Here is a 144,179-nt window from a genome sequence, read left to right as displayed (position 1 = left end):
CTTCTTGTTAGAAGACGAAGAGGATCATTTGCTTGCCTGGACATGTGTTTTCAAGAAAGATCTACATGACATTCGATTAACCAGGCATATCCAGTTGGTGGTCAGACACATACAGTTGTTGCCTAGACACCTCCAGTAGGTGGTCAATTATATCCAGTCCGTAGCCAATATGTATGTTTAGATACTCGGTGAAACTTTTAAACAGTTCATGTAAAAAATCATGTTCATAGGGCAAGAGTCTCCTAATCAAGAGGTCTTAATCGTCGATACCAACATTTCAAACAGGTCATGTTCGATGTCAGGCGTATAGCCCAGTCGTCTCCGAACCACGAGGCCATTCATGACCTGAGTAAAGACATCGATGCATGTTAAAAAAAAGGAAGAACATTTTATAAAGTAAGCACATTCGTCAAAAAGGAAACAAATTTGTAAGTACATTAGAAAAAAAGGGAAACATTTAACGAAAAGGAAGCAGCTTTTGACGAAAATTGAACTCAGTAAGTTACGACCTCATAGGGGGGATACGATCTCATAACATAGAAACAATCTCTTCGGAAGTTTACGGCACAGTGACACGATCTCGTTGCAGGGATACGGTGCAGAAACACGATCTCCTCGCAAGGATACGGCACAGGCATACGATATAATCGCTGGGATACGCTCACATCGGAGAGATAGGGTGCAGGGATACTATATCATTGTAGAGGTCCGTAACGTGAATACGATATGTTCACAAGGACACGATATTATCACAGGAATATGGCAAGGGGATACTATCTCGCCGCAGAGATATGATCTGGTCACAGGGATACGATATCGTCGGAGGGATACGATCGGTCGTAAGATGCTGTAGGATACAATGTCTCTAAATGTCTTTGGCGCCAAAAGTAATTGGTTTCAAAAGTATTTGGCTCCAACAGTCTTTGGCTACACAGGTTTTTGGGTCCAACAATCTTTGCCTTCAAAGGTCATTGGTTCCAAAAGTTATTGTCTCCAAAAGACTTTTTCACCAACAGTTTTTGGCTCTAAAAGTCATTGGCTACAAAATTCATTAGTTCCAACAGTTTTTGCTCCAACAGATTTTGTCTCAAAAATGCATTGCCCCTCAAAAGTCATTTGCTCCAAAAGACGTCGCACCCACCTTTGGCTCCAAAAGTCTTTGGCTCCAAAGTCGTTTCACTCCAAAAGTCATTGACTCCAAATTTCTTAGTTACAAACTAGTGGCTCCAGAGACATTTGGCTACACGGTGACTTGGCTACGAATCCTCAAGTCTACAAGGCTATTTGGCTACGAAGCTACCAGACTACAAGGCTACAGGACTACAAGACTACAAGGCTTCTTGGCTACAGGGATATAGGATTCTTGGCTACAAAGCTACATGTATATGAGGATACAAGGCTCTAAGACTACGAGACTACGTGAAAACAAAGGCTACTTGGCTACGAATGTACAAGTCTACGAGGCTACATGGCTCCAGGGCTACGAGACTACATGGTAACAAAGGCTACTTGGCTAAGAAGTTATAAGACTACGAGGCTACAATTCTCCAAAATTAAGATATCGCTAGGATATATGATTACAAGTCCACTAAGCTTCAAGTATACGATGTTACAGGACTAGGAAGCCACAAGTCTACGAGACTACATGGCAACAAAAGCTACTTGGCTACGAATATCTAAGCCTAGGAGGCTAAATGGCTCCAAGGCTACGAGACTGCGATTCTACTGGACTACAAGATTACGAGACCACGAGACTACATGGTTACAAGTATGAAAATTTTCAACTAGTTAAGCGACTACGGGGCTACTAGGCTACAAGTCTACGAAGCAACAAGAGAGTACATGGCTCTGTCTTTTTACTCCATTCAACCGCGAGAGTTCATTTATCTCATTCAAAAGAATGTTTACAAGTTTTGCAGTCGTTTTGAGCTTGATCGATGGACAAATAATTAATCAAACATACTTGGGCATTTATATTATTGTTAGGATAAGATTAGAATTAGGATAATATTGGGGAAAGTCGCCAAAATTGAACCGTTGCCTAAATTGGACCATCCTTGCTTCTCACCATGTAGGAACATTTGAAACTGTTGAGTTGACTCTACTGATATTCTATAGCGCCCAGGTCACGCCATACAACGAGCAGTGATGTTCAGCCTTTGGGAGCAGTAGGATCGTCGCATTAGTGTTTCCATAGTTCGTGTTGTTATTTATTATTGCACTACGGAACATAAGCTACTGTAGCGAATAAGAGAACGTAAGTAAAGTTGCTGTAATATATTTAAAAGTGTATTTCATTAGCTAAAAATAGCATAGTGTAAAATATTCATGATATTCTTTTATTCTTTTAACGCCTTTTTTTTTTGTTACGGTGACTAGTTACCAAAGTTGGACCGATCAAAAACTCCCAAATTGGACTGGTTCAATTTAGGCAACATGAATAGTAACATTATATATAAGCTAACATTTTCAGTCAATTTAATTCAGCTGTAATATTTTTTCGTTTTGTACAGGTTTATTTTTCACAGAGGATCCGTTTTAGGCAAGTTTGACTAAATTCGTGTATGTGTTAAAACATTTATTGGCAAAAAAGGGCCCTTATGGTCAATGGAGTGAAGACAATTTGCTGATGGCCGTTGCAGTAAACAAGAACGGTGATTATGGACTCAACGAGTGCGCCAGTGTATATAATGTCCCAAAGGCAACAATAAAGATACATGCTGATAGTAAAAATATATTCTCCAATACAATTAAATCCTTCGGTAGGCAGGCAACCTTTTCTGCAGACATGGAAAAAGTTATCACGGAACACCAGAAATCGCGAGACATATAAGAAGACTCGAAAAGAAATATCACCGCTACAAAAAGTATCAAAAGTTGGTCTACTGTATATTCGTGGAAAGGGAAAAAGAGGGGGAAAGGCTCAAGGTGGTGTCGTAATCACAAGCAGCCCCTACAAACGAGAATTGGAACACGCGAAAGGTAGGCCTCAGTTAAAAAATTTGAAGACAGGTTCACTTTTCAAGGAACACGATGAGAATAACGCAAAAGATTGTGCAAACTGGTTCTGTGTTTTATGTGAGGAGGTAAAGGAAGAATACATGATACAGTGCATGAGCTGTAAGTCTTGGGTACACACACGATGTGCCAAAGTGCGGCCTAGCAACAAAAGGTATTACTGTGCACACTGCAAATCGACTTTAGAAACATTTTGTTTACTTTACTGTGACATTATTGTACTATTATTAATGCTATTTATATATGTAATTTTGAGGTCCAATTAAGGCAACCATCGGTCCAACTTAGGCACCAGGTTTCCAAAGTTGGACCGTTTACATACTTATAGTTTTCTCAATTTAATACATATAAGGGGTCATATATTTGAGCAGTTCGACATTTCTGATGAAAAAGCATTACTTGATGAATATTTTGCGTACTGTTTTGTTCAAATTGCATACTTAATAAAAAAAATAGTTAAAGAAAACAAAAAAGTGGTCCAAGATCTTTTCACTTTCGTAACTCAGATAAAAGATTGATTGTTTCATTATTTAAAGGATTTATTTTTCATCTTAAGTATTATATTTTAGGATATTTTGTAACATTGTTTTGTATAATAGAATAGTTATCTTTGGTTTTTATGTAGTCATACCAAAAGTGTACGGTAACTGCGTTAATAGGAATTAATTAAATGGACTGCTTTAAGATGCAGTCATCTGGGACTTAACGGCAGTTTTTCTGTGGAACACACAGTTTGGTATATTGTTAAGCATGGTCGACTCTAGCACTGTACAACAAATTCAGCTTTGGACAAAACTTTCAAAGTTTTGTGCCGTTTATGGTCTTGTCGCCCGGACTAATAATGGCACGTTAAGGGCTGTCGACTGCACCTTCCCCTCTGAGTCCACTGTCACCACCCTTCACTGCTGCTGCCAGATGGGGCCTAGCAGTAGGAGCTGGGGGGGAAAGAGGGTGGTACCAGAAGGACAACCGGATCAGCGGGTTGGGCTGGTTCGTCCGTCTACGTCACGGCTACGAGTGTGTGCTGCGAGGGGAGCGAGGGGCGGAAAAAGAAATGATTGATGGTGTCATACATCATCGCCTCAACAGGCCGACGGGAGCGGCATTGTCCCCTTGCTGGGGTTGTCCTGCCGCCGGCTCGCTCGCGCACCTCCGTCAATAACCTCGCCAGTTTGTTCGAAACAATTTCGACGCGCCTCGTGAAAGGCCGTGCGCGCTGCTGAGGGTGCGTGATAGCGGAGGGGAGGGATGCATTCGAGAGGAAAAGGGAGCAGGCTTCAAAACTCTGCCCTCCCCATTATTCGCTGCGCCCCGTTGATCCGCCTTGACCACGCCTCTTCTGTCGCGCCGGAGGGGGTGATAGATGACGTCGTTAGCATATTTGCGATCGCAAAGCTGCGGCGGGAAGAATGATGAGGGCCTGGGTGGAGCCGCTCAGGGCGTCAGGGAGGGGAAGAAGGGCGGAAAGAAAGGGTTGCCGCTGATCTCATTTGCGGGACGAATTGATACGTCGCGCGGCTCGTCTCGTCCTGGGCGAGCGAGGCCTCTCACCGCGCGAAGTGGCCGGCCTGGAAGCCACTCGAACATCTGCCACTCTGCCGCGAGTCCCGTCCACTCACGCCGAGTGCACAGCTTCGGCGAATGAAGGCGCTTTGTGGAAATGTCTGACTCCTGGTTTCTGCTGTCTAACAGAATCCGTGCCTCGAACACCGTCCGCCGTGGAAGATCATTTCACATCAAGGTTTTAACTCAATCATTATGGTCATTTCGTCGTCGTATGTATGCTATACGCTATACGTTATTTGTAATTAAATATCATTCAAGTAACCTACTTTTTGTGAGTCATCCGGTATAATTTCTTTCCTTCATTGAATCGTTTTTATACAGTTTGTAACTCACTTATTTTCTGATGAACCAATTTATTGATAACGCAATATCTATACTTCAACTTCTAACTTTTTCAACACAAATTTTCGAAACTATTCACAAATTTCTAATATTTAATAAATGTCATATATATGAATATATATATATATATATATATATATATATATATATATATATATATATATATAGCTAATGTATTTCTTCTTTACATACTCTTTGCAAAACACTTTACTAGTAGCATATTGGCCTATTTATATTTTCTGACCAAATTCTTTCCACAGCACTATATATCTGTGCTGTCTCGGCTTTCAAAATCTGACTTTTGCTGATTTCGGCTTGCTCTTTGTATGTTTATGTATTTATTTATCTCTGTCACCTTAATATTTACAATTGCAATAATATTTAAAAGAAATTATCAATTTTGTTAAACATAAAATTTGGCTAGGCCAGTTAAATTTTGTTACAGCAATTAGCCAACAAATCCAGAGTGTCTATAAAAGAATGCCCCAGTTCCAAAGGTATATTATAACAGTTAAATTGAGACTATTTACAACAAATCATACATCAAATTTAAGGTAAACTAAATTAATTATTCTTACAAATACTCAATATGTGCATCCTTAGTTATACGGCACACATCCCACCTAAAGTCAAATTGTCACCACACTTCGGTTAACAAGTCCGGTGTAATGGAAGAAATAGGAGCTTCCATTCTGTGACTCAATTCCGGCAAATCATTAGGTAGTGGCGGAACGTAGACACGATCTTTTATAAAGCCCCAAAGGAAAAAATCTAATGGCGATATGTTAGGTAAACGTGGAGGCCACATAAAAAGAGAAATTTCGCCTCGAATTGCCTATAACTAGGGGCAGGAAATTTTCGTGAAAAAATCTGAACGCCTACTAGACTGCAACAAGGTATACCCACACCAGCGGTTTCTTCCTTGTGATTGGCGGCCGTCTGCGAGAAAAGTCGTTGCCTTGTTTGCACGAGCCACTAAGGACGAGTTTGCTTCCACACTAAATAAGTGTGATTGGATGTTGTAACAATCGACATGCACCTACAAGTAACTCACCCAATCACGAAACACAGACGATGCTACAGTGTTTTAACTTCCAGCTACTCTCGGGATATTTTCGCGAAATTTTCATATTCCTACCTATAACATCGGCGGATGTATTTTACACATGGGTGATAACAATAAAACTTTACTTATACAAAACGCACGTCGAACTGAAATCACAGATTCACTCTTAGCAAATTGCAGAACACAAAACGATTTACGCTCAGGAGTCGCCATTTTGCGTAGGTGGCGCTGCAAGCGAGAAAACATTAAAGCAGTACTAGCGCATGGCCTGATATAGAACTTTTGACGTGATAACGTCTTATAAATCGATGAACGCCGGCTGCACGCACGGAAAAGCATGATTCATTGTCACATTCCGCCTGAGCCGAGGGTGCAAGAACCAGCCAACCACCGTGCGAGAAAATCTTCTATAATATCAAACAGGTTGAAGCGGGATTTTTTTAATAAGTAATTGTTCGTGATTATATTTAAACAAATTATTTAAATTAAATTTGCAAAAACCGTAAATAATATTTGAAAATTAAAAAGTATGTAATTTTTCATCAATGTTTTCTTATGACGTTATAACGTAAAAATATCGTCCGTAACCCGACTTTACAGACAACCCCCTTTTTAAGTTATTCTTTAATTGTGACCATTAACAAACACTTTACAACGTTTAAAGTAGATACTATTGAAATTTATATCTGTGACATTCTTTTATTGATATACTGTATTTTATTTTATATATCTTACATTTTTTTTTCTCTGTTTGTGCTTGCTGATGTACATATTATTGTCACTTTTTCACATCGAGAACAATTCAAAAACGATCAGGTACGCCTGATTATCAAGAAGCGACCAAGTCAAAGATATTCTCCGGACTGGACACTGGGTGTTTATTGCATTATTTTTATATCGGATAAAACGGAAAATGTGCACTCAACGATCATTTATATCTTGTAAACGAAGATTTTCATAGCTCTAAATAAGTTTTGTTTTTTGCTTATTCAGGAGTTCTATAAGCAAACACTTATTGATAGAGACCGGAAAAATTCGCGGATTCATTCGGCGATAGGCTAGAAGTCAAATACATATACCTTGTAGATGATTTTGCTATTGGCTTACTGTTCATCTGTACGAATCTCAACCAATTATAAACCCTCAACCAAAGAAGGATCGAATCACAGACAAACCAGCTGAGACGACTCACAAGTGGGCAGCCAATGAACTGGCGTTATTTGCCCAATTGTACAGGGGAATGTGCAGTCTATCCTGAAGGCTATTGAAACCGCGAATTTTTCCGGTCCCTACTTATTGATAACATATTATGGCCAGAAAATTTGTCCCCATTTCTCATACGTAAAAACTAGACAGGGAACTCTTGCGTGACCGTGACGCAGTTGATCGAAACAACACACAACTGCGTGGCCACCAAGCTCATGAGAAGTGAAACTTCATTAGACAGAGGTATACAAATGTGGGTAAGTATGCAAGATAACAAGTATGCGAGTGCGCAAATGGGAAAATGTGCTATAATGAAATACGACATTTAGCACCCTGCTCTTTGGCTCCCTATACACTTTCTTTATACTCTGGTGATATCATCGCCTCAACTTACCCTAATGGCGTACAAAAAATAATACACTTAAAAATCTCACTTAAGTCTAATTTTGAGCATGAATGCTAGATGGTTTTGTAATTTTATATATTAAGTACTCTTCTAGGAAAAAAATCAAATAATTGTTACATAGTTGTCCCGAACAAAGCCGTTACTTTATCTATATAACCTAACTGAACATAACATAATTATTGGTTCATGCTATTTTACAAAAAAATTATAGAAGCTTACCTTACCTAACCAACCATCCACATGATTTAAGGAGCCTCCCTAGACAGTGGTGTATTTGTGTTAGTGAGACGGGATGATAAGTGCGACGCTCACTGGTGTTTCTAGCGCGGTATCGCCTCTGAGCGCAAGGCTCTGAACTAACGCGCAGTCTTCTCGTGGTACACACGACAACTTTGAAATTTGAGCGGTGGCAGTAACATTATGTGTTGGAGAAATGAATATAAATGTGTGCTGCAAGTCCCTTAAGTGCTTTGAGGAATCTGTACCGGTGGTTTTATGCCTACAAATTACTCTAAAAAAATTACACTTTAAACCATTTTAACTCTTCTAAAAATTATGTTCAAAACTTAATTCGGAAACAAAACTATTTATAGGCCCTCTGTGAGTTCATGAATATGTGATATAAGGTAAAGATGAAAGGTTTGCTAGAATTATGGTGTTATTGGTTTTCACACAAATACAGTAACTGTATGCATAATATTGTCATTGACGAAGAGTAGAAGAAGAAAGTGTTGTTCGTTCTCTTTTGGAGCGACTTGTGATGGTACAATATTCTAGTTCTCATTGTTGTTGTAGATGTTGAATGGCACTGCCAATATAACGGAAGTACTTGAGGTACTTGATGGCTATGCCAACTTCACAAAATTTGCAAAGTTCGGGTGTGTGGCACTCGGTTCTAAGATGGCAGCTGAACTTTATTTAATACAATATGTCTGCCGGATACTACAAATCCAAGATGGCCGCTGGAAATGATGTTATAATCTAAGTTGGCCAACGGAAATGGCGTAATCAATAATGGCCGCCGAGTTCAAAGCTCAAGGTCAAAGGTCAAGATCAAAGATAAAAGTTAAAAAGATTTCTAGATACCAACTCTTCATCCAGGTTACTCGTATATACTGAACCTACAGACAATTCACCATATAAAAAAAATCCTGCCTCACTTTATTATCGTTTTGTCTTTGATCGTTGCTAACATCAACCTCCAATGATTAGGGAACTGCATTTCACAAAATAAATTTAACCCAAGTGTTATCTGTGTTATCAGCATAAAATAAGTTTTATTTCAAAATATTATCACGTGAATATAACTCACGTGAACGATAAAACTAAATAATCAACAACAAAATGATGGTTTATAATTGTAACAAGCATTGCAACGAAAAACATCTGTGTAACCGGCTGTGGAGAACATAAATATTTATCTTGGATGAATAAATTGATGTATAAAGTACACAATAAATGTTCATAGTTTTAAGAAACATGGCGACGAAAAACCTGCAGAGTTTTTCACTTGTCTTACATTACACTTTATTGGTTTTTCTTTTTCTGTCTCTTTGCCCCCCCCCCCTCCACCACGTTACATATCCGATATATATATTTACACATACATACTCATTTTCATATCCATTGACCTGCAATTACGTCATCGCTAAGCTTACCCTACCGGCTGTAAATGAGTTTCATTCCAAAAACTGGGTTTTCGTTGCCAATCTATGTACAAGTATTTCAGCCGAAAGTCAAATCAAAGCACGGCAGCGTAGTGATCCTGAAATGCGGAGGTCAAAGACTGAAATTCTGGTCTACCAATGAATATTTTGATTTCAATATTCCATGGCGATCCGATATCACTCCTTGTTAAAATCTGGGACGTTTCCTCACTCTATATGGGAAATGGCAAAACAATACCCCAGTGTAGGCCTTCCGTAATTTGTGTAGTGTTTTACGTCTGTAATGAATTCATTGACAATTAGACGCAAATATAAATGTCAAAACTTAAATAAAAACCACTTTTTTGCGTGGACGCCACATGCGTTAGAGGTGAAACTTCAAAAGATAGTGGAATGTAAATGTATAATAATATGTGCAAGTACAGAAGTGAATAAGTATGCGAGTGAGCAAGTATGCAAGCAAGATAGTGTGTAAGTATACAAATGCATGTACGCCAGTATGTAATTGTGCTATAATGGAAACATGTCATCGAGCGCCCCACTCCCGGACCTTGTCCCTACTTTCTTTGGCTCTATTGATGTCATCACGTTGACTTATCCTAATGGCTGTAAAAAAAATTTACTTGAAGAAAACTCAGGTCTAAGTTGGCCCATGATACTATAATATTTCATAATTTTATAAAGTAGGTGCTGTTCCATAAAAAAATTTAAAAAATAATATTTTAGAGTATACTTTCACTTTTCCCGAAAAAAAAATTCTTGTTTTTTTAATGTAACCTTATCTAACCTAACATATCCACTCGTTCCACAATTTAACTGGAATCAACCTGATTACATTAGCTTGGCGTGAAAGAGTTAACTTAAAATAAGTTAGTACCATACAAAACATTCACACAGGCATATTTTATTCTTCTCTCTGTCGTTCCTCGATGCTAACAGGGAACTCTATTATCTATGTGCAATATGAATATAAATAATAGTTAGAGCATATTTATTTTCAATCATACTACTACATATCACTCAATAAATTTAACACTACTACCATCCGAATTACAGGCTGTAAAGAAATATTTCTTCCAAATATTTAACAATTTAAGTAAACAATCAAACTAGACAATAAAGTGCAAAGAATAATTGTATGGTGACGAAAACATGCAAGATGTTACATTTGTCTAACTCTCTACTGTATTACCCTCCTTCCACGACAATTTTACAACCCAGTCATATTTTCTAACCCTGCTCTGTCGAGCAAAATCCGTTACACAATTACCTATTCTCACTTTAATTTCCCTGTCTTGACGATAGTGCTCAACATATCTAACCGGCTGTAAAGACGTTTCACTTAAAAAAAAAAAAAAACTATTAGAATCCGAAGGAGAATATTAAATAAAGTTTTCTGATTTTGTCAAACCAGGAATTATAATTAATTTAAACAACAGCAGCAACAAAAAGTAAAGGGTAATTGTTTTGCAAAAATTGTGGAGAATAAAACTCGGAGAATAGAACTTACCACAAAATTAAGATTATATATCTTTTTACAGTACCGTAATGCAGTAAGTATAGGCTATATATATTAGAATAACAATTTAATGCTTTGGATATAAGCATTGTTTCGTTATGGTGAATTGAATGAATTTTGCCCTTTGACTTGTTCCCTTCTTGATCCAAATTCGTTGCCAGTATCTATTTAGAAACGCGTGTGCAGTGTTGACGATAACCGCGTGAACTGGCTAGCCATTGGCTGGAGAGACATTAGTGCGAAAAGGGAGAGGGAAGCTAGGTGGTTATTTTGCGAGGTGTAACGTTCCTACTTTGTTTTGGCTTAGGTCCAGTCTTTAATGTCCGACGTTACTGTTTTAGAGCCAGGGCATTATGTAGGGCTGTTTAAACAACGGGCATTTATTTGCGCAGCAAAAATTAACTTTAAGAAAGTAAATAATGTTTATTTCTGCGTATTTGCATATCTTATAAAATAAATTAAGTCTACCAATTACTAAAAGTGTTTATATAATTATTTCTATTAACAAATATTTCGTGTACATATCTTGTAGTACTGCATGATCTGTAAAATATAAATTTTTATCTCTTCGAAGAAGCTCTAACAGTATAGTTTAATATAGTTGATATTGGAGAAACGTCTTAAAATGTTCATTATATGGTTTAATATGCAGGTTTTAGTCCCGTATATTTCTGAACCGCTCAATATCTGCGGACTTAGTGAGAATGCGTTAATTCTGATTGCAACACATATGATTTCTTCATGACTGTGCAAATTGTGCTAATAATTCACCAACACATGATATCAGTTAGGTCACAGTTTCTCCTAAAAAAAATAACAGACGCATGTATTTTGAATACCACTTGCAACCATTTGTCTTTAATTAGCACCCGGAAATCTCGAGTTTTCTTTTTACTAAAGTTTGACTCTCAACTTTAAAACCGAGACCTAGAGGCATACATTTTTCAGACGATATATATACAGATATTTTTATTGGCTATATAAGTCTTATTATCTAAAGTTTGTTTGATTCTCAGCAGTTCTTCCCCACAAGGGCCAATGAGAAGAGATTTTCTCTGGTTGACTAACACAAGAAAGAACCGCTATAGCTGGCTGTTTAAGATCCACATTAAAGATATAGAATGTAAGTGAAGAGAATCGTTAAATAATATTGAACATCATGACACAGTTTTAAACAAAGTCAAGGCAGACAAGAAAAAGACAATAAGACATGCAAGAAATTTTACTAGATGAAAATTGTGGCTGTAAGAAGAGTATTAGTCAATTATATAGACAGTAAAAACGGTAAATGTTTTATAGGAGGGAGACCTGCTATGTAAGCTCTTTTGAACAGTTCCAGTTCTGAGCCGGGTAATGAAGAAAGATATTATGTACTTTCAACGTGTAATGAGATTACATAGTTGAAGCTACGACGGATTGGGTTGAAGCAGCTCGAGAAAAACCGAAAACCGCCAATAAAGTCCGAAACGTTTCCAAATGCAATATTTTGTGGTTTCCGTAGTGGGAACTGAACCCTTATACCCCTAAATATTCACATTCATTACAAAGCTTACAACTTAACATATGTTTCTGATGTAAAATAAAATAAAAATGTTTACAACTAACCTAATATATTTAGTAATTAACACGTTCTTGTACACGTTTATGATAATTTCCCGTGACATGAATACTTCAAAACTAAAAAATACGAATGCAGCTAAATATAATGAAGTTAGCACATAATAGATGACTTAAAATATTTAATTTTTCGAGAATTGGCAGAGCATGAACGCACAGGTCCAACGGATATTTTTTTAAAGATAAATGACCATCCAACAAAAACACCCCCTCCCCTCACCCACAAAAACACGTGAAAAATATACTTTTTCAGTAATATTTTTATGTTTTTTTATATACTTATTAAATCTTACAACTAAGCAGCACTCGTGTGTTTTTTTCTCTACAATGTACGTGATCTCGGTGCGAAAACCTACATCATTTAGAGATATAATTAATGTACGCATACACGTAAAATTGTGTTCCATTGTAAAATTTAGAGAAAGAAGGTTTTCAAACGCATTAAGTATGGAGACTTTAAATAACGTTATGAGCTTATAAATGTTTGCAACGAAATAAAGTGACCATGTATCTGCAATTTCAAAAATATTTTATTTGTAACACTCTATGAATCAGTGTGACTGTTTTAAAGTAAACCACCTCCCATTGACCTTCCGGGTTGAAACACCCACTAAAACGAACCCACCATACCCAAGATTGTCACTTCATTATGAGTATATTCTTTGTAGAAATAAGATAATTTACATTCCGTTGGAATTCATGACAACATTAAAAAAAGAGACATGCTTAAAGTTCCAACCTAACTAATTGATTATCCCTTCATTGCACCTATAAAAAAAAACAGTATCTTAGCTTCTTTAAATAAAATCTTGATTTTCATTTATGTTTTTGCCTGTTAAATTAAAGTATCCCCAGCATTAATTTTACTAACGTTCAAACAGACTGGTCATTCAGTATTATTCTAGCAGTACAATTGGCGCAACTATACAACGAACAAACTAGAAGTCAATGACCGGCCGCCAAGATACAGCATGATGCTGCAGAATAGGTAATAGGTTTTGTCACACGTTTAATAAAAACAATCTCACATGTATTCTTTCTCAACGTCATTGTGTTCTAAATAAAAATTTATTCGTTTTACGTTTGCTTTTAATGGCAACTTTGCACGGTTCACTTTCAGCCCTTACAGCAGATTTGTGACAATTTCTTATTCCTTATAGCCCGAAATGATTGTTTAAATTAAACGGAGGTAAAAAATTGGGCTCAAGGAGGCAGGGTACTTCACAAACGCTTCAAAGCAACAAAAAAGAACATCCTGGATATCAAAAGGGCCTCATACCACATGAGAATTGACTCATACTCTTCAATGTGATCCATGCACATTGTGCTGGGATCATACTGGGCCCTTGTCACGTGACGATGTAGCTACTTTCGCGACAGATATTTTGTGATATTTTTTTTCCTTAACATATTAACTCTTTAGTGTAAATAATTACCAAAAGAAAAGAACAGATATAGGCTAACTTTATTGAGGAGTCTAAACATATTTAATACTTACTTAACGTCATTTATTTAAGTGTGATAATTTTCTCGGACGATAGTTAAGTAAACCAGCGAGGACCTGCTCCAGACAGGTGGCAGCTAGTTGAGCGCAGCGCCGCAGAGCGCCGCAGTCACGGCTGTCTGGGCGACCAATCAGAGCAGGGGGCGGCACTGGACAGCGACTACGAAGCGCTTATTGTACACTAACGACTAGTTCGTACCAACATCACAATGTAATTCACATTCCGAACTAAAATATCAGAAAATTTTAATAATGCCACTTGTGAACAAACTGTAACTATACTTTCTTAAAATGATTATTTTGATTCGTACAAGTTCTTCTGGTCATTCATGGTGACGCTTCTGTTGGTTTTCTCCGTGTTCTCATGGTTATTCCTGGTGAAACTTCTGCTGATGTTATAAGAAACCAATCTCTGCATGACTTTTTTTTAGTTAATAAGACATGAATTTTATTCAGAGTTTCATATAAATTGCTGAATTACTGTTTCCATATCAGCACTGACAAAATTTTAATCATATGTATTTAAATAAATAAAATATTAATTACTCAGTGGAATACTATCCCTTTAAAAAGATGAGAAACACTATAATGCAAGATGAACTTCCTTCTCCTTGATGTCTAGCGAAGTCCTCCTCATGCGATTGTGAAAGAGACCGGGGCAGGTTGGCATCAGGGGCACGTTGGCACAGTCGCTGTAGTTCTCGGAACAGAGGCAGTAAAGCGCCACCATTACTACGCGAGGTGCGTCAGTCGAGTTTCTTGTCCCTCCGTTGACGGTACTGAAAATTGTGAGTTTTTCAGCGGAAGAGAGAACTTGTGTTTATTGAACATGTAAGTAAAATTGAATTTTAAATAAAATCCTAAATATCATTATATATATAAAGTAATTTTTTGTATATAATATATCCATCTTAAAGACAACTGTTTAAGGTTTGCTTTTAGCTATCAAGAAGAGTTCATTGTGTTCTGTTGTTAAGTTTGGCCCTAAACCCTGGCCAAACCAAACAACTTCCGCAACCCGCGACACAGTAAACTCCTATATTGCCCCGTACCGCGAGCGCAGGTAAACCCAAAAAAATTGAAACCCAAACTAGTGGCAGGCTCAAAAAATAATCATAAGATTGCGAACAGTGAGAGGAGGCAGCAAGTTAAAAAGACGCAAAAAGTATATGGCAACATTTAATAAATATATATATAAATATACCATAAAAGCATTTCATCACAAATCAGCGCATACATCTTAAAATACATACCCTATTACTACTTATAAAAAAATATTGCTATATAATAATACTAAAAAAAAAAATACTTTAACAAATCCCCCAAAAAGGTATAATTTGGATCATATACTTCGGAGCTTCGAAAAATTAAATGTAACTACCAAAAAGGCATTAAAAATGTATAAGAACATATTAATACAAATACAAATATAGAATCGCACCGGGCGTAGCACTACTGTAAATACCAATTAAGAGAAATTACCATAAAATAGGCGAAATCTAGCAAAAATTTGACACACATTAGCATCCAAATCAAAATATCCAGAATTTAGCAAATTACAAATTATGGGTTAACAAGCCCTACTCAGTTAAGTCATTTTCTAACCGTCGACGCCTTTTTTCTTCCACGTCTGGCAGGCATTGGGTGAACACGCTGAACGCAAAATCCCAGTTTCTGTGTTATTAGTCAGTTAATTTAAATCTCAAAAATCCACAGATTATAGTTTCGCACCAGGGATCAAAGGGGTCAACGGGGCAGTGGCACTGCTGGCACTTACTTGCTTTTTTGACGTCCAGATGTCCGGTCACCAAATACACTCGTTTGCTCATGAGTGTTTTTAATGGCAAACCCTGGCCATAACACCTTACCGTAGCTGCGGGTAATTGTACATATATGACGAATCCTTCGCCATACCATCTTGGAGTTTTGTTTGGCGCACATAATTCATCCTTGGAAAATCCTCGCTACATTCACACACACCTCACCAACCACTCGCGTTTCATCATATCAACGCGTTCTAAATTATATATTTATATGTGAACCCCGTTAATATTCAAAAGGAAGACTCATATTCAAATGTTCGTCCGGCAAGTCACTTCGATGAGGAACCATCCCCATGGTCAACCCGCGTTTTACTCACGTCCGCGCCCGCCCGGGCCCACCAGGCGACTGCTGCTCGCCAGTCTCCCCTGACGTCACACACACTCCACTGTTCTGCTCGCGCGCCGCCTAGCGCAGCGATTACCAAAATATTCGGTAGTGTCCTTGAACGTTCCAGACCAATTTAATAACTTAAAATCTTAAAAATAATAAGACTAAACAATAATAACAATTTCCTTTTTAAAAACAAAATATTACAAACTTAAATCCAAAATAAATCTTATTACCAGGGCATCCGAAAAGGTTAATAAAATAAGTTAACCATTTCTACCAACATAATCAATTATCAAAGGTAGCGTCTGTAGCACAAATGCTACACTGTTGATTTATTGAGGGTAATGTAAAGAAGTAACCAAGGAATGGGGCACATTGGCACAATGGATAAGGAGTAGGTTGACACACTGTGCCAACGTGCCCCATAACTGAAAAATTTATTAACAACCCATTTTTATATCCCGATAATGTTTATGCAATATTAATAATAATAAAATTAATATACTTTTTATTATTTATAATATATTTGCTATATTTTACAACTAGTCTATTCAATATTGCTTGCAAAAACTGAGTATGAATATTAAAATAACTGTTTTTTCGTTCCTAAAATTGCACAATGGTGCGCACATACAAGAAGAAGACTACCAGGGGCCAAGTGTCAGCTGAAACAATGGAAGCAGCTTTACTTGCTGTAAAAAGAACGAACTGTTCAATAAGGGGAGCAGCTCAAGATTTCGGTATACCATATAGGACACTGGCTATATATTGCGCTAATTATAAAAAAAATATTCACTATCTAGGCCAGCATCACCACATCCTCTTACATCCCCACAACCTATGGCAGCACCAAAACAGGCTATGGCAGCACCAAAACAGTCTATGGCAGCACCACCACAGCCTATGGCAGCAGCACCACAGCCTATTGCAGCAGCACCACCACAGCCTATGGCAGCAGCACCACCACAGCCTATGGCAGCACCACCACAGCCTATTGCAGCAGCACCACCACAGCCTATGGCAGCAGCACCACCACAGCCTCTGGCAGCACAACCATTACAGCATCTGGCGAATGTTCCTGCATCTTTGCCCTGGGTGCAATTTGGTTATGCTAAACCATAGAAAGTAAACCTAAAAAAGTTTGTTTTCATTTATTTAATATATCTTGACATCCCTTTGTATGCCTTTTGAGAACATACCATCGACATCTACTCATATTGATTCGTCCCCATTACCTACTGTCCAGACTTCGTATCCTTTCCCAGAGTTTGTAAGGCCATTCACCACAGTAAGACCAAAAAAAGAAACTGGCAAAGGCCGAAAGAAAAGGAAATCAGCAATTTTGACAGACACTCCAATAAAGAGGGCTTTGGCAGAGGAACAGGAATCTTCAAAGAAAAAGAAAGAAGTCCGTATAAGTAACTGTAAACCGCCAAAGAATATTTTTCCTTTGGATCGCACTTCCAAGAAAATTTGCTTTCCAAAAAGATCTTCCCCTTTGGAAAATGATGATCAAGATGTGGACTGCCTTTGTATTTGCGGCTTAGATGCATTTAGCAATTCAGAATGAAGTCAAGAATGGGTGCAGTGTACCTAGTGTCATAAATGGGCACAAGAAGACTGCATTTCTGGCGACACTCTATTTTATGTGTGTTTCAGATGCGAGAAAAACTTATGAAAGTGATCCTTTTTTACGGACGTTTATTGTTCAAAGAAACAAGTTAGTTAACTTTTATGTTTGTGTTTATTTTATATTGATATATTGTTATGGGTTATTTAATATTTCCAGATTATTTATAAGAAGATTTTGATATTTGTGTTTTGTGCCAACTTGCCCCAATAGCGGGGCACGTTGGCACGCTCGTCTTTACTTTAATAAAAATTGTTTTGAAAACTTTATATTTAAATTTACTTAAATCTAGTAATTTCAATATGTGCTTTAAGGCCTATTCTTTTTGCTAACCCCACAAAACTTTAATGTATGTTAATATCATATCTTTAAAAAATAAATTTAATAAAAGTGTGCCAACCTGCCCCGGTCTCCCCTATCCCGACAACCCACATTAAAAAAATTGATTTATCTGAACACAACTTGTGGAGCCAACCTGCAACAAGTTTCTTGTGTGAGATAAATTAACTCACGCAGATGAATGGAGTCAAAAACCGTTAGAGCCATGTAGTCTCGTAACCTCGTATCCTTGAAGCCTTGTAAACTCGTAGCCATATAGCCTCGTAGCCTTTTAGTCTCGTAGCCCCGTAACTAAAAATACGCTGGAGCTTTTGGAGCCAAAGACGGTTCGAGCATTTGGAGCTTACTATATATATATATATATATATATATATATATATATATATATATATATAGGCTAGATCGTATTCCCGTGGCGATTTCGTATCACAGTACATTGAATTTTCGTACAAACGTGTTTCCTTTTTGTTAAATATGTGTCTTGTGTACATTGCATGTTTGTTTCGTGACCTGCGTATATTGTATGTCCATTGTGTGTCCAGTGTGTTTGTACTGTTTGTTCCGTGTGTGAACTGTGTGTCCATTGTGTATACTGTGGGTATACTATGTTCAGTGAGTGTGTACTGTTTGTTTATTACGCGTCCATTGTGTGTACTGTGTGTCCGTTGAGTGTCCAGTGTGTTCTTTTCTTTTGTTGAATGTGTGTTCGCTTCGTTATATGTGCTTTCTATTTAATGTAGTTTTTCTTCGTGTATTACAGTAAATAGTTATTTTTATGACTTGCATAATATTCCGACGGCCGCGGGTATATAAGCCAGTTTCAAACGATGCGTACTCTCAGTTTGTTACTAGATACAACGGTGTGAGGATCACCTAGATTTTTTATTAACCTATGACCTCGGCGGCTTTCGGCGGCTTGCGCACAGGGAATTTAAGCCGCTTTCGGGAATTTTCAAGCCGTTAATATTGTAAGGACTAAAACGGAATTTTTTTCTCTCAAAACGGGATTTTTTCCTTCGAAAAAGGAGAAAAAAAGTTGTGTTTTTGGCAGATCTTTTTACCCAATAACTGGAAATTTTTTTCGGATTTTGTCGAAGTTTGGGCAAATATTGAGGAATTGTAAGTAATTTTTGGCAAAGTTTTGAGAATTCTGAAGGTCAATGTCAAAGATGAAGGTCAAAATCATTAAAAATGGTCGCCATGACATCATAATCCAATATGGTGGACCTCAGTCTCGGCTCCACACGCAGAACCCAGGCCAATAAAAAGTTTAATATATATATATATATCAATCCGATCAATTACTGTGTGGAGATGGCTTGCTATGGCGTATTTAAAAGTTTCTTTCTACACTGTATTTTTTTTATTGAATGAAACAAAAGTATTTATTTAAACTTACAGATGTTCACAAAATTTTACATTTACATGGAAACAACTGTATCACTACAAAATAGTGTTCGCAGTAATACTGGGTTCGGATCCTTACGCGAGGAATAATGCTTTGTGTTGTCCTAGTACGTTCAGTAGTTAAGGGCAAGCTTCAAGGTCGCGGTTGTGATTCACGGTCACCAGATAGTGCTGGGGTGGAGCTGAGAGCGAGAGATCGCAGACAGAGATAAGACCGTGGCAGCGAGTGGGCCGAAGGGTGGAAGGGGGGCGCCGGCGGGATCACGTGTTCATCCGGTGTTGCCAACTCTGTGTCCCATTGAGGAGAACAGCCGCGTGCCTGGCTAGGGGTGGACCGTTAGGCGAGCGACACTCACTCAGCAGAGCTTCAGCACTAGAAGCCCGGGACAGCCGGAATCTTTATTGGGCATCGTATAGAGCAGGGTTTTTTTGGAGATTAATTCAGATAATACGACATTGATAACATTTTTTTAAAATTATAATCCTACAACCAATGGTCAGTTAAACCGAAATCTATCGCATGTCACATTCAAGGATGACGTGCACTTACACGTCCCATAACATAAGCCCCGTCACTCTGGCGGGTTTTCCTACACACACACATATAATTTTATGAACAAACCTTTTTTTTATTATTTAAAATATTTTAACTTATCCACATAATGTATGCGAATATTACACTTATGACCAAATGTTTGAATTATGTTTTATATATATATATATATATATATATATATATATTCGAGTTATAGGGCAGGACTATTTTCATAATATTAAACAATTTGTATTTTATTTAAAAATTTACAGTAGTCGAGATGCGTTTCTTGAAATAAATAAATATATTATTTTTTTATTTTTATATATTTTTTTATTTCAAGACACAAATATTTCGTAAGAAATAAAACACAATGTACATATACTTGCTACACATTGGCAATATAACGAAATGTAAAAAATGAGGACCTAATACAAGGATGTATTAAAACTTAAGTTTATAAAAGAATTGCCAAGTGCATGTACAATAGGCAAATCAAGTACTCCGTATCGTTCATGGATATGTGTTCTTAGCTTGCAAACTTGTAAACTGAAGTAATCTGTTAATTAGTAGTATAAAAATAATTTATTGTAATTAAATATCGTATTCCTTACACAGAAAAAAAAATGTTTTTGGACATTTACACAAAATTCCTTTAGAGATCGGTTGCCAAGAAATGAAATATTTCGTAATATTACAAGAGAAAATATAGTAAATTTCTACAAAACATTGTTATGGTTATTTTTGAATTTATGATTTGCGTTTTTCGAAACAAAGCTGGATATTTATTGTCGCGCTTACGAATATTGCAATATAATATTAAAAATCGACTTTTTTGTACAAGAGTACATTTATGAACCCTTGGAAAATATAATAATATTTAGTAATTTGACTTCATAATTGTTTATTGTGCTTTTGTATGTGCGCATTTAGTCTGGAAAGCTATACAGGGAAAAGTTTACAAATAACTTTAACTAATTCAGGTACTGGGACAACCCAAAGCATAAATGCCCGGGCAATAATACAATCCCACATTTGCAGCGATTTGCTTTCGTGCAAATGTACAGATTTACAAATATCTGTAATTTTGTGGGCATGAATATTTCAGTTTGATTGAAAAAAAATTACAGAGTACTGTCTAAGCTTTCTAGTATAAGAATCAACAGTGTTTCAGTAATATATTGGCTGTAACCACGGTAAAGTTAATATGCTTGACGAGCTGTCAACTTTGCAGATGCAGCGTTCCTAACGAGCTATATAATATGTGAACATGGAAATTTTTATTGTTTGTCTTTTATGATCTACAAGCCAGTGCGGACAAGACCTACAAGCAAATGCGGACTGACAAATGACCATATTAGACAAAACAAGGTTGGTTACCAAATCTGTTAGACCTTTTACCTGAAACAGGGACGGAAAAGTAAAAAGAGGCAAAAGAAGTATAGGAATGTATGTCCGGGCACAGGCGCCAGGCGCCGGTGCCGGTGCCTGGTCACTGACCGACCGACCTCTGACGTCATGGCGGCCATCTTGGTCTCAAGAATTCCTCAAAATAACTCAACATTCCTCAAAAACGACTCAAAATTTCTAAGAATTTCCCGTTTTTCATGGAAAAATTCCCGTCTTGAAGGAAAATTTACCGTTTTTAGACCTTAAAAATACCAGCGGCTAGAAATATCCATATTGAGGCTTAAGCATCCATGTCTACAGCTTCCGATAAGAGCCCGTCTACAATAGTCCGAACCTGTGCGTGGTCCGTGTCCTTATCCGAATGTGAGTGACGTCACATTGTCTCACCGAAAACTGCCCTGTCCACAATTGCGATGTCCGATGTCCGAATGTATTGATTTCTAAAGTTGTCACCAGATCGCAGTAAATGTGCCAAACCAAATGTTTTTCTTTATTGTTTTGATGCGTTGTAGTTTGAGATTGAACTTATGAAAGTTGTGGGAGTTCAATATTATATATTTATTCAGTAAGGCAAAGTGGCAAATGTAAATGCTAAAAAAATGAACTCATATCACATTTCAAACGGGAACCGGAAATTCAAAAAATATCGTGAGTGTTCTGTTCTTTTTCTGTGTCCGCAGTACATAGGTTGGGGCAAAAAGTTCAAATTGACGAATGTCTTCGGACCAGGTAGGTACGGACCTTCGCCCACTTGACGCATGACGTCAGAGGGTCACATGGACCAATCAGCGACGAGTGTCCTTCGGACACAGTTTAGGACATTGCTATTGTAGACGGGCCTTATGCCTCTGACGTCATCATTGAATATGTTATGTAAAATGACGTCACCGTTGCAATTTCCGTTACGGCAGCCATCTTAAAAATCATTATTTATTATCCGATTATAATGAAAAAATTAATTTTTTTTTATTATAACTTTTTATATATTTTTTTAATTTTTTCATTAAAATCGGATGTTAAATAATGATTTTCAAGATGGCTGCCGTAACGGGAATTGCAACTGTTATGTCATATTACATGATGACATATTCAATTATGACGTCAGAGGCTTATCGGAAGCTGTAGACATGGATGCTTAACCCTCAATATGGATATTTCTAGCCGCTGGTATTTTTAAGATCTAAAAACGGTAAGTTTTCCCTCGAGACGGGAATTTTTCCCTGGAAAACGGGAAATTTTGAGTCATTTTTGAGAGATGTTAAGGAATTTTTGAGTCCAAGATGGCCGCCGTGACGTCAGAGGTCGGTTGATCATTGACCCGGCACCGGCACCAGCGCCTGGCGCCTGTGCCCGGACATACATTCCTATACTACTGGCGAATCGAATCACAGTCAGTATTATCAGCCTGGATAGGCCTATAAATAGAGATAGGTAAATTTCGCGCATTCATTTTGTCGCAAGCTAGTATGAAAACATTTATACTTTTCCACTGAGTTCATTTTTGGGCGATAGTTATTTGGCTACCCCTCTGCGATGCCCAACTAGGAGAAAAAAAAAAAGCAAAACAGGTAGTGCTGATCAACTAGGATAAGAAATCAGCCAAAGGAAAAGCAAACATGGGTTGAGCACATGTAATAAATTTAATTCTATCGTGATTCCAGGTTAATTCACGAAATTTCCGAGTCCCTACATAGACGTAACGAGAAATCAGTAGGTAAGTTTGTACGAAGGTTCGTATTCACTTAGTCATTTTATCAATTTTCTAGAATTGGCCATCCAAACCTCATTAAAAATATATTTTTCCTTTCAGTTTCCCATTACCAAGGAAATAATGATAAATCAGCATTTATTAATACACACAGAGATTTTCAGTAGAGTAAAATTGTGCTTAATGCATGAAAAATAATTATATATACATATATATATATATACATATCTACATATATATGTATGTATGTGTGTGTGTGTGTTTGTGTGTGTCATTGAAATGTAACTTTACTTTGAAAACGATTTTTTTGCGAAACTGAGATCTCTCCAAGATAAAGAAGTTCCTTATAAGTTAGTAAGAACTACACATTAACGTAGTTATATGTTTTTATTATTAATTTCAGTTAAGTGTAGGGCATTCTTAGCTGAAACCGATTTACTTTTTAAATATTCAATTGCTGCAAGAAAAAAATCTCATAATAATAAAACTTTAATAAAACCTGCCAGAATTTGAATAATTTTCATCCACATATAAATTCACAGCTAAAGAATTACATAATAATTAAAGTTGTTTGCATTGATTTTTGAAAATTATTTTCAGGCAATTAATATCAGCTGAGAGTGTGTCAAAATAATTACAAGAAATGTTTTATGTATTTGTGAAACATAAATACGGTTCCATAAGTTTCAAAGCAGTACTATATTTTACAAATATTTTTTTCTTTATTGATCAGTAAATGCAGCGATATGAGTTAATCTTTATGAAGGATCTTATCAGAGGATGTGGCAATGACAATGCTCAAAAAATTGGTATTGTGAAAAATGTGTCTAAATCAGAATTAACACAATATTAGATTAACTTTTCTTTAAAAAATGTATTTACCCTCTGCCATATTGTTTAATGCTAATGATTGTACAACTATTGGTAACCGTGTATTAATTATTACATTTACCGGTACTACAAATAGTTATTACGTAGAATGACCACTTATTAAGTTGCTGCGAAAATACATTAGGTTTGAAAATCATGTTTTATATTTCATATTTTACAAAGAATTCAAAATAATAGTGACATTAACTCATTCAGTATAATATATCATAAAAAATAGAAAAATGAGAAGAAAAACCATATAACTGATAGTAGAAACGCAGTTTATATCAGCATAGAGACCAAAAGACACGTATATTACTGGAACATACAAAACAAATAAATAACTATAATCAAAATAAACAACTATAATCAGTTTTTCGGAATTCATTGTAAACAATATTTTAAAAGGTATGTCTCCACAGAATTAAAATATAAACTTCAGATAAAATTATAACCTTATATAAAACTCATGGACAGTTACTTCCAAAAAGAAATTTTTTTTCTCTCGTTTAACTTAATGTTTTCGATGTTTGAACAAATTTGAACACAACAGAACATTTTATGGCAATCGTCCAGAGTTTCAAAGAACAAAAATATCTAACTTCAATTATATTTACATTCATTTATCCCTTGCTTTTTCCGGGTCAGTTTTGACGTATTGATTGCTGTTTCTCTGCCAAGCTTCTTTCAGCTTCCAAAATGTAGCCTGGTTCTCTAATGGCTCTGTCTATGCTTTGATTTTGCACCACTATCTCAGGCAGAAAACACCTACGATAAAATCTAGTCAGTTTCGGCAACATTTCTGTTTCCCGCATGAGCTTATCTCTTTCTACTCTTTCTACTTGTAAATTCTGACGAACAACGGACATTACCTTGAAGTAACCGTATTCGCGCTCTGTATGATTAAAGTCCCTTGCAGCTGATAAAAATAAAGGTGTGAACTTTTAAGAATTAAACTTCCGTTTCATTCACACGTAGAAAAAACTTTCTTTTTCTTATTGCAGTTTCTTGGAGCCCTTGGTCAACTGCAGAAGGCACACACTTGATTTCAACAATCGCATTTTCTTCGACCACAAGTCCGTCAGGGGTAGCACTGAAATATCCGTATTAGAGATCCAAAAATAAAACACACTTCTGTACAACTAATTCGGTTTGTGCTTGAAACCTCTGAATGGCAATATGCTCATTGCGACCACCGTACTCCATTGCCAGTGTCGAAAACGGGGGCGTGTAAAGTAGGTAACTGTTTAACATGATTTGAACAGGACATAGATTCTTTCCGGCGACAAACAACGTCGAAATTACTGACTTTTAACCACATACGTCTCATTTTGTGCCTTAGCTCACAATCAGCTAGCATTTTTGTTCGTTCCACGATATTAGTTCTTTCTCCAAAAGTGACTTGCAGTGATGCGATGTAATCAACATTAATTACATAAGTTGTTTTGTCACAGAAATAATACTTCTAAATATACTAACTTGAGCACCTGTTAGATGTCAGACATGCAATTATAACATGACAATAATATACATTTTTAATACTATTCATTACTATTAAATAAAAATAAACGTTAATTATATGACGTTTTTCAGTCACATTATAGTAAATACAAGACGTGTGTATAATCACAATGGCAGTCCATCGGTGAGTGGGCAAAAGCGTCACCGAAACTCAGAAATTCTAATTTAGTACTACTTTTAATGTAAATTGATTTTTACATTAAATTACAATTTTTAATAAAAATTTTGTTTTACATAGACGTCTAAAATAATTTATACATGGTAAAATTTAAAAATGGAATAACATAAATCATATTTTACAGAAATATTTCTGGATTAATTTCTCAGTTTCTGTTTTATAATCTATTTTCGCTGACAATTAGTGCCAGCACTGCAATTGACAGTAAATATTACAAAAAAATATACACAAACTTGCATCCTAATAAAAATGGTATTTATAGTTGCATATAAAATCAAAATTGTCCCGCATGCATCCGCAATTTTACGGCTAACATTGTCACTAGCACACCAGTGTAATGTATCATTAATAAATTTTCAAACTATAGGCTTATTTTTACGCATAAAAGGAAACGTTAAATTCGATTGAAATGATTTTAGAGCAAATATATTTATCAACTCTTACAAATGTTAAAAATTAATTTCCAGGAGTCAGTTTTCAATATTATTTTAAAAGTTTTACAGTAGGTCACATATAAATATTTCATATCCATGTATGTATAATAATATATATAACACATGTACATACTTTTTATTTTTAGCAGTACGTGCCAGAAGCATTTTCTTTTTTAGCGGATTTCTTTCGCTTTGACAATTGTGGCCGTTTCTTGAAACATTTTGTGCTGCCGATAATCGCACACTGCGTACCAAGACTTGATAAAACTTCGTTGAATAAGTCACACGTAGTCGAGCGTTCCGAACACTAATACTACACAAGAGAGAATGAGTGACCTCGGTGAGACGCTGGCGCCAAACACCTTTCCCCATCCCTTCCCAACATGATCGGTAGCCGAGGACCTCAACGCCATAAAAAAAATTTCTTACAAAAAGTTATAATTGACAGAATTTGAGTGTCGCTAGATTTTTTTTATCTACTCAGCTCTACCAATAATATCAAAGTTTGAAGCAAACAATCATAATGTAATAGTTTGTGCGTCTTCAGAAACATTTGCATTTTCAGGAGAAGCCTAAACCTAAAGATAGCAAAAGCTATTCTATGTTATTTTTTAAACTCGTTATTAAAATATAATGTTATCAAGTATATGTAGATATTCAGACAGGAATTTGAGATCTGTGTCACAATAAATGTGAAGTTAAAATTTTTAATAAACATTTGGTTTAGACAGGATTGTTTCTATGAAGCGTCGGTGTGCATAACAGTGTGACATAAAATCCTCCTAAATTATTAACGAAAAAACGACCACAGAAAAAGCTATTTAAAATAATGAACAAATTTAATTTGTGAAGTCGAACTGCGAGAGCACAATTTATACTGTTTTTAATAAATGCCATCATGCTATCAGTTTTTGTTTTTATTTGCTGTCCTGTAAAGAGTTGAACACTAACCACTGAAGTTGTAAATGCAGAACTGTCACTACCTCGCGCGCAAGGCGTGTTCGTCTCCCTGGCTCACAGTCGCGAGGGGTGGGTGACCTTCCAGGAAGGAGCTGGCAACACGGCAGCCTGTCTCCGCCACCTAGCGCGTCATCCTCTCCCCCCTGCCACCCCTCGCCCAGAACCACGTGCTAGAGCCTCGCGGCCTCAATGTTTCCATTACAAATAACCATCCTGTAACTTTGTTTTTAGAGATAGAGTATCAGCCCCGCTGACTTTTTTAAAGAATTCAACTCAGTCAAGGTTTCAGTACAGCTGTTTAAGCGATTAAATGAATTGCCTGAAAGCTATGATCCTTTGAATATTATATCACATCATATCACCATCTTGAAATAAAAAATTAAAACTTTTGAAGCTATAGCGCTGATAAGGTCTTCAAAATCTACAACATGGTTTTTGTTTGGCGCCGTTATTACAAAAATTGTGGAAATCGCGCGGGAATTTGTTTTGCATGTAAATGCCTATCCCGCGGCCAGAGTGAATTTGGTTGAAGCCCGGCCTTAAAGTTATTTGTAAACCGTTTCCTGAATAGTTTTCCAGTATTACCTGCGCATATTACTAAGCCCGATAAAACTAATTAAAGTGAAAATGTTTAATATTTGACTATCGTTTTTATGGTTAAAAAAATTATGCTTGAATAAAACATAAACTTACAAATAAAATTATTCTCCAATTTTCGTAAGAAATAGCTACTCTGTATTATTTCGAATAACGTATTCCAAATTTGCCTAAATAACCATCGCCATGTGTCGTAAAAAGTTACAATATCTTTCTTTGTAGTATTAAAACTATTTCTTGGCAAATTGTTTCCAAATGAATCTTTTTTTTTTAAAAGGACAAAAAACATTTTGTGTGTCTCACATCACCGAATCACCACAAAAAAATACAAAGCGAAAAGTGGCTTGACAACGCATAGTGGTGGATTATGAGAAATAATCAGAATTTTCTTCGTTAAATATAGTCAATTCCATAAAATACAGTTCTTAAAACCATTTTCCTGCAGTTCAAACATGACGCAGTCCGGCAGGTGGGCAGAAAGCGGCTCCGCGCTGCGTCCATGCAGTCATGTTCCAAACTACCCCGGGTACAGTCCTTGTAACTTGTAAAATGGAACCCACGAAAACGATTCCCTCTCCCAATCCCTGTTTCCTTTTTAACGTCCCGCGCTGTTTGTGTGCTGAAGCCGGCGGATGTGGGCTGTTTATACTTCCTGCACCGCCGACCCTGCAGCCAGCAGCGGGCACAGGTTTACAGCCGAGGTGGAGTTACTCCTTGGCTTTGAGGCGGGCGCCGCCTGCCGCCGGCCAGGCGCGAACACGACACCAACCAACCAGCCGGAAGAAGCGACGCAACACACGGCAGATATCCCCGCAGGAAATATCCTTGTTAAGGGGGGGCCTCCCATTTCAGGTCATGATTTTATAATTATATCAATCACTGAATAACTTTTAGACTTTTTCAATTGTTTAACTTTCACGAAATGAAAAATATATACAGCGCATACTTTTGCATATTTAGCTGCCAAAGTTACATTTTTTTAACGTTTTTGTGTTGTACAAATAAGGAGAATTAAATTTATTGCAGAACTGAAACTTTTTTTGCTTTAACTGCAATGCCAATGGCTACTTCAAAAAATGGTTTGAATTTCTTTCAGAAAATATTAATTAATTTTACCTGGCATTTCAAACTTTCAAATTTGAAACGATTTTGACAGCCAAAAACATGAAATTAGTTTTTTTTTGATAGGAATCTAAACCATATCATGAAGTAGCCAGTGGCATTGCAGTTAAACATAAAAAGTTTCAGTTGTGCAATAAATTTAATTCTTATTTGTACAACCCAAAAACGTTAAAAATGTAACTTTGGCAGCTAATTATGCAAAAAGTATGCGCTGAATATTTTTTTCTTAATTTCGTGAAAGTTACACAATTGAAAAAATCTGAATGTTGGTCAGTGATTAATATAATTATAAAATCAACGCCTGAAATGGGAGGCACCCCCTTAAACTCCAAACATTGATGTTCTGACGGTAAAAACCTTAACCTTTGAGTGTGAAAACACATTTCGGACGGTATTTATCGCACCGGTGCTACGTTATATACCACGTGTGTATCAGTTGGTGGTGTGAAACGAATATGAGGTGACAAATATAATTAAAATATAATAAGTACTAAATAATGTAAAATGTTCGTAGCACGATTTTCTTTTTATGATAGCTGGGAGTGGAGGAGCCAAACCTATTTACAATGTAGTTTAAGGTAAATAATTCTTGAGGTTAGGAACTGTTTCTGTAGTATTTTTATCAGCGGTTTTAGGTTTGCTATGGCAATACACAGTAATTGCTATACTGACGACACAAATTTATTTTACTCCATCTTTAAATGATATAATTATCAAACAAATGACCGATGGTTGAAATTTCCGGAATAAAGACACTATCTACAAAAAAAAAATGCAAACAGTCATAAGGACTGCCGACAGAAGTGAAAACGTTTTCGCAATTTTTACGAAAAAAATACTATCACAACAAATATGTTTAATCACGTTAGTAAAATAACTCCTAAATTACTATAAAATACGCATTGCTTAGTAATTGTAGGTATTAAAAAAAATTGATTGTCTTAATTTTTAGGTTATATTGCTACAAAGACTCCGTTTTCTTCGTTATTCAAACTATATATATCTATATGAGAATATTAATATATTTTATACTCTCATTTTACTGCACAGTAATCGTATACTTAAGATTTAAAAGCGCAATAAGTTATACTAATGGGAACAGATATAGTGTTGTCGTTAACACGTCACGTGACCATGTCGATGACGACTTACATGAATTTACTCTCTATCATAACCTAAACATATTTCGTAAATGCATTGGCCGGTTATAACACATTCTCTTCTGACATCTTTGCTTAACACCGCAATCAATGTAAACCAAATAATTGTTAAAATAATTATTATTACGTACCAATAATAACTATTAATTTAATAATGACAATTATTACGTATTAATTGAATATACTAAACACAGGGACACAACAGCGAAGAGCAGCTGACTATCTTTCTCGCTCGGGTACACTCGGCGGTCCCGAGTTCACCCGAACGAGCCTTTCACCGCAGAGCGTGACGGATCAGCCTAACTTACTACCTACGAAAAAAATGTGTGTGCGGTGCGCCAAAATAAATTTTCACTTCAAAAAGTATATTTAATCTATCATTGAAACAAATTTTTCATATTTCACTGACACAATAGTTTATTTAACGCCCACGGTACCACGTGACCCTTTGACGTCACTGATGTATGCCGTGGCTAACAGTGTCGCGGGTAATAACGGAACACACGCCGCGTGTTTGTTTGTAATCTCTAAATGGGGTTCGTGTTTCTGCAGCGCAGCTGGAGAACACCGCAAGTCCGGCGAGTGTTCGTGATCGGCCCGCAGGCGCGCATGCGTCGAACAAGTGTGACCTTGGTGTCTCGAGTCCGCTCCAACATCTGATACCGCAATAATCCAGACGCCCTAAAGGGCTCCGCCTACCCGGGCACACATACGGTGAAAAGAACTTCAGGAAAAACAACGCGATTTCAAAACTACTCAAGATATCAGAGTGGGGTCTGCTTACGAAAAGCATTTAATTCGCTGAGGGCCGAAGAGTACTTTTGATTTTGGATGTAGTTTTTAAACTGTATTTTTAGAGGAGTTAAAATGGCTAAAATGCATGTTATCGGAGTAATTTTTAGGCGTAAAACAACCATTACAGATTCTTGAAAGCACTTAAGGGACTTGCATTACACCTTTATCTTCATTTCCTCGCAAAATAATGTTACTGTCACCGCTCAAATTTCACAGTTATCATGTGACGACGAGAAGACTGCGCGCCAGTTCAGAGCCTTGCGCTTACAGGCTATACCGCGCTAGAAGCACAAGCAAGCGTCGCGCTTATCTTCCCGCCTCACTAGCACAGATACACCCCTGACGAGACTGCAACAAAGGTTTGCCTGCACGAACGTCTGCGACAGAAGCCGTCGCCTTGCTTGACCGGGCCGTTCTGGACGCGTTTGCGACCGCGCTGAACGGCTGCCATTGGTGTGCTCACAGAAACCTGAACGAAACTCACGCAATCACGAAACACAGACGATGCTACATCAAATTTCGAACTCTTGCCAATGACGCATGTCTCCAGTGATGTGTGAGGGTTGCACTGCTAACCTCACCATCACACGCCTGAATTTATGTATTGCTTGCACTAGATCCAATTTTGAAATATTTATCCCAATGTTTGGTATGTTCTCATGCGCTACCAAAAAAAAATCATTGCACTGCTCGGTTATCTTGAAAAAATTATACATACGATGTTGAGATTTCTGGCTTTGTTTTGGTAGGGTTTGTGCAGTAAAGAGCGTTCTGGTATCGTATAATATGACCTTGTCGTTCACTGTTTGCACAATACCTATCTGTAAAGCAAACTGTTGTTAACTGTAACTAATACTCCAGTGTGGCATGGAATTATATTCTCGCGATTTTAAAACTGCTCAACACATCAGAGTGGGGTCTGTTTACGAAAAGCATCTTATTATACGCTGAGCATGGATAAGTAGTCCGGTTTGCATATTTCGTTTTCAAATTGTATGTTATGAAGAGTGGAAGTGCTTGAAACGAGTGTTTTCAGAGTAATATTTAGGCATGAAACATCCGGTAGAGATTCTTAAAAGCAATGAAGGACCTTGCATTTTACCTTTTTCTAATTCTCCCTACCATATAGTGATACGATTGCTTATCTATTCTCATAGTTTCCCTATGCACGACGTTAAAATTGCGCGTCAGTCCGCAGCCTTGCGCCTAGAGGCGACAACGCGCTAGAACCACCAGAGAGCGTCGCGCCTCACTAACAATTTATACAAGACGCGGGGGAATACGATTTATTCTGCCAATTTTTGGATCCAAAACCTAGGTAGTTGCAAGCTCCCCCACTAGATGGCTCTTCTTTCAAAAAATAATGCACTCGTGATTCAAAACGAGAGCGCTGTACCATCGCTTGTCAAGGTCACGCGCTGTATTCTGTCTCTCTCTCATTCCGTGGATTTTGTTTCTGTTGCAAAGTGACAAGGTAGACGGTTAGTTTACAAGTTTTGCTCGTCAAAATGATGCGATAATAAATAAAACAAAAATAAATTTTCTTTAACTAACCTTAAGTTAACAATTAATTCCTTGATATATTACACAATTATTTTAAAACAGCCAATATTAGAAGGGCCATTTATTAGTGCGTGATTGCAGCTGTTGTGATAATATTATGTATTTTAATAAAAATTGGTGCAGTTAACGCGCCGCAAGAGTTAAGATACGTGAACAAATCCCTGCCAGTGTACCTACAGCAGGGCAAGGATATACAAGGCTGCTCACCATATACCGGGTGCGACAGAGTGCCCGACACACCGCACATGAGGTCGTGTTGCTGGGAGCGACGAGAAACGTGCAGCAGGTTGGTTCCAGAGCGCTGTACCACCACAAGCATCTACAGGCCGGCTCCCCCTGCGGATCCCCGACCTCAAGTCCAGCACCGCAGCCTCACATAGCCAGCACTCCAGCCAGCCTCCAAACTCAACCTCGCAGTCAGCACTCCAGCCAGCCTCCACCCTCAACCTCGCAGTCAGCACTCCAGCCAGCCTCCACCCTCAACCTCGCAGTCAGCGCTCCAGCCAGCCTCCACCCTCAACCTCGCAGTCAGCACTCCAGCCAGCCTCCACCCTCAACCTCGCAGTCAGCACTCCAGCCAGCCTCCACCCTCAACCTCGCAGTCAGCACTCCAGCCAGCCTCCAACCTCAACCTCGCAGTCAGCGCTCCAGCCAGCCTCCACCCTCAACCTCGCAGCCAGCACTCCAGCCAGCCTCCACCCTCAACCTCGCAGCCAGCACTCCAGCCAGCCTCCACCCTCAACCTCGCAGTCAGCACTCCAGCCAGCCTCCAACCTCAACCTCGCAGTCAGCGCTCCAGCTAGCCTCCACCCTCAACCTCGCAGCCAGCACTCCAGCCAGCCTCCACCCTCAACCTCGCAGCCAGCACTCCAGCCAGCCTCCACCCTCAACCTCGCAGTCAGCACTCCAGCCAGCCTCCACCCTCAACCTCGCAGTCAGCGCTCCAGCCAGCCTCCACCCTCAACCTCGCAGTCAGCACTCCAGCCAGCCTCCACCCTCAACCTCGCAGTCAGCACTCCAGCCAGCCTCCAACCTCAACCTCGCAGTCAGCGCTCCAGCTAGCCTCCACCCTCAACCTCGCAGCCAGCACTCCAGCCAGCCTCCACCCTCAACCTCGCAGCCAGCACTCCAGCCAGCCTCCACCCTCAACCTCGCAGCCAGCACTCCAGCCAGCCTCCACCCTCAACCTCGCAGTCAGCACTCCAGCCAGCCTCCACCCTCAACCTCGCAGTCAGCACTCCAGCCAGCCTCCAAACTCAACCTCGCAGTCAGCACTCCAGCCAGCCTCCACCCTCAACCTCGCAGTCAGCATTCCAGCCAGCCTCCACCCTCAACCTCGCAGTCAGCGCTCCAGCCAGCCTCCACCCTCAACCTCGCAGTCAGCACTCCAGCCAGCCTCCACCCTCAACCTCGCAGTCAGCACTCCAGCCAGCCTCCAACCTCAACCTCGCAGTCAGCACTCCAGCCAGCCTCCAACCTCAACCTCGCAGTCAGCACTCCAGCCAGCCTCCAACCTGAACCTCGCAGTCAGCGCTCCAGCCAGCCTCCAACCTGAACCTCGCAGTCAGCGCTCCAGCCAGCCTCCACCCTCAACCTCGCAGTCAGCACTCCAGCCAGCCTCCAACCTCAACCTCGCAGTCAGCACTCCAGCCAGCCTCCTACCTCAACCTCGCAGTCAGCACTCCAGCCAGCCTCCAACCTCAACCTCGCAGTCAGCGCTCCAGCCAGCCTCCACCCTCAACCTCGCAGTCAGCACTCCAGCCAGCCTCCAACCTCAACCTCGCAGTCAGCACTCCAGCTAGCCTCCAACCTCAACCTCGCAGTCAGCACTCCAGCCAGCCTCCAACCTCAACCTCGCAGTCATCACTCCAGCCAGCCTCCACCCTCAACCTCGCAGTCAGCGCTCCAGCCAGCCTCCAACCTCAACCTCGCAGTCAGCACTCCAGCCAGCCTCCACCCTCAACCTCGCAGTCAGCGCTCCAGCCAGCCTCCAACCTCGACCTCGCAGTCAGCACTCCAGCCAGCCTCCAACCTCAACCTCGCAGTCAGCACTCCAGCTAGCCTCCAACCTCAACCTCGCAGTCAGCACTCCAGCCAGCCTCCAACCTCGACCTCGCAGTCAGCACTCCAGCCAGCCTCCAACCTCAACCTCGCAGTCAGCACTCCAGCCAGCCTCCAACCTCAACCTCGCAGTCAGCACTCCAGCTCATATGTGAGTGCGACAGTGGCACTTTTTCTATGCAACGTCCAGTGCCAGTGTCTCACGTCCCAAAAGAGCCACGTAATTAAGCAACTTGCAGTAACATATGTCGTCGGTGGTGACGAAGTCAGGACTCAAGTACACATCTTTAAACCACCATGTGACCGGTCGGAACTGGATAGGATATCCCAAAGTGATAATTGGAAACTGACTTACGAAGTGCATGGACTCTCGTGTAATGAAGGTGATGTGGACTATGAACAAGTGAAATCTGTGCTTTCGGACCGTGTCAAACCCGAAGATGATGATGTGTACGTTCACGGACATGAAAAAACATGTACCGCAAGTGAACTGTGCAGTGCCAAATTAATTGATTTACGTAAACAAGGCAACTGTCTTTCCTTCAACAGACTGATCAATATGTATGGAATATTATACAGTTTTCCACTGTGCACATTGTAATAGTCAGTTACTGAAGCTGTGGCTGTATGACAATACTTTCTATTACGAGAACTAAACATGTGTAAAAAATATTGCTTTCTCTGCAAATAATGTGAAATAATGATGTAAATAAAAATATACCAATGACCAGTGTTTTATTCCTTTAATTTCACATTCTATAATGTAAAGTTAAATTTAGTTGTTATAAGATTCATGGTAGTTTTGATTAATGCAAAGTTTATAATTTTACTCTTGCATTAAAATTTATTAATATTTACTCATTTCAAGTATACAAAAAATCTTAGTTTTATACTCATCCAAAAAAAGTAACTAAAATAATTTAAATTACAAGGGTTTCATCCTACGAATTAATCACACAGTTAAAAGTTGTATACATACATTGTGTTATTTTTAAATAAAAATTTCAGATATTTGTTTTTAAAAATTTAGTCTTCACGTGTAGTATCTCTTCATCTCAACAACGTACTCGCACCTTTCTCTTTATCACACCGGCTCTCCATCTCACCAGCTCTTTATTTCACCGGCTCTCTCCTGTCAGACTCGTAAGAAATCTCATGAGTAGTATATAATAGGGGCTCCTGCGCCAGGATGCAGGATGTGGATGGTGCGGATTGTGATTGTCGGTCCGCCATCTTGGATTGTGACGTCACGTCGGCCATCTTGGACGAGCGTAACGGGACACAGCGTAACGGGACACGGTGTAACAGGACATTACGTAACGGGACAAGTAGATCACGGCGGCCATTTTGGATCCGCCATCTTGGATCCGCCATCTTGGATGACGTCATTTTGTTTTCTCGAACTTTCCACCATTTTGTTTTCCGCCATCTTGGATTATGACGTCACCGTTGCAACTTCCGTTACGGCCGCCATCTTCAACTTTTTTATTTATTATCCGATTTTAATGAAATTTTTTTTAAATTTATAAAAAAAATTAAATTAATAAAATTTTAATAAAATATTTATAAATATTGAACTTTTTAGACACGGAGTTTGGAGTCCTCGGTTCGAACCCGACGAGGTCAAAAAATTAAAAATGGCGACCGATCCTTCCCCCTGTGGTGGCTGCTGACAGACTGCCCCCCACCACTTTTTTCAAAGCATATATATCGACAGTGAGCATGACGTCATGTCCGCCATCTTGTCTTCGATGTTGGAAACCATCATCATTGTATCGGCGGCGAGAGTGCGCTGACGCCTAGTTAGTTTGATTCTTACCCGCTAGAGTGCAGTAATCATTTATTACTGTGACACCCACCATCTTGAAATTTGGCCGCCATCTTGAAAATCCGTAATTTTAATGCTAGAGATTCGGGAAAAAGTTCAAAATCCATTAAATAAATTTGTAATCTATATACTGATTGATTAGATCGACTAAGGTCCTTGGTTTGATCCCTGGCCGATACAAAACAACTTTAATTTAAAAAAATACTAAAAAAGTGACAGGATTGAGAAAATAAAAAACACTGCAAGTACTTTTAAAAACTTTTATTACATAAATTCAATACACTACTACAAGTACAAAAAATAATACACAGACATAGAACTAAAGTCTTGTGGATTTCTCGATGTCTGCATCTGCCACCCACGAATTAAAGCGAGGTGGAAAGCCCCACCACTTGACGTAGGACAGTCCGTTTCTTCGTTTTATAATCTTCTCCACCAAGTACATATCAGGATACAACGTAGGCTGAATCTCTTCGGCATAGAAGCCGTCACGGATAGGTTTGTGGTCCAAATCTTCGAGGTAGTAGGTCCTAGGCTCTGATTCACGAACATGTGTCACACGGAAAAGTTCGGGACTCCAGTTCGCAGTGAAACCTTTCTCGAAGATACCTTTCTGCTTGGAGATACGCACAATGTCACCGACGTTAGCTTTACGCTTTCGTGGATCTTTCTTCTTCATGTTGGAAAACACTGTTCGAAGCAGGCGATTGTCCCTTACATCCTTTGGCTTCATTTTCGTGGTAGAATGCACCGCGGAATTATACTCGTTTATTAGTTTCGGCAAGATGTCAAGCCACTTGTAATTTCCGTTAGCCGTGAACTGCCGCCACATCTTGGAACGCAAAGTTCTGTTAAACCTTTCGACAACGGAGGCTTTGACGTTACTAAATGTAGAGTAGTGTTTGATGCAATACTTCTTCATCAAAGCCTTGAAGGTTGCATTGTAGAATTCTTTCCCGAGGTCCGTTTGCAGGTGCGACGGTACACGTCCATCACGCAAAATATTGTTCATGGCCTTGGCTACTTCAGTTGCAGTCTTTGATTTGACAGGTCTAGCCCAAGCGAACTTGCTATAAACATCGATGACTGTCAACATGTACTTGAAACCTTTATTCATTCGGGAATACGGTATCATCTCAACAAGGTCCGCCTGGAATAAATCATCAATTCCACGAACTATGACTTTGCGACGAAGGTATTTTCGTCTAGCAGGAGCATGAAGTTCGTGAGCGATTCCGGTTCGACTCATTGTATGTAGCCGGCTTCCCTCAGTTCTTCAAGTATGGAGACTATTTCGTTGATGTGCGAATAGTTTCCTACGCTAAGCGAAGCATGTAGAATTCTAAGGCGATCAACTAATTCATTAGGATCGTCCCAATATACATAGTCAAATATCTGACCACTTTCTAGCTTTTTTAAACCTTCGCCATGTATTGTTAGTTCACTGAAGAGATTAGCGAGAATGTCGATTTTTTCATGATCTACGTCTTTATATACACCACTATCTGGATCGTTATCGCGAAAATGTGCATTGGTTAGCTCTAGCAGTTTTTTGTACTCTTGTAAGTCTTTGTGAGAATATCCTTTAGGCTCCCTGCGAAACAGCAATTCGTACAGACCAGGAGTCCCGCGCGTTTTGAACTCTTCTACGCGAACGATATTTCCTGGTAGAAAGTCTATTTCTTTAGCACCGAGGAACCACTTATTATGTTTTCTGTACACTCCGTAGGTCGTGTCATTATTCCGACTCGTAAACGATATCAGGTATGGTCGGACCATTGCATTCACTTGATGACCCTTTTTCGGTATTTTTTTCTTGTGCATGGTCTCTGTACTTGTTAAGTCTTCTTCTTCTCGATCTGGTTCATACTTTCTCTTCTTTACAGTTGGCATTTCATCTTCAACTTCTGTCTTCACAATGATAGCTGGTTCTTCCATGTTTTTAAGTTCGTCGAGGCGACTAGTGATTGGTTTAAATATCTCCTCATTTTCCATCTCACGTGCAAGTCTGGTTCGTCTAGCAAGTAAATATTTTTCACGAACAGACTGTATAGCTCGATGAAGGTCACTGGCCAGGTCTGACATTGTACTGGCTGAAAACGTATTGCAAGTCCTCTTTATATACTTTTTTATTCATTCGCAGAAACTTCTTTCTTGTGTGTGGCAAAATCTTAATTAGTTGACAAGTGAGATAGTGATGCTTTCAGACTACTTTGAAAAGTCCTCAAATCGTCACGTCTTTGTGCATTCGATACTTCGATCATGTCGCGAATGCGAGAATCCGAGGCTTCCACACGCAGGTCGATGGCAACGAGATACTCTATTATTTCGTTTTTCACACTTTCTACTTTTTGAGACAGTAGTATAATGTATTTGCGGATATCAGAGTCGGGGCATACAGTATGTCTGCTGCTACGACCGAATTTCGAAATGCTATGACTCATGTTTGACGATAAACTGATCGAAACCTCGTCTGTACCTGCCCTTATATAGAGGCCAGTCCTTTACGATGACTATGAATCCGTGCTCGTCTTTCCAACACAAGGAACACATGTCTTTGAATTCCTGAAACGACATGTCGGTGTTTACGTGGTCGTCGTAGGCGTGACGTAAATTAAGTTCGTCCATGCGAAAAAGCACTATAACATTCGCATTATCTCGTAGGAGATGTTTGGGTATTCTACTGTACGTCTGACACAGGTATACGCAGTCTACCTTGACGTGCCTGCCCATGGAAAAGTACTCTTGTATAATACCCTGCTTCTCGCAAATTACATCGTCGAACACAAACACGGAATTAGGCTTTGCTTCGTCGGTAGACACCACATCGATATTATCGCTAAACGGAAAATACTCCAGTCCTTCCACCGAGCGTAGAACAGTTGCTAGGCGCTGGTACTTTGTCTGTTGCAACGACTTGGAATACAAGTAAACGTTCTCGAACCGAAGACCGTTTGGCTCCTCCAGTAAACTCAGTAGAACGCACGTCTTGCCACAGTTTGACGGTCCTGCTATGATGCATCGTACGGTGGACGGTAATAATACACCATGTCGCGATTCGCGACCGCTAGTTTCATCGTTTTGCGTAATGCGCACGGGCAAACACACTTCGTGCTTGACGACCTGCATTGTACTAAATAAATTGTATAAAATCAAACACATTTATACTTTCTGGTCAGTTGCGCGTAATGACTCGAAGAGGTAAGAACAATAAACACATCGGTGCAGGACTCGTAAACTCGCTGATAAACAATCTACCATTCGAGCTACACATTCCCGGCTACAGATTTTGCGGCCCCGGCACTAAACTATCGAAAAGGTTAGCTCGCGGTGACGTGGGCATTAATTCTCTCGACGAAAAGTGCAAGCAGCACGATATTGCGTATTCCCTCAGCAAGGATCTGGAATCCAGGCACCGGGCCGACGAGATATTGGCACAGGAAGCTGAAAATATTAGTAAATCGTCGCACGCGGGTCTAGGAGAAAAAATCGCGGCCTGGGGCGTATCTAAAATCATGAAGGCAAAGACCAAATTAGGACTGGGTGCTCGTCGAGCCAGCTCCATCAAGTCAAAGACTAACTCACGCAAGACCAAACGCAAGACTGGAGCAGGCATACAAAAAGCCAAGCAAAAATTACAGACTCTCGACAAGACGATTATAGGAGGATTTCTTCCTTTGCTTTTGCCTGCATTGGGTGCTCTCGGCGGCCTCATCGGTGCAACGAGCGGTATAGTGCGGGCAGTCAACACTTCGAAGAATGAGCGAAAGCAGTTAAAAGAAGCACGTAGACATAATGCAAGCATGGAAGCCATTGCCATCGGTAAAAAAAACGGCGCAGGACTGTACTTACGTCCTCACAAATCAGGCCGAGGCATGAAAAAGAAACGAAAATCCTAAGTTCTCTGCCGAAACGACCGCTCACCAACGTAGATTTAATAAAGTACGCACGCAAATTGAAAATACCAAATTTCTGCGGCGTGTTTATGCGAGACACTTTACCCAGCAAACCAAAAACCAACGAACGCGCCATAATTAATTTAGACACGACTGCAGGTCGCGGCACGCACTGGGTAGCGTATATAAAGTCTGGAAAAAAAGCTACTTACTACGACAGTTTCGGTAATTTGAGACCTCCGCCTGAACTTAGGCGGTACCTGGGCCGGACCACTACACTGTTCTACAATTACGAAACGGAACAGAGGCCTAATCAAACAAACTGCGGACACTTGTGTCTTCGCTTTTTAACTAAAAAAATAATTTAGCTGACAAATAAAAATTGCTACTTAAAGGTTGTGCAGTGATGATAATTTATCAGTCATGTCGATAACACTTACCTTGACAGGTCACGCATCTGAGCTGCGGGCGGTTCATTTCCCGCCTCTGGATTTAGACGGAGAATGGTGTATCGGACTCGTAGATTTTCAAACGTATAATGCCATACCGAATATCGACGAAGAAAACTGTAAGATCTGCTTCCTGAAAAGCGATGGGACCGCTCATGAAATACAGTTACCTGTTGGATCTTACGAAATTGACGACATTGCAAATTACATCAGGGATATGTTACCACAGGATGTAGACTTTCAACTGCGTGGAAATCCAAACACTCAAAAAAGCATTCTAACATGCAGTGAAATTGTCGACTTTACGAAACCTGGGTCCATAGGTTCGATGTTAGGATTCGAATCAAAGGTGTATGATGCAGGAAGAACGTACGAATCTACGCGCGCAGTAAACATTTTGCCTGTGAATGTCATAAGAACAAACTGTAATTTGGCAAGTGGAACGTATCTCAACGGAAGACTAAGCAACATGCTGCACGAATTTTCGCCGATGGTCCCGCCAGGATATAAACTGGTCGAAGTACCGCAAAGTATCATTTACGTTCCAGTCGTCGTGAAGTGTGCACACGAAGTCGTCGTCCGAATCGTTGACCAGCGAGGACGATTGGTGAATTTTCAAGACGAAGAAATTACATTACGGCTGCACTTGAAGCGATGGGCATAAAGTTCGTAACACCGAACAGTTATAAAAGAAGTCGTATTGACGTGAATAAGAACAGTTCTCTACCAGACATCGGTGCATTAACACCTGACAACATAAAGTATCTTCTTAGTATTGGACAAGTGCCGAATAAATATGGAAGACGAAATCCTCAACGTGGAAGATCCGGTAATTTTTGATGACAGCATTACGAAAATGGAATTGCACGAGTACCAGCCTTTCCTGCTCGGACCGTACGCACTTCCATCGGAAGTACGCATTGCTGTACAGCACCAAGATATTTGTACTTTACCTTCACAGTCATTTCTACGTATAAGAGGCATGCTTACAAAGGCGGATGGTACGCATCCGACAACGACGTCAATATCCTGCAATGGTATTCTTCACCTCATCGAGCGCATTACTTATGTACTCAATGGCGTCGAGGTAGACCAGACAAGAGATGTAGGCATAACATCTGCTATGAAAAATTACCTTTCGCTCACGCCAAATGAACTGACTGCTGCAAAGATGGCCGGTTGGGCTCTCGAGGATGAATATAAGCTTCCGGTTTATGCCGAAGGGAAGTTCGAAGTTTGTGTTCCTCTGTCCATGCTTCTTGGATTCGCTGAGGACTACAGGCATATAATCATTAATTCGAAACAAGAGCTCGTACTGCTTCTAGCCAACACGCACATTAATGCAATTGTCATCGCTGCAGAAAACCCTCAAGATGTCTCGCTAACACTACAGTCTATCGAGTGGATGCTGCCCCACATCCAAGTGAGCACCGTTGAACGAGTCAAGATGTTGATGAACATAGAAAATGGCAAGAACTTCGATGTGCCATTCCGATCCTGGAGCCTGGAAACTTATCCTGGCTTGCCTCATAGTCAGCGTATCAATTGGATAGTAAAGTCCAGCTTCGCTACGGAAAAACCAAGATACATCATCGTCGGGCTTCAGACCAGAAGACAGCTCAATGCAGGAGTAAGTCGTTCCTTATTCGATAACTGTCAATTACGTAATGTAAAAATATTTTTAAACAGCGAAAGTTATCCGTACGTTGATATGAACATGGACTTTGAAAGTGGAAGATTTCTTCTCGCATATCAAATGTATGCCAAGTTTCAGCAAGCTTACTATGGACGGAGACAGTCACCGATACTGAGTCCCGACAGTTTCAAGAACAAGGCTCCGTTAATGGTGTTTGACGTTTCCAAACAGGATGATCGATTAAATTCAAACATCATCGACTGTAGGATCGAGATAACGACTAGCGGAAATATTCCACCAAACACCTATGCTTTTTGTCTGATACTTCACGATCGGCTTGCATCGTACAATTGTCGAGACAAACTTGTGAAAATTCTGACTTAAATACTGTTTCGATTGCGATAATAATTCAGTTACGATCGAGCATTGCTAGCGACAAGATGTACTGCAACCTGCAAGGTTTTCAGAGCCAAAACGGCTTTGTTCTCAAAGAAATTGCAGTCACCTCTGGAGACAAGACTCGAACCCGCAGCTTCCGACCTCCGTATCCTTGGAAACTACTAGACGAAAAAAGTAAACGCTCGAACGAATGGCTATGCAAATATTATCACGGACTAGAGTGGGACGAAGGAAAAATCCCATACCACCAAGTGAAAAACACACTTCAAGATTTACTAGTTCAAAACGAAACAATATACGTTGCCGGACCTGAACAGAAAAAATGGCTACGAGATCTATGTGACGACGGAACAGTTGAAATTGTAGACTTACAGACCGACTATGGCTGTCCTTCCCTGCGCAAGCTTAGTGCAATATACGACGTGCAGCTACGTGACAAGTTTGAATGTGTCTGTGCCTGTACAAACTCGCAGTTAATGCAGAAATGGCACACACAGTGTTAGTAGGAGCCTGCATATATAAATGACGTACCTACGTACATGCCTTCAGTTGACGTTCAACCTGCAAGAAGATGTTTACGTTTCATCCTGCTAACGTGTACGTGAGCGCAAGACCTAGCTTCAGCAGTGTCGAGTACAGCTACTGGGATTCCGGGTATCTACGTACATATACAGAAACCTGTGATGGAGATGCTCAGCATTGGCGGTTTTCTCACTTTCCTGTGTCCTACGAACCGACTCAGCAGCTATTAGATTGTTGCGAACCTGGAAACTGTGCCGTCTATCACATGAGACCGCACACAATCCTTCCTGCTAGCATCGCTGAGGTAGTTGCCTCGTCTGCACGTGTAACACCAAACATGAGCGTGTTGCAACCTTTTGCTACCTGTGATGCTTCTACGCAGACTTCCAAACGGCGTGCGTCACGTCGTCGAAGTTCAGGCAGTGAATCTGTCCCAACAAGCACTGCAGTAGAGCCAAGGCGCAGACGTGGTCACAGACGCCATAGACCATGTCTTGCTCGAGATGACGACATCGCAGAAGATGACCAGCTGGAAACCTGTGTTCCTGATCCCGTGACCTGCGAACCAGTTGGAACCGGAGTCGAAGAGGCAGTTCGTGTGGCATTAAAGACTTTGCTTGCGAAAATGCTTAATTCCTTAACCTAACATGCATTTGTGTAATTTTTTTATAAATAAATGTGTAAAACCTGAACTTGAGTTTCTTTTTTATTTCTACAATTTTTAGCTACCTAATAAAAATTAATTTTAATTACAGACAATATTTTGACTAATGTAGTATTCCAGTAGACCGCGGGTATATAAGCGAAGTTCAGACGAGTGGACCCTCAATATACCTCTGGCCGCGGTGCAGTACGGGCCTGCTCTCTTCAGTCAATTTCGTGAGATTTAGTTACTGCTCCAATGTCGACCGGGATAGACTGTTTACCGTCAGCAGCGGGGACCTCGATGACAGCAATGATGATGGAGTCAGAGATTCCGATACCAGATGCAGAGGAGACCACGACAGCGGAGAGCTCAGTGGCTGCGGTGTCGACAGTCGCGGAGATCCCGATACCGACTGCAGAGGAGACTTCAATTAATGAAGAGCGTACTTCGCATCAGTGCAAATACTGTGGCGCATCATTTACTAGCACTTCAAGCGCTCGCAGACATGAAAGAAGCAGTTGTCCGAATAATTTACTGAAACCAATACAATTTCAGTGCAATAAGTGTAATAAACTAATTTCACGCCTCGACAGCTTACATCGTCATTATATAAAATGCTCCGAGACAGTTAAGTGCAAGTATAATGAACATGGTTATTGTTTTGACTCATGTGTTGTACCAGCTGATGAGAACATATAAGTGAGACCCCAGGTGATATGAACTTTAGTCCGTCTCTGGCTGCGGTGATGAACGCATCGGGTAGTTAGACTTGAATAATAGACCAAAAACTAGCTGTTCTTGAGACCTCGATGGTGTCTTTACCAGTATCAACACCGACCTGGATCGAAGGTCTACCATCATCAGTGCAGACCACGATGACTACGTCGTCTACAGCTACACCTGCTCTCTCAGCACAGCAGGAGATTTCGTCGCGTGCAACATCTTCTGCAGAGCAGACCTCAAAGGCTTCCGAAGTTAACATGACAGCAGTGTTACAATGGTTGTCAACAGTTCCAGTGTCATTGATAAAGGAAGGAGCATCCAACGGTGTTCCATCGCCCAACTGTACGTACTGTGAGAAGATCAAAAACTTGAAATTACGTGATTATGTAATACACAATTGTAATAATAACTCTGAACGTATTAAATATCAGTGCAACAGGTGTTTAAGCAAGTTTATACACTATGGAAGATTAAAACGACACCTCAGGAATTGTAATAGACTGGCTGTACATTCATCAGAATCAAGCTGTATATTTTGTAACAAAACATTTACAACTATTCGAAGTGCTAAACAACATGAAATATATCACTGTCCTTTTAATGAAGTCGATAATTCGGTTTTGTGTGAAAATTGTAGTGTACCAATATGTCGACCTGATAGACTGAATAGACATTTACGAACATGTAAAGGACTTAGTCCATACAATAGGAAGACTGTTTGAATCGAGAAATCCACAAGACTTTAGTTCTATGTCTGTGTATTATTTTTTGTGCTTGTAGTAGTGTATTGAATTTATGTAATAAAAGTTTTTAAAAGTACTTGCGGTGTTTTTTATTTTCTCAATCCTGTCACTTTTTTAGTATTTTTTTAAATTAAAGTTGTTTTGTATCGGCCAGGGATCAAACCAAGGACCTTAGTCGATCTAATCAATCAGTATATAGATTACAAATTTATTTAATGGATTTTGAACTTTTTCCCGAATCTCTAGCATTAAAATTACGGATTTTCAAGATGGCGGCCAAATTTCAAGATGGTGGGTGTCACAGTAATAAATGATTACTGCACTCTAGCGGGTAAGAATCAAACTAACTAGGCGTCAGCGCACTCTCGCCGCCGATACAATGATGATGGTTTCCAACATCGAAGACAAGATGGCGGACATGACGTCATGCTCACTGTCGATATATATGCTTTGAAAAAAGTGGTTGGGGGGCAGTCTGTCAGCAGCCACCACAGGGGGAAGGATCGGTCGCCATTTTTAATTTTTTGACCTCGTCGGGTTCGAACCGAGGACTCCGAACTCCGTGTCTAAAAAGTTCAATATTTATAAATATTTTATTAAAATTTTATTAATTTAATTTTTTTTATAAATTTAAAAAAAATGTCATTAAAATTGGATAATAAATAAAAAAGTTAAAGATGGCGGCCGTAACGGAAATTGCAACGGTGACGTCATAATCCAAGATGGCGGAAAACAAAATGGTGGAAAGTTCGAGAAAACAAAATGACGTCATCCAAGATGTCGGATCCAAGATGGCGGATCCAAAATGGCCGCCGTGATCTACTTGTCCCGTTACGTTATGTCCCGTTACACCGTGTCCCGTTACGCTGTGTCCCGTTACGCTCGTCCAAGATGGCCGACGTGACGTCACAATCCAAGATGGCGGAAAGGACACACAGCTCCACAGCCAGAAGCCAGTGCCAGCTCCGTCATTTACATACTACTCTCATGAATCGCTTCCCCCTGCGTTGCACGGGCTTGGGACCGTCATTAATACTAGAGCAAGCCAATGTACGTAAGAAAAACTCAGTATAATCTCAATTAACGTATTTTATATACACAAAAAGAGTTACTATAGTATTAAAACCGCATTACAAAGATGCAAGCTTACCAAAAAAAATTGTATATAGATTAACATATTGTTACGATTTATTTATGTGGGGTAAAACTATTAGGGTCGCTTAGGGATAGGTCAATTACGTTTTAATTTCAAAGTTTTATTGATTACTAATATTTACAATAATAATAAAAAATCTTACTCATAAATGCCTTATCACCAATTTCTCGCAATTATAAATGTTTATTCCCAAGTTACTAAGTGTCTCAAATTTATACACACCGCACACCTCGCTGGGCCGCACTCCTCGCGCAACTCTCGCCGCAGCATCCCTCGAGCAACTCCGTCGTGGGACCCTGTCGCCCGTCGCCGCTGTTGCACTTCCCTTCGCTTGGGATCCGTTCGGAACTGCCACGGAGGCCGGCGTCGAAGGTTAAATAGTGTGAGGCGCCCTTTCTAGAACCAACAAGCGCAGTTGGGGGTCAGCCACGTCATCCTGTGCCGACCCGACGCCCGAAGCGTCGAGAAAAGCAGTGTCTATTCGCTGCGGCGTACCCGCGGAATTCCCCAGACTGCCCAGCGACAGATAATGGCGCCTAGGCAGAACGATGTGTGGGGTGCAGAGGGAGAAAGGGGTAACGATGTCTCTTATACTCCGGCTAGGCACGCCTGGTATGCCTTACCTCAATGGATGGCACTTGACGTCAGTGGTCGTGCGGGGCCGCCAGCCAGCTCCGATCCTGGCATCGCGGTCTGGTCTCACGCGTTCATAACATTGCCCCCTCCTTCAACCTGTTCGTCCCGAACATGTAACGCATCCCTTCCAGCATAGTTCATCAACCGGTCCAAATGTACCACTTTCCTCCGTCCCCTCTTTCCTCTCTGCATCCGGTAGACCACAAGACTTCGTTCGGGCCTTCCCACACTGCTTGAAGTTTAGGGTTTCTTCCCTTTCTTAGTGGAGGGTTGTACAGCCACAACTTATCGTCCACCTGGAATCCGGTTGAATTAGCCTTAAGGTCTTACCTAGTTTTCATTCGATTCATCGTTTATGGAAGATTTTTGCGTGCTTTTTCATGTATAAGCACTATTTGCTCCTCTAGAAGATTCACATAATCAGTGGTGGTTGTCGGCTCCCTGCGAGGACGACCGAACTTGACATCACAGGGCAGCCTTAACTCCTGTCCAAACTCAATACTCACAGGGCTCTGCCCAGTGGAGTCATGGATGGCAGACCTATATGCCATTAGGAACAACTGGATGTGTTGATCCCAATCCTGTTGATGCTCGGCCACAACCTTGGCAAGGTGTTCCTAAAGGGTTATGTTGAACGTTTCCAGCATGCCATCGGACTGAGGATGTAGGTCTGTAATCCTGGTTTTAATTATGCACAGCAACCGAAACATCTTCTGAAATATTGTCGACACGAAATTGTGGCCTTGGTCTGAGTGGAGCTCCATAGAACCGCCTTTCTTATTTTCTCGAGTACTTTTAAGTCTCAAATATTTATTCTATGACCATTAAAGTGAATAAAATTAATTCCACAATATTTTTGCGACTATAAAGTACTGGCACACCAATACGCTTGGCACGACTCACGATGTTCACGAAAGTGAATATAGACGAGTTAATGGCCCCGAAAAAGTGAGCTCTGCGCATGCGCGGAAGTTGAGCAATAGATAGGTCACGGATAGGACCCCACAGTTCGTTCCCTGGAAAATAAGAGACTGGCCGTGTTAAGGTACAGGTGTAGGACACCCCTATGTGTGCGCGGCGTCGCACGGCCGACTAGTGATCCGCATGTTGTCACCGCAGATGGTCGCCCCCGCGCCTGAGTCACGCGACCCGACGCGCGCGCCGCCTGGCGGTCGGACACAAAAACATCATCGCCTAATGGAATCCGGCACATTAATCACAGCGCGCCAACTGCGGCTAGGGTTATAAAACGGGAATAATGCGGCCCGGGGGGACGCGACAATAAGGCGAGAGAGGGGCCTTCTGCACGGACAGGAAACGCCCCTGTGTTCATTAAGCCGCGGGTCCCGGCGGAGACATGAATAACCTCAATCGGGACCGCGGGCCCGCCGAGTCCCCGCAGGAGGGACCAGGGCGCGGTGTGATGTCACACCATTCTTCTCCCGCCGTTACGGAGGGAGGACGTTAAATTGTTAGAAATGGTACGCAGAAAACGTACGCCGGTTTTTTTTATTTCACCGCAGCATCCCACGGTCTCGCCTTATGCACGGGTAGTCGTCGTTACGACTTAATACACTTCAGTCAATATGTGACCCTATGAAATCTCTCTCATTAACTATTCCTCGCTTTTGTTTCACGCGCTCTGCGGGATATTCAATGACGAAGTACATTCCTAACGTCTCATATTTTCCTCCTTTTGCTCGTCACGTTTTCAGGAAAAAAATTTTGGCATTTTTCGCCACGAATTTTTGCAAATAAACTGGTTAAGGTTTTACATTTAGTATATTCATGTTACCATCTAAATATAAGTAATTATGAAATAACTAAGTAATGCTACAAATTTGCGCAACTTAAAATTTCACCCACAACAAAAGTTATTACATGAGAAATGTGTTTTATTATAGTAAAATTCTTCAAAAATGCTATAATGTATGAAATATTACTACTACATAAACGTATTTTTTATTCTAGTAGCAAGTATGCTTATTATTAATATTATCGGCATTTTAATGAAATCTTTCATTTGGATTTGGGAGTAAAGCTATGGTGGGACAGGGGACGAGGAATAGTATCTTATCCAACTACTCCGTAAGTACAACCGGTAAGATTGCAGAATGATACGTATATGCGTTTTCATAAGACCCTTCATGTCATCAGTTGTCAGTTATTTGTGTGGGCACAAATAAAACCAAACTTCTTAAAACTAGTCATAAATTCCCTACTCCGTTTACTCCCTCTTACATGAAACCGTCCTAATTCCTCCCTTACTACTCTGGAGCAAGGCCATTATAGCCTGCGTCATTTAAACTGGCTCAGACATTGCACTTCTCAAAGTTCCAAATGAAACTTGCAAAGCAGCACATGAAGTTGCTTTACAATCACTGATGATCACATAAATTGTATCAACTATGTTGACTCAACATCATCAGCAGAAGGATACGACCACCAGTGTTACTACTTTGGAGAGTTATCAAAGTTAAGACAATTTAGGTTACTCACACTATACTTTCTCCAGATACTGCATTGTGTTTGTATAGTGTATCTGTCTTTGTATGTAAAGAGCGCGCTATTGGTGAGACATAAGGTCTAAGAAAAATATAAATAAAAATTGTTATGTTCTGCTCAATAGCTTGGAGACAATTAAGGAGTAGCTTGTGTCCACAATAATAATGGGATCAGATGTTGGTTTGGGCCTGACGTCTATCTTGACCCATTATCTATTCTCAGGCAAGCAGATAAGATGTCATACACAAATTGGCCCTATTCAGCTCTCTGAGTATAACTGTACGACGTATACACCGTAGGTAAAATTAAAGCTATTTTTGTGTAAAATCGTAGTTAAAATATACAAACCTTAAGTAACAACTTATATAATACAATATATAACAATTCTTGATATTTAATGTGTTATATTTTTGTGGAAAGCCAGTTGGAATATCAAAGTATTTGCAAATAAAGTTTATTTGAAGTTGTAAAAAAATTAATAACCTTTCCAGCCTAATTATTCTCGCTAATGAGACGATCATGTCAAAATTAAAAATTATTAGAAATAAAAAATATATTTTTGCTATGTCTATTATTTCTTTAATTTCGAGAAATAAAAATGCAATAATTTACAGTAAATAACACAGTTAGCTTCTTATAATGTTTGTGTATTTAAGGAGTTTATATACATAATTATGAAAAACTAATTTTAAAAACCTGAAAATTCTTTATTATTTATCACCACACCATACATATGGCACTGATTGGCATTACAACATCCAAAGAGAAGAGGCAAGAAGACAACTATCTCATACCAGTTCATTACCTACCGTGTAGAGGTGAGGAAGTGTTTAATGAGTGAAGTATTGTCGTCCTTATTGCTCCTGTGCTACATAATCAGAGCTCGCGAAATACCGTCAGCCAGGCGTGGAATTACATCGCTAATTTGCTGCTTCTATTTTAGTCGTGGAACCAGGTTTTGTTCATGTTTCGTCTTGGCGGCAAGACAGTGAAAGTAATAACATTTAAAAGTTGGCATGCCCCGATCAGAGCGAATTCTCTGGGACAATGTTAAGTGCTAATCACACTTAGTAGCTGTTGTCCGGGAGTAGCTGTCAGTACGAGGCTCTGATAGTACGGTCCATGTGTGCGGCGGAACGGTGCTGATACTATTGGCCAGTGACAGCCCACAGCATCGTTTAAACAATCTTTCAACACACAAATAGTAATGGAATAGCAGTCTTTTTTTTGGACGTGACAACGTCTAATAAATCGATGAACGCCGGCTGCAAGCACGAAAAAGTGTCCCGTAACGCACATTGTCTCGTAACGCTGTGTCCCGTTAAACTCATTGTACGCTTGCGCCGCATCTATCTCTCTTCCACTCGATTGGAACAATAATCTATTTGTCTTTTTCGAGGCACATTAAACTTGAAACACTCCTATTCGTTTCCTACTTTTCCTATCATCGTCCTAACCTTAACAGAATAACACAGATTGGAAGAAGTTAAATAGAAAACATGTATAAATGTTATAGTTAAAATAATCTCTTCGTTAAAGGAATAAACATATTTGAATTAATGAGTGAAAATAAAAGTAAATTTTTCAATTAAATTGTTGATTTCATTTCACTCTTCTTTGTATCCATACAATATAGTGCTAATTCAATAAAACTTATTCAATTTTATTCGTAAAAGTATGCAATCATTACATAAATGTTTTGTTATGACGTCACTTTAAACTATCGTCCGTAAACCGACTTTACAGACAACCAATTTTTATTTCCCTGTTCCTTATTTCATGCCACAAATTATTTCTATGGGTTTTTATACGTAAAAATAATACATTTTTTTATAATACACCTATTAATAATTTAATTGGTGCCTGGCCCTGGTAACACTTTCAAAAATGAAATCTGACCCCTGAAAGTAGTGAGGCTGGTCATCACCGCTGTTTGGCACGGCTCCAGAAAGAATCCCCTGGAGCATGAACAGCTGCAGTAACCTCGCCGGACAGGGGATCAGTCACAACAGGCAGCCAGGCGCGGCGGACAATCAGCGGCGCCATGTATAATGCAGGGGGTTGTCGCGCCCAATTGGCCGGGCCGTCGCTGCTGTGACGAGCCGGGCGCAGAGGGCCTGACGCGCCGAGTGTGGCCAGTCCCGACCTCTGAGGCACCCAGTCGCCTCCCGCGTGGCTCGGAGCAGACCGCCATCTTGGACATCCCGCTGTAAACAAGTCTCCAGGCATAGCCGGGCGTGGCGCCGAGTGTGGCCAGTCCCGACATCTGAGGACACCCAGTCGCCTCCCGTGTGGCTCGGAGCAGACCGCCATCTTGGACATCCCGCTGCAACCAAGTCTCCAGGCATAGCCGGGCGTGGCGCCGAGTGTGGCCAGTCCCGACATCTGAGGACACCCAGTCGCCTCCCGTGTGGCTCGGAGCAGACCGCCATCTTGGACATCCCGCTGTAATCAAGTCTCCAGGCATAGCCGGACGTGGCGCCGAGTGTGGCCAGTCCCGACATCTGAGGACACCCAGTCGCCTCCCGTGTGGCTCGGAGCAGACCGCCATCTTGGACATCCCGCTGTATTCAAGTCTCCAGGCATAGCCGGGCGTGGCGCCGAGTGTGGCCAGTCCCGACATCTTAGGACACCCAGTCGCCTCCCGTGTGGCTCGGAGCAGACCGCCATCTTGGACATCCCGCTGTAATCAAGTCTCCAGGCATAGCCGGACGTGGCGCCGAGTGTGGCCAGTCCAGACATCTGAGGACACCCAGTCGCCTCCCGTGTGGCTCGGAGCAGACCGCCATCTTGGACATCCCGCTGTAACCAAGTCTCCAGGCATAGCCGGGCGTGGCGCCGAGTGTGGCCAGTCCCGACATCTGAGGACACCCAGTCGCCTCCCGTGTGGCTCGGAGAAGACCGCCATCTTGGACATCCCGCTGTAATCAAGTCTCCAGGCATAGCCGGGCGTGGCGCCGAGTGTGGCCAGTCCCGACATCTGAGGACACCCAGTCGCCTCCCGTGTGGCTCGGAGCAGACCGCCATCTTGGACATCCCGCTGTAATCAAGTCTCCAGGCATAGCCGGGCGTGGCGCCGAGTGTGGCCAGTCCCGACATCTGAGGACACCCAGTCGCCTCCCGTGTGGCTCGGAGCAGACCGCCATCTTGGACATCCCGCTGTAATCAAGTCTCCAGGCATAGCCGGGCGTGGCGCCGAGTGTGGCCAGTCCCGACATTGAGGACACCCAGTCGCCTCCCGTGTGGCTCGGAGCAGACCGCCATCTTGGACATCCCGCTGTAATCAAGTCTCCAGGCATAGCCGGGCGTGGCGCCGAGTGTGGCCAGTCCCATCCTCTGAGGACACCCAGTCGCCTCCCGTGTGGCTCGGAGCAGACCGCCATCTTGGACATCCCGCTGTAATCAAGTCTCCAGGCATAGCCGGGCGTGGCGCCGAGTGTGGCCAGTCCCGACATCTGAGGACACCCAGTCGCCTCCCGTGTGGCTCGGAGCAGACCGCCATCTTGGACATCCCGCTGTAATCAAGTCTCCAGGCATAGCCGGGCGTGGCGCCGAGTGTGGCCAGTCCCGACATCTGAGGACACCCAGTCGCCTCCCGTGTGGCTCGGAGCAGACCGCCATCTTGGACATCCCGCTGTAATCAAGTCTCCAGGCATAGCCGGGCGTGGCGCCGAGTGTGGCCAGTCCCGACATTTGAGGACACCCAGTCGCCTCCCGTGTGGCTCGGAGCAGACCGCCATCTTGGACATCCCGCTGTAATCAAGTCTCCAGGCATAGCCGGGCGTGGCGCCGAGTGTGGCCAGTCCCGACATCTGAGGACACCCAGTCGCCTCCCGTGTGGCTCGGAGCAGACCGCCATCTTGGACATCCCGCTGTAATCAAGTCTCCAGGCATAGCCGGGCGTGGCGCCGAGTGTGGCCAGTCCCATCCTCTGAGGACACCCAGTCGCCTCCCGCGTGGCTCGGAGCAGACCGCCATCTTGGACATCCCGCTGTAATCAAGTCTCCAGGCATAGCCGGGCGTGGCGCCGAGTGTGGCCAGTCCCGACATCTGAGGACACCCAGTCGCCTCCCGCGTGGCTCGGAGCAGACCGCCATCTTGGACATCCCGCTGTAATCAAGTCTCCAGGCATAGCCCGGCGTGGCGCCGAGTGTGGCCAGTCCCGACATCTGAGGACACCCAGTCGCCTCCCGTGTGGCTCGGAGCAGACCGCCATCTTGGACATCCCGCTGTAATCAAGTCTCCAGGCATAGCCGGGCGTGGCGCCGAGTGTGGCCAGTCCCGACATCTGAGGACACCCAGTCGCCTCCCGTGTGGCTCGGAGCAGACCGCCATCTTGGACATCCCGCTGTAATCAAGTCTCCAGGCATAGCCGGGCGTGGCGCCGAGTGTGGCCAGTCCCGACATCTGAGGACACCCAGTCGCCTCCCGTGTGGCTCGGAGCAGACCGCCATCTTGGACATCCCGCTGTAATCAAGTCTCCAGGCATAGCCGGGCGTGGCGCCGAGTGTGGCCAGTCCCGACATCTGAGGACACCCAGTCGCCTCCCGTGTGGCTCGGAGCAGACCGCCATCTTGGACATCCCGCTGTAATCAAGTCTCCAGGCATAGCCGGGCGTGGCGCCGAGTGTGGCCAGTCCCATCCTCTGAGGACACCCAGTCGCCTCCCGTGTGGCTCGGAGCAGACCGCCATCTTGGACATCCCGCTGTAATCAAGTCTCCAGGCATAGCCGGGCGTGGCGCCGAGTGTGGCCAGTCCCGACATCTGAGGACACCCAGTCGCCTCCCGCGTGGCTCGGAGCAGACCGCCATCTTGGACATCCCGCTGTAATCAAGTCTCCAGGCATAGCCGGGCGTGGCGCCGAGTGTGGCCAGTCCCGACATCTGAGGACACCCAGTCGCCTCCCGTGTGGCTCGGAGCAGACCGCCATCTTGGACATCCCGCTGTAATCAAGTCTCCAGGCATAGCCGGGCGTGGCGCCGAGTGTGGCCAGTCCCGACCTCTGAGGACACCCAGTCGCCTCCCGTGTGGCTCGGAGCAGACCGCCATCTTGGACATCCCGCTGTAATCAAGTCTCCAGGCATAGCCGGGCGTGGCGCCGAGTGTGGCCAGTCCCGACCTCTGAGGACACCCAGTCGCCTCCCGTGTGGCTCGGAGCAGACCGCCATCTTGGACATCCCGCTGTAATCAAGTCTCCAGGCATAGCCGGGCGTGGCGCCGAGTGTGGCCAGTCCCGACATCTGAGGACACCCAGTCGCCTCCCGTGTGGCTCGGAGCAGACCGCCATCTTGGACATCCCGCTGTAATCAAGTCTCCAGGCATAGCCGGGCGTGGCGCCGAGTGTGGCCAGTCCCGACATCTGAGGACACCCAGTCGCCTCCCGTGTGGCTCGGAGCAGACCGCCATCTTGGACATCCCGCTGTAATCAAGTCTCCAGGCATAGCCGGGCGTGGCGCCGAGTGTGGCCAGTCCCGACATCTGAGGACACCCAGTCGCCTCCCGTGTGGCTCGGAGCAGACCGCCATCTTGGACATCCCGCTGTAATCAAGTCTCCAGGCATAGCCGGGCGTGGCGCCGAGTGTGGCCAGTCCCGACCTCTGAGGACACCCAGTCGCCTCCCGCGTGACTCGGAGCAGACCGCCATCTTGGAGGTCCCGCTGCAACCAAGTCTCCAGGCATAGCCGGGCGACGTAAAACATTCAAATGTTCAGTAAGGACTTTTGATATCCAAGCAGGTAAAGAATTGTTAAATATGTCCAAATGTAAACAATATTGTTGGGAAGGTACATTGTTTATTAATATCATTTCCGACTTCTATTCATCTGCCAATTAAAGGAAATTTTACAAGTGAAACGAGTTCACACGCTTGTGGTTTATGTCCTGACATTAATCCTTAATGTGGTTGCGCGGACGTTCGCCAAAATATGTTTTTTTTTAATTGTAGATAACAGTTGCATTCGTTATTTTTTAAGTCTATAGCTTCCTGTAGATCGTTTTATGTCGTTTCATATATGCATAGAGAAATTGGACAAGTCATGTTTCACAAAAAAAAATATAATTAAATTGACCAAAAATTTATATATATTACTTTCTTCGAATTTGTTTTGAGAAATTATGACAGGAGTATGGTTGTGGGTTGATAAAACAGCAGCACCCGGAGAAAACTCTGCTGAACACGGAAGTGGCACCAGCGCCTTGGAGGTGGAAGGCGCGGCAGACGGTGCGACCAGCAGACTGACCCACGTGCTCGCTGCTGTGGCTCGTGTGTGGCTCCTGTGGCGGGAGGAAGTGGCGCTTCCTGCGGCTGTGGCTGCCTTATCGCGCCGCCGCGCAGTTTATCACTCCTGACAGCTGAATGCCAGCGCCGCGCCGACGGCTGATGCTCGCGGCAGATAGCTCGTCAGGCGAGGCTACTTCTTCAGCGCCTCCACGTGGCCGTCTGTGCCTCGACACTCCGACAGCAGTCCCTCATCGCCTCGACTTACATTGCAGGCTGGAAGGGAGCTTCATTTCCAAAACTAAAATCATTTACAAATTAAGAGTTATAACTAGGGACTGGAAGAATTCGCGTTTTCAACGACCTCCAGGATAGACTCCACGATCCTGTGCACACTCGGGCAAACGTCACATGTTCATTGGCTACTGACTTCTGAGGCGTCTCAACTGTGAGACTCGTGATTCGATACTGCTTTGACTGAGGGTCTATAGTTGGCCCACAGTCCTCCAGGTTAACAGTGAAACAATACCAGAAGTTGCATAAAGGTACAATTATTTGCATTCCAGCATATCGCGAAAAGAATCCGCGAATTTTTCTGGTCTCTAGTTATAACAATATAATATATATGAGCATTTATTTTAGTACTCGCCAGTGATGGATAAACATCTAACCTCGGTGACAAGTTGTTCATGCTGCATATTTACTTATTATACGAAAATTGGACTCAAAATGTAACGTAGAATTCTTCAAAATAATGCCGAGCGTGATAAATAAACGGATAAATAAAATAGTCGCTTTTCAAATACAAAACATTTTAGGATGTGATTCACACGCATACATTCTGCGTTCGCCGCTATAATTCGCTGCCTGAATCGTAAACGCTGCTTGACACCATCAGACGCAGGTAAAAATTAGCAGCACGAAACACCCGGAAATTTTGAACTATTAGAAATGACTGCGATAAAACCCCGCTTTAGACGTGATTTTCGACAAGGAATTTTATTAAACTTTGTTAAAATTCCCAAAACCGTCAATAGTATAAAGTTCGCGCACACGTTAGAAGTTATAGTTCTATGGCATAATTAAAATATTAACCTGAAACATTTTTAAACCAATTTTATGACACTAAGTATTTTACTGTATATATTTGTTTTTGCTCAAACGACAGAAATATGTCTGTAAATGCTTTCTACGAGCATACCTTAACCTCAGGGGGCAGGCATTAGCGGTTTGGAATTTTCGCGCTACTGCGCACTGCGTCATGTGGAATGCAGAGCGCTCGGATTCGGATAAAAACGGACTAACTCACACGCCGCTTGACACGATAAATTTCGCCGGTCAGCACAGACAATAATTTCGTGACTTGATGTACCCTCAATTTTCCAGCCCCTACTCAGTCACACCTGTGTTTTCGTACCATGTGCGTCTCAGCCTGAGGACGGCAGCAGATAGCAGTTCCCGAAACGTCGCTTGTTACTGTTTTGGAAAACTACTGTGTTTGTTTCGTCTTCTCGTTTTGGTGTGTTTTTGTCTCATCTCCACTGTTGTGCTAAATTTTTTCTGGGGTTCAATATTGTTGTGCTCGTTCTCTTTGTCCATTTTTCTTTGTTTTTCTTAGTTTGTTGACCATATTCCTGTTATGGAATATAATGTGGTGTATATATCCTGTTGACAACAAAAATGTTTTGCTTTTTTTTGTGTATTTTGTCTTTTGGTTTTTTGTAGTTTTCTTCTACAGACATACATGTGCTTAGCAATGGCGTATGTCCAAAAACTTACATCAAGTTATGCACTCACATTGCACAAATCTTTCAAAGATAATAATTTTGTGTAGTCTTAAACATATTGTGATAAGTAGAAGAGGAGAAGGCATGTAGTCCATAAAGTGAAGTCACTTTCGCTTATCTACCGAGGCTATTCTGGCTATCATAACAATGCCATTTCCAATACTTTTCTTATGACAACGCCACTGTTTTGGTAGCCACGGTTTTTGGCTTCAGCTAATAACACGGGGCAATGATTCTACATGCCTACTCCTCTACTTCATACCTCCATGCTTAAACTCTAGTTAACGTACACAAGAGTCAAAAATAGTGTGATGTGTTTTATAATGCAAATAATAATATAATGATCACATTAATAGCTAAATTGTTTAAGAGATTTATTAAGGGAATACAATCAAAATGATTCAGTTGCGTACAAAATTTATTTTTGTTTGTGCAAGTTGTTTATTGAAAATGATATATTTAAACGAATTTGATCCAAGATTTCATAAAAAAAGTTAACTAGTTCATTAATGTTAAACAGAGACAAAATAATAATGGCACAATTTTTTATATACAAATCACTACAAAAACTAAGATAGGCGACAGTAAAAATACAACTTTGCACAATACATTTCAAAATTGATACATATAAATTAAAAATATAAATAAAGTAAAATAATTTTATATAAATGACAAAATTATTTAAGACCCACCTCAATTGCACGATGAAGCTAACAAACTATCTGTCTTATTATGTTACTATATGTTATGCTTGAACGTCATAACTGTAAAACTGAAACAATAACACTAGGCATTGTGCACTGTACAACATATTTCCACCATGCTGTCACTGGGGTTCGAGAAACTAGTATTTTTAGTATTAATTCCTAGCTGTTTCCATAGATAACGCTCTGTTTCCTCCACCCATGTCGCTTACTATTGCTACAACCGGGATACCACATTCTTGTACTTTACGTATAATTTCTTTTAATATAGCTCGGACATGAACTGATTCATTTTCCCGCCGCAAAGACTTGAGCGAGCCACAGAGCAGCGAGGAAGTATCCGCAGTCGCTCTGCGCTCCCTTCCCGGCTCGGCGGGAGACGATGTTTCCACGTGACGTCATGAGCCTGGCTTAGGGAGGGGGAAAGATGCGCGCGCCTTTACCTTCTCTCTTTCCTAATACCATGCCTTAACCTTATTGAGCTGATTGAACATTACTATTATTTGATGTTATTCAAAATGTAAAAAAAAAATATTTTGACGAGATTTTAACCTTGTCTCCTGAGGTTACCAAGTGCGCGCTCTACCACTGTGCTAGCAAGCCTCTTGAACACGTCAAGAGGAGAACATTTACTATAGCCATTGTAATGGCAGCTTTCTTAGGTATTTTTTTAAAAAAAAGTGATTACTTTTTACCATGACTATTTTAGTTTACCAAATATATTCCAGGGTAGTTTCACCTATCATATAAAGTTTCATTTGACACATCGATACGCTTGGTATGTGCCCTAATGTTTATGAAAGTGACTATATACAGTTTTAAATTACCAAAAGTGGGTCCGCCATTTGGTGACATATTTTCGTTTATAGAAATTACTCCTATGAAATGCCGTACACCGAGAAATAAGATGTTTACTCATCAATAATATTTGTAGGTGATCCATGAATAAGAATGGTTAGCAGATGAAACAGTGAAATGAAGGACCAGGAATGAGCGCGTGTGCGGGGGGAGTGAAGTGGAGTGCAGAGCTGGCCGGCAGTGATTCAGGCGCCTCCCCAGCCGCCGGGGACAGTACCTCAGGAGCTGTCCGCAGGAGCGGCAGTGAGTTACTGACGAGGCCGGCGCCCGATCCTCGTCCAGCCATTTTCACTTGCAAGGCAGGAATGGATTGGATTGTGCCCCTGGGAGCGACCCCTCGGGTCAGAGGGCGAGCCGGGGGAGGTCAAGGCGTTTATCGTGCGGTCAGCGGACAGCTCCCTCTGGGAGGGGCGTGATGCGGGGGGGAGGTAGCCGCTCCGAGCTTTACAAGGGTCTCCCGAGAGCAGGAGACACGTGTAGGTGCATTTATCTTCGACCTGCCCTCCCCTCCACCCTTTCTGCTCCTACTCCTGACCGCCTCAGGATACGACCTGTCCCTCGGCCGACCCAGAGCAGCCTCCGAGGAACTGGAGTCCCTCTGGCAGCCGCCGTGGCTGGAATTACAGTTTCACCTTCAACAAAATAACAACAGATATATTTTAGCAATATGTCAATACTTCTGTTGGCTTTTATGAACAACGTATCAAAATCCGCTGAAAATCTATTGTATTTATGCGTCAATTAAAATCTAATATTGGGTTTATATATATATATAAACCTTTGACACTGACTACTCAATATACAATATTAAAACTAAATATCCCATTTAAAATTATTGGCTTGAATATCAATGCACTGTTTATGTGCGAATAATACTTATAAATATTTAATTACATAATGGGACGCATACGTCATCTTACCCTTAAAACTACGTTGTACATTATTATCTATTAATACATTTAAATGCCCTGGTGTTTTTTTTTTATCATAAAACAATCTCGTGTTTTATTACGACAAACAAAAATTACTCTGGGATATGTATTCCAAGTACTATGCATTTAAATATTCTTAAATATGTGTGTTGCATAAATATCGTCCACATGGCAAACACGAAATAGGCCTGAGAGCTGATTAATCTGCGGCTATGTAAAAAAAACAATGCGACATTCCTTCAAAAATGTGGCTTGCATAACTCCAAATTTTCTTATTTTTTTACGAATTCACATAATGACTAGATAATTCCCTTTTTCGTGCACCGATATTAACTGCAAGGTTTTCAAATCATGTAAATGTGTGTTTTACTGAGTGTGCTTGGAACCAAACATTGAGTAGTTTCAGAATGTGTACCTGCATTCCAAATCACTGCAACAAAGTACCACCGCTTGGCTATTAATTTCCAGGCCTTCGGGGGAAGGCCTGGAATGTTTCCCGTACATTGAAAATACACATGGAAATACATACATCCAAATTAAGTGAGACTCAATAACTTGGTGTTTTTCACGATATTTACAGTGAGTGGCAAGGTCCAATTAAGAATATATTGCGATAAAAAGACACGAAAAAATGACACTTAACAGCAGAATACGACGACCACATATTTATCACTTCAGCCTATGTAACAGCTTCAGGCCCTTAAGCCAATGTAACACCTTTTCACTGGTAAGCAAAAATGTAATTTCTCTCTGGCGATTTTATGTCACAGTTCTCTTTGGTGAGCCAATGTCACAGCTCCCCGCTGGTGAGCAAATGATATAACTACTATTTGGTGAACCAATGTTTCAGCATCATTATGGTAAGCATTTGTTTACAGCTTCTTGTTGGTGAGCCAATGTTACAGCTTTATTCTGGTGAGCCAATATTACAGCTTCTCTGTTGTGAGCTAATGGTGCAGAGTTTCTTTGGTGAGTTAATTTTAGTTTCTCGCTGGCAAGCGTTTCGTTTCATGATGTTTTTAAGGTTTTTTTCTTTTCCTAGCTCCAAGACAGGTAATGACTGGTCCCTTATCCACCATACTGCCGAAAGTGATGTCGAACCATTGTACCGTCACTACGTCTGACTCGCCCAAGTCATGTAAGGTTATCACTCCATATAGTCTTCTTGCCTTCCATTCCTTCATCATCTATATGAACTTAGGGGATATGAAGACGAAACTAGCTAGGCTATAGTGTGTATTAGCTCTATACCACTTTATTAGTAGCATATCTTTAATATGTGTACAGTAGACATGTAAGAATTTGGGCTCAAACCAGCAAACCTCTAGAGACTTCAAATTTGATCACAGTTACTTACCTGTAAATCGCAGACACTTTTGGTTGTTGCGATATTGTGTTTTCTCCAATTGAAAAAGCTGGCAAGTGATAAAAAAATATTTAATTATTTGAAATGTCATTGATATTAAATGTCGCCAATAAGACGAGCTTTGTAAGTTAGTGCTGGTTGAAGATTTCCCATTTCATTATTTAGTAATATTTTGGAATATAGTATTAGAGCGCATAATAAATTCGTATTTTAAAATAGGATAACAGTTTTCACGATACTTTTTTTCTTAGTTTAATTATGTGTAAAAGTTAATATATTAATATTTATACATAGTCTATGGTATAAACAAGACGCATCAAAGATTTTGCTTCTTCATAGCAATTATGAAAGAAAAATTTATTTTCAATTTAATTTATTACACCATTTATAAAATTTAACTATATTTATATTACTTATGCCAGAAGAACTCTTTAATTATGCTCCATGTATCATTACTTTCTACATTCAAAAAAGAAGGGCTTTTTACAAGAAATATTATTTTATTAATATTTAGAAACACCCAATGATTTTATAATTTAGAATCGTAAGTATTCTAAGAAATTTAATTTATTTTTTGCCAAATAAACCATAAAAAAAGACACGAAGTTGAGATCTGTCTACGAAAATGGGTAACTATGTAACCTGCAAATTTATTATATAATGATAAATTTATTTCAATACCTGAGAAACTGCAAAAACGCCACGAGGAATATAACAATCACGTGGGAAAGTAACAGCATCTAGGATCGGACCGCACCGCCAGGCAGGCACAAATCATTTAAAAGTATCCACCGACAGCTTGCTTTCACCCGCGGCTTTCACCCTCCCCGCCCCTCTTTATCCGGTTCCCTTGCAACCAGCCGCATCCCCCGTAAGTCATAGGCGTCTTGATGGCGTGCCGAGATACGACGGCGACGAGAAAGTTACGCCCCTGGTATTAATTAGCCCCGGGAGTGGGGGGGGGAGGCGAGTCCGCGAACACAAGCTTGCGATGCGCCGCGGTTTATCACCGCCTGACCCCTGCCCCGACTTCCTCCTGGAGCAGTGATTTGTTAGGGTCGCTGATTAACGCGCTTCGTTCGTCCCGGCCCGGACGCCTTCGGGAGACGATATTTCAAGTCTCCGGCCGGCGGAATATTAATTTCCCGCCGCCGAAGTCCTTAGCGCGGTAATCAGTGCCTGGCGGGTGTTCTGGGCCAACTCAGACCGCGCAACACGGGGATTAATTACACGTCCTGGGGAGGGGGAGGAGTATTACTAACGCCCCGGCAGGCTCGCCCGTTTTCCACCTCTTAATTAATGCCCCATCAGCGACGGCCGAGAGCGAGGCACTCGGAACGAATAAGAAGGAAAAAAGTGTTCTGCTGTGTTGCGGAACACGACCCAGGGTTTCCGACGTGAACGCGACCAGAGAATCGACAAATAAATAACCACAGTTGGTTAAGGTGTCAGCCTGGTTGCGCAGACTAATGATTTGGTGATCTTTAGGCATCAGTGCATTTAAATACATACACCCATATTTTCCAGACGCAACATAAAATTCTGCTGCAGACCTTGCAAACATTTTGTGGTGATATTTCTGGGTATATTTAAACAAAAAACTTTCATTATTGAAAGAAAAATGTTTCTGCCAGTAATAAGAACAAGCCCCTTCCTACACTCTACAAAATTATTATGTTGTCAACACAAACCGTGTGTCATGATATACATTGATAAACTATTTTGTGGTATAGATAATTTTTTTTTGTTTTTGTTTTTTAATGCATCATTTAAAAACGGCTCAAGATTTATTAAACGTGACTGTTTACGAGAACTTGTAAAGGCCCATTACAATAACCTTGACGCATTTCGCATTTCTGTTTCGTTTTAAAAATAAATTTTCACCAGGAAAAAATAAAAATGTTTTAAACGGTCGTTTTTAAGATTGAACAATTTGGTACGATATTATTGTTGTTACTATAAGGATTTGCAGAGAGCCCAAATTTGTAATATTGCAACGTATAGGAATTATACTGGCGCCACTTAAATGTCCCATTAGGCGCGTCAGTGAAGTCTGCACGCCAGTTTGGTGACTTGAGCGAAGTTGAGTAGAGGGTATTAATTCTGGTCTACTTTTAGACTAACTTTTACATAGTCTTTGAGCAGTGTTGACATCTTACAAGCATGGAAACTTTTAAAGATATGTTTTCGTGGCCCTCTATACCTAACACAAAATGTAGTTTATTTTATTAAATCGGACTACGCGTTACACGTTACACGTTCTTAAATACGTTACACCACCCGATATAATTCTTAAGTCCAGCAAACGCGCTGAATCCACGCCACGGCGTAATAAAGAATTAGGAGATGTTCCTGCAAATCATTATTTCATAATTACCCTGAACATTACAAATTTACGGCTCGATTTAAACGCATTCCTTATTTTCGTGAAGGCACAGTTTTGTAAACGGTCATCCTAATTAATCAGACGTAGTCAATATTTCTTCTCCACTTCTGTTTCGAACGCAAGACATTATGACGTTCATACATTTGGCTTATCATTGAGGTGGTCGTCTCTTGTAAATTTTTACTTTATTATCTGAATACGAGCAGCCAATCACAAAACAACACGTCACAATTTTATCGTTCAGAACAGGTTCAGACATATAAGAAAATACAAATTGCAAGAAGTATATATATAAATAATTATTAATATTATGTAAAAATTTTAATAAATCTCTGTCCACTCACATTTCAATATCATTCATCATTTGCAAATAGGCGTTACTGGGATATTTTAATTAATTATGTGCTTTAGTTTAGGCTGAAATTACTTAATAACCGATATTTTGATAAATATGTGTGGCCACGAGATAATCCATGGAGCGCAACTGAATATTATATCCCTTATTATAGTAGCCTTTAAAGTTGATTTTTTTTTTTTGGAGTTTTAAACATTCATCCTCTTTTAAATCAAAATAATTGACTGTTTTAATTCAAATTTGATATCTGAATATTTATGTTATTTATCGATAAAAATTACTGTGCTGAATTTTGACAATTAAGACCTATAATAAGAAATTTTAGTTAATCAATATCCATTATTGAAGGACTGGAGGTTTTCTTTTATTGTATATATTACCTATCGACCGTAAAACATTTTTTTATAAGAATTATCTCAATTTACTACAAAAATCAAAACACAGTTACTGATTATAAAATGCAGTTTCTAAAGAGAAGCAAATAAAGTAAATTAACTCGATTTAAAACTAGAATTATCTTTGATAAAAATAGGCTTATAACATATAGCAATAATGCCGTGTCGTTTTCCTACAAACAATTGTTATTAATTATGGTATCTTATATCATTAAGTCAAGGGGATATGTGTATTTACACAATGAAAATGTATAACAACATTAACATTGCCTACATACGATACATAATCTAACACTGATAAATTAATCATGACCGAGTAATGCTTGCAGCTTACAATTATAAACGTTGTAAATTTGTGTGTAAAATATAGTTTTTCAAATTAATAAGGATAACTCACACATTTTGACAAAAGGATATTGTTACTAAGTAACGTGCAGGTATGTCAGTTTGGCGACTGGGTCCGGGACCAAGTGCCTGGTGCTGACCGCCATCTTGGATTTGGGACGTAATGTAACCTTGACCTTCAGAATTTGCAAACTTTACCCAAACTATGCCAAAGCTCTCTACATTGTCCGTTGAAAAACGTTTCCTCCAAGATGGCGAATGCTACGACAACTGATGATCTGATAATTATTAACACTACTGCACTCTAGTCGGTAAAAATAAACCAATATGGCCACAGAACATTCTAGCAGATGATAAGAAAATCCAATATGGCTGATCAAATATGGCTGCCATGACGTAATACTGGTTTACGTAATATAAATTCGTTATCATTAGTGGTGGGGAGACAGTCTGCTTGTGGACACCATGGAGGAACAATTATTTTATTCTTCCCTCATCAGGCTAGAACCGAGGATTCCCGACTCTATGAAGTAAAAATTTTTATTGATTTTATAGAAAGTTATATAAATATTATTTTTAGTATTTAAAAAGAAGTGTGCGTGGAGCTCAGCGCACGTGACAGAAGTGTAACTTATTTGGCAGTTCAAGCCTCGACTCATAAGTAGCCTATATCTCATTTGTCAAGAACCTTATATATGTCCTTTTCGCGTCAGAAAAATGTCACATCAATGTTTCACGAAAACGTTGCATTAATATTCAGCCTTGAAATTTTACTGTCATTGCGCCTAAAGAAGATTCAAATTAACAATTTTTATACAACACTGTTTAACAATAGGTACTGATTAACACAATATTTTTTTTTTCATAATACGTACTTGAAATAACATCATTTTCTTGCGAATATGACCCACGGCACGGTGCAAAACAATAATCTCAACTCCTGTTGTTTGGCCATCTACCCAAATATTCCTTTACTAGATGCCAGCAAGTCGGCGGGGTCTCAGGCGCAGGACTATCCCTGCAGCATGGCGGGGTTCAACCTGAGCCGCACGCCGCCACGTGGAGCCCGCTCAAGGGAGCGGTGTCCAACAAGTTTTCTGCACCGTCCGCAACCTATTAGCGTCAGAAATCGTTTCACAAAAATGTTTCACGAACACGTTGCAATAAAATTTGACCTTGAAATTTTACTCCCATCGCATCCAAAGAAGTTTCACTTCAAATTTTTTTTGTACAAAATATAAATATTTTCAAAATGGCGGTCATGATGTTATCTAACTTGGCAGATGATGGCGGATTAAGGCATAACTTTAAGGAAAATTGCCCTTCTTTAAGGAAAATAGTCCTTCTTTAATGAAATTGATTCCCCTCCTGTTATTTTGAGAAACATAAAAGGAAAATTTTCCCTCTCAAAACAAGACTCCCCCCCCCCCCCCCAAATAGAACAATTTGTCAATTTTCATTATTTTTAAGATTTTATGGTGTAAAATATTTCCCAAAAAAAGAAACTGAACATTTATAGTTTTTTTTTGGCAAATTTTGAGTTATTATTGGCGAATTTTCATATTAAGTTTAAATTGAAAGGTCACGGTCACATTACATAATAAATTCAATTGGGGTCGGCACCAGGCACATAGACCTTGACTCAGCCGCTAGACAGACCTTTAAATATACCTAACCGATATGATTTTCATTATAATTTCATTTTTTGTTTGGTAAAAGCAAAAGTCTTGATTGTTTATCATTTTCAGAGCTTTATCGGTGAAGAATTCCCGGACTACGAGATATACGAAAAATCCCGTTTTTCAAATGTAGATACGAATATCACATTCTTTTTTCGACACAATTGACGAGGTTAATGTAATTTTAAGGCACCTTTCAGTAACATAAGTGATTAATTTTTTTTCCTCATAAACACATTATTTAAATACTTTCTACAATAAATACACGTGAACTTTATTGCAGGATTCAATCTTCATCCGTTCTGAAGAAAGAACATATTTCTTGAATTACTACTGAGAACGTTTTATATTTAAATACGTAACACCATTTACTGCACTTCAGAATCTACGACGTAATTTAGTACAATTAAAGCGTTCTGAAGCTTTTTCTTTTAAACACCAGAACGAAGCACTAATAATGCCTTAGCCTACCTAATTTAAAAAAAATTCTCGGTTAGCTAAAACTCCATGCAATGGGCAATTTTAAAACTCATTAGTGGTGACGGCGAGCAGAAGTGAATCTGGTAAAACAAAATAAAAACTTTAAACTTTTTTTAATAGCGTTGACGTTGACAGTAGCCAAGCTTTTCGTTTCGCAGAACAGGCATCCTCGTGTCAAGTAATGAGGTACACGCAAAAGTGCAACGAACAGTCCATCGCAAAAAAAAAAAAAAAAAAGAAAGTATATACGTCTTCGCGGCTGTAAATCGGTTTTAATGAGTTCGAGGGGGTTTGGAGCAGACTGCGCGAGAGAGCCCCTGAAATATGTTCCGGCCCAGTCAGTTGCACCTGGGTCGGCAGTTAGGGCTGAGTTATCCTCTTGTTTTCGCGGGCGAGGCTGGAAGTGTACTCTGTCCTCGGGACATCTCGCTAGAGGAAGGCCGTGCAAGAGGAAGGCCACGGCAGAAATGAGTCGTAAATCATGAGTCCGGCGAAAAGAGCAAAGTTAGGTCCTTGTGTCTTTGTTGCCCTCAGCTCATATAACCTGCCCCCACACACCATTGTAACGCCGATATGTATCAGCTGTTTTTTTTTCTTCCGAGAGCTGTGAGATTGTTGTTAGTTGGGCGCAAGAAGGAAAGGGCGAGTGGAGTTGGGAGGTTTCGGAATAATTTACGATGCCATTTATCATTGTTCCACACCCTCTGTTGACTTCGAAACCAATTCAGAGATGTATGTCTTAGATAGGTGCCCCCCTTCTTTTCTCTTCTGCCGCGTCTGTTTCTCCCCTACCACACACACACACACACACACACCCTTTTCGCCTTATTATCCTTCCATGTACAACTCCACTCCGCCCAGTCGGGCGAACAGTGTTTCCACCAGCCCTCCTCCCCCTTAAGTCATTTCCTGCAACACCTTCATCTCCTCCGCGCGAGGCCACGCCCCCGCCTATCTGCGCCAGATAAGCCGGCTACGAGCTCCCTGTAATTATGTGCGCGCGACAAACAGATCCGTCTCTATAACGACCGCGCGGTGAGCTGAGTGTGCATGTCCTCGTGATTCTGGTGTCCAGTGCCACCACGCACGTGTCCGGTGCCACCCCGCACGTGTCCGGTGCCACCCCGCACGTGTCCGGTACCACCACGCACGTGTCCAGGTGCCACTTCGACCACCGGCAAGGTCAAGCACTGCCGGACTCGTGTACCCTGCCCGAACCCACTTCCTTCACTGGATTATTCATTATGTAGTGAACAGTGTTATTAGTTCAAGTGTTGTATACATTTAAAAATAATATTTACAGAACAATTTCAGAAAATATATTTAAATAATTATATCGCATATGTTTTTGACGTGACAACGTCTAATAAATCAATGAACGCCGGCTGAACGCACGGAAAAGTGTCCCGTTACGCAAATTGTTCCGTAACGCTGTGTCCCGTTACGCTCATTGTACGCTTGCGCCGCATCTATCTCTCTTCCACTCGATTGGAATAACCATCAATTTTACTTTTTCGAGGCACATTAAACTTGAAACACTCCCATTTGTTTCCTACTTTACCTATCATCGTCCTATCCTTAACAGAGTAACACAGATTGGAAGAAGTTAAATAGCAAACATGTATAAAAGTTATTGTTAAAATAATCTGTTCGTTAAAGTAATAAACATATTTGAATTAATGAGTGCAAATAAATGTAAATTTATAAATTAAATTGTAGATTTCATTTTACTCCTTCTTTGTATCCATACAAAATAGTGATAATTAAATAAAAATGATTCAATTTTATTCATAAAAGTATGAAATCATTTCATCAATTTTTTCTTTATGACGTTGTCAGGTTAAACTATCGTCCGTATACCGACTTTACAGACAACCATTTTATATTTTTTTTAAGGAAGCTATTCACAAACATTAAAAAATCTGCTAACTCTGCAATCAAACTTTCATACTTTCTTCGTGCTTTTACAATGTCGAACTTTTTCTATATTTCTAACTTGTGCGTAGGATATGTATTAGTTAGCGTATGGAGAGAAAAAAAAAATATGAGAAAAATACTTAACATTATGATTTATAACGCGTTATGTCTTCTAGAAAATTAGTACTTTTGTAATAAGAGTAGGGAAAACGGGTTTGTAAGGATAGCCCAATTAATTTTTATACCGTTTTATTTACTACTAAAGCAATATATAATTGGGTATCCGGGACAAGGCTTAAAAGCTGAGGTACGGAGGTGCCGACCGCCATCTTAGGTTGTGACGTCACGGCAGCCATATTGGACTCAAAATTCCGGAAAAATTCCAAACAAAATATAAAATTTATTTGGCTACTTCAAACGTTCAGTTACTTAATCGATTTCCGTCCTTGGTTAAATACCCGGCGAGCTGATGATTGTTGGAGCCAATGACTTTTCGAGTCAAAAGACTGTTGGAGCCAATGACTTTTCGAGTCAAAAGACTGTTGGAGCCAATGACTTTTGGAGCTTAAAGACTATTATAGCCAATGACTTTTGTAGTCAAAAGTCTGTTGGAGCCAAAAGACCGTTGGAGCCATATATTGTTTTAAGCATTATAGCCTATCTTAAATTGGCGATCGCATCCTACTGAAGTGAATATACGTGGATATGTATGTCATTTTCTTTAAATGTCAGTAGGCAAGTCTGCATTATCGTATGCTACTGATGAGATCGTTTCCTACTGATGAGATCGTATCTCACCTAGTTGAATTTTCGGTCAAATGTACTTCCTTTTAGTCAAATGCGTGTCCTGTGTGTGCTGTTTGTGTTAATTGTGTGTACTGTGTGTCCATTGCGTGTCCATTGCAGGTCCATTGTGTGTCCATTGCGTGTCCATTGCGTGAATGGCATGCCATTTCTTTTCTCGAATTTTTTTTTTAAATATGTTTCCTGTTTAGGTGTGCTTCTTTTTTTAATGTGGTTTTGACTCGTGTATTGTAATAAATTATTCTTGTTTTCACAAGCATATTATTGGACTGTTTGTGGATATATAAGCAAGTCCCCAGACAGCGGGACTTTCAGTTTGTTACTGGCTGCGATGGTGAAAGGATCACCTAGTATCTCTCGTCTAGTGCATAAGTTGTGTTCTTGAGATCTCTATGGTATCTTTACCGTCTTTAACGTCGAACTCTTAGGAAGTTATATCCTGACGTCAGCGTCGTTGATGGTGGCGCAGATCCCGTTTGTAACGTCGACGACAACACTACAGGAGACTTCAACAGTCGTGGTATCACCAGCAAAATAGAGTTTAATGACTACAGTCTCCTGACTGCAGAGGAAAACATGATGAACGACTTTTTGTCCTCGATGGAGACTTACATGGCTGGTGAACCGACAACTACTATAAAACATCGATTTCGTTACTGTGACAAGATATTTTCGAACAACAGCAATGCTCGACGACACGAGAAGACAGAATGTGCTAAGAATCCTCCTCGCAAAATGTTTGGTTGTGAGAAATATCATTAGACGTTTGCCAGAAAAGATAATATCAAGACGCCCATGAAGACATACAGAGGTTGTGCTGCACGGCAGAAAGTAAAGGTTTTGCTATAAAAGCAATTGATTGATTCGCTTAAAAGTACACCAGGAATTAGTACTCCATCAGTTACCCCAGTATTAATTTCGGGACTGAAAGTTTCGTCCCAATCAATTAGACATCCTTGCAGTTAATGTGATATGTCGTTCCTATTTTCCCATGATGCAAGAAGACATGAGAGGAGCAAATGTGTAAAGAATACTTCTCGTACGAAGTTTCGCTGCGATGAGTGCCATGTTTGGTTTACACGTATTGATAATTTGCGACGGCATGCGAAAAAAATTTAAAATTGAAGTCCGTGTGCTTACTGATGAACTACCTGCAGACATTTCGACTCCTTGCTTTATATTGAAGACTCGTATGCGTACCATCAGAAAAAAAGATGTTCATCAAACGAATGTGATGAGGCCTGGACATGAATCCAAGCCTATGACTCTGTTCGGTGCATTGCAAGTAAATGACAACTGATTCCACTTGGCGAAATCTACATTTTATGGAACACTGTAAGTATACTATTATCTAAATACGTTTAGTGAGTTGAAATACAATTTGTACTTTTCTGGACAATATCAGGCAGAACATTATCAATCAACTTACTGATGAAGTAGCTACATAGAGACCTTTAAAATATAACTTGTGGTTGGACTGTACATATGGCAAACCATATCCGTTCGAGGACAAAGCGAAGAAATGTGCTTTCAAGACAGTGAATAATCACATTTACAATTCTGATGATTTGAAGCGGCCTGTTAAACACATTATCGAGAAACTCTGTCGGGAAGAAAAAGACTTTGTAAGCAAAGGATCTGGCTGGTATCTCTCTTCAGTAAACTGATTTGAGTTACGAATTAGTCAGTTCAAGCCAATGCAGAACTAAATGTTTATAGGATTGCTAACTTTTTAGAGTTTTCCTGTAGTAGAATAGAAATAATGTAATAAATTGTATTTTTAAAAAAGTTATTTTAACCTGTCATTTTTGTGTATCTAATTTTAAATTAAATTTGTATTTATTGCATTGAGCAGTATTCTTAGCAAGGATAGGAATCCATTGATTCTATAAGTATATTAATAAGTGGATTTGTTTAATGAAATTGGGAATAATTCGCGAATTTATAGCTAAATAATTACAAATTTCCAAGATGGCCTCCAAATATCATGATGGCGAGCGCCATAGTTATAATTAATTATTACTACACTCTAGCAAGTAAAAATTAAACTAGCATGGTGGTAGCACACTTTAGTAGATGAAAACAATATGGCGGCTTCCAGCATATGAAAACAAAATGGTGGACGTGATGTCTTACTATCTGGCGGAATATATAGCCTACTTCGTCATTAGTGGTGGGAGGTATGTCTGCCATCGACTTCAGTGGAGGAAGGAGCTATGGCCATTTTATTTTGCCCTCACCGGGTTCAAACCGAGGACTCCAACTCGTAAGTAGGTTTTTGAGTAATAATTTAATGAAATTTGATTAATAATTTTTTTAAAAAATTGTAAATCTTCCCATTAAAAAATGATAATAATTACGGTTTTTCAATATGGCTCTCGTGACATTTTAATCCAAGATGGAGAATTTTTATTAATATTTCATTAATTATATTTTTAAGAATTTTTAATTTTTTCTTGCTTTTCTGGTATAAGAATTACCGATTTAGTAATGGCGGTCTTAACGAAAACTGAAAAAGATAAAATCATACACATACAAGATGGAAGACTTAACGAAAAGTGAAATGTTTCTCGCAATTGTAAAAGTTGCATAGGTTGCCGTTGGCCGGTGGGTTCTCTTGGTATATTTGGTATTCCTGTTTTTCCCTCTAATACATGCCATCGACGTTTCGATTCACTGCTGTAACCTTCGACTGTCTTTAAATACTTCATGTCGGCGAAAAGTTACCAGTAATTCAAAACTCCCCGACAGTTTCAGGGTTTCCCTGTTTTTTTCCTGGCACTGGGCATAATGTTAGGCCCTTCGCTGTGCCTTTAATGCAACCAAATATATTTTTCTTACTTTGTTGTTACCTGGTGTGGTTGTGCTGGCTCAGACCCCCGGCACTCTGGGCTGCTTCTTGCCGGCGAGGCGAGGCAGGCCCGCCAGTAATTCGCCGAGTGGCCGGGCCGAGCGCCGTAAAGCACGCCCTCGCCGCGATAGCGCCGCCCAAGTGCGGCCGTAAACCGCCTGCAGCGCTGATAGCGCCGCGCCAGCTCTCTCCCCCCTCCTCCTCCCTAATTAGGATGAATGCTCGCCAGGGCTGACTTTTACGAGCCGGGGGCCATGTTGGAAAAGTCTGATGGCGTGTTTACAGACACATTTCCCGCCCCTCCACCATCATTTTTCTCTGCCGAGCCAGCAGGCGGGGAGGAGGAATGTTTGGTAACCAACGACCACCTGAGAAGCACTCCATTTGGCGAGTAATACCCCGGCTGACCTCTTCGGTTTGCATTCTGGGTTTCTTTTACCTTTGTCAGTGACGGATTTAAGCACATGCCTTATGGAGAGGAAGGCTGACAAGTGGATGATTGTTGGCGTAAGGATCAAAACTTGTTAGTATCAACTTGCCTACCAAGTCCATCAACTGTAAGTAGTTGAACTGATTGATGTTGGCGATAAACCGGTAAAACTTGATATTTAGTTATCTACTGATTTTGTATCTAAGCAAAATCATTACATTTTGTTTCATTAAATCCACTTCACCTTGTAAGCACATCAGCTGCAGAGTTACGAATGAGCTCCGCTATCGCCTGTCAGTCTTGGAGGTGAATAAATGTTGTAGTAAATACTTCTTTCTGGTAAAGCCATGGATTACTGATCATAACTGTATTCTATTGAGTATGAAAGAAAGAAACATTTATCAACCCTAACAGGAGGTATTTAAAGTTATGGCCTTTACAATGCCCAGAATCCTCCCAAATATCACGCCGATGACTCTACATAGTGAATAGCTGAGAATATTCTCCATGAATTCCAGATTACTGATACTCAAATCAAGATACACGTTGTTCGTTTGATATGTGCACACATGGAAAGACAGGACTTTGAGAGTTTACCATAGCCGGTCGAAAATTACGAAACAAATTTTTGTCTGGAAAAATAATTCATCATAACCACGTTATCAAACGTTTTCTCAATGGGAAAATAAATAAAAAATTCTAACAAAATTTTACCAAAATATTTCGGAAAAGAAAAAAGGAAAACTGAATAGTACTTTGAACTGGTAATACAATATAATAAAAGAACTATCCATAAGTCATAGATGATCATCCATGTGATGCTATATTCAACAATTTATTTCTATCTTACTGCAACACGAATATTTCTTCCTATCATGCTAAAATTATTGTGGTTATTGCATGGTATTTCGTTGAAATTTACCAAGTCAAATTATGTCTCATAATTGCAATAAATTATTTTTTCTATTTACATTAACATTATTTAAGTATTATTTTTAAACCTATTATGCATTATTACTAGAAAAAGTTGCCACTGTCAGATGAGTTTTACCACCATAAAAAATAAGCACTCAACACATATTTTGTATTCAACAAAAAATAATTTTTATGTTCTCATATGGTAGACTGCCACTCGATAAACTATGCAAGAAGTTAGACAAATAAAATGGTTAAATTATATTCACAAAAGTTCTTTGAGTAACTATTTTAAAATCGTCTCTGAGCAAAAGTAACGAGATCATTTTTGAAGAAAAACTGTGTTGGCATTTCTTTTTAGCTTTTAGCATTAATATAGTTTAAACGGACAGTATGCTGACTGCATATATACCATATATAGTTTAGCTATGTTATAAATCTAAAAGTAAAAGTACATATTAATTTTAGATTAAAATAACTACGCCATTAAAAACCCTTTGATAAATAATATACCTGTTTTCATTTATTTTGAATAACAAATTTTCGTGTGCATATTTTAAAAATTTAACGTTGGAGAAAATATCAAAAAGTATAATTAAACATGCTGACTCAGTGGGGTTAAAAAAGGTTCCTAAAACTTAAAAGAATTAAATCTTTCCTAAGGTAAACAATTTACGGATACTAATAATTTTAATGATTTAACTCGCTTAAAATTTTAATGTGTGATAAAATTTGAAAATCAGCACTTTCGTGGAAATATATTACAAAATAAATTCATTTTCCTTTTTTAATGCTTTGTTATTATTTTCTTGCACGTAACATTTGTTTTACATAGACTGATATACTTCCAACGATATCCTTATAAAATAATTGATTTTTAAGTAATTGTTTTTTTCCCGCAAACAAAAATTGCGTAAGAAAATAGGAAAACGAGTCCTTGAAAGCCATATAGTATAGAAGTAAAGGAGTTATAATGAGGAAAGTCTATAAATTTAAATAAAGTAATTTTTCCAGATTAATAGGAAGCTCTAAAAAACCTAACGTTATCCATCGAGGGTTATAACTAACGCATTCTTTGTAAGAGCACATGTTTCCCAAGAGTGTTTTTTTTAGCCTTTTTTTGAAAGGTTTAAAAAATCTTTCATGATGATCCCGGAAAAATGACAGGGAAGAGCGAAAGTTTGAAGAAAGAACTGTAGGTAATGTGTCTAAAATAAAATCTACTTATTATTTAATTAGCACTTAAAACAAAATATGGTTAACATTCACTGACACTATTTATGAAGAGCGCAGCGGGCTACAAATCGCAATGTGTGTTCTCCATATACTTCCTTGCGTACTCGTTAAGTAAGGATGTCATTATCTCCGCTACCTTGTCTGAACACGAGAGGGACATTCATTTTTCACCTTGCTCATTGTTGTGAGTAAAATTATCTCTGCGCAGAAGAAAGGCTAATTTTTAAAAGCTTCTTGAATTATGTATGTATTAGAAAAAGGCTAGTTATGGTACATATTTCTAACTTATTTTGCCCAGGCCAGCTAAATCATGGGCTGGTTTCCGAATTCCTGGTTAAGAAACATTTACGGAAAAAGTTTTTCTTCTTTCATATCTAGCTATATCAGGCAGTTGGAACAGAATTTGTGTTACATTGTTGACACGACAGAAACTTGAACAAAATCTGAGAATAATAAATATTTTAACAAAACAAAATTATGTAGGCCTACCACCAACCATTGAACAATAATAACACAGACGAAACAATGCTTTAGGCTGGAGTTTAATATAAGTCTTCTACAAAACACAATACTTTTGACGTGACAACGTCTAATAAATCGATTAACGCCGGCTGCACGCACGAAAATGTGTCCCGTTACGCACATTGTTCCGTTACGCTGTGTCCCGTTACGCTGTGTTCCGTTACGCTGTCGCCGAGTGCAGTAATAATAGGTTATGTTACAATTCACTAAACAATTATGGTGATTCATATAATTGATGATAGATATTTGATTACAGTTCATTTATATGAAAACTTGTTCATAATTATATTTAAACTTTATAGCTAAACACCAGTTTTTTTAAATTAGTTACAAGTCATCTACACGACTGTTTATAAAGTGAAGTGAAAAGTTAATGTGGTTTTCATTGCTTATTATAACAACAATTTCGGCAATAAATGTTAATTATTCTTGCATTTTAAAAATCTGATTACTAGAATAATATCAAGTATTTATTATTTTATTATTAAAATAAACATTATTCAATTTTATTCATAAAAGTATGCAATTATTTCATCAATGTTTTGTTATGACGTCACGTTAAACTATCGTCCGTAAACCGACTTTACAGACAATCAATTTTTTGTAAACTAGAATTTCAGAATTTTATCCAAATGCGTTAATACTCTTTGTTTTTAAGTTACTGTTTCCTTGTAAAACCATTTTATATAGAAGTGATCTGTATTCCTCTGTCTGCCTATAAATTTTTAGTGAAAATTCGTTGAGAAATGTATTTGATTTACATTTGTAACCACAATTTTGTACAAAAGAATTTATTTCAGCTATTTCTATGATATAAACTGTTGATTAAATTCAAACATCAATCCATAATTAATAAACTTTACTAACAAATAAATAAACTATAAAATTTGTTTACATCAAAGAAAACATAGTATAAGATATCATTTACAGCAACTTCTCTCTTTACGAGAAGGATGTCGGACACAAAATGTGGTCAGTTAAGTCTGCCTTGTAAATTACAATTTAAAATATTTAGTTTATAAACTTGTAAATTTGATGCACCTACAATAGTAGTTCATTCAACTTTAAGTTACTTTTTCTTTTCGCAGCAACTCAGATAAAATATAATATTAAACCTACCGTGTTTATTGAACAGATGATGTGTCATTACGCTTCACTGAAATGAAACATACAATTTTGAAGATAATTTGATAGGAAAAAAAGATAAAAGTGTTTAGGTTACTTTTTGGAATACGTTTTACCACCCCCAATGAAAAGTGGTGTCTAGATAATGGGAAAAAAATATATTTTAGTTTTGTTTCATAAAAATAATGAACTACATTCTATCATAATTTTTCTGTGACTTTAATTTGAGAATTGATACATTTTTAGACCAAAGTGAGTTTTTTCCTCTTATTTTTAATTAATTCCCATATACAAAGAGTCGACAAAGATTAGTTTTAGCTCAAACTAGTCATAAATAGCTAAACCTAAATATTTTTTAATATTGGTATGAGTTGTGAATAGAAACTTTTGCAGAGTCTGAAAGTAATTACACCTGAATTTGTTTCATACACAGTACGAAATACTTTAACACAAATTTCTTAGTTGTAAGTTCGATACTACTGCCTATAATGAAATTAAGTTCTTATAAATACTAAATAAAAATAATTCAAAAAATAATTAAAAATTTCACAATTTAATTATTGTGTGAAAATACAGTTCTGCTAGAAATTGTTGAAATAAACTAGCAGGGGCAAACAGGAAGATGGGAAATATAAATTCCCCCTTCCCCAAAATACTCAAGAATATGTGATTTTCACAAACAAATGGAAATAATTAAAAGCAAACTTAGAAAAGTGGTTCGATACAACACCCCACCATAGCACATTAAAAAAAAGCTTCATCGCCACACTAAATATTAAAAAGTATAATCAATATACTTTAGATACAAAATACTGCCCATTTTCATAAAATATTCATATTTGTCTTCAAACAATATTAACTGTTTATAGTTATCTACCCGTTGTTAGTAATTATAATTTCTTCATGGCTGATATAAATGTTATGATTTCACATATAAAATACTACACATTTGAAGATACAGAAGCTTATAAAAGGGAATGAAAAAAAAATATTTATATCTCAGTTTGTCCTAAGAAAAGTTGCCATCTGAAAATGGAGCGGGTGAGAAAGACCCAACACACCGTCCTGTGTTTTACGTGAGTGCACAATCGCCTGCCTGTCTGACTGGGGAAGCCTAAGATGTACATAAAGTTCTGTCCCTGCCCGAACACGCCTGAATATTCCCCTTCGGCCAACCTCGGGTTTATATATATATATATATATATATATATATATATATATATACACTAGCTGACCCGGCCACGCGTTGCTGTGGCTAAAGTTTTTGTTATATTACATTATAGTAAACAATCTAAGAGGAACAATAAGAGAATGTGTAATATGGTGATCTCCTTATTTGACTTTCTACTACTATAACCCTTTAGTACAATGAAATTATTTACGAACAAAGACGAAAATGTTGATGTTGGTATACAAATTCACTGGATTGAGATTTGAAGGGGAAGTACGATGAACACAATTAATTAAAATGTTCTTACACTTGATATTAAGCAGAAATCAATAGGTACAAAATAAAAATTTATCAGATTTTATATTTCCATTTAATTTTATAACAAATATAAGTATATTACAATATAATACAGTAAATAACATGTGACGCTTAAACTCATGAATGAGGTAGGCAAGGCAGACAGTCTTAAACTTTTAAACATTAATATCTATTTTTTTTGAATTATAAATACTTTCAATTTCAATTTAATTTAACACCAATCGGTGCACAATGTTTTTGGTTAACCTGTCTTTAGCTAACACAAATAGATTCGACGGTTTCCCAACACGTGAACACGCAACATATAGTTGCCCATGAGAAAAACATGGATTTTCCAAATCTAAACCACAAATGGACATTGTTTGACCTTGAGATTTATTTATAGACATGGCGAAAGCTAAACGAATTGGAAACTGTAGCCTTTTGAAGGGCATGGTAGAATCTGATGGTATCATCGGAATACGTGGCAGCAGGACCACTTTTCCTTTAAACTTCCCAGCCAAAATGGTTGCTTCAAGAATGTTTCCGGTGATATTTTTGATGACCAAACGCGTACCGTTACATAATTGAGGTGGATTCAAATTACGGAGGAGAATAATAGGGGAACCAATCTTTAATCGAAGATTATGTGGTGGCATTCCAGGGATATCTAATGAATTTAAAAATTCAATCGGAAAATTTACACTTTCATTTTCATCAACAACAGTATCGATTGATTTAAAAGACATCAGATCTCCTGGTAACAACTGTTGTATCTGGAAGTTAATTTCGTCAACATCAACGTTTTTGGCTGCCAAAATCGCCCGTTGACTAAGCCATTCATGATTCAAATAATTATTCTGTATATCCGGGAAAATACTCTGAATCAATTCATTTTTATCCTGAACAACAGTGCAAAAATTGTCTGGTAGTTTAATGCATTGCGTATTTGGTTGCAGTTCTATTTTACCGTTCCCAATATCTAGTAGTTGTTCGGAAAATATTTGTGCTGATGGATCATTTTGCAATTGTACTCGCATATTTATGGTCAATCGAAGTGTTTCAACACTTCGCCATAAGAATGATTGTTTCAAACATGCATTAATCTCATCCGCGAAATTAGAGCAAGGTATAACCGGTAAGGTCTGTCGGAAGTCACCAGACAAAAGTAAGATAGCACCACCGAAAAGTTTATTATTGCTGTTTAAATCTTGCATAGTTCTGTTTAATGCTTCAAGTGAATATTTGTGTGCCATTGTGCACTCATCCCAAATTATTATAGAACTCTTCCGCAACACTGCAGCTATTCCACTATTCTTTTTGATGTTACACATTGCATCTGGTTTATTATGAACGTCCAATGGCAGCATGAATGTTGAATGTGCTGTTCGCCCACCATCCAGTAAAGTAGCCGCAATGCCTGACGATGCTACTGCTAATGCGATTTTTTGTTGCGACCGTATTTTGGCAAGAATCAACGATATTAAAAATGTCTTACCGGTTCCACCGGGTGCATCCAAGAAAAAAAACCGCCTTGTTCAGCAGCAACAGCCAGCATAATCCGATCATAAATAATTTTTTGTTCTGCTGTCAGTAATGGTTCACTGTTCATGATAATTGTTGCTAAACTTCCATGTTCATATTGATTTTCTCGTTGTAAATCGGTATTGACTAAGTCGGTGGCTGGACGATTAGGTGATGGCATACCATAATGATTAAGTGGTAAATTTGAAATAAGAACACATAAATCCTCGATCAAGACCAATGCTTCATTGTACATCTCTGGTGTATAATCTATGTTTTGGCATTGATTTGTTTGTCTAATTCGGTGCGAGATGTCTTCTGTCATACAATTTTTATATTTTTCCCACAAAGTTTGTGCTTGCGAGGGATAACATGTCGTCAAAATAATTGCAAACAACTGACGAATGTTATTCGGTGTTGATGTCAACGCAGCATCAGCAAGCGTTAAGTCCCAATGGTTATCGTCTTCTAGCAATTGCAGTTCACGACATGCATCCTGGTATGTATTGAATACTCGACCATTAACTGTTCGTAAAAATTCAAAAGACGTTGGTCCGGGAACATTCACCAATAACAAACGTAAATAGAAGCACTCGCGTTGCTTTGGATGTACCGTGTAAAGTCTCCCCAATGTGTTAGCTTTGAATATGCCTGTAATGGAAGGATGTGGTTTTCCTTGTTTCCGTGGCTCCCATTTTTTACTGGATTTGTTCCATGTGAAATAACGTGGAACATCACCATACACCAATGTCTTCGCGAATTGGCCAAAAACATCAGGTTTTTGACACAATGTAAAAAATTCAGTTAGAGTCGTTTTCGGAGCTTCGAACGCTCTTTAGAGAACATTTTCTTCAGTGAAGTATACACGTTGACCGTTTTCAAGATGTATTGCCAGATGTTGGACAGCAGGATCTCTTTCGTGGATGGGAAAGCTGAGAATATGCCAAATAGCTTCATTGCTGCTAATGTATCTGCCCATTTGGTATCGTGCTATTTCGTCATTTTTATTTATGTTTTGTACTTTAAATATGGCCAAATCACTGCCTTTGTTTACATATTTACAAATATACTTAATTGATTTAACAGAACTGCAAAGCTCAACATTGATATGAGCTTTGTAAGTTTTTGAAAGTAGTGGTGAGTATGGTACCACCCACTGATTATCAAACTCAACTTGATTTGGAAAGTTCGGCAGTCGCATTGTAAATGTGTGGCCACCATTCTCAGTACTTCTGCGGCGATACATTGGATAACCATCAATATCCGTGATCGTGTCATTCGTATGCGGCTTTGGGAAGTTTTTTTTACATTTTCCATTTTCCATGCACGGTGACGTCATGTTGAAAGCACCGCATGGCCCATGGATCATGTGTTTGGTGACAATATCAAATAATTCTTGATCAATTAATGGGTCTGGAATTTCGGCTGAAATTATTTGATCGATTTCTTCAGGACGGATTCTATCTTTAAGCCAAACCAAAATGTGGGCATGAGGCAAACCTCGCTTTTGCCACTCTATCGTATACAGCCAACAACGTGTGATACCAAAAATTGAATATTTAACAATAAAATCAATTTAGGATTTCAATTTTTGTTTAAACACACGTGCAGTTAAATCATGACGATGAATGGCTTGTTGTCCTGGCAATAGTGAAGTTTGTATCTCTTCCCAATTCGGATTACATGTGAATGTAATAAATAAATCCGGTCGGCCGTAATGACGTACGTAAGTCATCGCATCTTGTATGTATTCCTGCATGTTCCGTGGACTGCCGATGTAGCTTGAAGGTAAAATGAAAGCATTACCGATGTCATTGGGATTTAAATTTCCATCGATGTTTCCAGCAACAGCATCTCGTAAGTGAATATATTCTTCCGATCGTAGTTTTGCCTGGTTGAATCGAAGGAATCGCAAGCGTTCGCTTTCGACCTTAGCATACATATCAACAATGTATTGATGGAACAGCTGACGATATCGAAGGATAAAATTGTCTTGATGTTGTCTAACCATTATTCGGTGTGCGTAGTAGTTCATTGAGCTAACTTTATTATTTCTGTAATCACCTAAAAAAATAAAAAATAAAATGCAATACGAAATTAAAATCTATACATACAGTAAGAAAGTAAATAGATAATTGTCAAACTTACCGGTATTTGGATCATACTGTTTGATATTAAGGTGATATTCATCTTGTCCTTGCCAAAATATCAATGGATATTGTAGTGCGTCATATGAACGGTGTAGATCCGAAATCGTACTGACAGTGTTGTCTCGCCGTGTAATTTTTAATAGATCTTTTGTCAACTGGATCACCAACCATGATAACAGCAACCTCATCAACAGTTGGAGCGTTGAATCTACCAGCATGTTCACCTAATGGTACTTTGTCGGCTTTTATGACGATTTGATAATTGTCATTTTGCAGTCGTGGCGAAACTCTTTTGATCAATTGAATTAGTTGATTGTGATCTTCTAAAAAAATTTCCAATAATATCACAATTGCTCTTTCCTCTGCTTGTTCAATAAAATTATACAGGCACCGAGTCGTCACGCGCTCTTCACAATCGCCCATAAAATAAATTTGAAGAAATTTCGGATTGTTATCAGGCATTGGCATCAGTGATCCGATTTTATCGTACACCTGGCCTTGAATTTTGAATGTAGTTTCAAAATTACGTCCATCGGATGCACGATCGCAAATTTTAGTTGCCCCAAATGACGTCATTTGGAAGCAAGTATTAAATTTGCGTATCTTACGCAAAAATAATTTGGAATCATCTGAATTGCCAGTAAGAAGGGATAATAAAGGCTCCGGCGGAGCGGGTAGAGGTGACAGCACAACTTTTCCTGATGCGCAGCACATGCCGGCTGCTTCATTCCGAAATTTCAATGCCTGACAATATTGACATACTTTATCCATTCCACCGATAGCAATTTTTGAATGCGCTGAGTAGTTAATATCTGGTGCATATTCAAAGGCAAGCCGAACGAATGATGCACGTGTTAATGAGCGGCTGATCCGTTGCCTTTGTCGATCTAGTACTCGTACTGTAGCTTTGTTTCGTTTTCGTGCCGCTCTTGTTCTCGTAATATTCTGTTGCAGACGTTCGTCACGCTGTTCTTGAGATTCTTGTGCACGACTTTCTGCAGTCCTGATTCTTTGAGCTGCATTTCTTGTTTCGATTTGTTCTGGTAATTGCTGAGCTCTTTCAACACGTTTGCGTCGTGACCCTTTGCTGCTCGCGTTGTTGAGGTTAGATTTTTTCGGTGGCATTTGACTGAAAATAATAATTTAAACGTTTAAATATTAGAAAGAGGAACTGAAAAACATGTTATCATAGCACATTGAAATAATAAGTGCAAAATAATTTTCAATGGAGGTTAAATAAAAATAATATAAAAATTTTTGTACAATTATTGAAAAAGTGTGGGGAGCTTTGTGCCATTTTCTCATTGATATATTAATTAACTTTTATAAAACTATGTGATATTACTTACATGTATAAATTGAAATTATTGTTCCTGTGCTCCTACTGTGGCTATGTCTCGTTCTCCTGCTGCTCTTGTTCTTATGATATTCTCTTGAAGACGTTCGTTACACTGTTCTTGAGATTCTTGTGCATGACCTTCTGCTGTCCTGATTCTTTGAGCTGGATTTCTTGATTCAATTTGTTCTGCCAACTGATGGGCTCTTTTAATACGTTTGCGTCGTGCCTCTCTGGTGCTCGCGTTGTTGAGGTTAGATTTTTTCCATGGCATTTTACTGAAAATAATAAATTAATCGTTTAAATATTTGAAAAAAAAAAATTGAAAATCATTCTAATTAACTTTTATAATTATGTGATAATACTGACATGTGCATATTTAAATTATAGAGTTTAAATAATAATTTCAATAAGAATTGAAATACTAATTTAATCGTTTAAATATAAGAAAAAAAATCTGAAAAACTTGTTATCATAGCACATTGAAATAATAAGTGCTAAATATTTTTTAATAGAGGTTAAATAAAAACAATAAAAAAAAATATTTGTACAACTATTGAAAAAGTGTAGGAAATTGTGTATAATTTTTGCATTGACATTTTAATTAAATTTTATAATTATGTGATAATACTTACATACATATATTCAAATTAAATTATAAAGTTTTGATCAATGAAGCACAAATAAGTAAAAAACAGGATTAATTTCACTGTATTATCTTCATTATAATATGAATTCAATTTACACTTCAGTCTAAGTAACATGCTAACACCAAAAATTTAAAAAGTGGAAATAATTGTATTATACAGTATTTCGTTCACTACAAAAGAAATTTAATTAATTTTAAAGCGTCAACAACACGTGGTAATTATGCTGTTAAATGTAGCTTATATGACACGTTCGTAGATTTACCATAGCAGCGCCATCTATTGATTACTTACTCAACCCAGTCGAAAGGTATCGACATCTGTTAGAATCATTTGGAGTTAACAGATAATTGTGACTGTCAAATAATAACAGACAAATAAATAGCAATAAATTAAAATTGCGACTATAATTTGAGATTTAAACTATCCTATCTCTCAAGTTGGATCGAACTGCACATAGTGTGCGAATTTTATTATAATCGGTTAAGTGGTTTAGGAGTATATTGAGGACAAACATTGTGACACGAGATTTATATATATTAAGATATATATATATATAGACTATATATTTGTTTATTTTAATGTGGCTATACTAACCTAACTAACCGTCCATAGTGTTCTAAGGTGTTTTAATGTAGCTAACCTAACCGACAACTTTTAATATTTGAATTCATTTTTCCTGCGCAAAAATAAAACAAATCCCGATGTTGGCCGAAGGGGAATATTCGGGCGTGTTCGGGCAGGGACAGAACTTGATGGACATCTTAGGCTTCCCGTCTAACTGCGCTTCTGTCGACACTGGCTACAGGACATCAGCTCGCTGGGTCGTCTGCAACTCGGCGAGCCACGGGCCGGACGCAGGCCAGGGGACGTGAGGCGCATGTCTGGCGCTCGTGGTCCGGCCGTCAGTGACTGCTTCTAGAGTCCCTCCCGGGGCGTCCTGCTCTGCTTCGCCTCTCGGAGCAGCTAGAGAAGTCATCATTACCAGTCCTCTAGCTGGGATAGTGATTGGGAAAGTAAACAAGGACTCGGCACCAGCATAATAGAACAATTTCGTAAAAAAAAAAACAGTATTATTCCCAATTAAGATAAAATACAATATTAATCTCTCTATCGCCCCAAACTGCAACCCTTTACTAGCCGTCTTAGGTATCCTTCATTTTGATTGCTACAAAGCTACATAGAAAGGTAATTAATACTGAAGATAGTTATATATATATTTCTCTAAACTTTGCACAATACTAAAAATACTAGTTTCCTTTTGCATCACGCGAAAGTTTAGTTCAATTATTTAAGTGCAATTTTAATTTAAAAAAGAAAACATACTTACATAATGGAGCTCGGTGTCTTAAATCACACATATTCGCCCATGCTGTATAATATAAGATGTTTTCGTACGTGTTATGGGGTTGGATTACTACCAAGTGTGAAAGACGGCTTGACGGCCAGGATAGTTGACCCTCTGCGGGTGGGGTGGGGGGAGGGGGGGAGTTATTCCAACAGCCTGGTGAGACAGACAGCAAGGTGTGCTTGTTAAGACGCCACTCAGCGGCGGTGTGCCGCGTGTAATCAGATACGTGTGACGTTTTAAAAGGCTTCAGCCCGCTTATCGAGTCGCCGCATCCACTAGCCGCGGGCAAGAGAAGGAAACCTGTTAGCCGCGAGGACTGGAAACCTTACACGCCGCGTCTCACTGCGTGATTAGGTATTAGCTTTGAATATATATACTGTATAGAAGTCGCCAGCCCAGGTTAAAACTTCTAATACGGTTTTGAGGTAGTTGGTTAATTCACCGCCGCAATCGCCACCATCTCTAGGGCATCGACTTGTGGTGGTCCCTGGCGGACAAGTGTCGAACTCTTCAAACACCCCTTCCCCCTCCCGTTGAACGACGTTGAGCTGCAGTGAATGATAGGTGAGGGGTGCTGGGAATGACAGCGGGCGACAGGGCTGCGCTCTAACGTGTAAATAACAACTAAGACGATACAGGGCGTTACGGCAGCGCACTGCAGCGGTGAAGTTCCCAAGCTGCTCATCATACGCTTTTGAAAAACGTAGAGTAAATCCTATCCACTCGCGACTTCTATACAGTATATATATTCAAAGGTATTACTGGCGGCATGGCCCAGTGTACACCTGGTTGGCGGTGCTGTCAGATACCAACATTCACGGTGTCGTCATTTACTTCTCATTCGCATTTCTAACGTTTCTAATATTTTGCGTGGTAAATGTCTGGCCACATGTATGACGTCGTGCATAAAAAGGTATAATTTACATGCATATTCTAACTTCAACTTAGCAATGTGAGAGATCAAATGGCGCGTTTAGTATCATATCCAGCTCAATCCGTTTTTATAAATTTTACAGGAGACGTGAAAAACGTCTCACTGTTATTTTTATTCATGTATATGTTTAAGGGTAGTTCGAAAGATCTATATTCCAAGAATATTTTTGTTGGTTTTTGGCTTTTATTAAAATTACAGTAATTTTTAATTCAAGTGATTGTTTAGATTTCACTGATTTCGATGCAAAATTTTAAATTGTTTTCGGGAATGCGTGTTATATATTTTTAATCATTTTAAATTGATAGTTTGCTAAATTCAGTAATTATTAATTGAAATTGCGTAAATAGTTTGTTGTAGTATGTTTACACAGAGTAAAATATTTAATAAAAATTTATCAATTGTAATGCAATTGTTATTAAATTATATTTAAAAATCATTTTTTTTATTTCACAAAAGGAACTTTGCTCATTCAACATGGAGATTAAATAAAAAGAAGTTAAATGTAAGTTTGGATAGAGCTTCTTTTGATGCGAAACGCAATTTTGTAGACATTTTTCAATTGGATTGAGCTAGATTGGTTCAGAGTATAATTAAGAGGTCATAGAAAATATATAGGACTATTAAAAATTATGACTTTGATAATAAACGCCTCAAATATAGCAAAAGTGCTGAGACTGTAATGGTTAAATCATTAAATACATTATTTCGCTTGTACATTTAAACTTTTCTTACTGATAGCATAGATAAAATGTTCTTGGAATTTATAGTCTTTTAGCGGGAAGTAGGACTGCAAGGTCGGCCTTAATTACTTTAACTTAGTGCATCTTAACCTTTTTCTGATCAGGGCTGCTATTTTCTTATTGTCTTGTCGTGACTCCTGCTCACAACCCATGTTCCGCCAGCATAAGTATTCTTAAATTACTAAGACACGGGTAGGCGACATCAAGACTTCTGACGTAAGCAGTAGTCTACATATTGTTGAATGCTGGGAAATAGCGTTATTAAAGATCGCAGGCTTTCGCGGCCATTGTCTGAAGTAGCTTGGCTTCTGGGTTGTAACCGCGTCCAAGGCGAATACATCACCGGCGTTTCGGTCGACACTGCAGTCGCCATCATCGGGATAGAGTTACTTACTTAAGTTTTTAAAATCCTCTCAGGCGAGATTATTAAAGGCAGAAGAACTTGTAATAACCTCTGTAGGTAATTCTACTCTGATGATGGCGACTGCAATGTCGACCGAAACGTTGGCGATATGTTCGCATTAGACTCGGCTACAACCCAGAAGCCAAGCTACTTCAAATAGCGTTATTCTTTTTTGGTATACCCAAAAGGCGAAGCTGTCGAGATGCGCCAATGGCAGGATATGCACGTATATGTTCGCGTTTGTGGACATCAGAAATACGTGCTAAAAACATTGTTTTTCATGGTGAAACCACCCGGGAATGTATTTTGTATACTTTAATAATGTCTATATTAATTAACTGCAAGTTAAATAATACGTGATTGAAAAAACTTTATTACATTTATGAGATAGTCTCAAATATTTAGTATATGTGTCTAGAGCAATGAGAAATGTGTTTGATGACAATGATGAAACATGATGTAGTTAAACTAAGATGTGGTTAGAATCTTAACATTAAATTTTATTTTTATGAACTTCATTAATGTAGTATATGTACTGTATATTATACAAAAATATTATTATGAATTGTATTTATTTGTCATTTCAGTAAAATATTTTAATACATTATTTCCTGTTTTGTTCCGGTTTTTTCATAATAACTAGGGGTATAGAATTTTAAAATCTTAATTAAAGAACAATAAAAACACTGTATTTAAATATATATAAATATATATAATCTTTGTGCCAAGTTAACCCTGAAGACCCAGAAGTGCGAGACCATTCCGGAATTAGGTGGACGGGGGGGGGGGGGGGGGGGGGTCAAAATTTGGACAACCTCAGTCTCCGAGTGAAGGGAAGCGAAGAGGGCGAGGGACCCCTTGGCGCGCTACAGCGGACGGCGAGCGGCAGAGGCTGGTGCATCGGGACTGTGTTGTGTGCGACGGACGAGTGAGTAGTGTCAGGCTGTGTGTTGGGACAGAGATGCGAGTTAAGAGACGAGCAGTTGGGAAGGCCACTGTCAGGTTGAGCTCCAGTGGGGAGAGTAAACTGTGGACTATGTGAAAGAGTGATTAATTTGTGGATAGACATTTAGTTAAATTAATAGTGTAAATAGAAGTAATAAATAAAACTGTATTTAATTAACTGTTTTCTCACTCGTAACAATACACTTAACAACAGTTGTTTTTGTCTTGTTTTTCTCTTTATTTCTGTACTCATATTTCTTGTCATTTCTTGTGAATTCTCTATGACATACAGTAAAAACCAGCAAAAGCTGTGTCCATAAAAATGTTCTTAATCAAAAAAAAGAAGATTCGGAAGTCCGACAACCTGCAAAGGTTTTGACACAACATACCTACGCATTTTCATGGGGAAAGTTATAACAATCAGTATTTGCAAACATGCAATATTAACATCAGTAAGTAGCCTTTGTTTATTTTGGTTGCTTCAGGTTGTGATAAATGATTACAGCTTTAGCCAGTAGTGTGTAATCATTACAATAATAACATTATATAGAGAATACTGTACAGAGTACAGTTCAGGCCACGGTAGAGAACAGACGTGTCAGCGGGTGCTTCGTTCAATGCGAAGTGTTTGTATAAGTGTATAAGTGTTCAAGAGTATATATACTTTAAGTTCTTGTATTTTCATCAGATAAATAGTTACTTAACAATGTCAAAAGAGTGTGAAATATCTAACGTATCTTGAGGCGGCAAATGTGTAAAATATAATTAAATTATTAAATTCTCTTGAATTTTTAAAATTTCTTTCACGTTCATTGCACATCGTTGAAAACTGCAAAAAAAAAAAAAAACTGCGAAAGCTTGGATTAAAGAACGACACTTGGAAGTGTGAGAAGTGTAAAGCTCTTAAGAAGAGTAGCATCGAACTGTTTGTTGACGTAAAACTTTTAATGGAACAAGTGGCTGAAATTCATCACCAATTACAAGCTCTGCTAAAAGTTGTTAAAAAATAAAATCTTTTAAAAGAACGTATAATATTTCCGAAAAGTTTGGGGAGTTTCGTGCAACCACAAAAATATTTCAGGAAAACGAATGACAAACTAGAGAAAGAGAACGGATTTTTAAATAAGTCGGTCATCGGGGTGGAAGATTAAACGAACTTGAACAATACAGCCATAATATAAACACAAATATTTTTGGAATGGCGTGGATAATAGTTAAACACTATTGCAATAGTAAGTAAAATCGCTAATGTTGTTGACATAGTCGTGGGCGATAAGGATGTTCAGGTTGCTCACAGACTACTTAGCGGCCGAAGAGAACTACCTAGGGCGATACTTATTCAACTGCTCTCCCGACAAACGAGAGATCAGTGGTTACATACAAAAGTAAGAATACGATACAAGTACGATTTGCAATAATCGAACATCACACGCACTGCAATAATTCTCTTCTCTGGGAAACCAAAAAGTGGTAGGCGATAATAAATACAAGTTTTTGTGGAAACGCAAATATTCGTTAGACGAGAGGAGGAGGAAAACAGCCACAAGAATCAGACGTCCGTCAGATCTTAAAAATTTTGTTGTTTCAAAAGTTTCTAGTTAAATACGTTAGTCTAAATTTTTTCTTACGAATGTATTTTTTATAATCAATCGATGGAGACGATTTCACATGGGACTGTCTTGACTGTTCTGAATTAGATAGAACATTCACTGATAATGGTTTCAGTGTCTTGCATTTGAATATTGGAAGTATTTAAGCAAAAACTGCAAACATTTCTTATTTTCAGATACTATAGTAATATGTTTCAAATCATGCGTCGCTTTAAGAAGTCTGTTCCCTCCATCTAGAAGTCTTCACGACATACTACATTCATTTGAGATTGCGTTGACACTTCGTAATACCACACGTTTATGCTACTCGGAGACAATAATTTATGTACTACTGTTTACGATAACTATAAAGAAAAATATTCGTATATTCTTGCCAAATGCGGCTTGACATCTTGCATAAACAAATGTTCACTTTTCTCACAAACCTGTGTAGACCATGCGTTTTCAAAGATAAAATTATGTTTATGCTGCAGTGTAACACGCTAATATTAGAGGTCATTTTGATTCGGTTACTATTTACAATATTGTGTGTTAAATCTCTCTTGCAAAAAAAAAATATGCATAAATGTTTATAGAAAATTTTTCATCCGAATTGTCTTGAATCGGAATCATGGAATTGTGTAGTAAATAATAAAAGATGTTAATTTAAAAGTTTTTTTTATTTACTAGAAAATAACACATACAAAGCTGGTTCACTTACAGTTAGTAAACGTAAGACAATTGTGACGTTAGCTTCGCTCGTCACATATTTGTTTTCTTTGTGACCGCGCTGGTTATGTGAATGCTTACGCATTCTGGTGAGGTGGTCTCAGGCTGCGCCACTCTGCTACCTAGGTTAAGTTTGGTGAATGTTAGATTGTACTTGGTGTAATAGGATAACCATCTAAAATGCCTACAGTGTAGGTAAACGAATTGTCTAAGGAACAGCTGAAAGTTAACCTAACAGCCGCGGCCATTGAATTTGACGACAGTGACACTCTAAATGTTTTGAGAAAAAAATTTGTCGGTTTCATAAAGGGAAATAAGAGTATGGCTGGGGATATTGAAGCAAGTCAGGCTAGACAGGTAGCTGTTGCTGAATACAAGATTCCCCTTATTATGTCATCATTACAGAGTGTTCCGCAGTTGAATTCGTATGAGCCTAGGGCATTGCTCAAGTTCATCGTTGCTGTCGATAAGATAAAACGTAGTTATCTGTTGCGTTCTGAAGTAGAATTAATTCAGGGGTTGTTGCCCAAATGCACTGGGGTAGTTCTTGAAGCATTACTGGATGGTTTAGCCCGGGGTGAGAATTGGGAAATTATCAAAGAGAAGTTATGGGTGTTGTTGTGTCCTGCAAGAGAAAAGGAAGATTTTGAAGCAGCTTGCCTAAAACGTTTTCAGCGCCGTGGGGAGCGCATGGTTGAGTTTATTCAAAATTTACAGGAATGTGCTTCCGCATTGGGGAAAAAATATTCCGATGGTCAGTTTATTAAGTTCGTGCTGGACAACATGGCACCTGAGATTAGGCAGCAATGTTCTTTCCTGCAGTGTCCTAAGTGCCTGGAGGAGTTGAACACATGGGCCATTGAGGTAGATAACCTTGTGTATACTTGCCGGGTTTATCATGCACAGTTAGCAGATCAGGTGAATATTGAAGGGGGGGCGCAGCATAAAAATACTCATAAAGAGGTTAGAGGTGATAAACATCTGGGTGCGAGCAACTTTTTAAAAGAAAAGAAAAAGACAGTAACTTGTTTCAAGTGTCACAAGCCGGGGCATTTTGCCTCAAATTGTTGGAGCCAGCTCTCCGAGGGTAGTCAGTGTTTCAAATGTGGAAATGTTGGGCATATTTCCAGTCAGTGTAAGAAGGTGGGTTCTGGGGGCACTGAGAGCATGAATAAGGGATCAGACGAAACCAATGTCAATCAAGGAGGGCAAATAGCAACTATCAAATACAGGGGTCCTGGAAAAAATAATAGCAGTTTTTGGGTTGATACCCTGGTAGCGGGGAAAACCAGACAAGCTTTGGTAGACACAGGTGCCAATTCTAGCTTCATCAGTCAGAAGTTTGCAAATCAGTTGGTGTCTGAGGATCCTGAATTCAAGAACCGGTTGAAAGTAAAGGAGGGTTTTAGGTTGCAGGTGGCTAATGGCATCAGTATTCAGGTTAGGGTTTCTATGAGGTTACATTAAACAATTTGTAAGTTTACATGGACCAGACAGTTTTGGGTCTTGCCTGATTTAATCTGCGATATGGTGTTAGGGTTAGATTTTTTAGAGGAGACCCGAGCGGTTGTGAATTGTGGTGACCGAGAGTTAACGTTTGGTTTTCAAAAAGACTTTGTGGTGCCTTTGGAGCGGAAGTCAAAAAGGGAAATGGAGGTATGTTCTGACATACAGGGGGAGACGAATCATTTATCGGGTGAGCAACAGGAGAAGTTGAAAGCAGTGATGAAGGAATTTGGGGACGTTTTGAATGATAAGTTAGGGAGATGTGAGATGATGCCGTATCAGATTAAAGTGAGTGATGAAGAACCAGTGAGATGCGTCCCGTATCAGTGTTCACCCCCGAAGCTTCAAGCATTTAGGGAAATAGTGAAGGAGTTAGAAAAGCAAGGGATTATTCAGCGTACGCTTTCTCCGTATGCGTCGCCTGCTTTCCTCGTGAAAAAGAAGGAACTGGGGAAGTACCGCTTAGTTCTCGATTATCGTCTGCTGAACCGTAAGATAAAAGTGGACCCTTTTCCTATGCCAAATATAGAGGTGTTATTTCAATATCTGAGTGGTGGAAAATACTTTACTGTATTTGATCTTAATTCGGCCTTCCATCAGTGTGTTCTAAAGGAGAGTAGCAAGAAATACACAGGGTTTGTAACACCATGGGGCCATTTTCAATGGGAACGTGTACCCTTTGGGGTCAATTTTGGTGGACAATGCCTGTCAAGGATTTTGCATGTATTGTTAGAGGAGTACCAGTTCGAGTTCGTAGTTTCCTTTCTTGACGATATTCTAGTATTTTCGAATTCTTTTGAGGAGCATTTGGTACACGTGTGCAAAGTTTTGGAGAAATTGCGCAGCGCAGGATTTACTGTTAATCCTAAAAAAATTGTGTGGGCTAGTGAACAGGTCAAATTTCTTGAATTCCTAGTTTCCAATGGGAATTTAATCATGGATCCGGAAAAAATTGGGCCCATAGTGAATTTTCCCCAACCCAAAAACTTAAAAGGGGTCATGAGGTTCATAGGCATGTTGGGTTATTTTGCCAAATTTATTCCTAACTATGCGGAAAGATGCGCCCCGCTGAATATGTTGAAAAGAAAGAATGTTACTTTCAAATGGGGTAGTGAGCAGGAACGTGCCTTTCAGGACTTTAAATATGCTATTTCACACCCACCGGTTCTTCAGTTGCCCAACTTCAATGAAAGATTTGTATTGCAGGTAGATGCCAGTAGTCTAGCAGTGGGAGCTGTATTGTTGCAGGGTCAGGAAGGGCAGATGAGGCCGATTGCATATGCGAGTCGCGCTCTAAATCATCAGGAGCAGATGTACAGTACGTACGAGAAGGAGGCCCTGGGGTGTATTTTTGGGGTAGAACGTTTTGCTAGTTATCTGGAGCATGCAGAGTTCGACTTAATGACAGATAACCAGGCATTGACTTGGTTATTCTCTCATCCTCGACAACTTGGTAAATTAGGGCGATGGATCATGCATCTTACACGGTTCCGTTTCAAGATTATACATGTGAAAGGGAAGGAAAACTATATCGCGGACACACTTTCACGTATGTTCGACCCAACTGAATTTCATTTAGAAGGAAAAGAGGAAAGAGAAGAAACAGAGGTGGGCGATGAACCATTGGCTATTATCCATCACATTCCTGAGTCCTTTGTTGACATTGGTAAATGGCAGAGTGAAGATGAGGAAGGTGACGAGATCCGTGAAAAGATCCAGTCTGGGATGTGCAAGAACTTCGTCATTTCTAAGGGGATCATCTATCACGTCGATAAGAAGGGGAACAAACGAGTTTGGGTACCTCAACGTGTACGTAGGATGATTCTTAGATATTTTCATGATTCGGCTGTTGGTGCCCACATGGGAGCTAGGAAAACTGAGATGAAGATCCGTCAGGAATTTTTCTGGGAAGGGTTAGGAAAGGAGGTCCAGGAGTATGTAAGGAGGTGTTCTGACTGTCAATTTGTAAAACAACCTCATAATTCCAAAGTGGGAATGTATTCCGTACAGACACCCAAAAGAGTTTGGGAAAGGGTATACATTGATGTGTTTGGTCCTCTGCCACGATCTAGTAAGGGTCACAACTGTTTGTTAATTCTTGTGGATGGTTTTTCTAGATTTGTGGTACTTTTACCTCTCAGAGATATGAAAGCCAGCTCTATTTGTGGGAAGCTTAAAAATGAAGTGTGGAGAATATTTGGTAGCCCTGAGTTGCTCATTTCCGATAATGCGACATATTTCACTTCAGTAAATCTTAAGAATTTGTGTTTTCGTTGGGGAACAAAACAAGTCCATACCAGCCCGTACTACCCATGCCCAAATTTGGTGGAGCGTGTGAACAAGTCGATCAAGGCAGCTCTTACCATCTTTCACCATGAAAAGCAAAGGGGTTGGGACACTGAGCTGTCATCTCTGAATGTCGCGCTGAACTCCGTGGCTCATGGGGCAACTGGAAAGATGCCAAGTATGATTATGTTTGGTAGGGAGTTCCCCCATCCCCTGCTACATCTATGGGGTATTTTTCCTGGTTGTTTTGAAGAATCTGGTGTAAAGCTGGAAGAAGTTTGGAGTAAGACTCAACATGCGTTGGACAAAGCGCATGCTATCATGGGAAAGAAGAACAATCAAGGGAGGTCGGTGTCGGATATTATTCCTGGTGACTTGGTGGTGTGTCGAAAAGTAAATCTTAGTAAGAAGGTGGATTTCTTTTCGAGCAAGTTGTGCCCTGCCTTTGATGGTCCTTATCGCGTTTTATCTTTCCTGACACCTGTCACAGTTAATTTGGGAGATCCTGATAAAGGGATTGTCATAAAGAAGGCTCACATATCAGCAGTAAAAAAGTTCTTTCCACCTTAGAACAGCCCTGTTGGTGGTTTGACCCTAGTTGCTTGCGTTCTGGTGTCCTTGGAGTTTCTTATTTTGTGTGGGTGTAATGAGTTAGGAGTTTTTGTAGCTTGTAATCGTTTGTTATGTGGTTGGTGAGTATGTTTTGCTTTGGTCTCCCTTTTGTTTGAGCTGTTATACCTTGCGTTGTCCGAGGGGGAGTGGGTTTTAGGCGGGGAGGCTGTGACGTTAGCTTCGCTCGTCACATATTTGTTTTCTTTGTGACCGCGCTGGTTATGTGAATGCTTACGCATTCTGGTGAGGTGGTTTTGAACTAACCTTGCCTCGTAGTTCTCTGATTTGTCGTAGGAGGTCTCTGTATGCGGCGCGCTGATAGCGCCACGATGGAGAAATTTTTTGTTTGCCATAGCCAGCTGTTGGTAGGGCTAGGGAAGTAATTTTTTGTGAGGTTTGTGTCGGTATGGCGAGTTGTAATTGAAAATGTTGCGGTTTTTGGGGCGGTCTGTCGAGGATGTAACTTCAACGAGTGGAGTTGAGCCACTGTATACTATGGCAGTATTAAGCAATACGATTTACGAGTGGTGTTTGCGACGAGTGCATGCTAATAGCTATTGCTGAGAATACTATGGCAATATTAAGGATTACAGTTTACGAATATTGTTTGAAACGGGTTGCTGCCTGGTTGTACTTCATTTACGATTACAGCAAACGTGACGAGTTTAATGTAATTCATCGTGGTGGACGGTTACCGCATTTAACCAGGAAGTTCCACTTGGTCTGGCACTGCTGCGTTTTCGGCCTGGTTGCCTTTTTGAAGCATGTTTTGGAGACCTGCCTTATGTAAGCGTTTTCGTTTACTGTCGACGAGGATTTGAGCTGTTTTCCTTTGCTCATGATGAGCGATGTTGGACAGCAAAGTAAGTTTTTGGCACTTAGTTTTAGCACCTCCCCGAATTTGGAGTACAATATGTGAGTGAACTTACTAAGACTACCCACAAGTAAAATGAAGTGTCACAGTCAGCCATTTATATTTTCAGTAATTTATTATCATTTTCAAGTTTGGCTGTTAGTGAGCTTTGACTATATGGTGTAAGATACAGATATATATTTTAATTTGAGAGCGCTACTAGAGAGAAAGTTAATTTTTTTATTGAGGAAAAGTAAATAATCAGTGACATATTGTTGATGGGTTTTTCGATGGTGCATATGGTAGGCATTTAGATGTGTTCCTAAATTTTTCTTGTAGTGAAAAAGAAGTTATATCTTGAGGCAGGTATGCGTGTATTTTAAAGTGTCTTACCTTGTATTATTAACAGTTAACTGTTCTTTATAACATGTACCTTAAGCAATTTTCTTTTAAAGTTAATTAATATTCTATTATGTATACACGCTAAAGATTTGCTTATCTGAAGGAAGTAATGTTATAATTAGTTCTTTTACGATACATGCTGGTACATGATCTTATTTGTGGTAATAGTGATTTTTATTTGATGTTTTACTAATATTGTTAAGTATTTATTATTGGAAGTATTTTACACAGCCTGTAGTGTTTATGTATGCACCTTATTATATTTGTATTCTTGGGGGGAGTACAAAGTTATGCTGGCATAACCTGTGCTGTATTTGGAGTCTGGTTATTAATAACTGTGAGTTGGCATTGACTCAGTCTGAGGCATGTGGTGTGGCCTGCGACTACCATCTCCAACCCCTCCATACTTTCATTTAATATTTTTGTGCGTTATTTTTTTGGTAAAAGTAATGGATTTATTAACGTTAATAATTGATTACTATTATAAATGTTCCAACTAATATTTAGTGATCAGAGTAAATTTGCTGTGGAAGCGGTCAATGTAATTGTTGATGAGTACAGTATTAATTTTGTGGACCAATACAGGTAATAAATTCTCTTTACTTCGACCTAGGATTCTTTCTTTCCATCAGACTGCCCTACTACCTCCCTTTCCGCTTAACGCCGTGGTTAGTGGAGATAACGGTGGTCTCACAATAAACATGATAAAATAATGGATGCTAATCGTGTTGGTGAAATCTATTAGAATAAGAGACAAAATTAGGAAACATCTTAATAAAGTATTATTCAGTGCGCAGCTAAGATGTAGGTACGTATTGTAACTACAGAAACCGGCTTACATCTCTTATTCAAATAACTTAAGACAATTATTATAAAACAAATATTGCTGACGCACAAAATGATTCCAAAAAAATTGTATATTTTTATTAGGTTACTGACTTAAAAAATGAAAAGGTTGATATTAAAACTCTATCAAACGATAGCAACATAATAAATGCCACAAACATAATAAATGCCATGTGATATCCTGGAGAAGCTGCGAAATCACTAAATAAATATTTTGCAAATGTTGTAAATTCTATGGTTTCAGAAATCTTTAAAATTAAATCTAGTAATGAAATCAAACATTTTTCAGGTGATACCAAAAATTATTAGTGGTCTTATTATTAGCTCCGATTTCAGAATCTGATATACAATTTATTATTTCTGAAACAAAGACCAATCTTGATATTAAGTAAGATATCAAAAATTAAAATAAATAAAAATGTTTTTTTTTTTTAAATTATAACTAAATACTGTCAATAGGTGTTATACCATGACTATAAAAATGTCTATTAAAAAGTAAAAATTAATATTTAAAGGAAGTATGTAGAAATATATAGTGTTACGTTGAGATGAGTATGTTACGTACATATTTAGTTTTACGATTAAATATCATGAATGTTACTTTGCGGTAATCAACTCAGCATTCAAGGGCATTAATGTAAATAATTTGCTTTATGTGAATTTCGAAGGTGCACCTATAGTGTTTACGATTGGTTACAGCGTTACGAGGGACTCATTCCTGGAAGAAAACGAGTGGACGCATGATACACTCTATGAAATTTTTATACGGCTTGCTCGAACATGAACATGTGTGGGTATTATAAAGGTGTTAAGGGGGTAACTGGTGTGTGAAATGCATTTGCTTACGTTTACGTCTGCATAGAAGCTCGTGCTTTCGTAACGGTATTACCGGAAAAGCTGTGATACGTGAACCACGGAGAAGACTGGCCCGGCGGTTTGCTGACTTGGAATCAGCTCGTTACTGAATCCGCCGGCGGGTAGCCCAGGCGTCGCACGAGTTGCAGCTTACAACTACTCCAGCGAGACGCAGCGAGTAGAGACTCACTACTTGAGGAACTGTATAGCAGGGAAGTGGCAGGGTGTGTTTTTATGCCATTATGATATTATTTATTTAAAATTTAATTAAATATTCGAAATTAATTTTATTTCAAAATGAAATTTACTAAATATACTGAATATTTTTTTTTAAATTTATAATTTTTATTTTTATTTAATTATAATTTAGTGAATAATAAGGCAAATAAATTACCACCAAAGTAAAATAACATAGTTTACATTAATACACTTAAAATAATACAATTATATATTTTATTACTAATAATAGTAGTATGTAAATGGGGCTCCGAGATCAGGGTCCAGGGGGTGGAGCCGGGAGCCGGTGTCCGCCATCTTGGATTGTGACGTCACGGCGGCAAAAAATTCCTCAAAATTCCTCAAAAATGACTCAAAATAACTCAAAAATTACCGTTTTAAGAAAAAAATTCCCGTTTTCGAGGGAAAAATTCCCGTTTCGAGGGAAAAATTCCCGTTTTAGTCCGTAAAAATCCCAGCGGCTAGAAATGTCCTTAAAGAGGCTTAAGCAACCTTAACTCAAGCCTCAGTTAAGCCTCTATCAGGACTTACCTTGACCGTTGACCTTGACCTTGAACTCGGCGGCCATTTTGTATCCGCCATTTCGGATGACGTCATTGTGTTCTCGAACATTCCGGCATTGTTTTTTCCGCCATTTTGAATTATGACGTCACCGTTGCAAATTTTTTTACGGTCGCCATCTTTAAAATCTTTATTTATTATCTGATTTTAAGGGAAAAAAATTAAATAATAAAATTTTAATAAATTATTTATAAAAATTACATTTATGACACGGAGCTCGGAGTCCTCGGTTCGAACCCGGTGAGGGCAAAAAAATTAAAAATGGCGACAGATCCTTCCCCCGCGGTGGCTGAAGGCAGACTGACTCCCACCACTTTTTTTTCAAAGCAAATATTTCGTCACCTAGTATAAACGTCATGTCCACCATCTTGTCTTCGATGCTGGAAGCCATCATCATTGTATCGTCGGCGAGAGTGCGCTGATGACATGTTAGTTTAATTCTTATCCGCTAGAGTGCAGTTATCATTTATTATTGCTGTGACACCCGACATCTTGTCATTTGGCCGCCATCTTAAAAATCCGTAATTATTTAGCTAAGAATTCGGGAAAAGTTCCAAAATTAATTAAATAAATCACTCATTAATTTACATATTGATTCGATCCGCTCCTGTCCTCGGTTCGATACCCGATCGATGCAATAATGTTTAATTTTACGTAAAAAATAATAATTTCAATAAACCATGTTCAACATTCGTAAAGAGACTCTAAATCCTCTACGACCATCATCCTATCAGATATCAAGACCACCATATTGGAAATGCGTAATTTTAATGCTAGAGATTCGGGAAAAAGTTCAAAATTCATTAAATAAATTTGTAATCTATATACTGATTGATTAGATCGACTTAGGTCCTTGGTTCGAACCCTGGCCGATACAAAACCACTTTAATTTTAAAAAAGTACCAGAAAAGTGTAAGGTTCGAGAAATAATACACCACAAAGTCTTTTACAAACATAATATTTATTACACAATTTCTATCCTACTACAGAATCACTTGCGAAAGCCAGCAATCTTATAAACATTTAGCCCTGCATAGACGTGCAACGACTACTTCTTAGCTCCAACAGCTCCAAATGCACCAAATGGCTCCAACAGATCCAAATGCTTGACAGCTTCAAATGATTGACAGCTCCAAATGTCTCCAAATGCTTAACACAGCTCCAAATGGCTCCAAATGCTCCAAACGGCCTCCAAATGCTTGACAGCTCCAAATGCTTCAAAAGGCTCCAAATTTATTTTAATTACGTCGTTTCCAGCGTTTTGGTCTCAGATCGCCATCACAGTCTTCGATCTTGCCTGATTTAGGTGCTTCAGTACAGTACTCAATCATGTCAGCCTCATATATGTCACCACAAATTTCAATCATGCCAGCTTCAGATGATTCATCAAAGTCTTCGACCTTGTAAGCTTCAGGTGGTTCTCCATCTTTCACATTTTCATGGAGACGTCTAGATATTGGAGTAAATATATTTTCATTTCTAATGTGGTTACAACTTCCTTCGTTTGTTTTAAATTATAAATTATTATCTTGCTCTAGATCAGTAATTTTAGCATTAGTTTTTTCGCCTTCGTTCCTCTTCCGAGATGTTGTAGCCCAGTCTTCGTTATGTTTATTCATCTTAATTGTACAGGTATTGTAATGTCTAACCAAGTAATATCTTCTACCAAAGGATTTCTGACACTGACTGCAATGGAATGGTTTTTGACAAGGACCCAAATTACACTCGCTTCTCTCATGTCGTTTAGCATTCTTTCTCAAGGTAAACACCTTGCTACAGTATCTACAGTGATGTCGTTTTGATACAGCAACTAATCCCGAATCAGGATTCATATTAGTTACTGAGACTAATGCCAGACGCAAACTAAGAGTTTTAAATTAGATATATTACTTAAATAGAATTTTTTAACTATTACATCAGCGAGAAGTAATTTATCTCATTCAAAGGTACTTTTTGCAAGTAGTTCTGCTTTTCAACAACAGATGTTGCCACATGTTACTTGCAGTTAAATAATATTTAGTTCTATTATGCGGGATGCGGGATGCTCACTAACGATCGCAAAAGAAGGATGGCTTCGCTAGACTCCAAGGAGAAGGAAGTTCGTCCTTCCTGTTAGTGCTTCTTAGATATCTCAGAGATTATTTGACTGAGTAATGATATATTTTTTTTAATTTCCACCTGATAAAAATATTACAAGTGTTGATTAAGTAGCAGAAATTCACTAATTACATGTAACCTTGAAAAAAAAAGACATGCCTCATTAAGTAAAAAAAAAATCCTTCATGCAGAGATCAATTTCTCATCTGTAACCAGAAGCACTCGGAGAAAACCATCAGATGTCTATTCAGGAATAATCATAAGCACCCAGAGAAAACCATCATAATATTGTCTCAAGAATAATCAGGAGCACACGGAGAAAACCGCCATAATATTGTCAAGAATAATCGGAAGCACACGGAGAAAACCGCCACAAGTTTTCTTTGATATCATAAAATTACAAAAAAATTAATAAAAAATTAATAATAAAAACGAAAAAAATTCAAAAACTGATTCTGGCTTGTACTAGAAGTCTAACTTTGCACATCAAAGAGAAGTTTACAAGCTAGCAGAATGTTTATGAAGCACCTAAAGCAGGCAAGATCGAAGACTGTGATGGCGATCTGAGACCAAAACGCTGGAAACGACGTAATAAAATAAATTATCCTGATCAAGTTTGTGATGCTGACATGATTGAAGACTGTGGTGACACATAAGAAGCTGGCATGAACGAAGACTGTGCTGCCACATCTAAGGCTGACATGAATGAGTACTGTGCTGAAGCACCAAAAGCATGCAAAAGTGAAGACTGTGATAGTGGTTTGAGACCAAAACGATGGAAACGTAATAAAATAAATTATCCTGATCAAGCTTGTGATAATCACTGGCACGATGACGAAAGTGACCTTGAGGTTGGTGTTAAAACGATAGACACCAGACATAATAATATTTATTATAAACATGCAAGGATGATGATGAACGCAGCAGAAGAGATTGATTATACCTCATGGGAAGATCCTAACATATTGGTTGACAGGCTACGACAACTACATGGATCGCTTTGTGCAGGAAACTATTCTAACATTAAAGAAATATCCTTCATACTCGAAGAACTGAGGGAATCTGGCTACATACAATAATGGCTTAAATTAAATGTATGTGTATAAACTTGAAGATAAATTAATATATTTTCTTTCCAAATGGTATCTACCATTTATCGAAATCTGATTTCTAAATAAAACTTATAACTTAAAGGTGCAAAATACGTTACCACTGCCAGTCAAAATGTATACTAATAAAGACATGTTAGTAATCATGCCAAGTTCGATAAGAAAAGTAATTGGAATCAGTTGGAATCAATTGAAGATGGAGCTGTTGGAGCCATTTGGAGCATTTGGAGCTGCTGGAGACATTTGGAGCTGTCAAGCATTTGGAGGCCGTTTGGAGCATTTGGAGACCGTTTGGAGCATTTGGAGCCATTTGGAGCCTTTTGAAGCATTTGGAGCGGTGTTAAGCGTTTGGAGGCTGTTGGACCATTTGGAGCCTTTTTTGGAGCATTTGGAGCATTTTGAAGCATTTAGAGGATTTAAGCTGCTGGAGACATTTGGAGCTGTCAAGCATTTGGAGGCCTTTTGGAGCATTTGGAGCTGTGTTAAGCATTTGGAGCCTTTTGAAGCATTTGGAGCTGTCAAGCATTTGGAGGCCGTTTGGAGCATTTGGAGCCATTTGGAGCTGTGTTAAGCATTTGGAGACATTTGGAGCTGTCAATCATTTGAAGCTGTCAAGCATTTGGATCTGTTGGAGCCATTTGGTGCATTTGGAGCTGTTGGAGCTAAGAAGTAGTCGTTGCACGTCTATGCAGGGCTAAATGTTTATAAGATTGCTGGCTTTCGCAAGTGATTCTGTAGTAGGATAGAAATTGTGTAATAAATATTATGTTTGTAAAAGACTTTGTGGTGTATTATTTCTCGAACCTTACACTTTTCTGGTACTTTTTTAAAATTAAAGTGGTTTTGTATCGGCCAGGGTTCGAACCAAGGACCTAAGTCGATCTAATCAATCAGTATATAGATTACAAATTTATTTAATGAATTTTGAACTTTTTCCCGAATCTCTAGCATTAAAATTACGCATTTCCAATATGGTGGTCTTGATATCTGATAGGATGATGGTCGTAGAGGATTTAGAGTCTCTTTACGAATGTTGAACATGGTTTATTGAAATTATTATTTTTTACGTAAAATTAAACATTATTGCATCGATCGGGTATCGAACCGAGGACAGGAGCGGATCGAATCAATATGTAAATTAATGAGTGATTTATTTAATTAATTTTGGAACTTTTCCCGAATTCTTAGCTAAATAATTACGGATTTTTAAGATGGCGGCCAAATGACAAGATGTCGGGTGTCACAGCAATAATAAATGATAACTGCACTCTAGCGGATAAGAATTAAACTAACATGTCATCAGCGCACTCTCGCCGACGATACAATGATGATGGCTTCCAGCATCGAAGACAAGATGGTGGACATGACGTTTATACTAGGTGACGAAATATTTGCTTTGAAAAAAAAGTGGTGGGAGTCAGTCTGCCTTCAGCCACCGCGGGGGAAGGATCTGTCGCCATTTTTAATTTTTTTGCCCTCACCGGGTTCGAACCGAGGACTCCGAGCTCCGTGTCATAAATGTAATTTTTATAAATAATTTATTAAAATTTTATTATTTAATTTTTTTCCCTTAAAATCAGATAATAAATAAAGATTTTAAAGATGGCGACCGTAAAAAAATTTGCAACGGTGACGTCATAATTCAAAATGGCGGAAAAAACAATGCCGGAATGTTCGAGAACACAATGACGTCATCCGAAATGGCGGATACAAAATGGCCGCCGAGTTCAAGGTCAAGGTCAACGGTCAAGGTAAGTCCTGATAGAGGCTTAACTGAGGCTTGAGTTAAGGTTGCTTAAGCCTCTTTAAGGACATTTCTAGCCGCTGGGATTTTTACGGACTAAAACGGGAATTTTTTTCTTAAAACGGGAATTTTTTAGTCATTTTGAGTCATTTTTGAGGAATTTTGAGGAATTTTTGCCGCCGTGACGTCACAATCCAAGATGGCGGACACCGGCTCCCGGCTCCACCCCCTGGACCCTGATCTCGGAGCTTCATTTACATACTACTAATAATATTTAAAATAAATAGAGGTTTTTATTTATAGGAATTAGATTTTAGTACCAATCACTAAAAAATATTATTTAAAAGCACATACATTACTTTTATTTGTTTGAAGCCTTTATTTGTGTTAGCTTTCTTTTATCCTGTGATAATTTTGTTGAATGGTTTGCGCGCATCGATTAATTTCACTCTCATCATTGTTTCATAACGCTTTTAAACAAATATAACTTCATAAATTTTATTGCAAAGTTTAATATAACATGAAAATTACATTCATACAAGAATTCGTGCCGTCGTGTTTTGGCACACATGTTGAATGAATGATTGGTCAATATAAAAGAACACCGCTTGTAGGCCTAATTTTTACTAAAGTTAGCACTACGTATACCGAAAACTGGCGCAGTTTCAGTAATATAATATATAGAGAAAAAAATTAATTATGTTTGTAAAACAAATTCAAATCACTTTTTCGATTCTGCAATGGCACAGATCCTTCTGCGCTATAAAAAACAATCTGCAAAAGTTTTTTTCTGATCGTTAAAACAGGATTACTTATTTGCACTATAGTTTTAATTTCGTCTAGTCCTACAATATTCAAAGACTGAGAGTGTTGTCAAAACCTATGCCATCCATCTATTTTACAAAGGTGTGTAGTGCAACGTGCTTTTATTTTGGTTTTAGCATTCCGCACAAATACATTCACGGCCTGCCGACCTCAAATCACACCCATCAGTAATGACAATTATATGAAAAAAGTACGCGTAAATCATGCGCGATAAATTTTTCCTAGGGAATTATGACACAAGATAAAACAATATACAAAAAAAATGGAAAATAGAGGCCTATGTATATGAATACAATGCAAATTAATGAAACGGTAAAATAATATTTTAACAATACAATCATCTGAATATGTAAGAAATGTTAATAATTTTACTGGAAATTTTGAATCTTCAATACAAAGTATTCAAAGTTAAACTTTTGAACAACTTGTCTTTTTATTTGCTTCTTTTATCCTGGTTGGATAAGAACTGTCTTGTAAACAAACAACAGAAGACAAACAACTCTACGTTCCTTACTTTCGTTTCTTCAGATGTAACGAAAAAAACTACGATATAGATTTTTTGCTCGTCATGGCTATAAAATGTTCCACGTGTTTCTTTGATTAAATGTGCCGTTTATAGTCATCCCTTCCTCAATGTGCAATCGAAAAATCACGCGTAAATGCATTACAGAACGCATGGCGTTCCGAAACATTTGAAGACAAGCATGGCCATTCTTTTGAATAGTTAGGTCGAAAATTCTGAAGAATTGTTTTCTTCCCTTCCCCCCCCCCCCCCGGCCCAGATACACATTGTTCTGTCACACGCTTCATTTCTACAACCGCACTGAAGAACAACACTATCGAAATACATAACAGATTTTCACGTCTGTAGACACGACAAAAACACGTTGAGGTAATAATGGCTTTCAAGAAATAAATTAAAACAACACAGGTTAGCGAAAGTACCCTACAAAAATTATCGTGATTTAAGTAGACAACAAACGAAAAGTCCGAGAATATGTACTAGTTGTATCATACAATGGAAGTAATACCATCCCATTATTATCTCAAAACACGAGAATGAATCTACTTATTTCGACAGTACATGCGCACACTTACTAGTTACGTTATTTGCGCAACCACGTGATGTATTCGAACAGCGTTCACGAAACATGCACACCAAAAACGGAATTTTTTCCGTCACCATGCAGCACAAAGCCTGGTTTCTGTAATTCCGTAATTCGGTGTTAAATCCGTAATAATTACGGAAAATCCATAATGGTTGGCAGCCTATTATAAATAGGCCATTTATTTGTAAGAATGCCTAAAGAACATTAAAAGTAGCTTCATTTGGCGAAATTCAATAAATGAATATTTTTTCCTTGTTTGAAGGATTTTTTTCCACCATATTGTATGTGCGTGTAGGTGGAACTGTCCACTGATGTAACTGCGTGCATGAGGCGTCGCCGTTGGAGTCAGGGGGCGCAACCCAATAGGCGGAATATGTCCAGTAAGAAACCTGTGCGGTTGAGAAATTGAAACATTAAAAATGAAGTTTTAAATATAAAGAAAATATTAAAATTTCTTAATCGCCATAACTTTAATAAAAAAAATTATTTTATAAACATTCTTAGTTTAGAATTTAAAGAATTCTGTATTAACGGAGTGGCGTATTGAATATAATAAAATTGCCAAATATTAAACTTTGGAATAATTTATGACAATTTTGAATTATCTTGGTGGCAATGAACGAAGCATGGATGTCGTATGCACCTTTGCAGACGTGTACGTGTGTATAATTTTTGCATTGAAACTGAGGTTATGATTTTCAACAACCATACTTTGTGGCTATGCAGGTGTTAATTTATGAAGGAAAAAAAAGATGAAGGATTTTAACACAGTGGTTTTGTTGTTCCGTATTGCAAAATAGGTAGGTATACTTAAATCCATAGTGAATAATTCCAGGGACATATAACCACAAAAAAATATTCAAGTTTGCTAAAATATATTTAGAAAATTTAACGACTTTTAAGTTGTTAGGTCGGTTATAAATACGGCACATTTTGCTGATTTCCAAATAAAATAAAAGCGCTGGTTATAGCATTGGGTTGCGACTCTGCCGTGCTTTGTGACCAGACTACTTTCCCCTGAGGCGCTGCTCTGCAGCTTGTTCGCCGCGTGGTTCGCGCGCAGGAACACCTGCAGCAGGCTTGTGTGGATGTTCCTCGCCGTAGCTTGTGTGGATGTTCCTCGCCGTAGCTTGTGTGGATGTTCCTCGCCGTAGCTTGTGTGGATGTTCCTCGCCGTAGCTGCCACTCGCAGCAGACTCGCGCTGTGTTCTCGTCAGGAAGCCTCCATTTCACAGACGAGAGAGCCTCACCCGAAGTTCCCCCAAGTTCATGATCGCTTTTTTTCCCCGTACCACAACATGCGTATTTATTTGGGATGTAGCTTACTCGTACGTCATACGCCGTTCTATCTTATTGTATAAACCGGTGTGGCATTAAATTTTGCTGTCGATTAGGATAGGTTAGCTACATTATAAATACCTACTTTAAAACATTGTGGATGGTTGGTTATATTAAATGAGTATAGCTACATTAAAAATACTGTAAAATCATTTTATGGTTGCTCAGCAAATAATTTTTTAATGTGTAGCTATCCAGGGCTAGGAAACCGTTTACACGATTTCACAGTATCTTTAATGTAGCTATCCTAACTTCCAAATCAACCGTCAACGACGTTTTAAAGTATTTATAATGTAGCCAACCTAACCTAATTGACCATTAGTTATCATGAGTTGTACAAAATAAACATTCACGGACACACGGCAAACGAAAAAATATGGCGGCGTACAAATAAATACCGTTGCCTTGTTTATGGTCTTTCTTTTTATCGACACCGCCATATTTATTTACAATGAACAAAAAAAAAAACAGAAGATGCATGATCGAGCGTTCGGCTCTCTCGTCTGTGAAAAGAAGGCTTCCCGTTCTCGTCGGGCAGACGGCCGCGGCGACCTCGCAGTTCGTTCAACCCTCTACGGGGACCGGTTCCCAGCCGGCGCGCGCGTGGCCTCGCCTGGTCTGCCTGGGTCTGCCTGGGTCTGCCTGGGTCTGCCTGGGTCTGCCTGGGTCTGCCTGGGTCTGCCTGGGTCTGCCTGGGTCTGCCTGCGTCTGCCTGCGTCTGCCTGCGTCTGCCTGGGTCTGCCTGGGTCTGCCTGCGTCTGCCTGCGTCTGCCTGGGTCTGCCTGGGTCTGCCTGGGTCTGCCTGCGTCTGCCTGGGTCTGCCTGCGTCTGCCTGGGTCTGCCTGGGTCTGCCTGGGTCTGCCTGGGTCTGCCTGGGTCTGCCTGGGTCTGCCTGGGTCTGTCTGGGTCTGCCTGGGTCTGCCTGGGTCTGCCTGGGTCTACCTGGGTCTGCCTGGGTCTGCCTGGGTCTGCCTGCGTCTGCCTGCGTCTGCCTGGGTCTGCCTGGGTCTGCCTGCGTCTGCCTGCGTCTGCCAGGGTCTGCCTGGGTCTGCCTGCGTCTGCCTGGGTCTGCCTGGGTCTGCCTGGGTCTGCCTGGGTCTGCCTGGGTCTGCCTGGGTCTGCCTGGGTCTGCCTGGGTCTGCCTGGGTCTGCCTGTGTCTGCCTGGGTCTGCCTGGGTCTGCCTGGGTCTGCCTGGGTCTGCCTGGGTCTGCCTGCGTCTGCCTGCGTCTGCCTGGGTCTGCCTGGGTCTGCCTGGGTCTGCCAGGGTCTGCCTGGGTCTGCCTGGGTCTGCCTGGGTCTGCCCCCTGGGCGGGAACACCAGTCCTCCAGTCCTTCAGCTGAGTGTCGGGGCACGCGTCTTCGCTTTGCTAGTTCACCCTCCTCTTTTTTAATGTGACAACGTCTAATAAATCGGTGATCAACGGCTGCACGCACGAAAAAGTGTCCCGTTACGCACATTGTCCCGTTTCGCAGTGTCCCGTTACGCTCATTGTACGCTTGCGCCGCATCTATCTCTCTTCCACTCGATTGGAACAGCCATCGATTTGACTTTTTCGAGGCACATTAAACTTGAAACACTCCCATTCGTTTTCTACTTTTCCTATCATCGTCCTATCCTTAACAGAATAACACAGATTGGAAGAAGTTAAATTTCAAACATGTAAAAAAGTTATAGTTAAAATAATCTCTTCGTTAAAGTAATAAACATTTGAATTAATGAGTGCAAATAAAAGTAAATTTATCAATTAAATTGTAGATTTCATTTCACTCCTTCTTTGTATCCATACAAAATAGTGATAATTCAATAAAAACGATTCAATTTTATTCATAAAATTTTGCAATCTTTTCATAAATGTTTTGTTATGACGTTGTCACGTTAAACTATCGTCCGTAAACCGACTTTACAGACAACCAATGGTTTTTTTTTTCTAACAAAAAGTTCAACTGCAACTGCATTATCCAGAGTTTCTTCCACATCCTGCGGTGAAACGATACGTCCGACAGCAACAGCAACCACGAGACTGATCGTATGTGCTGAGGGCTTCGAATCAATCCAAACTGTCAGTTCGGGCTGTGCAGTCCTAACTGGGAGCAGGGCTGATCGTGTGTGGGGAGTCCTTAGTTTCGCAGTTCACTGAAGTTCGGCGCTCTCGCTCATTCGGCTTTGGTGGCACATACACATTCAATATATTAACCTACTTTTTAAAGTGATGATTAGTTACCAACTATTAAAATTATTTACCAGTGTTTTAAAAGTAGCTAACTTAACCAAACCTAAATAATAATCGTCCATTATTTTAAAGTATTTTTAATAAAGCTTACCAAATCTAGCCAACCAGCCAATCTTTTTAAGTACTTTAAATATAGCTTACATAACCTTACATAATCAACCGTCAGCAAAAATTAAAACTATTTTTAATGTAGGTAACCTATTGTAACCAACATTCTCACAATATAAATAATTTCTATTTTTACCACCTGATCTAACCATTCATTAAAACGGTAAACTACTAACATTTTGGAACTTATTTTTTAGAAAAGTGGCTTTCTTTCAAAATAATAACATAATATGTCTAAGCAAATACAGCACAATTCTATAAATTGAATAAATTATTTAAATTATCGTTTCTCGAATTGTTGATTATGGGTCAACATAGAGAGAGAATATCGAGGAGAAAAAATGCTCACACGCGACCTCGGTATGAACATGTGTGAGTCTTATGTTTCTTGGGTCCACACACGCTGTGATCGCAACTTGTACCAGCGACAAGCCACACTACCAAGTCGCTACACTGCAAGCTGCAAGACTGGATCTATTTACCACCGCTACGATACCTGGCTCAATCCTCGACTAGTCGTAGTTACTGATCGCCCTGCACAGCTCTCTGATGTCTCAGCGCAGCGAGTGCTAGTTGACCAGCTCTAGTCTGTGTCACGTTACATTCCTCCAGTTCTCAAAAGTAGTTCCAGTGTCCACCGTTGTGGTGGTCAGTGCTCGTACTACTTTCGAGAACCGTTCTATTTTGTATAAGTTACATGAAGGATGCTATTACAGTCTCACACTAAGAAATAATCAAAGATGTCAGTTTGTGAACAAAATTGCTTTAGTCTGCAACTGTCCCACGCAGTTAGAATAAATTATTCACTCACTTTTGGCATTGTCCCAAAACTGAGTTGTTTTAAACCAAGTAGCTTATGAGCTAATATTTCTTTATAACTGTGATATTGTGATCTTCATATTTGACAGAAAGCAAACTGCAATCCGGACGACTAATTTTAATTGAATAAATATCCGATTCATTAATAAACACTGATAGAAATTAGTATGGAAAATTCTCGTCGGTTACAGTCAAAACAGTACAATTAATGAGAGGCAGAATATTTTTTTTTTGATTTCAATTGATAAAAAAAGAGCGTTGGTGGTTGGGAATCTCATGGTACATTGTGTATGAAATAGTGTAAGTTTTATTAATTTTCTTAATCACAATCATCGTTTATTTATCAGCGTTTCATTGAATTAGCAAACATGCAACTTTTTATACTACTTTACAGCCATAAAAGCACGCCTAGATATGTTAAATATAAACGTCTGAAAGCAATGCATGCAATTTAATCAACTTGACCTTTATATGTTTAGTAACCAAATTTTCTGTAGCTTTACTCAGGGGTTACTTTGCATTACATACAAATATGTACTTAACAGAAATAAAAAAACAAACAAAAGGACTATTATATATGCGATTGGTTTAGTATAAATTCAATCAAATTTAAATTTTAAATAAAAGCTCAGCATCTAAAATTTATATTAACCAGTATAAAAAATTAATAATTTAATGAAGTTAAATATGCGAGATAAAGTTTTAATATCATTACACTGGGAGTGTTCTGTAACGAAGGCAGAGCTGGCTGTGACTGTACCCGGCCTACATTCCTCACCTGCGCCCGGCATGCACTGCGATCTTGCTCGCTCTGTCGTCCTACAAGACGAGCGGGAACACGGAATTGATCACGGCCATAATGTGGCTCCGAGACAGCTTCCTAATGAAGCTGCAAGTATTTTAATGATCCGCAGCTTCAACAGGTGATTGTACCAGAGATTGAGCTGCTATCTCACTTCGCCTGCCTGTAACCTCGTCCGATCTCATCTCTTCAGAATATAAAATATGTGATTCGAATGAGTAAAACAAGCTCCCGGTTTCAGATCTTTTTTTTTTTTTTTTTTTTCGTGGTCTCGAAGTCTCTGACAACGAGTTCGTTACAGACACAAACGTACAATCAAGAAAAAGACAAACAAATTAAGATGAACCCATTCCAGCATTTTTTTTTTTTAACTGAAGACCTTCTTGATAATGATGTCAAACAGTTTTTTTTTGAAACTGGGTTATCCAGAATACCAGACCAATGTTTTATAGATTCATAATTTCTTTCGATGACATCAGCTAGTTTTGTTTTCTCCGAAAACGTGCTTATAAAATATATTGGTTAAAACATCGGGAATAATAGAAAACTACAGCTCAAATAATCTCTGTATAAAGAATTTTCAATTGTTTTGAATTTATACTTCTTAAGGCGCGTTATGAAAAAGTTGCGAGACTGAATTTTTACGATTAGAGCGCAACATGATAAGAAATTTTCACAGGATTAAAAAAAAGGCCACATACAAAGAAATGTGTGCGTGCACTTATGTATGTGTGTTTAAAGTTATACTTCATTGGCGAAGTAAGAAACCGACTTTAGTTTTGCATACAAATAACTAACCGAAATAAAAAAAGGACTATTATATATGCGATTGGTATAGTATAAATGCAATCAAATATGGAAATTTAAATAAATGCTCAGTATCCAAAATTAATATAAACCAGTATAAAAAATTAATAATTTAATTTAATTAAATATGCTAGATAAAGTTTTGATAATACTACAAATAAATAAATATTTATTCAATTTTAATTGTTAATTAGATAATAATGTAATAATTTATAGTGCAAATAATTTGTAGATACAGGAAAAGAACCTCTGTTCGTTGCTTGGTGCGCGCTCATCGTAAAAAATTACTCTCATCATTTTTTCATAACACACCTAAAGAAGTATAACTTCAAAAAAGGTGCGTGTACTTATGCACGCGCGTCAGCGGGTCTACTTACTAGGGGTAATATTAAACTAACTTTAATTCTGCATGCAATTAACTAATTTAATAAACAATAAAAGGACAGGAGTTATATTATAAATTACACTGTTAAAGTATAAATTCAATCAATTTCAAATTTAAATAAATACTCAGTATTCACTAGTATTAATATAAATACATACATAAATACATTAATATAAATAAATACATAAAATTAATATGTAATTTATTAGAATAATCGAGATGTATTTTAATTAGTAATGCAAAACAATAATTATGCTTATTATTTACTATTTTTTATTATTTATTAAATAAAAACGTAAAAAAATTATAATGAATAATAAAAAACATTAAACATACAGGAACATACCTCACAAAAATTCCCACGAATATGCTCAGGAGCCTACTAAACCTTCCACAGACACTCCCTGCCAATGACAATGGAAGCTTACAAGCAACCTGAATTCGTTGAATACTGTTCCATGTCCTCAAAAACATTTATTTATTGTGAATATTTGTGATATAAATCGTATTTATAAACATTTCAGTTGTATTTATATAAGTGAGACTATGTTACCGTATGAATAACGATGTCAGATTGCTTGTGAGCTTTCATTGCAATGGCAGCGAGTGTCAGTGGAAAGTATAGTAGTTTACTGGTAGTTTCATGGAAGTATTTGTGAATTAATGTTACCATACGTATAATGTTTTGCATTATAAATCATAAATTATTATATTAATATTTTATAAATATATTTTAATACGCACTCAGCATTAGTATTGATTTTTATTTCTTTATCTTTATTTTACTAAATTAATAATTTATTACTATACACGTTTTTATATTAATAAAAAATACTAAGTGTTTATCTAAATTTTTTAAATTGATTGAGTTTATACTTTACCAATGTTTTTCAGATATCACTCCAGTCCATTTATTATTTTATTTCTATTAATTATTTGCATCTACAATTTAAGTTAGTTTTTACTACGCAAAGTTAGTAAAATACATCCTTTTTTTGTATGTAGCCTCTTTTTCATCCTGTGAAAATTTCGTTACATGATACACGCGAATCTTTAAAATTAATCGTTAATCGTTAAAAGTCTCATCATTACGCGCCTAAAGAAGTATAACTTCAAAGATATATATAACTCTAAGCTTTACTATTCTTAGTTAGGTTTGAAACAAATATTAGTAAAATTTCTAGTAAATCAATATAATATTCTCAAGCGAATCAAATATTTCGGACACATTATAAGTACGATTAATTATGCCTGAGGTCGAGAAATAAGTGTTCATATAAGTAAAAGTGCTCACACAATGTTTATCGGGTGAGAATAAAAAATAAATAAATAAATTGGCCAGTTTCAGACTGCAACAGAGAGGCAGACGCAGTTGCGAGGTTTTCCGGCTTTTGGTAAAATGATTGTCAGTCAAACGATTGCTGTCAGAGAATCGAAACTCACTGAAGTAAAATTTTTAGGAGAAATTACCTTAGGAATTTTACCAGTCGGACAAATGACTTTAGGTCTACTGCTTGTCAGTTAGATAACATTAAGGTCAAGTTATTTTGCTTGAAACGTATTAGGAGAAATGATTTTAGGTGTACTGGCGTGCCACCGAGGGAGAACCAGCCCGGGATGCTCTGGTGAAAGCTTCATTCTTGCTTCTAGTGGGTCACTTAAGGCTAGGTCTCACATGTCGAGTTGAATTATTTATTTTCACTACATTATCACTACTTAAGTGATTTTGTTGTCAGTAATTCTAACAGATATACATATACATATATATATATATATATATATAATTTTGGTTGTTTGGCAATATATTTCTCATCAAATATATTCTTAAAAAAAATTGGTTTGTCTGTAAAGTCGGTTTACGGACGATAGTTAAACATGACGTCATAACAAAACATTAATGAAATGATTGCATACTTTTATGAATAAAACTGAATCATTTTTATTGAAATATCACTATTTTGTAAGGATACAAAGGAGTGAAATGAAATCTACAATTTAATTAAAATATGTTTATTACTTCAACGAACAGATTATTTCAACTATAACTTTTATACATGTTTTCTATTTAAATTCTTCCAATCTGTGTTATTATGTTAAGGATAGGACGATGATAGGAAAAGTAGGAAACAAATGGGAAACAAATGGGAGTGTTTCAAGTTTAATGTGCCTCGAAAAAGTCAAATCGATGGTTGTTCCAATCTAGTGGAGCGTACAATGAGCATAACAGGACAAAACGTAACGGGACAATGTGCGTAACGGGACAGTGAGTCATCCTTTTTCGTGCGTGCAGCCGGCGTTCATCGATTTATTAGACGTTGTCACGTCAATATTATTTTAGAAACTAAGAACTCTTGCGTAACTGTTTACTGTTTTTAGGTAAAATAAATTAAATATATGTAGTAAACAGTTTTAACGAAATATAAAACGCAAGAGTGCTATAGGTATTGTTACAAGAACACTAACGGTGAGGCTGACCGACCAGTCCTCGCGCCAACCTGCGGGAGGGCGCGATGCAAGTAGCGCCCGTCCCTCCATTACTGCTACACACTCTTACTACTAGCTCGCTGTAGGAAAGGTTTTGACGGAGATTAAAAACTGACGAAAACTAGCTTCTACTGCGCAGCTTAGGTTCCCCCCTCCCTTCTTTGCGACAGAGAGGGGAGTGACGGAAATTCTCGGTCGCAAAGAAGGGAGGGGGGAACCTAAGCTGCGCAGTAGAAGCTAGTTTTCGTCAGTTTTTAATCTCCGTCAAAACCTTTCCTACAGCGAGCCAGTAGTACCTCTCTATCGTCTGCGTGAAGTGGCGTAACTAGAACGCCATTGTTCTCGGAGTTCTGAAACGACGTTCTAGAGAATATACGCTATAATTAAGAGAATCCATTGTCCTTAGGTTATGATAAACGAACTTATACTTACTTCAATTATAAATAATAACTTGTTCTCAAATTCAGATACGAAAGAATTACCCTTGTTTGAAGATTAAAATGTAAAGCAAACGAGGGGGTACGCGACCTTTCCAGAGCGTGGCTGAGAGGTTGTAAAACGAGGAGGTTGACCTGTTGGAGCAGTGAAGTGAAGAGAGTGAGCGTCCCCTTGCGGGCGATAATCGGGCGACATGCATGGTTCGTGTGCGAAGGTTGGTGAGTCAGCGACGGATTCGCGATGCGTAGTAATTAAATGACGAATGGTAGATACATCAAATGTCGAACCTATCTCCAGTGAGGAGAGTAAATAACGGACTTATTAAAAGAGTGATAATTTTAAGGACACACAGTTAAGTGTAGAAAAATTTTAAATAAAAAACTGTATTTAATTAATTAGGCTCTCGTTTCTGGACCTGGATTTCTTAGATGGATCATTTGGTGTAGAAATAGGAAAGCCATAATTAATAAAATAAATAGTTAATTTTTCAAATGGAAATAAACATTAAATTATGAACAAATTAGAAATCAGACATATTAGAATAAAAAAACAATTGTCTTAGGAGCTGTGGTTAGTTTTAGTGTAATTTAATCAGTGATATATACGAGTGAAATAAAATTATTGTTAGTTTTAAGATGTTTAAGCTAAGTCATAGATGAGTTTTGATTGTAGCTAAAAGATAAAATTGACTGTATTGTTGTCAGTGCATATTAACGAAGTCATCATGTGCTAGCAGTCTGGCTTAGTCATCGTGTGCGAACAGACTGTATAGTGTCATGTGCTAGCAGTCTGAATGAAATCATCATATGGGAGAGGTTATGAGAGAGGCCTCATGAGGCAGCAGTCTGGATGGAGCCCTCGAATGGAAGCAGTTTTGACGGAATCGTTAAGTGGGAGCAGTCTGGATGGATTCGTCATATGAGAGCAGACAGGACGGGTCGTCCTGCACAAACAGTCTGGATGCAGTCGTCATATGGTAGCAGATTCGAAGCAGCCATGTGCGAGCAGTCTTAATATATTGGCCATATGGGAGAATTCTGTATGTGTCGTCGTGCACAAACAGTCTGGATGGAGTCGTCAAATGGGATCAGTTTTGATGGAGATGTCATGTACAAGATGACTGGAATGAGTTGTCATCTGTGAGCATTTTTGACAGAGTCGTCATATGGGAGCAGACTGGATGTGTCATCATTAACAAGCAGTTTGGATGGAGTCATATTGGTGGAGTTTTGACAGAGTCATTACGTGCGAGCTATCTGGATGGGTTTGTCATATGGGAGCAGTCTGGATGAGTCGTCATGTACAAACAGTGTGGATGGAGTCGTCATGTGGAAGCATTTTTGACGGCGTTGTCATATGGGAGCACATTGGATAGATTCCTCATTTGGGAGCAGTCTGGAAAGGTGTCATTTTGTACAAGAGGTTTTGATGAAATCGTAAATGGGATCAGTTTGGATGTGTCATCATGTACAAAAAGTCTTGATGGAGTTTTCATATGGGAGCTGTCTGGAAGGGTGTCGTCATGTTTAAAGAGATCTCGATTTAGTCTTAATATGGGATAAGTCTTGACATGTCATCATGTAGAAACAGTCCAGATGGAGTCGACATATGGGTGAAGTTTTGACATAGTTATAATGTGGAAGCAGTCTGGATATATTTATCATATGGGAGCAGTTTGGATGGGTGTCATCATCTACAAACAATCTGGATGGATTTGTCATATTGGAGCAGTTTTGACGGAGTTGTCAATGGGATAAGTCTGGATGGAGACGTCATATGGGAGCAGTTTGGATGTAGTCATCATATCGGAGCAGTTTGGATGGAGTAGACAATTGAGAACAGTCTGAATGAAGTTATCATTTGAGATTGGTTTTTATGGATTTGTCATGTGAGAGGAGTCTGGATGGATTCGTCATATGAGAGTAGTCTAGATGGGTGGCTTTATGTACAATAGATCTTGATGAAGTCGTCATATGGGTGCATTCTAGATGTGTTTTTATGTACAAACACTCTGAATTGAATCATCATAGTGGAGCAGATTTGACGGAGTCGTGATGTGCGAGAAGTCTGAATGGATTCGTCATATGGGACATCCTCGAATGTAATCAAGAATAATAAAAGTTATTGAGTACAATAATAAACATACAAAAAGTACAAACCAAAATTTTATTATTTTACGTGCACTGGATTTTCCACTCAGGGTAAAACCATTGCAATTTTACACCTAATTGTGAACGGCCTTTATTAAATTAACATTGGTATCTATTTATATAAATTCTTGCTTGCGTAGCTCATTTGTTACAACATTTGTATGTAGAAGTGTACAGCACACTCAAGGGTGCCTGAAACAAAGAAATTTAATGCATATGTTACAGCATGTATAACCAAGCAGGTATAATTTTCATGAAACATTTAATCATGCTTTTTTCAACAGTTTTACATGCAAGAACTTAAAAATTATTATTTAGATAGTGCTGGAGTGTGTGTAATAAACTATGATGCTGTTCCAAAAGAAGCTTTTGCACTTTCTAATTTAACAGACAAGAGATTTGAGGTCCAAGGAAACAATGCCAGCAAGCATTTTTTCTTTATAAAATTGTACCGAAGATTTTTGTGAAAATATCACGACGTTGCCTTACCTTAACCTACCACTCGTCAAAAAAAACAATCAGATGCGATTTAATAACAATTAATCATAAAACGTCTGTATTTAATTAGATGTAAAGCTATTGTTCTTTATTTTACAAAATTATATTCCTCATTGAACGTGGTGTTTATAACTCATTTAAGAAATGTGCATATTGTTTTTGTTACACATGCCTGATACTTGTTTTGGAAACTTATCACGTTTATTTTAAAGTTACCAGATGTGTGTGGGTGTATGTATATACATTTTCTTTTTAATAGAAAGTCCATATTTTAATAAATAATGTGTTTTTATATGTTTTTTTATTAATGATTATTAAATAGTGGATTTCGGCGTTTGAATGTTACAAGATTTAATAGTAGTATATAATAGTATTTCCTAGATCAGGGTTCAGGGTGTGGATTGTGATTGTCGGTCCGCCATCTTGGATTTGTGACGTCACGGCGGCAAAAATTCCTCAAAATTCCTCAAAAATGACTCAAAATGTCTCAAAAATTCCCGTTTTAAGAAAAAATTTCCCGCTTTCGAGGGAAAAATTCCCGTTTCGAGGGAAAATTTCCCGTTTTAGTCCTCAAAAATCACAGCGGCTAGAAATGTCCTGATAGAGGCTTAAGCATCCTTAACTCAAGCCTCAGTTAAGCCTCTATCAGGATGTGACCTTGACCTTGACCTTGACCCCGGCGGCCATCTTGGATCCGTCATTTTGGATGACGTCATTGTGTTCTCGAAAATTCCGTCGTTGTGTTTTCCGACATATTGGATGATGACGTCACCGTTGCAATTTCCGTTACGGTCGCCATCTTTAACTTTTTTATTTATTATCCGATTTTAACGAAATTTTTTTTTAAATTTATAAAAAAATTCAAATGATAAAAATGTAATAAATTATTTATAAAAACAAGCATTTACGACACGGAGCTCGGAGTCCTCGGTTCGAACCCGACGAGTGCGAAAAAATTAAAAATGTCGACAGGCTCCTTCCTCAATGGTGGATGCAGGCATACTGACTCCTACCACTTTTTTTTCAAAGCATATATATCGTCAGCTGGTATGACGACATGTCCGCCATCTTGTCTTCGTCCGCTGGAGATCACCATCTTGTTTTCATCCGCTAGAGTGTGCTGATACCATGTTAGTATAATTATCTGGTCACCACACCTTTGACATTGACCTTGAACTTTGACCTTGAACTTTGACCTTGACCTTGAAATTTGACCTTAACCTTGAACTTTGACCTTAACCTTGAACTTTGACCGTAACCTTGAACTTTGACCTTGAAATTTGACCTTGGCCTTTTACCTTGCCCTTGAACTTTGACCTTGACCTTGAACTTTGACCTTGACCTTGAACTTTGACCTTGACCTTAAACTTTGACCTTGACCTTGAAAATTGACCTTGGCCTTTGACCTTGAACTTGAACTTTGACCTTGACCTTGAAATTTGACCTTGACCTTGATGTCCATCACGGATCCGTCATTTTATGTTCAGTACATGCTAGTGGTCATTGCCAGCATCATGTTTTCGTCTGCTGGAGAACACCATATTGTGTGTACTCGTCTTACCATCATGCTAGTTTTATTATAACATGCTACAGTGCAGTAATCATTTATTATTACTGAGGTACCCACCATCTTGAAATTTGACCGCCATCTTGAAATCATGTAATTATTTAGCTAGTAATGCGGGAAAAATTCCAATAGTCTCCGAAAAAATCAATTATTAATTTACAAATTGAATCGATGGATCCCTGTCCACGGTTCGATTCTTGAGCAGAGACAGTTGTAACTAATAATTAAATAAATGTTAGGTTCTGTTTTCCATTACCTTTCTCGGAAGTTTATTAATCATTCACTCTACGAAAATCAACTCAAGTCAATATACCGGACCAACGAATTAAATCAGTGCCGATTAGCCTATTATGAAAGTCTAATTTTTCAATAATCTGAATAACATATAAGCCGTTCATGTACAAAGCCACACATATAGATCAATTGTCTTCAGTCCATGAGACCGAGTCATGTCATTATCAGACGTATAGGCTAGTCATTTCAGGACCACATGACCTTCGTAATCCATCGTGACATTTTTATACATTCTAAAGGACCAAGTTACCTTGTTAAATATTTTAGTAACACCAAGAGGTGATAAACTAGTATATATTCAATCACTACATTTTGTACTACGCGCAATCAACAAAAAAGGAAGCACCAACAACGGAAAGACAGCACCACCAACGAAAAGACAGCTCATTTGGAAGCACCGACAACGAAAAGGCAGCACCGCCAACGTAAATACAGCACATTTGGAAGCACCAACAACGGAAAGACAGCACCACCAACGAAAAGACAGCTCGTTTGGAAGCACCGACACCGAAAAGGCACCACATTTGGAAGCACCAACATCTAAAAGACAGCACCGCCATCGAAAAGGCAGCACATTTTGGAAGCACCGACAACAAAAAGGCAGCACCGTCATCGTAAAGGCACGGACCGCAAGACCGGGTCATGTCAATATCAGACATATAGACCATGAACTCAGTACACACAGGAAAAAGAAATGTACACGCAGGAAAACGGAACGTACACGCTGGAAAACGGAATTTACACTCAGGAAAACGGAATGTACACGCAGGAAAACGGAATATACACACAGGAAAACGGAATTTACACTCAGGAAAACGGAACGTACACGCAGAAAAAACGGAATGTACGCACAGGAAAACGGAAGGTACACGCAGTAAAACGGAATTTACACTCAGGAAAACGGAACGTACACGCAGAAAAAACGGAATGTACGCACAGGAAAACGGAAGGTACACGCAGGAAAACGGAATGTTCACGCAGGAAAACGGAACGTACACGCAGGAAAAACGGAACGTACACGCAGGAAAAACGGAACGTACACGCAGGAAAAACGGAACGTACACGCAGGAAAACGGAAGGTACACGCAGGAAAACGGAACGTACACGCAGGAAAACGGAACGTACACGCAGGAAAATGGAACGTACACGCAGGAAAACGGAACGTACACGCAGGAAAACGGAATGTACACGCAGGAAAACGGAATGTACACGCAGGAAAACGGAACGTACACGCAGGAAAACGGATAGTACACGCAGGAAAACGGAACGTACACGCAGGAAAACGGAACGTACACGCAGGAAAACGGAATGTTTACGCAGGAAAACGGAAAATACACGCAGGAAAACGGAATTTACACACAGGAAAACAGAAAGTACACGCAGGAAAACGGAACGTACACGCAGGAAAACGGAACGTACACGCAGGAAAACGGAACGTACATACAGGAAACGGAACGTACACGCAGGAAACGGAATGATCACAGGCTCCAAAATTCATTGGCTACAATATTAATTGACTCCAATATTCATTGGCTCCAATATTCATTTACACCAATATACATTCACTCCAATATTCATTGGCTTCAATATTCATTGGCTCCATCAGTCATTGTCACCAACAGTCTTTTGGTTCCAAAAGTCTTTTGGCTCTAAATATATTTGTCTAGAATTCTTCGAGTCTAAGAGACTATGAGGCCACATGGCTACGAGTCTAAAATGATCTAGGTATTTACGAGTTATACACGGCTTGCGAGGCTAGAGCTACGAAGCTTCTAGTTCACAAGTTTTCGTGACTGCGAGGATACAGGACTACTAGTCTACATGAGTACTTGACTACAAAGCTACTCGTCTACAAGGCTCCAATTGCAGCATCTGTCTTCGTCAGAATTTTCTCTCTTGCTCCAACTGCACCACCACCATTATGTTATAAGATTACATGGATACTTGCTTACATAGCTTCAAGTCTACGAGGCTCCAATGCATCATGACTACGCCACTTCAAGCAATGAGGTTACGAGACTACGTGAATACGAATCTTCAAGTTTACGAGACTGCGAGGCTACAGAGCTACGAAGCCTCTAGAAAAAGAGTTTACGTGACTGCGAGGATAGAGGTCATCAAGTCTACATGAGTACTTGACTACGAAGCTACTCATCTACAAGGCTCCAGTTGCCGTATCTGTCTTCGACGGAATTTTCTCTTTTGTACCAACTGCACCACCAGCATTATGTTATAAGATTACATGGATACTTGCCTACGTAGCTTCAAGTCTACGAGGCTCCATTACATCATGTCTACGCGACTACGAGCCATGAGGTTACGAGACTACGTGACTACGAATCTTCAAGTTGACGAGACTGCAAGGCTACAGATCTACGAAGCCTCTAGAAAACGAGTTTACGTGTCTGCTTGGATACAGGAATACAAGTCTGCATGAGTTCTTGACTACGAAGCTACTCGTCTACAAGGCTCCAATTACTACATTTGTCTTCGACGAAATTTTCTCTTTTGCTACATCTGCTCCATCAGCATTATGTTATAAGATTACAAGGCTACTTGCTTACGTAGCTTCAAGTCTACGAGGCTCCAATGCATCATGACAACGAGACTACGTGCCATGAGGTTACGAGACTATGCGATTGCAAGTCTTCAAGGTTACGTGATCCCGAGGCTATAGGACTACCAAGCTTCCAGAACGTATGGTTACGAGACTGCATGACTAATTGGCGGCGCGGCTACGAAACTTCATGTCTCTAACTGACTACAATAGCACTATTCAGTGGTGAGAGTTAATTTATCTCATGCAAAGGTACTTGCTGCAAGTAGTTCTGCTTTTCAACATCAGATGACGTCACGTGTTGCTTGCAGGTAAATAATATTTATTTCTTATATGCAGCATGCTCACTATCGATCGCATAAGAAGGATGGCTTCGTTAGTCTCCTAGGAGAAGGAAGTTCATCCTTCCTGCTAGTGCTTCTCAGATTTCTCACGGTCCACCATCTTGGATTGCGACGTTACGGCGACCATCTTTGATGGGTGTGACCTTGACCTTTGACCGAAACCGCAGGAATGATCGCAAGCACTCGGATTAATCATCAAAATATTGATAAGAATAATCAGGAGCACACGGAGAAAACCATCACAATATTGATAAGAATAATCAGAAGCACACGGAGATAAACGACACATGTTTTCTTTGATATCATAAAATTACAGGAAAAAAAAATAAAAAATAAAAATAAATTAATAAAAAATTTAAAAAAATTAAAAAATACATAAATTAATTCTGCTAGCTTGTAAACTTATCATTGATGAGCAAAGATAGAGTTTTAGTACAAGCCAGAATTTTATGTATTTTTTAATTTTTTTAAATTTTTTATTAATTTATTTTTAATTTTAATTTTTTTTCCTGTAATTTTATGATATCAAAGAAAACATGTGTCGTTTATCTCCGTGTGCTTCTGATTATTCTTATCAATATTGTGATGGTTTTCTCCGTGTGCTCCTGATTATTCTTATCAATATTTTGATGATTAATCCGAGTGCTTGCGATCATTCCTGCGGTTTCGGTCAAAGGTCAAGGTCACACCCATCAAAGATGGTCGCCGTAACGTCGCAATCCAAGATGGTGGACCGTGAGAAATCTGAGAAGCACTAGCAGGAAGGATGAACTTCCTTCTCCTAGGAGACTAACGAAGCCATCCTTCTTATGCGATCGATAGTGAGCATGCTGCATATAAGAAATAAATATTATTTACCTGCAAGCAACACGTGACGTCATCTGATGTTGAAAAGCAGAACTACTTGCAGCAAGTACCTTTGCATGAGATAAATTAACTCTCACCACTGAATAGTGCTATTGTAGTCAGTTAGAGACATGAAGTTTCGTAGCCGCGCCGCCAATTAGTCATGCAGTCTCGTAACCATACGTTCTGGAAGCTTGGTAGTCCTATAGCCTCGGGATCACGTAACCTTGAAGACTTGCAATCGCATAGTCTCGTAACTTAATGGCACGTAGTCTCGTAGTCATGATGCATTGGAGCCTCGTAGACTTGAAGCTACGTAAGCAAGTAGCCTTGTAATCTTATAACATAATGCTGATGGAGCAGATGTAGCAAAAGAGAAAATTTCGTCGAAGACAAATGTAGTAATTGGAGCCTTGTAGACGAGTAGCTTCGTAGTCAAGAACTCATGCAGACTTGTATTCCTGTATCCATGCAGACACGTAAACTCGTTTTCTAGAGGCTTCGTAGCTCTGTAGCCTCGCAGTCTCGTCAACTTGAAGATTCGTAGTCACGTAGTCTCGTAACCTCATGGCTCGTAGTCGCGTAGACATGATGTAATGGAGCCTCGTAGACTTGAAGCTACGTAGGCAAGTATCCATGTAATCTTATAACATAATGCTGGTGGTGCAGTTGGTACAAAAGAGAAAATTCCGTCGAAGACAGATACGGCAACTGAAGCCTTGTAGATGAGTAGCTTCGTAGTCAAGTACTCATGTAGACTTGATGACCTCTATCCTCGCAGTCACGTAAACTCTTTTTCTAGAGGCTTCGTAGCTCTGTAGCCTCGCAGTCTCGTAAACTTGAAGATTCGTATTCACGTAGTCTCGTAACCTCATTGCTTGAAGTCGCGTAGTCATGATGCATTGGAGCCTCGTAGACTTGAAGCTATGTAAGCAAGTATCCATGTAATCTTATAACATAATGGTGGTGGTGCAGTTGGAGCAAGAGAGAAAATTCTGACGAAGACAGATGCTGAAATTGGAGCCTTGTAGACGAGTAGCTTCGTAGTCAAGTACTCATGTAGACTAGTAGTCCTGTATCCTCGCAGTCACGTAAACTTGTGAACTAGAAGCTTCGTAGCTCTAGCCTCGCAAGCCGTGTATAACTCGTAAATACCTAGATCATTTTAGACTCGTAGCCATGTGGCCTCATAGTCTCTTAGACTCGAAGAATTCTAGCCAAATATATTTAGAGCCAAAAGACTTTTGGAACCAAAAAACTGTTGGTGACAATGACTGATGGAGCCAATGAATATTGAAGCCAATGAATATTGGAGTGAATGTATATTGGTGTAAATGAATATTGGAGCCAATGAATATTGGAGTCAATGAATATTGGAGCCAATGAATTTTTGAGCCTGTGATCATTCCGTTTCCTGCGTGTACGTTCCGTTTCCTGTGTGTACGTTCCGTTTTCCTGCGTGTACGTTCCGTTTTCCTGCGTGTACTTTCTGTTTTCCTGTGTGTAAATTCCGTTTTCCTGCGTGTACGTTCCGTTTTCCTGCGTGAACATTCCGTTTTCCTGCGTGTACGTTCCGTTTTCCTGCGTGTACGATCCGTTTTCCTGCGTGTACGTTCCGTTTTCCTGCGTGTACTATCCGTTTTCCTGCGTGTACGTTCCGTTTTCCTGCGTGTACATTCCGTTTTCCTGCGTGTACGTTCCGTTTTCCTGCGTGTACGTTCCGTTTTCCTGCGTGTACGTTCCGTTTTCCTGCGTGTATGTTCCGTTTTCCTGCGTGTACCTTCCGTTTTCCTGCGTGTACGTTCCGTTTTTCCTGCGTGTACGTTCCGTTTTTCCTGCGTGTACGTTCTGTTTTTCCTGCGTGTACGTTCTTTTTTTCCTGCGTGTACGTTCCGTTTTCCTGCGTGAACATTCCGTTTTCCTGCGTGTACGATCCGTTTTCCTGCGTGTACGTTCTGTTTTCCTGCGTATACCTTCCGTTTTCCTGCGTGTACATTCCGTTTTTCCTGCGTGTACGTTCCGTTTTACTGCGTGTACCTTCCGTTTTTCTGCGCGTACATTCCGTTTTTTCTGCGTGTACGTTCAGTTTTCCTGAGTGTAAATTCCGTTTTCCTGTGTGTATATTCCGTTTTCCTGCGTGTACTTTCCATTTTCCTGAGTGTAAATTCCGTTTTCCAGCGTGTACGTTCCGTTTTCCTGCGTGTACATTTCTTTTTCCTGTGTGTACTGAGTTCATGGTCTATTTGTCTGATATTGACATGACCCGGTCTTGCGGTCCGTGCCTTTACGATACGGTGCTGCCTTTTCGTTGTCGGTGCTTCCAAAATGTGCTGCCTTTTCGATGGCGGTGCTGTCTTTTAGATGTTGGTGCTTCCAAATGTGGTGCCTTTTCGGTGTCGGTGCTTCCAAACGAGCTGTCTTTTCGTTGGTGGTGCTGTCTTTCCGTTGTTGGTGCTTCCAAATGTGCTGTATTTACGTTGGCGGTGCTGCCTTTTCGTTGTCGGTGCTTCCAAATGAGCTGTCTTTTCGTTGGTGGTGCTGTCTTTCCGTTGTTGGTGCTTCCTTTTTTGTTGATTGCGCGTAGTACAAAATGTAGTGATTGAATATATACTAGTTTATCACCTCTTGGTGTTACTAAAATATTTAACAAGGTTACTTGGTCCTTTAGAATGTATAAAAATGTCACGATGGATTACGAAGGTCATGTGGTCCTGAAATGACTTGCCTATACATCTGATAATGACATGACTCGGTCTCATGGACTGAAGACAATTGATCTATATGTGTGGCTTTGTACATGAACGGCTTATATGTTATTCAGATTATTGAAAAATTAGACTTTCATAATAGGCTAATCGGCACTGATTTAATTCGTTGGTCCGGTATATTGACTTGAGTTGATTTTCGTAGAGTGAATGATTAATAAACTTCCGAGAAAGGTAATGGATACAGAACCTAACATTTATTTAATTATTAGTTACAACTGTCTCTGCTCAAGAATCGAACCGTGGACAGGGATCCATCGATTCAATTTGTAAATTAATAATTGATTTTTTCGGAGACTATTGGAATTTTTCCCGCATTTCTAGTTACATAATTACATGATTTCAAGATGGCGGTCAAATTTCAAGATGGTGGGTACCTCAGTAATAATAAATGATTACTGCACTGTAGCATGTTATAATAAAACTAGCATGATGGTAAGACGAGTACACACAATATGGTGTCCTCCAGCAGACGAAAACATGATGGTGGCAATGACCACTAGCATGTACTGAACATAAAATGACGGATCCGTGATGGACATCAAGGTCAAGGTCAAATTTCAAGGTCAAGGTCAAAGTTCAAGTTCAAGGTCAAAGGCCAAGGTCAAATTTCAAGGTCAAGGTCAAAGTTCAAGGTCAAGGTCAAAGTTCAAAGTCAAGGTCAAAGGTCAAGGTCAAATTTCAAGGTCAAAGTTCAAGGTTAAGGTCAAAGTTCAAGGTTAAGGTCAAATTTCAAGGTCAAGGTCAAAGTTCAAGGTCAAAGTTCAAGGTCAAGGTCAAAGGTGTGGTGACCAGATAATTATACTAACATGGTATCAGCACACTCTAGCGGATGAAAACAAGATGGTGATCTCCAGCGGACGAAGACAAGATGGGGGACATGTCGTCATACCAGCTGACGATATATATATGCTTTGAAAAAAAAGTGGTAGTAGTCAGTCTGCCTGCATCCACCATTGAGGAAGGAGCCTGTCGACATTTTTAATTTTTTTGCACTCGTCGGGTTCAAACCGAGGACTCCGAGCTCCGTGTCGTTAATGCTTGTTTTTATAAATAATTTATTACATTTTTATCATTTGAATTTTTTTATAAATTTAAAAAAAAATCGTTAAAATCGGATAATAAATAAAAAAGTTAAAGATGGCGACCGTAACGGAAATTGCAACGGTGACGTCATCATCCAATATGTCGGAAAACACAACGACGGAATTTTCGAGAACACAATGATGTCATCCAAAATGGCGGATCCAAGATGGCCGCCGGGATCAAGGTCAAGGTCAAGGTCACATCCTGATAGAGGCTTAACTGAGGCTTGAGTTAAGGATGCTTAAGCCTCTATCAGGACATTTCTAGCCGCTGGGATTTTTGAGGACTAAAACAGGAAATTTTCCCTCGGAACGGGAATTTTTCCCTTGAATGCGGGAAATTTTTTCTTAAAACGGGAATTTTTGAGACATTTTGAGTCATTTTTGAGGAATTTTGAGGAATTTTTGCCGCCGTGACGTCACAAATCCAAGATGGCGGACCGACAATCACAATCCACACCCTGAACCCTGATCTAGGAAATACTATTATATACTACTTTTAATGAAGAAGGTATGCACACACACTCGTTTCCTTGCTCACTTACATACCTCACTTGCTTTTCACTTTCGGGGGAGTACGCATTTGATGAACTTCTAGCGAATTCGGATACGAATTAAGAAAAATGATGAGAAGTTACGGGCGATAAAAAAATTTACAGGATTAATAATAAGTTTTCTTGTTAAAGTAAAACGTCTCGCCTGTACTAATTCCTTGGCCACTTTTAGATCGCCATTCCAGTTTAAAATTTGAAAGAATATACTACCAAACAAATAAGTCAAAAGACATAAAATCAGGGATAGGTATTAAAAAAATTGGTTGTCTGTAAAATCGGTTTACGGACGATAGTTTAACGTGACAACGTCATAACAAAACATTGATGAAATGATTGCATACTTTATGAATAAAATTGAATCATTTTTTTTTAATATTAAAAGAATAAATACTTGAAATTATACTAGTAATCAGATTTTTAAATGCAAGAAAAATTAACATTCATTGCCGAAATTTTTGTTGTAATAAGCAATGATAAAACCACATTTTTTCACTTCACTTTATAAACAGTCGACGAAACAGTTCACGTGTAGATGACTTGTAATTAATTTTAAAAACTGGCGTTTAGCTATAAAGTTTAAATATAATTATGAACAAGTTTTCATATAAATAAACTGTAATCAAATATCTAAAATCAATTATATGAATCACCATAATTTTTTAGTCAATTGTAATATTACCTATTATTAGTGCACTCGCCAAGAGATGCTACTTTTTTTAAAAATAAAAGAATAAATACTTGAAATTATACTAGTAATCAGATTCATTTTCTTACGTACATTTGACGTAGAAACACATTTATAAACAAAGTTTTAAGTTTTCACTTCTGTCGGTGCGGCGCAAGCGTACAATGAGCGTAACGGGACACAGCGTGACGGAACAATGAGCGTAACGGGACACAGCGTAACGGACAAATGTGCGTAACGGGACACTTTTTCGTGCGTGCAGCCGGCGTTCATCGATTTACTAGACGTTGTCACGTCAGAACTTATAAATAAGAAATAAAGAGAACCTTGTTTGGTTGTGAAAGGGAGTCCAGGTGGAGCGGACGCGAGCGTACTTGCGGGCGTCGAGGCTCGACAGAGGTGACCAGACTGGAAGATGTAAATCAGGACACAACAGTGAACTTCGCGCCCACACGCCGCCCGCATTAGCACACTGGCACACACGGCGGCACTGCTCGAACCTACCGCCACCTTCACCCTTCACCGTTCACCCTTCACCGTTCACCCGCCAATACCGTGTTGGCTGCAACAGTGGCCTAAAGCACGCATTCCGTCCTTCACGTGGTTCACTCACCGCGGAGTGCCGCCGTTCAGAGCACACCTGGCTTTACTTGGAGTGATAGTGCGTTCGATTGATGGTGAAAACTTTGTTGGTTAACATATTCCAAATATGGAGTTTATAGACCAAAAAAATTACACGTATCTAGTTAACTTATAACCATACAAATAAAAATGTATTATCTTCCTAAACCAAATGTTTTACAAAGTATTCTAATAGATTACAAAAAGTAAAAATAGATTTAAAGAAATTAAAAATCCGGTGGCTCTCCAATCGGTAGCAGATTATATATTTTTGTAAAATGAACTTTTTTTATCTATGAATATATTGTATTAAATAACTTAGTAAAGTTATTTCTTATATGTTTTAGTGTGTGAAGAAAATACCCCCTACCTTGTTTGGGATGTATCTCTTAATGTGTCACTAGTTTCTGCTTTAGGGATACCTACATCAATAAAATTTTACGAGTAAATTTCTGGAGTAAAAGGTGTGAGCAATGTTCGTCCCAGATGTTGTTATCATGGATGCGCCAAGAAAGAACAAAGCAAGTATTAATGCAAATTTCTTTATGTGTATTAAAAAGTAAAACGTGAAAAAATATTACATTCAGTAAAAAAAGCTCAACTTTTTGTACAAATAGAAGTTGATGTTAGATAAAAAAAATAGCTTGTGTACTTATGTAGGTGCGTTAGAAGTTGTACTTACTTGGGGTAGCAAAAAACTTAATTTAATCTTTCATGAAAATAATTGATAACAATAAATAATAAAGCGCCCATGGTGTTAAGTGTATCCTCCCTTAACTTACATGGATGTGTCCCTTAATGTGTCGTTAGATGCTGCTTTAGCGATGCCGAAGCTTGTGGTATGGGCAATACACCGCACACCCAATAAAAATGTTTCAGTTATGAAAAAAGGCTCCTATATCTACAACGGATAAGACGTCATCGGATGACCGCCATTGTCGCGAACAACCAGAAGTTCGTAGTAGAATGTTCGCGGCTGTGTCGATTGCTGCCCAAGACGAGTATGTAAGGGTCTGATTTCGAGAGCCGTCCGGAAGAAGAATATTCCGATGCCTCCCCGACGCTCCGACTCGCCGCATGACGTCAAGCTTCCGTCGTTGCTGGAACTTCGGGATTGGTGTGACCGCCACAAACTAAGTCAAGTTTGGTGATAGAATATTTCGCTGAGTACTGCAAGAGATAGAAAAAATTCAGAAGGAATCGCTGCAGGAGAAGTTGGAAATTATTCAAAGTCCGTTTTGGACTTTAACTTTTGTGGCCAGACAGAACGACCCAGGAATTTACGTATACGGCATTACGTATGAACTTTGACGACGTATGTTCACCAGATGGTGGTTGGTGTAGTAGAACTTGTCGGTGGTTGGAGGCCTTGGGTGGCTATAATCCTGGATTCGACTTTGAAAATTTATAGGAGAAACTACAGTGTTAGGATAAGATGCGTTTGGTACGTATTAAGTGTTACGATTACGTATCATGAAAGTTACTATGCGGTAAAAGACTGAGCATACAAGGACATTAAGTACTTTTTTTTGCTTTATGTGAATTTCGAAGTTGAACCTATTGTGTTTACGATTGATTACGGTCTTATGAGGGACTCGTGCCTGAAAGAACACGAGTGGACGGAAGGAAGTTACTCTCTATGGAAATTTTGTACTCTTTGCCGATACATGAACAGGGGTGTGTCATAAAGGTGTTACGAAGGTAACTGGTGTGTGAAATGCATGTGATTACGTTTACGTCTGCATCGAAGCTCGTGCTTACACAACGGTGTCATCGGAAAAGCTGTGATACGTGAACCACGGAGAAGACTGGCCCGGCGGTTTGCTGACTTGGAATCAGCTCGTTACTGAATCCGCCGGCGGGTAGCCCAGGCGTCGCACGAGTTGCAGCTTACAACTACTCCAGCGAGACGCAGCGAGTAGAGACTCACTACTTGAGGAACTGTATAGCAGGGAAGTGGCAGGCTGTTTTATATGCCATATAAAATCGTTTGGTGGTAACTTTGAAACTCTAAGATAAATTGTCGTATTGAGATATTTTACGAGTAAAACGTTTTGATGATTAACTTACGTAATTTTGCATTTTCCGCTAAATAAAGTTATGTATGGCTGTGAGTGTGTACTCGTATTATTGGACGGGCTATTTATGTATATATCAATGATAATATATTATTTAATGTTGTGTATAGCCAATTGTAAGTAATATGATTTTTGTTTGTTAAAAAATTATTAATATAATTATTTGAAATTTTAAATGCAAGCTGTGGATGCTTGAATACTACTCACTGCTTAAAATTGAATGTTTAATGCTTATGGTTTTGAATTCCATATATGCCCTATGCATGGTGTGTTAGTAATGATTTTTATTTTTCATGCATTAATGACAACATTCTATGTGTTACGGTACCTTTGGGATCATGCTACCATAACAAGTGTGAGGCACTATTGTGTCAATGTGAAGCAAGAGCCTAAGATATGATTTATGATTTTTATTGCCTGTTTAATGCGACACACATATATATTTCAATTGCCACATGTATGTAAGATCATTACCTGAGAACGGCTCGACTGATATGGTTGTTATTTTTTTTTGTGTTCGTAATTGTCAAGATAAGGTTTATATGAAAGAAAAATTTGGAAAATCAACTGGAAAATTCTGAAAAATTCTTTCAGTTTAATGGTTCTGCTGTCACGGGTTTTCATAACAACAAATTCAGCATTAAATATTTCTGTGTTTAATCCGGGGTTATCATATTTTTGCCATATTCAAAATCGTCACATGTTTTATAACATAACAAAAGATTAAAATTATTCATAGAATATTTCAGGGTTTTATCAGTGGTTATATCTTTGGTGCATTCAAAACCGTAACATGTTTTTATATCATAACATAACCGTTAAAATTATCAAACTAGAACATTCAATTGATTTCAGTTCGTAGTTAGTTGATATAAATGCCACCAATGAGGCATCAAAATAACGGTTGGCGTATGCGCAACGCAAGTCAACTAAATGATAATCGAGTAAATGAGACTGCGAAGAGCGAAGACACAGTTTGGAAGAAAATCTAATCAGAATTTCTCAAGTGCGATCCATTATGACTCCAGAACAACGGATACATTCGAGTTCGACTCGCTCAGTTGGTGCCTACAAACAAAATAATTTGGAACGACGAAAAAACAGACTGCTAAGGGTGACATTACGACATAAACTTTTGGCGTTCAGAAATGATTTAACAGTCAGTTACGCCGTGGATGTATCGGTAGAATTCGGAACAATAACACTGTTTGTCATCATTGCAATGCTTTGAGATTTCCACGTGAACCACGAGGATTTTTTGTGCAAGCGGAAAGGTCAAATTACCACCAGAGCCACTGGCATCATTGCTTTCTGGCCAGGAACCTCTATCAAAGCATTTCTTGCAGAATATATAAAAGTACAACAATTCCTTTCAAATGACTTCGTTTGGGGCGAATATTATCGAAGAGCGAGGTTTCAACCCAACTTTTAAGGTAAATTAGTTTTCGAATGCATCAAACATCACATACACAAACACATCACACAATGTTTCACCGAGGCTCATAAATCAAGTATTTGGTTTATGTTTAACAGATTCAAGAACAAATTCACCATCGTGCAGAAGCATTGTTGCCGTCAGTGAATTGTGATTTCAAATTTCTTTAGTTTTATTTCCTTTTAAATTTTGACGATGAAATTATTCAGCGTTGTACCATAAGTCGTGCCCTAAATCGAGAGATTATTGTGTTTTTGCAACAATTCTTGCATGGACACAAGCAATTGGTCAAAATATCCAAGACTGCAAAAGAAATAATGCCTTCAGATAATCATAAAATAGTGATTAATGAAGATTAAAGACCAGCAGGCGAACATGAAAAATGCTTCAATGCACCAACGTTAAATGAAATTGCCATTGTGGTTTTTGGCAAGAATTTGGTGTTTCGCGACATTGTTATTCGACGGCGTGATGGTGATAGCCTTCCGTGTATCTGCGAATCCCATCGTTCGTAAGATGCACTACAATACCCTCTGATATTTTGCCGAGGCGAAGATGGATATCATTTTTTTTTTTAAAGATAAATCCATTAACAGACAAACAGTATTTTAATTATTTGTTTTTTTAATAGATTACTAATAAAATCTCGTAGCTCATTTAGCATTTTGTTAATCTTTTTTTAATATATTCCTAACTATAGCTCAGTACTCATTCCGATAAAAAGAATCTTATTTTGTTCAAGAAGAATAATTCATTAACATGTACTTATCAAAGTTGTAAATTTTTTTATTAAATTCCTATAGAATTTCATTATTAATTTAAAGGACAATAAACAATCAAAAAGGACATATCGATTATATTTTATGCCTACCATTTTATGATTTTGAAACGAGGACAATCACATATTTAAATGTCGCAGATTGGTTCATCAGTTTGCCATTGATATGTATGTCATAATCGAAATGGAACTTCTGACAAACATACGTTTAAATCAGCAAAAATTGCGTTTGGCAGAATACATTCATCTGCGTAATGCCATTAATGAAAATGGAAATGCAAACAATGTCGGCAGACTTACCATTTTTTCAACGATGAATGTTGGAAGCCCAAAGTACATGCAGGAATATGCCAATATGGTAGACCAGAATTATTCATAACTTTCACTTTCAACCCAGAATGGATCGAAATCACGCAGCTGTTACTACCCGATCAAACATCAAGCGATCGCCAAGACATTACAGCACGAGTATTCAAGCAGAAACTCAAGTCGCTCATGGACTTCATAGTAAAGTATCATGTCTTCGGAGACATGCGATTTTGGATATACTCCGTGGCGTGGCAGAAGAGATGACTGCCTAATGCGCATATTCTCCTGTGGATGGTCTAGAAAATAAGACCGGATGAAATTGACGCTATAATTTGTGCAGATTTTCTTGATACTGATACAGATCCAGAATTGTACGAAATAGTGACGACGAATACAATTCATAGACCGTGTGGCGATCATAACCAGGAATAATCATGCATGATCAAAATAAAATGCTCCAAACGTTTTCCACATACTTTTTTGGCTGACACAATCACCAGCAATGGTGGTTACTCCCTGTATCGTCGTTGCTATGCAGAGGATTACGGCAGAACGATTACGTTGAAAGTCAAACATAAGGACATTGTGTCGACAACAACTGAATTGTTTCGTATTACCCACTGCTTTCCAAAACAATCAAAGCTCATTGCAATGTTAAGTACTGAAATTTTGTCAAGTCCATCAAGTATGTTTGCAAGTATGTCACGAAAATAATCGCTGTATTTTGTATTGCAGCTACTTGTGCCAACGATGCAGTGCCGCAATATAAGATGGGAAGGTATGGCAGCAGAACTGAGGCGGTTTGGAGAATTTTTTTTCATTTTCGATACACGAATATCATCCCACTGTGGTCCATTTAGCTGTGCACTTGTAGAATGAACAACGAGTTTATTTCATAGCAGTAAACGCAGCGCAGATAGCTTAACGACCACCAACGACAAGGCTGACAAGCTTTTTCGCAACATGTGCCAGTGATCCATTTGCAAGAACACTGCTTTACAAGGAGATTCCGAGATATTTAACATGTAATAGGTACATCAAAAAAATTTCCAACATAGGAAACACGGAAAGCCTTTTACTGGATTTACAAATGGTCATTGCATTGGAGCGCATTTACACAGTTCATCCAAGAAATAACGATTGTTTTTACTTGCGTTTGTTATTAGTTAATGTTCGTGGATCAATTTCATTTTAATTTTTAATAAATGTTATTGGTGAGTTATGCGCAACATGTCGACAAGCCTGTCAGTGTTTGCATTTAATAGGGGTTGACTTTCATTGTCATCACACACTCGATGATGCTGTTATTTCGTCTACTACTCATACAACTTGATCACTTTTTGCCATCATCATTTATACGTGTTTTCCATCGAACACACTTGAGGAACAAACACAAAGATAATGTTGCCAAAAACATTTTGCATCGACTGCGTACAACAACAGCGAAACCCAACCTCGAATTTAATGCTGAAATACACAATAAGGCGTTTATTTCTATAGAGGATTTGGGCCTGATGATGTCCGGCAAAGTGTTGAAACAATAAGGTATCCCTGAGCCCAATCGCCCCATGCACGATGCATTCAATCGAGAATTTGAACGAGAACGGCAATACAATAGATATGATTTGAGTCAATCAGTGTGAACAAAGATCCCACTTTTGAATCAGCAGCATGAAACGACGGCTATGGCAGAATCTTCTTCCTCGAGCCACCCGGCGTAACTGACAAAACGTTCCTAATTTCATTGATTTTTGCTTCGATTCGCCCACAAAGCCAAAAAGTGCTGGCCGTATCATCATCTGGAATCGCTGCCACATTGTTAGAAGGAGTACACTATGCTCTCAAACTGACACTGAATTTGCAAACGATAGATGTACCGACGTGCAACGTTGCCCAAAATTCAGCAATGGCGAAAATTCTACATATTGCACAATAATAATTTGGAATGAATGTATGATGACGCACAAACGAGCATGGGAAGCACTCTATCGAACCTTGAAGGATTTGCACAATAATCAGGACCTATTTGGAGGTACGATGATTCTGCTGGTCGGTGCCAGCTGGCTGGCTGCCATTCATTCCAAGATCAACCACTGCTGATGAAATAAACGCTTGTTTGAAGTCATCCAATTTGTGGAGATACGTGAAAACTCTCAAGTTAACAAAGGATATGGTAATCACTTTACAAAATGAAGAATCGGGGGAAGTATTTTCGAAACAGTTCTTAGACATTAACAATTGAAAAATTCCTATTGACGCTTATACTGGCTTCATTTATTTCCATATAAATTTTTGTCAATACACAAAGTCAAAAGTGTTTCCGAATATTGGTGAAAATTACAAAATCATATTTGGTTGAGCGAACGAGCCATTTTGGAGCCGAAAAATAAGGACGTAGACGATTTGAACTTAAAAATTCAAAGTCAAATCGCTGGCCAATTGCATTCATTTAAGTGGATCGATTTCATTACCGATCCAGATCAAGTCGTCAATGATCCAATTGAATTCTTGAATTTTGGATTTAGCAGAAATGCCCCCGCACAATTTTCAGCTCAAGGTCGCTTCGGTGATAATCGTGTTACGCAACCTGAACCAACCGAAACTATGCAATAGGACAAGACTCGCTTTTAAGAAGCTGATTAAAAACGTAATGGAAGCAACGATTAATATGAGATATTTCAAACGTGAGGATGTTCTGATTCCTAGAATACCACTGATTCCAACCGACTTGCAGTTACAATTTAAGCATGTCCAGTTTCCGGTTTGCCTTGCATTCGCAATGACTATTAATAAATCACAAGGCCATTAATTGGAAGTGTGGGGAATTAAACTTAAAATGTCGTGTTTTTCTCATGGGCAGTTATACGTGGCGTGCTCTAGAGTCGGTAAACCATCGGCACTAATATTTTTCTCTCCGGACGCAAAGACAAAAAATATCGATCATCGCCAAGCTTTGCAATGAACGCATTAAAGCACTAACAAATGATTATCAAATAAATGAATTCCCAATTATTAAATCATTTCAATAAATTTATTAGTTGACTAAAATTTTGTTTTTTGTTTTAAAACAATTTAAGAAAAAACTCGGTTAGTTGAAAACCTTCTCGACGAACTGGCTGAATATATAGAAAGAAAGAGGCATTTCATTGCATGCCGGACATGAGCTAGTTATTGAATAAAATTGTGATTGTGGCTCAACTCACTTCTTCTCTTTACTTGTGAGTTATCACCAGACTCATCCAGTTGTCGGGATAGGCCAAATTTGCATTAGGTCTTGTTATAAAAATAGTTGCTAGAAACGGAAAAACACAAAATTCCATCCCACATAAAGGCACCCTTCACACGTGTTTGAATGTGTTATTGGTAGTTTGAAATACATTTACATTGTACGTATCTGAATATAAAAGTCCTAGCGTATTCTGTGCTACGAAACGCACCTCAATGATAGGTTTTAATAGTACTTATAAAGAATTTGATGTAGTATTACTGTTGTTTAGACCTTGAAACGTAACCTAGTTTAGGTATAAATTTACAAACGTAACCTTAAAATACATTATAAATTATAGTTAACATTTCAGTTATAATGTAAGACCATTCTTTTAACAGGCGAAAATATTTTATATTATATCTCTTATGAAATAACTACTTTCAAAATAACGTTTAAAGCATTATAAAATGTTGCCAATTTATAAACACTGCACTAATCATTAAAATTATTTTTCGTTAATATCTTAATATTTTAAAATGTATTACTATAACGATAATGTATGTTCGAATGTTGGAAGTAACTTGCATTCTGGGTTGTAGCCGTGTCCTTGGGGAATAATTCGCCAACGTTTCGGTCGACATTGCAGTCGCCATCATCAATGTCGACCGAAACGTCGGTGAATTATTTGCCAAGGACACGGGCTACAACCCAGGAGCCAAGCTACTGCACACAATGGCCGTGAAAAGCCTGCGAACATTATGAGTGAATGTGGTTGCAATAGGTATATTTAATAATGTGGTATTTAGTGCTCCCAGCCGCTCGAGACCTGGCAGACACGCACAGCCGACCCGAGACGCGAGGCTGAGGACTCGCCAGAGAGCTTCTGATCCGCGGACTGAGGTCCAGGTCAGTCGCTCCCGAGGACTTGACTGGGTCACTTCCCAACCAGGTCTGGTGTAGTCGGTTCTTATTATTTTCTGGTTTCATTGCCTAAGCTTGTAAGTTGTCTATTAATGATTCGCTTATTCATATTGCTTTTGTTTAAATATTTATTATATGTATTTGGATTAAAGCATATTAATAGTTTAGAGGAGTTATTTCTCGTATAATTATGTTTCATTACAATAAAAGGACATTAAAGGCAGAAGCACACACCACAAATGAAGACAGCGTACCAAGGGATATGTGGTAAAGTAACAACTCAGAATTCGCCTCAAGCAATTTCAAGCAATTTACTCCTACCAAATGCCGTATAAGGAGAGCTAAGATGTTTACACATTTAAATAAACAATGGTATTGAACATCTTTCCTTGGAAAGATATCTACACTCTGTAAGATTAATGAGCTAGGAGGGATGTATTTGTGTATGAATTAGGACCAACTTTACGATTGTTAAGTCTTTTCTAATGCGAGTCAATGAAGAGAATGCCACATGTTTATTATGTTAATCTGTGAAATTAACATGAATGATTAATATACCGAAAAATATTACAGTCTCTATTTATAAGCATGTGCTAAATGTACCCTCAGTTGTTTGGGACAGTTCCTGAAAAAAAGCTATAAGTGAATTTTCTTTATAGTTCTTATAATATTTTCTGGATATGTTTGTATTTTTATCGGTTTCACATCATATTTGTTTCCTTAGTCTTGCATATTTATCAGTGCTTAATTTTTCCAAGCAAAGTGGGTTTGTAATTTTTTAAATACTAACAGATGTAATTTAAAATAAATGGGAAACTAGCTACCGTGGCGAATGTGCTGCGGAGTGGACTGGGGCGAGAACAGACTGCTGGCACGCGCGCTGATGACCCCTAGTGGGCGAGGAGCGGTGGCAGACTGCATCGAGCAGCGCTGGTGGACACAAGCGACTCACGAGCCGACGGTGCTAGGACTTCGAGGAAGTCGACTATAGCAATCGAGATTATTTATAAGGATGGCAGTCAGTAGTCGACGAGTTTCCGCTGGGATACAGCCGGGATAGGAGTCGGCTCACGGGATCTCAACCTGCTCCATACAACTACTTATCCTCGGTTATGTGTGTGTTCTGCAGGATGACGTCACGGTGCGCCGGGCTGTTCTTGGGTCCGGACCTGGAGCGCTGACGTCACGAGCTCGCAACGTTTCTGCAATCAAGCGATGGGCATCTCAGACGGGGATTAAGGGACTGCGCGTTTCATAAAGCCGTATGAAACAGGTCAAACGGCACCAGGGGTTGGGCGATTTCACGCTTCCAACCGCAGTTTAAAAGGCTTAAGGCTAGTAATAACAACAACCAAATACATACTTAGTACTGTTATGAAGCTGCCAGCAACGAGGCTGGCAAGCCAGCCGGCGCGCCGGCCTGTGGGAGGAGCGCGATGCAGATAGCGCCAGAACCTTCCCTTCCGCTACACGGCAATCCGATTAGCAGTGATTCCTCTCTGTCCCTCTCGAAGGCTCGGCACGTTCCGAGAGCCACGTCTGCGTGAGGTGGTGAAACTGGGACGCCATTGTTCTTGAAGCTTCGGGCGGGAAGTCAGGCCACCTCAGACGACGTGACACTTTGGAGGGCTACTGAAACTTTCCACGGGGCGAACCGGCAGGTCTGGAAGAGAAACCGACCTGCGAACTGCAGAGAAGTGAAGCGGGGCGAGAGGTTGATGGAGATACCTGCTAATCCTCGGAGTGATACGAGAGTGAAGTGAGTAGGGTGAGTAACTCCTATAAGATTGATAACGTCCGACGAGCTTCGGGCTTCGTGTGCGAGGATTGTTGCATCGGGGACGGTGTCGCTGAGCATCGGATGAGTGAGAAGTGAGAAGCAGCGTGGGACCGGAGTGCGTGCTGAGAGACGAACAGTAGAGAGCGCCACCGTCAAACAGAGCTACAGTGAGGAGAGTGTGTTTAGAGTGTGGACAGTTATTTAAAGTGTTGTAATTTAACTAGTAGTGTAAACATTAGCTAATATTTAAACTATCCTATGTTAATTGGGCTACCCTTCTGGACCTGTTTGTTTTCCCTACTCGTAACATTATTATCCAAGGATAATTATATTTTTAAAAAAGTTCATATTTTAAAAGCTTTCGTATTTTCTTTAAAAAAAACAAACAAACAAAGAAACATGTTCTTTGACTTTGTACGAAAGCGTTCAGCATTTAGCTTCTCTGGGGGCCTCCTCACTCGTTGTCGAGAAGGAAGACACGGTGTATCAGAGAAAGCCTGCGCCAGTAAACTCGAGCCGCGCGCTGCCCTGAGCGGCCTCTCTTCCTCGAGCCAGTGACCCCCGCGGCGAGTGGCACAGGTTAGCGTCCGCCGGCGAGCCCTGAATACTGCATGGGTCGCCCGCCGCGGCCATTAGGGCTTCACGAATGATTCAGCGCGGAGGTTATCCCCCCCCCCTCCTCACCCTGCCGGCACGAGACTTTCCGCGGCGCGATGCGGCGGTTAATTATTTCGGCGAGGTCTCCAGTCTTTTTCGCTGGCTGGAGAGGAAGTCTAAAGTTGTTTTCCTAAAGCCACATAAGACAGGTTGTTAGGCACCTCCAGCATCTACTCCATATTTTATATTTACTTTAATAGAAAATTTATTTAACTAGCAATTGTTCAGTATTTTTAAATATTTTATATTTTAAATTTCTTTGCATGGGTGAACTTTCAAATGTTAATTTTAATCATACGCCAGAGTTAATTAAATATATTTCACCAACCTAAAATCTGTAGTTTATTATTTCTATGCAAATATTTATTTAATTACTATTTTCTTTTGCTGTTTTATTTTAGCGTTATGACTTTTACACAGAATGCTCGAATTTTATGCATGGGAATCTCCTGTCTTGACTAAGTCACTGCAGGTGTCTGGTGGCGACTGATGGCCATGTGAAATAATCTATTGATGATGTCGACAGGTCTTTGTATTTTGCACATAATCCCATTGTTGATTTAAATGTTGCCCAAATAAAAGTGTCAAAATCGATTTATGTAAATAAATTTTTATTTTGAGACAAGATTAACTATTAATTTTAATTTGTATATATCAACAATTTTTGCATAGAATGTCGGATAGACAAAGTGCTTTATAACAGAGTAACCCTTATAACTCAACGAAAAGCCGATATATGTTTATAGAACAGTAATTTAAGGTTCCGAACACAAAATAAAATGTTTCGTAGTATTAGAATTATAGGTATTTTTTCCAAAAAATTTAAATTCCATCCTGCACCAAATGATTGGATACTGTGACTTAATATTTTGCTACGCAATCAGAAATAATCCTACTATTGATAAAAAAATACAAAATAAAATCAAACATATAATTATATATTCAGGGGGGATATTTTATCGCGTACATTTCATTAGACATATGTAAAGAAATAATTTTGCTAACTAATAAAGTTAGGTATTTGAAAATATGACTAATTGAAGCAAATAATTTACATAGTTTGCAAAGTAATATTTTCAATAGTGTGAATAGTCGTATTAAGTCGAGCAAAGAAATTTCCCCCAAAATTATAGAACGTTTGATTTTATTTAGAGTTTATTTACGGTTGCGTAGCAAAATATTTTAGTTACAATATCAAATAATTTGGTGCAGCTTAGGTATTTCAAACTTTTGAAAAAAGCATATAAATGAAAAACTAAGACTCTTCTTAGTAGTATATAGTAGTTCCTGCGACAGGCCACCACAGGAGGATTGGGAGGATCGTCGCCACCATCGTGGATTCTGACGTCACGGCGGCCATTTTGGATGACCTTGAACTTCAAAATTTTCCAATTCTGCCAAAATTTTCCCCAAATTCACCAAAAACCTCCATTTTTAAAGAAAACATTACGTCAAATAAGAACAAAAAAATTTTAAAAATTCTCTTTTTCGAGGGAAAAATACCCGTTTCGAGGGAAAATTTCCCGTTTTAGTCCTCAAACATGCAAACTGCTTGGAAAGTCCGCAATGAGGCTTAAGAATCCATATCATAGGTGACGACCTTAACAATTAGGATGCCTTGGTAGCTATATTAAAATATGACGTAACTGTTGCAATTTCTGTTACGCCCTCCATCTTAAAATGAAAATCCGTATTTATTATGCTAGAATATCGAGAAAAAAATTAAAATTTATAAAAAAAAATATTTTTTCCAATTTTAATAACATTTTAATAAAAACGCATATCGAGTACTTGGTTTGAACCGGAAGAAGGAAAAATAAAAAAAAAGATGACAAATCCTTCCTCCATGGAAGCGATCGACAGACTGACCTCCTACCACTAATTCCAAGGTATATATAGGTGTGTGTGTATATATATATATATATATATATATATATATCGCCAGCTAGTATGTCGTCATGTCCGCCTTTTTTTCGTCTGCTGGAAGCTACCATCTTGATTTCATCTGCTAGAGTGCACTACCGTCATGTTAGATTATTTTTTACCCGTTAGGGAAGAGTAATTTATTATTACTGTGGCGTTCACCATCTTCAAATTTTGATGCCATCTTAGAAATTCGTTATTATTAAGCTAAAATTCAGAAAAAAAATCCATAATTCATCAAAAAATCTGTAATGTATATACTGATTGATTCGATCGACTACAAACCTTTAAAACCGATTACAAACTTTAGAACCGATCCTATGTTTAAAAGTTAGAAAATAACTGAGGCCATCGAACAATTTCAGACAAACATTGCGGTGCAAGTACCTAATACATTAAGACATGACCAGCTACCTTTATTTCATAAGGACCAGTGGAAGAGTTCATTGGTCCGACTTGTTGGCTCCTATCCTTTGTTTGATTCTTTATTGATGCAAAAAGGTCATTTTAGGTTAAAAAAAATACCCAAAAAATGAAAGGTTCGAGAAATAAAACACAAGTTCTTTAACAAACATAAACTGTATTACATAAATTCTTCACTGCTACAAGTAACAAAAAAATTACTAAAATCTTTAAAGTTTCTCGATATATTGGCCTAAATTCTTCTTAGTTTAGTCATGTGACATTGAGGAGCCAATAAAATTTCAGTTTCTACCTTCAAATTTTTTGGAATGGAATACAAAATATGACACCACACCGTCCGTACAATGACGAACGTAACGACGTGTTTAGAGGGCAGTTCCAATTTCCCTGATGTCTATCATGCAATGCTAGCATATACGATCTGCCAAAATATTTGCAAACAGGTACTTACATGCATGAAACAGACCCAGTACAGATATCATAATGTCTATATAAGCTATCTGGACGGTTAAAAACTTTCTTGCATTTGATGCATTGAAACAGTGTTCTTTGGGGTACCTACATCATTTGGACACCCGGTCCTTTCATATCTGCGAGCATTTGATGGATTAGTAAAAGATGCACTGACGAGATGAAGTCTCTGAAGTTGCTGGCGAAACTTCAACCGATGGAACAGCACAAGTCGTATCACATATTGCATCGAAATGTCTGCAGTTGATGGTACTAATGACGTTGCGATCTTCGCGGCTGCCGGCATCATTGCTTTTGATCTCTCCGCTATCCTAGGCGTCGCTGCTGTCGTCGCCGGTGCCATCTGGGTCCCTGATGTCGATGGTAGATCGTCCATCAAGGTCGACATTGAAACAACAAATAAATCTCATGAAACGTACTGAAGAAAGCTGATCCGTACCGCACCACGACCAGAGGTGGACTGAGGGTCCTGTCGTCTGGACCACACTTATATGCGCCTGGCATATTGGTATACTACATGAGTCAAAATATTGAGTTTATTTAAAAATTAATTTTTATTAGGTTAAAATTAAGGTACCTTAAAATTCTATAAATAAAAACACACATATTCAAGATATACACAATTATTTCGAAAAATTACACAAAAGCATAATTAGGTAAAGGCATTAAGCATTTTCGTAAGCAAATTCTTTAACGCTGCATGAACTGTCTCGTCGACTCCGTGTACTGGTTCGTCGATTCCGGTTCGAACTGGTTTGCAGATCACATGCTCAGGAATACAGGTTTCCGACTGGACACCTTCTTCGGCGAACAATGCTTCAGTGAGACATGGACCACGACGTCTGCGACCACGGCTGCGAATTGGCTTTGCCTCGGTGCTAGTTGGGACAGGTTCACTGACTGGACTAAAACGAGACGCTCGTCGTGTGGGCGTCTGCGTAGAAGTGTCGCAGGTCATAAAGTGTTGCAACACGCCCATGTTTGGTGTTGCACGTGCAGACGAGACGACTACCTCTTCGATGTTAGCTGGAAGGATTGTGTGCGGTCCTGTGAAAAACTGGACAGTTAACAGGTTCGCAGCAATATAGTACCTTCTGAGTCGGTTCTTAGGAAACAGGAAATTGCGCAAACCGCCAATGCTGAGCGCCTCCATCACAGGTT

The 144,179-nt window shown here is 39.1% G+C and overlaps 1 protein-coding gene across 1 annotated transcript; it reads right to left on the bottom strand.

Moving 5' to 3' along the window:
* Positions 1-48,053: 48,053 nt before the first annotated feature.
* LOC134534409 (basic salivary proline-rich protein 2-like) lies at positions 48,054-110,944 on the bottom strand. Its single transcript, XM_063372874.1, has 5 exons — positions 110,932-110,944; positions 107,547-108,332; positions 106,668-106,835; positions 55,683-55,808; positions 48,054-48,154 (listed from the first exon to the last, which is right to left on the bottom strand). Exons 1-5 carry the CDS (start codon positions 110,942-110,944, stop codon positions 48,054-48,056), a joined length of 1,194 nt encoding a protein of 397 aa, XP_063228944.1.
* Between the last annotated feature and the right edge of the window lie 33,235 nt (positions 110,945-144,179).

The sequence above is a fragment of the Bacillus rossius genome, chromosome 7, assembly GCF_032445375.1.
Source record: "Bacillus rossius redtenbacheri isolate Brsri chromosome 7, Brsri_v3, whole genome shotgun sequence".
In the NCBI taxonomy this organism is placed as follows: domain Eukaryota; kingdom Metazoa; phylum Arthropoda; class Insecta; order Phasmatodea; family Bacillidae; genus Bacillus; species Bacillus rossius.
The sequence above is the reverse complement of the archived record's forward strand: the minus strand, read 5'-3'. Positions and strand labels throughout refer to the sequence as shown.

Excerpts from the sequence above, each read along its gene's own strand:
- LOC134534409 (XM_063372874.1), bottom strand. Across the intron at positions 55,809-106,667 it reads GAGCAGCGCCTCAGGGGAAA|GCAGCCACAGCCGCAGGAAG; the intron begins GTAGTCTGGTCA and ends CGGCGCGATAAG. Across the intron at positions 48,155-55,682 it reads CTTCCACCTCCAAGGCGCTG|GCGGCGCGCGCGTCGGGTCG; the intron begins GTGCCACTTCCG and ends TCCGACCGCCAG.